The sequence below is a fragment of the Saccopteryx bilineata genome, chromosome 8 (assembly GCF_036850765.1).
Source record: "Saccopteryx bilineata isolate mSacBil1 chromosome 8, mSacBil1_pri_phased_curated, whole genome shotgun sequence".
Classification (NCBI taxonomy): domain Eukaryota; kingdom Metazoa; phylum Chordata; class Mammalia; order Chiroptera; family Emballonuridae; genus Saccopteryx; species Saccopteryx bilineata.
Genome location: NC_089497.1, coordinates 9747206 through 9891384, shown reverse-complemented (window position 1 = coordinate 9891384; position 144179 = coordinate 9747206). Strand labels below are relative to the sequence as shown.

Here is a 144179-nt window from a genome sequence, read left to right as displayed (position 1 = left end):
AGACCAGGGTTTGAACCTGGGATGTCTACATGCCGGGCAACACTCTATCCGCTGAACCAACCGACCAGCGCCAAGTCTTTTGCCATCCATGATATACCTTCTCCCACTTTCTCTTACCTAGCAGTTCCTTTGGCAGGATTCTCTTCCAACCTCGTAAATCGCCGTATTTCTGAGTCCTGTTCCAGGTGATCATCTGCTCTTTATTCTCGAGGATCCTTGAGCAGTGTCTCCAGCTTCACCATCTTCAATCATCGACTGCACACTGACGACTCCCCAATCCATTCCTTTGACCTAAATCTCTCTCCTGAGAGAGATTTGGATAATGTAAGGTATTTTTCCCTGCTGAGAAGGAAGGAAGAGGCTAGAGCCACAAAGTGTGGAATAGCAGACGGCTTTATTGAGTACAGAGCACATATCCCGCCCGGCAAGGTTCCCTGGCCCCGAGGAAAAATGGAGGCCAGAGAAGTTGCACGGATTAAACCGCGTGGGAGATATTTAAAGGGTCCCTCTAGGGAAGTGGGGCTACTATGACGTGGTGAAATTTCACTGGCTGGCAGACGATCGCTTCTTTCCAAATGGTTCCTGGGAAGCTTACCTTGGCGGGCTTGATTGTGGGTGGTCCTAGCCAAAGTGGGCAGGTCTGAGTTCCCCATGCGACCATCCTCCATTATCCACCGACCTTACATTCTTTTTTTTTTTTTCGACCTTACATTCTGACCTTTTGTGTTAAATAGAAAAAGGGGCGCCGTTTATTCATCTGGCTACTTCCTGCTGAATAGGGGCGTCTTGGGGAGGGGGAGATCAGAAGACGGTGGCTTTGAGGGGTGTCAAGAGGAACATCTGTGTGGCTGTGACTGGAGAAACTTCACAGATGCGGTCCTGTAAGGATTTAAAAAAAGAGAGGAGTAATAGGGGAATTTGCAGGGTCCAGCCTTTTGGTGAGCTGGAGATGGATGGAGTCCAGTGGTTCTGGCTGCCAGTGGTCCTATAAGGAGGCAAGCTTGAGGCAGAACTGCATGTCAGGAGTGGCGTAAAAAGGGGAAAGGAAGAGGGTCCCATCCATTCCCATAACCGAAACCTGTGAGGGAACTAGAGGTCCAGAGTATAAAGGCAAAAACAGAGAAGGCACCCCCATGTCCATAAGAAATGAGATGGATTTACCCACTTGTTGCAGAACCCTGGGTTCTCTGAGTCCAGGCCGTGTCCTAGGAGTTCGAGCGATGCACCCACCTGGCTGGATTGGCCTTCCCATTTGGGCGGCTTGTCCTCCACGTAGAGGCACTGAGAAAAAACCTGTTGCCCAAAGAGGCAATCACTCCGCCAGTGACTGGGCTGCTTGCAGTCAGGGCAGGGCTCAGTGGGCAGCCGCAGGCAGGGGCCCTGCCGGGACCAGTGGTCCTGCTTGCCACATTTAAAGCAAGCTGCTGGTGGCTCTGCTGGTCACAGGGTTGCCACAAGAGTCGGAGTTTGGAGCGTTACCTTCTGCTGCATGGGGGCCTGGCGAACAGGCCTGTTTCTACTAGTTGGGACCGTTAAAAACTTTAAATGCTGTGTTCACAGGTTCCGGATAGGGGTTTGGGGGTTTGGGAATAAGAGGAGGGGGGGGCTCGTGTGGAGCCCGGCACTGGCTGGCAGACGATCGCTTCTTTCCAAATGGTTCCTGGGAAGCTTCCTTTGGCGGGCTTGATTGTGGGCGGTCCTAGCCAAAGTGGGTGGGTCTCAGTTCCCCACGCGACCATCCTCCATTATCCACCGACCTTACAGATAAAATGATTTGTTTATCCATCTGTCTGCTGAACGTCTTGTCTTCGACACAATTTCGACAACCTCAACTCATTCATATGAAACTGAGCTCAGTAACTGTGCCTGGCACTTGGTGAGATCTGGGAAACTAGGAGTCGTCTTTGATTTATATCTCTCCTCGTTCCCCATGCCCACTCGGTGGCCACAGCTGACAGTTCTGCCTCCTCAATCTCCCTGCGTGACCCAGGCCACCATCGCCCCTCACCACAATAGCTCTGGGAGCCACCTTGTGCACTGTAGACAGAGAGCTCTTTCTAGAGCAGCGGTTCTCAACCTGTGGGTCGCGACTCCGGCAGGGATCAAACGACCAAAACACAGGGGTCGCCTAAAGCCATCAGAAAATGCATATTTCCGATTACTTTAGCCGCTGAGAAGCCGCACTACCATCTGCAGCAGCGCTATTCAGCTTGAATGCACGCGATTATGGACCTGCGTTCCAAACTGAATGCCTGCGGTCATGCGCAGCCGTGATTGCATCATCCGTCCGGGGCCTAAGGGGTGGGAGGGGGCGGGGGGGGGGGACGCTCCACAGTCCATAGCAGCGCATTACGTGTGTCCGGCGCTTGCTGACGTCATCAGTGGGCGGGTGTAGCAAGCCCCTAAGAACAGAGGCAAGAGGCGGAGAGCCAGGAGAGCCTGCGAGACAGCCGGCTGGTGTAAAAAAGGTTAATAATGTAAAAACAGTACACACACCATACACACAATACTGTGTAAGTGTAAGGTGCTTTGTGTGTAACCATTACACAGTACACAAAGCAGCTTACACTTACACAAAGCACCATACATTTACAGAGTGTGAACTTATTGGTCTTATACTATAAGAGACCACTATAAGATGTAGTTCACACTGTTCCCCAATGTATAATTATCTCCCATATCTCCCACTATTTTCCCATATTCTGGATGAGGAAACTGCTGAAATCAGCGGTTTCCGGCATTGAATCCGCCTCCTAATGATTTCATTGGGAGTGCAGCGGATTTTGTGGAAGAGAGCTCCTGAGAATCTCGGGTTACCACACAATCTGCCGCAGCCTCCTTTTGATTTCAATAAGAGGCAGAGAAATGACAGTTTCCGACACATTTCTTCCTCTCCTATTCAAGTCAATGGGAGGCCTCAGCAGATTCCGCTCAAATATAGAGCATGTTGCTTAAATTTTTTCACGCTAGAACTTTTCCTAGAGCAGAAAAATTCCACAGGTGGAATCCGCCACCCCCAATAGACTGAAAGAGGCCTCACACTGAGGAATCTGCTGTGCAGATTCTGCAGTGTAAAAGATCTGCCTCCTATAGAAGTCTGGCTCAATGTCATGTTCCTCAAAGAAGGCAGATAATGTAGGAAACATGTAAATTTTATTTTTATCTAATTTATTTTTCCAAAGCTGAAGTTTCATTTGGAATGAATTAATTTTTTTGGAGAAATCGAGGCACGTTGCATTTGGTCCTTGCAGTGATAAATTTAAGTCATTCAAGATGACAAAGATGTCCACCACGTAAGCTCTTTTCCGCAGCTCAGTTTTATCGCTAAAAAGTGCTTTGAATTGCGGTCTTGCTTTTTGATTAAAAAATGTTTTCAGTTCATCACGAAGCTCAAAGACACGTTTTAAAACTTTTCCTCTTGACAACCATCTGACTTCAGTGTGAAATAACAGAGCATTGTTTGGCGCATCTAGCTCATTGCACAGTTGCCAAAACAGCCGACTGTTGAAGGCGCTCGACTTCCGTGAAAGAACATTTGCACATGCTTGCAGACGAAATTTCATCATACTTTCCTAATCTACCTGATACCCCATTTGCACTTGCCAGAAGTCCATTCACAGTGAAAGTTGAAGATGTTCTGGAGACAGCGCAAGAAGAGTTCATTGACCTAATTAACAATGATGCAGCGAGAACAGATTTCTCTACGATGCCGCTGACAAAATTCTGGATTAAGTGTTTACAGTTATATCCTATTCTGTCTGAGACTGTGCTGTGCCTTCTTCTTCCTTTTCCAACAACATATCTTTGCGAAACAAGGTTTTCCAGCTTGCTGGTAATCAAGTCTAAATACCGAAGTAGACTTGTGGAAAATGATCTTCGCTGTGCCCTTGCAAAGACTGCCCCAAGAATTTCTGAATTGGTAAGCAAGAAGCAACCATCTCACTGAATTTGGCAGCATACTGTTGCAAAATATTGCACTGTTGTTTACTGTTATATTACTGTTGTTATATTTAAACCCATGCTATGCCATGGTGAAATGTTATTTATTGGAATTAGTAATAAATATTTCTCAATATATAATCAAATATTGTTTTTGTGATTAATCACTATGTTTAAATTATGCATATCAGGTATTTATATTCCGAATCATAACTGTAGCAAAATTATAGTTATGAATTAGCCACCAAAATTATTTCTTGGTTTGGGGTCACCGCAACACGAGGAACTGTATTGCGGGGTCACGGCATTAGAAAGGTTGAGAACCACTGTTCTAGAGGGTGAGCTGGGCCACATCACTAACCTCAGCTTCACATCCCTTAGTAGCGTTCATTGTCTTTATGTACAAGGGTGGATGAAGAAGTCTCTTTCTTTTACATTCAGAGCCTCGTCTCTTGTTAGCATAATCTTATTTCAGTATTTTAATATGTTTCAAGTTTTTGCCTACTTCCAAACCACGGTTTCCATTGTCTCCATCCACTTAGTTCCAAGAAATTATTATTTCCTTTGCAGAGCTTGACCACAGGTCAGGCTTGGGTTAAAGGCTTTTCCTATTGCATCTCATCAGGACACCAACTGGTAACTGCTATTTTTCTATGTCCTATTAGTCTTTAAATTAATTAGACTTTAGATTCCTTTAGAACAAACACAGCTATGTCTTATTTCTCATTGTATTTCTAGGACCTTACACAATTCTTTTACAGAATGGGCAGTAATAATTCTTCTGTTAAACAAATGAATATATTTATGAGTCTCTTCCCCCCCCAGAGAGGATTTCTCTGCATTGTGCATCACGGCTGCTTCGTCTGTGGCTTACAGCAACAGTTGTTCCATTCTGACTTATTTCATTCCTAGAAAATGTTTCTTATGCTGTATTATTTATAATCACATGAATGATTTATTTCAGAATATATTGTAGTATAAGAAATGATACCTGCTAAATGAAATTTGGCAGGATTTTTTTTTCCACCCTCAGGAAGAAAATGTGGATGAGACATTAAAATCCACACGTGGGGATGGAGTGCAGGGCTTCTGACCAACCTTAGCATTATTCTTCTGATTTGAAAACCAGGGACCAACAGTGACGATCATTTTAAGTCTCTGTTGGTTCTGAGCTTCAAGGAAGAGTAAGAAGAGTGGATCTTTTTTGATTCTGAAAGAACACAAAAACTACCCAAGTCAAGGGACTTCGTTAGGAAAAGAATGATGACTCAGAGACATGGACAAGAGTGTGGTGGTTACGGGGTGGGGGGGGAGGAGAGGGAGAGTGTAGGCGGAGGGGAGAGGCACAAAGAAAACCAGTTAGGCCTGACCTGTGGTGGCGCAGTGCGATAAAACGTAGACCTGGAACACTGAGGTCGCCGGTTCGAAACCCTGGGCTTGCCTGGTCAAGACACATATGGGAGTTGATGCTTCCTGCTCCTCCCCCTTCTCTCTCTCTCTGTCTCTCTCTCTCACTACTCTCTCTCTAAAAAATCAATAAATAAAAAAAAATTAAAAAAAAAGAAAACTAAGCAAGTCACATTTAAAAAAAAAAAAAGAAAACCAGTTAGAAGGTGACGGAAGACAATTGGACTTTGGGTGATGGGAATGCAGCATAATCAAATGTCAAATTAACCTAGAGATGTTTTCTCTGAACATATGTACCCTGATTTATCAATGTCACCCCAGTAAAATTAATTAAAAAAATTAAAAAAAAAAAGAATGATGGCCTGATCAGGCGGTGACGCAGTTGATAGAGTGTCAGACTGGGACACGGAGGACCCAGGTTCGAGACCCCGAGTTTGTCAGCTTGAGCGTGGGCTCATCTGCTTTGAGCAAAAACTCACCAGCTTGAGCCCCACGGTCGCTGGCTTGAGCAAGGGGTCACTCGCTCTGCTGAAGCTCCCCGCCCCCCCTTAAAGGCACATATGAGAAAGCAATCACTGAACAACTAAGGTGCTGCAATGAAGAATTGATGGTTCTCATCTCTCTCCTTTCCTGTGCGTCTGTCCCTCTCTCCCTTTCTCTGTCTCTTTCTGAACCCGTCATAAATAAATAAATAAATAAATAAATAAATAAATAAATAAAAAGAAAGATGGGCTCTGCCCAGTTGGCTCAGTGTACTGAGCACTGGCCTGGCGTGCAGACAGACATCCAGGGTTCGATCCCCGGTCAAGGCACACATGAGAAGCAATGATCTGCTTCTCTCCCCTTCCTTCTCCCTTACTCTCTCTCTTCTCCTCTCACAGAAAGTGGCTTGATTGGTTCAAGCATCAGCCCTGGGTACTGAGGATGGCTCATTTGGTCCGAGTGTGTCCGCCTCTGGCGCTAAAAATAGCTCGGTTGATTTGAGAATCGGCACCAGACAGGGGTTGCTGGGTGGATCCCAGTCAGAGGAGTTTGTCTCGCTATATCCCTTCCTCTCACTTTAAAATAAAAAGAAAAGGATGGTGCTTTCATCACTGCAGAGGACCAACGAAAGTCTAATGCCAAGCAAGGACAGGCTCCTCCTCACAGTCCCTAGCTAGCCAGACCTTTCCTTCGGTTTATATATACCAGCAGCAGTGGCTGCCTCCTGGTCTGCTGTTTACAGAAAGATGAGAGGCAGCTGGATACTCTGCTCCACGCTGGCCCAAAGCAGAGCGGAGAGCTGCCCGCAGCAGGTAAGAGGCACCTAGACAGGGCTCCCCATCGGCCCATCCGGGCTTCTAATCAGCCTTTCTCAGACGGTAGATTTTGAACAGTGGGTATGTTCCAAATGTGTCAGGGTCTATTTTTCAAACATCTCTGTGAATTCACATGTTATGTCTTGCCTTTTTGTAGACCTTGACACTAAAGGGACATTTTTAACCCAGGAAGGGAAAAGAAGCTAGTGCACACTGATGTTTTATGACGTGCTAGGATCCACTGTGAGATTAACCTTTTTTTTTTTTTTAGATCTTCGGGGCCTTATTATCTGTGACTCTGTGTTAGTTTCTTTTCCACAACTGCAGTTATATCTCTGAAAGATGGGGGCGGGAGGATTCAAACTAGTTTCAGGTGTATGTGCTCTGAATTCTGACATACTTCAAAGTGCGGACCTCGAGCTGGACTTTGAGAAAACACAGGGCTGCGTACTCTGCTCCAGGTGTGTGTGTGTGTGTGTGTGTGTGTGTAGCCCCTCAAGCATGAGAATCTTATCTTTGCTTTATTACTTTCTCCACAGGACACCAAACACTTGACGCTGAACCAATTTTCTCACACATAAAAAAGACAAAGATTTCTAATGGATTTGAGCATGTTTACTGGAACCTGCACCAATCCTCCGGACATATTTGAGGAACAGAATTTGGAGCATTAAAATGGACTCTTTGTAGTTTTATTTATTTCATAAGCAGCAGCAAGTGATGTATAAATGTCCCAGGGCTGCTGTAACAAGTCACCAAGCTCAGTGGCTTAAAACAACAGTAATTTATTCTGTCATTGTTATGCAGACCAAAAGTCCAAAATCAGTTTCACTGGGCAAAAATTACGGTGTAGCAGGGCCACTGTCCCCTCCAAGGCTGTAAGGGACAGCCTGCTCCTTGCCTCTTCTAGCTCCTGATGGCTGCTGGAACACCTTGGCTTGTGGCTGCATCATTCCAGCCTCTGCTTCCACAGTCACATTGGCTTCTACCTCTTCCATCTGCAACAAACCCCTCCTCTGCTTCTCACTTATAAAAATTCATGTGATTGTGCCTGACCAGTGGTGGTGCAGTGGACAGAGTGTCAACCTGAGATATTGAGGTCCCAGGTTTGAAGCCCTGAGGTTGCTGGCTTGAGCACGGGCTCATCCAGCTTGGGTGCAGGCTTGCCAGCTTGAGCGTGGGATCATAGACATGTTTCCATGGTCGCTGGCTTGAGCCCAAAGGTCACTGGCTTGTGCCCAAAAGTTGCTGGCTTGTAGCCCAAGGTCGCTGGCTTGAGCAAGGGGTCACTGGCTCAGCTTGAGTACCCTGGTCAAGGCATATATAAGAAGCAATCGATGAATAACTAAACCGACGTAACTATGAGTTGATGCTTCTCATCTCTCTCCCTTCCTGTCTCTCTCTCTCTCTCTCTCAAATAAATAAATAAATAAAATCTCTTGTGATTGCATTTCATAGCTTTCTAAATAATCTTTAATAAATTTTCTATCTCAAAATCTTAAACACAGTCACATCAATAAATTCTGTTTTACCATAAAACATTCACAGGTCCAAGGGACTAAGATATGGAGATCCTTTTGGGGGGTCATATCCAGCCTACCAGAGGTGGTGAAACATCATCCTACTAAAAAGAAGTTTTTTCTGGGTTGCAAACCATCCAAGGGAAATCAAAGATAATAAGTATATGCCAGGACAGAAAAAATCATAAATAAAAACTGCTGCCTGATTGGCGGTGATGCAGTGGCTAGAGTGTTGACCCTGAGAAACCCTGAGGTTGCCCACTAGAGTGCAGGCTTGTCAGCCCGAGCGCGATAGACATGATCTCAAGGTCCCTGGCTTGAGCCCAGAGGTCACTGGCTTAAAGCCCAAGGTCACTCACTGGCTTGAGCCCAGAGATCACTGGCTTAAAGCCCAAGGTCACTGGCTTGAGCCCAAAGGTCATTGGCTTGAAGCCCAAGGTCACTGGATTAAGCCTAAGGTCGCTGGCTTAAGCAAGGGGTTAACTGGCTCTGCTGGAGCCCTGGAGTCAAGGCACATATGAAAAGCAATCAATAAGTAACTAAAGTAAAGCAACTATGATTTGATACTTTCCATCTCTCTCCTCCTCTCTCACTCTGTACCTGTCTAAACAAACAAACAAAGAAACAACTCATGCTGACTGTGATTCAGAAATCAGTGCAAAAAGAGGTCCCTAACTTCAGAAAATGACTGTGCAACAAAATTTTGTGAGGTAGCTGTGTACAGTTCAGATCTTAAAACACTTTTCTATAGAAATAACAATAACTGAAAAAAATTGTAACAATAATTAACATAGTTTTAATTCTAATGAGCCCCATAGAGCTACTCCAATGTAACCGAGGTTTAGAAATCATTTGCTTTTATGTCCTAAAAACATACTCTATGGAAATGATCCAAAAAGCAAAACTCAAAATGTGTGTACAAAGATGTTTTTGGCAACATTATGTATCATAGCGTAAAAAAAAAAAAAGAAAAAAGAATAAAAAAGGATGGGAGAGAACACCTTACTAAACAAGGAAAGGTTAATATAAATTATAGAAGATCCACATAATGGAATTATAGTTAGCAATCTTCCGTGGATCTAGAGACCGTTAAAGACATCAGAAAAACGTGTAGCCAAAATTTAAGTGAAATAAATGATGACAGTATTTGTTTTGCTTGTGGATGTGTAATCTGGGCGGGGCTCATCGGGGACAGCCTCTCTCTCTTCTCCTTGATGTCAGTTGTAGCAGCTCAAAGTCCGCAGTTGTCTGAAGGCTCACTAGCTTCTATGCCCAGTAACCGACCATTTGGTCAGAACCCTTACACAGAGGGTTCTCCACGTGACCTAGGCTCCCTCCCAACGCGGTGGATGGGCTTCAAGAGCCAGCGTCCTAACGGGAGCCGGGCGGAAGCTGTCTCCCCGTTTACAACCTGGTCTTAGAGCCACTCACCCTCACTTTGCCCACATCCCAGTCATCAAGGCAGCTGCCAGCCCGAGCCGGGTGTACACGGAGGAAAAATACGACTCCACCTCTTGACGGAGAGGCAAGGTTCCGGCACCAGAATACATCTTGTGACCCTTTTTGGAAAATACAGTTCTGTTACACAGGGTACAAGCAGAATCCTGACAACGCTGAACACAAACATTTAATTACTAGCAGATTAGAAGAAAAACAGCAGCATTTTATGTTAATAGAGATAACTAATAACTTGTGGTTTGACTGTGAGTGGTTTTTCATTTTTTATTTGGGTATTTTTCTGAATCCCCCATAAATTTTATGACTAAATATAATTGTTATGACTAAAAATATAAACATTCCTTTTGGAAAGGCAATCCATGAATAGCACTTTAAACATTTGCATATGTAATACATCAGGTGATCCTTGCAATAATCTAGTAGGAAGAGGGACTAAACTCATTTGCAGGCCAAGAATCTGAGATGACGATGGGTTTACTGTTAGTTTGTGGTGGGTGTGGACTTCAAAGTCCAGGTTTCTTTTATCCCAAAGTGGTGTTTTCCATTGTACCATATAGTTCCTGTAGTTTCTCCTTAAAAATGGGTTGAACTTGTGGCCAGTATTCTTACTGCCGCAGGGCGGAACTCTCTTCTGCCATCTTCTTGCTACTTACCATCGCATTAATAGAAACATGATTTCTGTTCCCTCTCTACGCCATAAGTTTTGCTCTAGAGGTAAGTATTGGGAAGAGGGAAAATTAAAAAATCTTTGAGAAGTAGACCAAAGCTTTGTATTGTAGACTGTGAGGAGGTCTTAGGTCTTTTAAAAGCAAATCAATGCTTGCCTGACTAGGCGGTGGCGCAGTGGATAGAGCGTCGGACTGGGATGCAGAGGACCCAGGTTCAAGATCTCGAGCTCGCCAGCTTGAGCATGGGCTCATCTGGTTTGAGCAAGGCTCACCAGCTTGAGCATGGGGTTGCTGGCTTGGGCGTGGGATCATAGACATGATCCCAAGTTTGCTGGCTTGAGCCTAAGGTCACTGGCTTGAGCAAGGGGTCACTCGCTCTGCTGAACTCTGGTCAAGGCACATATGAGAAAGCAATCAGTGAACAACTAAGGTGCCACTGCAAAGAACTGATGCTTCTCATCTCTCTCCGTTCCTGTCTTTCTGTCCCTCTCTCTCTCTGACTCTCTGTCTCAATCACAAAAAAAAAAAAAAAAAAAAAAGTGAATCACTGATAGATTCACATGTTCTTTCCCCTCGGCCATGGCATCTAGAGACATTTCCAGATAGTGTAGGCTCCACCACCCTGGGTCCCAGAGTGGGAATGACCAGAACACAGCCCCCTGCCAACTCAAGTTGGACATGTAGCAAGAATATGAAATAAACCTCTGTGGTTTTCAGTCACTCAGCGTTTAGGTTGTGTGACACTATCAGCGGAGCTTAACCTATTCGGACTGATACATCCAATGAACTTGATGGGTCTGGAATTGATGTAACCATCAATTTCTTTTGATGAAACCATTAAAAAAAAGCATTTTTGGAGCATACAAGTGGTGACAAACTTGAATTACTGCAAGGTAAGCTCTACACTCTAAAAATACATATAAAAATAAGTGAGAAAAAAAACCCCTTATATTCACAAAAAACCTGCATGCTAGTGTTTATAGCATCATTAATCATAATTGTCAATGCTGATGGAATTGTCCATCATTATGTGAACCGACAAACAAATCATAAAACATACAATGGCGTATTATCCAAAGAGAAGAAGAAATGTGCTCTCAACCTAGAGAAAGACCTGAAAAAACCCCAGTACATGTCAAATAGGTATGTGAAGGCAGGTCGTTGCACTGAGGGCGGCTTGGGAGGCGGAACTGTGGAATATCTGATGGGCATAAAGAGTTAAGAATCTGAATATTATCTCAACAGAACGTGAAAAAAATAAAATGAAGTTCTAGGAGAACAAAGATATAAATTTAGGTAAATTATGATTAATGGGAGGGAAGAAAAGAATCTTTCAAAATAGTATGTGATTGAGTCCCGGGAGCCAGAAATATGTCAGCCTCGTTGATACAAATAATGCTGCAGCACAGTGTTGCTTGGGAAGATGACCCTGGAGGGAAGTGGCTTTGAGTACATTTCTTTGATGGCCATAAATAAGGTAATAGGAGGGGTCCACTTTGGGAACAGAAGCATGGAGAGCTCTGCGAACCAACTCTCCAGCCAAACAATATAAACAGGTAAAAATTATTTTTGAAAAAATACCCTGAAATTTTTCCCAAGAGCATACAGCAAATAAGAGACAGCCGTACAAGGAAATGTCTATTCTATCTTGATAAGAACAGTGAGAGTCCACGGCATCCGAGCCACGCCCTGCTCCTTCTCCCCGGACTCAACTAGGGCCATGGACGTGCTACTCCAGTGGGGCGTGTCAACGTAAGAAACGTCCAGACCGGGAGAGAAAGTTTACGGGTTTATTTGAGCCAAACTGAAGGCATAAATGCCAGGGAGCCTGATCTCAAATGCTCTAAAGCAGTGGTCCCCAACCTTTTTTGGGCCATGGACCGGTTTAATGTCAGAAAATATTTTCACAGACCGGCCTTTAGGGTGGGACAGATAAATGCACAAAATAAAATTATGCGACCGGTGTGAAAACTGTGGTATTTTTAAATATAATTGTCGAACTTACGAGACAAGCGTCAAGAGTGAGTCTTAGACGGATGTAACAGAGGGAATCTGGTCATTTTTAAAAAATAAAACATCGTTCAGACTTAAATATAAATAAAACGGAAATAATGTAAGTTATTTATTCTTTCTCTGCAGACCGGTACCAAATGGCCCACGGACCGGTACCGGTCCGTGGCCTGGGGGTTGGGAACCACTGCTCTAAAGAATAACAGTTTTGCAGCTTCTTTCATGTATTTGAAATTAAGGAAGGGACATATAGAAAATTAGACGGAGGGGGAAGGAGGCATGTGGGGAGTGGATTACAGCAGTGGTCCCCAACCCCCGGGCCACGGACCGGTACCGGTCCATGGGCCATTTGGTACCGGTCTGCAGAGAAAGAATAAATAACTTACATTATTTCCATTTTATTTATATTTAAGTCTGAACGATGTTTTATTTTTAAAAAATGACCAGATTCCCTCTGTTACATCCGTCTAAGACTCACTCTTGACGCTTGTCTCGGTCACATGATACATTTATCCATCCCACAGACCCTAAAGGCTGGTCTGTGAAAATATTTTCTGACATTAAACTGGTCCATGGCCCAAAAAGGGTTGAGGACCACTGGATTACAGGACAGTTAACAAGATGAGATGCTTTCTTGAGCCTTCCAGGGGCATCACTTCTGTTGTTTCAAAGTTGTGTTGTTTCAAACTAGACACACAGAAACAATGGACAGGATTTGCTCAAGACAAAGACATAAGACTTTCACTAAAGAAGTTAAATTGTGAGGTGTGACTATGCTCTATCCACTTAGCTAGTCATGACCAGATCACGCTGTGAAGTTCCTTTCCACAGAACCCATTTCTTTTCTTCCCCCACAGGCAGGGTTAAGATGATGAGGACCTCTCTCCCCAGCTCACAGTTAAAAGTGTCCGCACCTCCTTGGCAGGGCCAGGTCACCAGCATTTCCCATCCTTGACAAACTCTGTGTTTTAGACGCTACGTGCCAGGTGAGCGCCCCTGGAAGCCAAGGGCTCTTTTCCTCTCCCCGGCCTCCACTGTCAGGGCAGAAAGTCTACCCTTCGGGTGTCGGGCCGAGACACTAGGCTTTACCCATACGTACCTAACACAGACAAGGTAGCAAAGCCAGAGGGGAGGGGGGCAGAGAGGGGACCATGGGAGTGGGGAGAGGCCTGGCATGGGTGGGGCATGATGTGGGTGCAGAGGGTGTTCTATTTCATGGGACACTTAAACCACATCAACACAATACTTTAAAAATAAACAAAAAGGAATTTCAGTTTTGCGTGATGAAGAGAGTGCTCAAGAATGGCTGTACACCAGTGTAAATGCACCTCACACAATATATCGAACTGCCCATTTAAAATGACTAAAATGGGACATTTATGTTACATGTATTTTACCACAATAAAAATTTAAAATTTTAAAGTAAATAACAGAAATAAAGAAAAAAATAGATAGTCATCACCTTGGCTTTGATCCCCCTAACCTGCACTTGCTTACAGGGAGGAGGCTCCCCCTCAGGAATGGTAATGAAACAAAGGATCCTCAGAATTCTGATTTGATTTAAACTGTAGTTTTGAAACGATCACTTTTCCCTTCTCTCTCTCAGCACACTTCCTCCACCTGATCTTAGTCTCTCACTCTGATGCTCATTGACCCCCTTGGCTACAGAACCAATACCCCGGTTCTGACTGATGGTCACAAGGTTTCAGCCCCTGGCAGGCTAAAAGATAGCACCTTAACTTAAATTATGTCTCAGTTCCCGAGCCCCAAGGTGGCATGGATCCCTCTCCTTGAAACCAGCTCTAAAGTCTGGAGCTGACCTTGCAGTTGTCCTCAAGACACAGAGAAATGAATTACCCTTACCTGACTTCAGACCAATCAGCTCCTAACAGGACTCTGAACCCCTCATCCACCATGTCTTGTGACTTTTGCCCTATATAATCTGTAATCACCAGAAAGTTGGGTCTTTTACTGTATAAGTTTGCTAGTCTCTGTATTGGCCAATCCTAATAAACAAATTCCTTTTCTTACTGCACACCCCTGCTCATGCACTGTTTGGCCAGAGTGTGCTGGCACACAGACCTATTTATTGGGGTTCAGTAACAGGAAGCAGGAGTATTATTCTGAAAAAGAGGCCACCATCTCTGCCTCAGCAATGGAGCAGTGGCTCAGAAATTTGCCTGGGAAACTGAGGGAGGCATTCAGAATAGAGCTCTGAAGTTCTTCCTTCATTGAGAAAAGAGTGTAAGGAGGTTCAAGCTGGTAGGGGGAATTTAAGAATTAAAATTTTAACTTGAGTAATGGTGGCTTTGCTTATGGTCAGTGGCCTTAATGGTTCATGCAGGTAGAGGCTTTGTTCCAGTTGGGATGCCTGTGCAGGCCTGCATGACTTCCTGAGACCTGCAAAGGAGTTCACCTTCGTGCCCCAGGGGTCTGCAAGCAAAGCCCTTGTGCTCCAAGGACAGCACGCTCTCTGACTGTGACCAGGATCCGATGACCTCTCCCTTGAAATTCCAAACCCCTTACTTCCCCTTTCCTTCCCCTTTATAGAAAGGTTGGCTTGAGACAGAGGGTTGAAATGTCTTGAGAACAGAAGCCCATCTCCTCAGGTCGCCGGCCATCTGAGTAGCGTGCCCATGAAAAAGGTTCAACCCCTGTTGGTTTCGGTGGCTGAACGGGTGGCAGGCAGCACAAACTCTGGTGCTTCTGGTTTCATTTCTGGCAACCATGCAGAGGTCCTTCGGGACTCTCTGGTAAGCCTGAGTATTTAAGCAGAGGCTGGCTGTCTGAACTTGGGAGCCGTGGGGTACAACTTTGGAGATTCTTTTAGCAGCTGCCAAGTGAATGCGTCCAATTCCTGGCACCCAACATCACCTTCACCTCTGACTGAATGGCTGTGCTTTCTGGTTTTTATGACCTAGGTTGGTCATCGGGTTAATGTGCCTTCTGAATTGTGTTTTTGTTTTTGTTTTATGACCTACATCAGATGTCAGGTGAAGGTGTCTTCAGGGTTTTTTTGTTTGTTTGTTTACATTTTTTATCTTATAGAGCTTTGTCTGGTAGAGTGGGAAGCAAGGAACATCTATTCTAGGAAATAGCTCTTTATGAAGAACTTTGGCTAACTGGTCAACCTATGCTTTTGGCTCCATGACTAAAAGGACATGACGTACTGTAACACTGCTAGGTTTACATACCACCTGGCCACGGGAGAGTGCTGGATGCTATCAAGGTCTCTGAATTACTACACTACACCGCCATTGGAGTTGTTTTGTCAAAGGTCAGGGGAATTGGGACAAAGTACTACTGTAGGTACAAACGTTTATACATAATAAGGATGCAGAATCAAAAGTAAATAGATGAATGTTCCAGAGAAAGAAGAGTGTGCATGTGGCAGATGGCAGAGGTCCAGAAGAGGGTCTGGGAGGATCAGGGTGTTAGGGCCAGGGTTCCCACGGCCCCTCCATCCTCAGGGGATCTTCTTCCTCACTCGCCTGTGGGAGCCGAAGGCTGGGAGCCTGAGCTAGTCTCTCCATCCTGGATCCATCAGGCAACCAAATTCAGTGGAGGGCAGCCCCAACCAGGGCAGGGCAATACCCTTTGCAAAGACTTCCAGAGGGGGCAGGGCCAGAGTGCCAACCTGCTGGGTGCTGTTGGGCACTTAATCTGTTCTCTACGTCGCATCTGTTAACCTGGAGGAGCTCAAATCCTTCCTAGTGGGATGACGCCACTGAAATGACCGACTTCAATTTTTGACACCCACCAGCTCAAATGGGCAGATAGACAAGCCTTACTGAATATTTTACTCACTGGGATGAGCAAAGGTTGGTATTGGATAAAGCAAAAGAAGAGGCTCAGAGACTATACCAAGAAAGGCCTAATGGGGTTCCTACCCTGATTCAGGCTATACCTTTAACCAAGCCCAACTGGGACCCTAGTGAGGATGGGCTTCCTCTCTTAAAGCTTTTATAAAAGGTGCATCTTTGAGGGTCTACAGAACGAAGCCCCTAAACAGAAAAGTCTGAATATGGCACAAGTAGTTCAACAAAAGCCCTCTGAGGAGCCCTTCGAATTTCTTGAAAGAATCTACTAAGCCTACAGAAAATATACTGATTTACATCCACAAGCCCCCGTGAATTTTAGAATGGTAAATACGGCCTTGATCTCCCAGAGTGCACCGGATATCAGGAAGAAACTTCAGAACTTGGAGGAACAGACATGAATCCTTCCCAATGAGTAGATATTGCCTTAATAATTTATAAAACAGAGAACAGAAGAAGGCTCAAATGGTCACCTTTTCTTTTCTTTGAGACAGGCCTTAGGGCAAATCCAGGGGCAAGCAACAGGCCCCGGCCGGTCTGGCTCTCTCACGGCGGATCAGTGCGCACACTGCAGGGGGCACTGGGAACGAGGGCCCCAAGCGGGGGAGAGAAAACCAGAGTCAGAAAACGTGCAAGTGATGCTGCAGAAGGGGGACAGCTCCGAGAAGGAAGGACAGGGCGCAGAGGCTCAATCATTACAGCAACCTATTGCGGTCACCCCCGGGAACCTCGGGGAAAACTAACATGAGGGGACACGTTGTGGGTTTCTGATTGATACAGGAATGGCCTATTCTGTGGTCAGCAGACCTCTGAGTCCTCAGAGCCGGCCACAGCTGGAACTGGAATTTCTGGGAGCCCTGAAAGCCAGTTTTCCTTAAAACCATTGGAATGTGCTGTGGGGGATACGGTTTTAACTCACACATTTGTCTATGTTCCTGGGTGCCCAGTTTCTCTTCTGGGAAGGGACTAGCTGTCAAAATCGGAGCTCAAATTCCTTTCTCTTTCTATAGGGCCCCCCACAGCCCGCCTGGCAGATGCTTATGAACCCACGAGAAGAAGAAGCAGAGCAATCCAGGCCACACTGTGAAATAGGACCGTCCTCTAGAAGAGGACTCTCTCTGCAGATGGAAGCATATGGACAAAGGAGACAGAAAGGCTGGATTCGCAGTCGTTACTCTTTTCTTTTTTTTTAATTTTTTAATTTATTTTTTATTTATTCATTTTAGAGAGGAGAGGGAAAGAGAGAGAGAGAGAGAGAGAGAAGAGACAGAGAGAGAGAAGGGGGAGGAGCTGGAAGCATCAACTCCCATATGTGCCTTGACCAGGTGAGCCCAGGGTTTCGAACCGCGATCTCAGCATTTCCAGGTCGACGCTTTATCCACTGCGCCACCACAGGTCAGGCTCAGTCGTGACTCTTGAAGGTAAAGTAGAGGTCAAGGCCCTACCGCCGGGAGCCTCGGCTCAAAAAGCAGAACTGAGTGCACTGACAAGGTTCCCGGAGATGCTGCAGGAAAAGGTGGCTGGAGAGATCTCTCCCCCACAGGATCTCCACGTTGAGTAGCATAGGGTGCCGCTCAAGGCATGGAAGACAGGGTCCCCAGAGACCAACTAGAGGAAGCGTGGGCTGGACCTTGGGACGTACTCCTCGCCACGCCAACTGCGGTGAACCCGGCAGGAATAAGACCTTGGATTCATCTCGCCGAGTAAAGAAAGCACCAGGAGAACGGACCGCCGACCCATGAGAAGACCTGAAAGTCATTTTTCGAAAACAGTGACTTGTAGTCTTTGAACCCCATGTGATTCCCTTCAGATGAGATGAAAATATCAAGGTCTAAATATTTCTGACTCTTGTCTTGCAGGAGGAACCTATGTTGAATACACTTTCACTCTATGTCTTGTAATTGTTTGCATTCCCCTAGGTTTTTGAAATTATACTATGCTTTAGCATGTTAATAAGACATACTCTGATATCTACCCACGGTAACTTGAAGAAATGGAAATGTTCTCTTTAAACATGCTCAGCGGTAAAATGATTACCCTCACATGAAATTAAAGAAATGAGATCGTTTAAAACGAACAGTGGGGAATGATAGGGGGATAAAAAGAGTTAAAATTTTAGCCTAATGGTGGCTGTGCTTAGTGGTCAGTGGTCTTAATGGTTAATGCAGATAGAGGCTTCGTTCCAGGAGCTGATGCCTGAGCGGACCTGAATGAGTTCATGAGATCTGCAAGTAGTCCACCTCTGTGCCCCAGGGGTCTGCAGGCAAAGTCTCTGTGCTCCAAGGAAGGAATGCCCCCTGACTATGAGCCAGTTAACTTCGGCTATGATCTGATGAACTCCTCCTTAAAAGTCCGAAACCCTAACCTACCCTTTCTTCCCATTGGAAAAAGGTTGGTTTGGGATACAGGCTTGAGATGGCTTGGGAATACAACACCCATCTTCTCAGACTGCTGCAGGAAGCGCCCACAAAAGATTCAATCCCTGTCTACTTATTGGGCCGAAGTGGTGACAGGCAGCACAAGCACCGATATTCCAGTTTCAAAGCTTACACTGTTTTCAAAAACAATCAAGATCATGGCGGAAAGCAACTGAAAGAGGCTGGTAGCTCCATGAGAATGAGTTAAACCACGGGCCAGGTGGTTTAACGGAGAACCAGGAAAAGAGACGGCTAAGAAGAACCTTCCCGGAATAGAACACATCTCTCAAGACTGGCCTCAATAACTAGTTGAAAAGGGGCCTAAGTTTAATTGGATCTGAGAATGGAGCTGTTTAGGTTCCTAAACAGCATGGTCAAAAACAATAGAGCTGTAAGTGGCAATCAGTAGAGCCTAATAGCTGAGTGTCACACCAACAAGGGCCAACAGTTTAAAAGAGATCAGTGAAAGAGAAGGTTAAGACAGCCCGGACAAGACCAGGTGACAGTGCTGACAGAAATTAAAGCAGACTTAAATTCTATATGGAAGGACACATTATGTTCATGGATTAGTAGTTTTAAATGTTAAAATGGCAGCACTCCCCAAGTTGATCTACAGACTCCATACAATGTCGAGCACAATTCCTGCTACAACGTTTGCAGAGATGGACACTCTTACTCTAAAATTCGTATGTACATTTACAAAACCAACAACAACAAAAATAAACTTGAAAAAGAAGAACCAATTCTGAGGACTAACACCTCTTGATCTCAAAAATGACAACACAGCTACAAGTCATCAAGATGGTGTGTAGAAGGATTATATGAATCAATTGAACAGAATTAGGAGCCCAGAAATAAACCCTCACTTTTACCAAAAGGTGAAGAGATGCTGGGAAAAATGATTTTAAATGTCCTGGACTCACTAGAAGGTCCTTCTGTTTTAAAGTATAATTATCCTTTATTAAAATATTTAAGATTATTCGTAGGCTTTTTGATTTGCTCACATTAGAAAGGAGCTGACAGGAATAGAACAGATCAGGGAGTCTTTTCTTCCTTAACAAAACTGGAGGCCCTGTGCATCAAACTTTTCATTCTTTCTTTAAATATGTCTGTCTCTAAGGTCCCTCTAAGTATATACATAAACACCCGCATGAAAATCTCCCCTTTATTGGAAAAAGACACTCTTGGAACCAGAGGTTGCCATCTGTTTCTTCTAAAAGGCCTCACACTGGGCAGAAATCGTGGGTCAGGTTTACCTGCTCCACTTGGCGAGGGAAAGGGCACTATTCCACCCACACTGCAAACCAGCCTACTCCTGAATATGCTCCATGTTTGGGCTTTTCACTTCCTTGAGGACCTATAAAACAAGCCTGATTTCAACCAAGACCTCCGTTCTTCTCTTGGGGATTGGGAATAACAAATGTTTATTTTCTGGGCAAAATGCAAAAGTTAATAATTGTCATCACATTAATATTTTATCAGAATCAAAGTATTTTAACATCTACCAGCCCATTTGTACACACATGTGAGATGAGTGTCTTTCACACCAATTTAACACACCTTTATTAAGGACCTTCTGATGGTTCTTATTCAGTGGGATATGTACATTACTTTTCTACATTCTAAAACCTGATTTGGTCTGATGGCTAAGTTGCCATTGTCAGAGCCCTCTAACGATTGCATCCTCCTGCCAGCGGACTAATTTGTATGTGTGGACTCTTTCATTTCCATACCACAAGGAACCAGATTTCCTCGAGGATCTGAAATAGCCTAATGCCAATCCCAGTTCTCTCCTTGGTGAGGTTCTTATCAAGGAGTTCGCTGCACCACGCTCACTGAGAGCATGTGCTACCTGGGGTTGATTCTGGATAGTTCAGAATGAATCCCTCTGGAGCATGAACAATGTCAAGATTGACAGGAGAGGCTGAGCATCTCAGCACAGTGGTGTTTGGAAGAGTGGATAGCTTCCCTGCTAAAGGCAAAGTTTCTAAGACGCTCCTTGCTGTTTAAATTACAGGTAATTAGTCCTTTATTGACAAAACCCCTCAAGTTCCCCTTCTCCTTTCAAGAACCAGCTCTTCTTATCAGGAATTTCCTGAAGACAGAGGAAGAATGTCTGGGATGGACTATAGGTCATGAACCCTAGGGCTAGCAATGGCTGGGAGTTTTGGCATTGCTTCAGGGAAATGGATGTTTTCCCATGTTACAAATTACTTTGTTGGCTTGGGAGGCCAGGGAAGGCCAGGGAGCCTTTTACTTGTGTTTGTGTGTGGGGAGAGATCTTCCATTCTTGACTGGGCATTCATTTATTAACTTCTATGAATCAGGACTTGGACTCAGTACGAAATGTAAGGCGATTAGAAGAAATACACGGTACGCTAGCCACTCTAATGAGTGCAATAAAGGAGGTCTCCATACGGCATTATGGGATTGCGGAGGGATGAGTAACACACTTTGCCTACAGACGTCTCACAGGGTTACTTGGAGGTAATCTTTGTTAATTTTTTAAAGACAGAGAAGTTTATAAGGAAGAGAGGGCGAAGGAAGGAGGTATTTTAGGCAGACAATGTTACATGAGTGAAGGCACTGATGCCAAGAAAGTAGGTGTTTTCAAGAACCAGTTAAGGGGAGGTTTGAACACTGGAGCGACTGATGATTGCCAGTAAGGTGTCACACGGCAGGAGAATGAGCCGAAAGTGTTAGAATGCAGGCAAGGCCAGAAGTCAGAGGGCACACTACAAAATGTAGCAAGGCCAGCTGGCATACTCAATGGGGCGCTAAAAGTCTTAGAAGGATTTGCAGCTTGCTTATGAAAAGATTAGCTACAATGGCTGCCAACGACAAGCCTTCCAGTCTTTGGAGAAAACTGTAGTTTTCTAATCATAAGAAAATCATCTCACTGTTCTATCCTTAAATTATCATTTCACATCAGTTAGCTAAAAGAAAATACAATCTCTGAAAAACTTACCCGCACTGTCGCTCTATTCAGTGGCCCTGTCGGTATAGCTTTCAAAACACAGGCTATAAAATGTTAGGTCTTGTTCTTTTCCAGACGCGATCTCCGAGGTGAATGTTTATCGGCAAAAATGGACAGTCCATAAGAACTGTAGACTTTTCTCAAAGTTTAGAGCTCCTGCCAATGAGGTCTGGTAAAAGCAAAGACTGGAAAACAGAAGCTCGTCTAGGTCTTTGTGTCAATAAAAAGGTTGTAAAAAGAAGACTAGAATGGCTCAAAAATCCTCTTGATTCTGACTGACTGCTGAAGAATATTATTTAAGAATTTGGGTTATTGATGAAAAGGTTTATCTATTTTCTTTTAGACACTTAAAAAGAAGACATTGTAAGTGCAGTAGTAGCACTTCCTCAGAACTGGAATTAATGAGATTTGAAATTTTATTTCCACTTATTCTTTACCAACTAATGAGAACATTAATTCTGGTTTCTCAGAGCAGGGGTCTTTAACTTACCTATGAAGCTGGCATCTTTAAAATGTTGTCAATATAACTATACAACCACTTGGAGAAACAGAGCAGTAAATTAAGGCTAAATGACGCCAACAGAGTCCTCCACCAGTCAACCCTGAATAAGGTGCTAGTGTCGTGGGATCCTTCCCTAAGTTTTACGGAAGAAACTAAAAGCGGCATGGTTAATAACACATTGAAAACCTATTCTCTGAAACCTAACAGGTCACAGTTTAATGTTATCAGTGGTAGGACAAAAATTCCAAAATTACTTTTGTTGAGATTTCCACATTAACACGCTTGAAATACAACTCTGCTTATCACGGGTGATCGTAGTCTTATTTGATCAGTAAAGACCCTCCGTTCGGAAAGTCCCTACCTATACTACCTTACAGCTGGGAATGACTCCCTGGTGGTTCTCTTAAAAATCCCTCTCCGACAGCGCATCACTCGATGCACTTGTTATGCTCTTGTACCGTATAAATCAGCAAACGAAGCGTGGCTGCAGAACTGATTCTGATGACAGTCTGTTTACATACTGCGAGATCTAACTCTTCAATGTTTTAATACAGTAGAAAAGCTCCAGGTATTTCTGTCGCTTGGATGTTTTTTAGACAGCATTCATAAACCTGTTAGGTGGCTGCAGAGTTTTCAGTTAGATGGTGATAGGCCTACTTCTATGCCGGAAAAGAGAAACTTATCTTTGGGAGGATGCCTTCTTCTTAAAAGAAGATGATCATTAATAACATATTTGTAAATATAAAAATTTCCAGGCACCTTACCTGTGGTGGCACAGTGGATAAAGCATCAACCTGGAACATTGAGGTCGCCGGTTCAAAACCCTGGGCTTGCCTGGTCAAGTTGATGCTTCCTGCTCCTCCCCCCCTTCTCTCTCTGTCTCTCTCCTCTCTCTCTCTCTCTCTCTCCTTTCTAAAAAAATGAATAAAAAAAAAATTTCCAGGCCATCAGCTCACAGTTTCCTCCCCCTTCTCAAAATGGTCTCATTACATATATATATATGTGTGTGTGTGTGTGTCTCTCTATATATATATATTGTTCATCATTCTCAAGTATTCATTACCAATACACACAGTATATATTTACATATGTATAAGAGCACACATACATTTTTGAAAAATGACTGAAGACCTTTTTTTTTCTAATTTTGAGAGTATGTTTATTAAATTAGGGGACAGTGAAACAAAGGAAGGGCTTAGGGTAGACGGAGCATCAGGAGAGCCTAGGCAGTGCTCTGCTTTAGCCCTCTAGAAACAGTGTAGGAAAGGAGTGGGCCACACTGGGCTGCGTGGACTGAAAACTAAAAGTAAGTGACAGAAATGAGCTATGCTGGGGCTGCTGTTAGCTTAGTGGAAAGTGAAGGATAGAGGAAGGAACAGGAGAGTGTAGGCAGTGCTCTGCTCTGGCTCTCTGAAAAGAAGGGAGCCGCAGGAGGGCTGCTGTTAGCTTTTTTAAAAGAAAGAGGCCTTGGAGACAAGGTCAGGGTGCAAGCCCATACGAGCTTCCACTGCCTGTTGCTCCCCTGGTTGCAAGTCTCATGGGACCTTAAGAGTTTAAGAGAAAAGTAGAAAGATGTACCTGTGACGGGAAGAAAGGCGTGGTTAAGCTCCAGAGAGCTCACGGACCTTCTTTTTTTTTTATTTAAAATAATCTTAACTCCCACTGAAACTTGTATAAAAATCTTCTGGTCGGCCTGACCTGTGGTGGTGCAGTGGGATAAAGCGTCGACCTGGAACACTGAGGTCGCCTGTTCGAAACCCTGGGCTTGCCTGGTCAAGGCACATATGTGAGTTGATGCTTCCTGCTCCTCCCCCTTCTCTCTCTCTCTCTCTGTCTCTCTCACTCCTCTCTCTCTAAAAAAAATCAATAAATAAAATATTAAAAAAAATCTTCTGGTCAAATCTTAACACAATTATTTATCAAACTAACTTATTTTGGAAACTGTACAAACTCTTCCCCACTTTGAAATTCTACAATAATCATTCCAGTTACATACCAAATAACAGAACTAAGGCTAGGTAGGACAGACCACAGACAGCCTTTTTGAGCTATTAACTCAACTTCCCTATCTCTAGATACTCTAACTCACTGGCCACCTTCTTCTTCTATTTTTTATTTCTCTGAGAAGGGCAAAACTGCCTTGAAAACTTATTGCTGTTTTGATGACCACAGACTTTTATGTTTATGGAAAACCAAAATTCAGAGAAAACCCACAAAATAACAGTCATTTCAAACAAGAGATAGTACTTTTTTTTCTCATTTATTCAAATTCACTGCAGGAAGTAAACACTAAAAGATTAAAAAACAACAAAAAAAATTCACACTGCAGTATGTACAGTTTCATGACATCACATGAAGAAATTAAGTTTCTAATAAAAATGACAAATTATATACTGAATATCGCATCAAAATTGGTTGTGTAAACCCCAGAATTCATACCGTAAGTGGTAATGTGCCTGTATTCCAGTACGCTGGGATACTCCTGGTATAATATTATGTTTCCAATGAGATTACAAAATTCATGAAAGTAGCTGTGTGAACTCTTTATGTTGAAAAGTGGTTGACTTGATTTTAAAAACTTTTAAGACCCTTGGATTCAAAGCACATTCTTTCACAAAGCTTAAACCACAGAAGTCACGCCCAGAAATGGAATACTGTCATGTTGGGATGAACATCTGTTTTGACTTAAGACATTTTGCCAAATGCACAGATGCACAGGGTCCCCCATGCACGTTTCATGCAGCAGGTAATCACAACTTAAATAAAAGTTTTATTCTATACAATTGTCCAGACTTGCAACTGTATACATACATGCACAAATGTTAAACCTGTTTGATTATATTTACACTTATACATGGAATATACAGAAACTAAAGAGATTAAAAGGCTTTTCTGTTGCATTAGAACAATACAAAATATGTATTTTTCATTAAGGAAATCACTATTTACATCACCTTTAAAAACTGATTTTAACATCTTCATGTAACAAGTCGATATATATATATATACATGTTATATATATATATATAAAATATATACTCTCACCAGTTTACTCTTCTGAAAGATGCAGCAGAGAATAAACAGGTAATGCTACCTTACCGATGTCAATGAGAGCTGTAAGTACCCTTTCACAAATGACTTCATTAGGAAGAAATTGTCTAGATATCTAAAATAGTCCTTGAAAAGGTGTATATGTGCACCCCTGTATCTACATATGAATAAAGTGAACTTATGGATGTATGCCCTTTCTCACTGCTCTCTTTAAAAATTATCCTAAACTCAAATTGCGGACATTCCTCAGTAAATTAGAACAGCATTCTGTGTGGTCATGTTTATTTATGTATTCCAGATCCTCATTCCTTTAACTGTTAACAACAACAAAAACAACCAGCCAACCAAAGAAACACACACACACAAATAGTAATGCTGGCTTTCTTGGTATTAAAAAAAAAAATAGAAAGCTGGACGTGAGATCTAAATTTCACATCCTTGCAAAAGTACGTTTTTTTCTAGCATACCTCCAAGGCTCAAGATACTTCCAAATGGTAGAAAAAAAAAAAAGACTGTTTAAAAGCTTATTTAGCTAGTGTAGACAATATGATTGCCACTAAGTAAATATGGAACAGAACAGAGTATATGCACTGGCCGGTGGAATTTTCATTTCAGAATCAGCATATGACTTCATTTCTCCGGGATGGAGCATAATATTCACTCCTATTACTTTATAATATATTCAGTAACTATGTACAAATCATTTTGGGTTTTAGATCATATTAGGAAATAATGTCCATTTTTAATACAAAAACCTTAGAAACAACTTCGAGTAGAACAACTTCAAATAGATTTCCTTCTTAATAGTTGATTATATAACAATTTTCTGCTTAGGTTAGCTGCTGACCTGGTTCACAATTAAAAAAAAAAAATTTGATGAATGAACTGTGGATTATAAAACCTGAACTTAAAAATATGGACTTGTTTCACGATTGAAAGAAACCCCAGGTGGCTCAAAAATGTAGTAGGTTTTTCCTAGACAACATCAATGTCTACTGTTAACCACTATTTAAAAATAGACCCATGGAGTGACCGTAGAATTCTCTCCTGTCATGTATATGTGCCCTTATACTTTTTGTTTACTCATTCTTAGTGTAGTGCCTTTCTCGGGTTTGAAATACATGTTTTCATCTTTCATTGTTCCTAGGACAATGATTTCAATAGAAATTAAGGATGTATTCAGGAGAAGTTTCTAAACCATCCTAGAATCACCTGAGTTTGGTAAGTGGCCCTGTTATTCCATCCCTAAGGCTAATTAAGTAGATGTTACTCATTAGAACACATAGATAATCACAGATTTTCCTGAGATCTTGAGCCAGATATGAAAGTTGACCCCACCACCCATTTTGTTTTTGTCATAAAAAGTGTTCTGAACCCGATTTCCAAAGATACAACGGTAATACATATAACTACAATACTGCAAATATTTAGTTGATGTGGGACTGACTGTATTGGGGAAAATATAGGCATCAAATAGTTTTGTCTTTTTTTTTTTTTAACAGTCCTGTGTTCTAAGAAAAGTTATAAGCAATGGTTCTCAAACTTCAGTGTGGAGAAGAGACCATCTAGGGGCTTTCTTCTTAAATGTATTCAGATGCAGATGGAGACTCCCAGGTCCACCTATAGAGAATCTTGTTCTGCAGATCTGGGTGCTGCCTAGGAATACGCATTGTAAAGCAAGTGCCCCTTATGGTTATAACGGAGGAGGTCTGGATCCAGCGTTAGGAAACCCTGGTGCCCAGACTCACAGGTACCAGAGTCATGGTGAGAAGTCACTTTACCAGAGAGGGTGAAAACTGTCCAAAGAAAAGCCATTTTGCTACTGTTAAAAACAACTTCTTAAATATTCAGGAAACCACCTGACGATAAATGTTAACTTTCCTAATTCTGTAAAAGGGGGAATATTAATTTAATAAAGTTGTCAAAATACAAAAATGGAAATCTGCCTTTTTTTTTAAAGGATCTATCAAACCTCCATCAATTGTAATCAATTTTTACTAAGTAGTACAAGGTCTAAAGAAAATACATATTGAAAAGGACTCAGGTGGGAAAGACACACTGGGAACCACAAAACCCTTTCCAAGAATTAAAAATAAATATATATATATATATATTTTTTAGCAAAAGTGAAAAATGTGTTTTTTTTTCTAATTTATTTTTGAGTTGGATAACGAAAAGTGAATCGGCACTAGGTTTTTTATTCAATGCTTATCCTTGAAAGAGTTATTGAACAATTTGGACACTTTAAAAAGTGTTATGTAGGCTGACTTCCAAAAAAAGAAAATAAAGTACCCTCATAAAGACAGCAAAATGCATTTATCCACGAGAGATGGAAATTTCCATTTTAAATTATGCCTACTCTCTGTGATGATCAAGAATTTCGTTCGTTGGCTACTCACAGTGGTCTGAAGCCTACGGAAGTGTTTACCCACCAACCGCTAGCGCAGCAGTTTCCTCCTGACATCTGACGAAGAGCAGTGAGCAGTATGCATATTTAAACGTCACCAGGAACCAATACTTTCCAAAATGAAAAAAAAAAGTTTCAATTATACCATGCTTTTCTCAAATCATGCTCTTATTTATACAGATCTCAAGTTCATACTCATTAGTTCTAAAAAGATCCAGCGCTGACTGGCAGGTCAGTTCTATTCGGACTCTTTTTTTATCGTCAGCACACTCCCCAGGGGTCCATACATCTCTTCCCCATTTGCGCCGGGTGGGCAAGAGGCAGGATTTCCCAGATGGCTATTGTAAGGGCTTCTAAAACCGAAGAAAGACTCTTTAGTTTCTGCAGCAGGAAGGAACTCTTCTTTGATTGTCACCTGGGAGACACTCTCAGCAGAGGAGGGCTCCCTCCAAATGTCCCTGTCCGGGGTTTCTCGGCTGGTAACAGAGTTGCCCCCTTTCTGCAGCATGTAATACAGTATCGGGTTGGTTTTGGTCAGTCTCGGAGAGTCCTTTTCATACTCATTCTTATCCACGTCTGCGATAACCCACTTCATGGGTCCCTTGTCACTGGCCAGAGAACACCCATTCAAAAGCCCGGGTTCTGGTCGAGACCCCGCATAGCCCACGTGCTCCGGAAAAGGAGGACTCACGGGAGTTTTCACCGCTCCCGGGTACGGAAATGTCCTGTTATCCACGCAGCTGCTGTGCTGAGCGGAACCGCACATCAGTCCATTTAAAGACGAAATGCTGAACTCAGGCTTGCTGTTGGTCACGTTATTTTTGTGTCCTTTCTTTTTGCTCTCGATGACAGAGTTACTCCTGTGCTGGGACAAATCTCTCACACAGTTTTCCGAGAGGAGCAGCTGTTTCAGAACATTGAAGCTTTTGCTATCTCTGGCCCAACTCCTATGTTCGTTTTCACTGGCTGAACCGTGGCTGGAGGGGTATTTAAATTCGAGGTCATTTCTGCCAAATTTCGGCTCTTGCTGACTCATCAAGGGCCCGCACACCAACTCTGCGGCACCGTGACCGTGTGCAGCGTCGACCATGTTGTTCTTCACCTTTTTAAATGGATTTTCTAATGGCTCAGTATAAAGCTTCCTTTTTTTAGGGACCATGCAAAGATTCTTTGACTCTAGAAAGGCCAGTTCGCTATTTCTGGGACCGCTGTCCAGATCCTCCGCCAGGTAGCTCTCTTGATTTTGTCTCAGCAATCGACTTAACAGACCGTTCTTGGAGAAGGAGAAACCCTGAGGGGAAACCGGCTCCGATTTCAAGTCCTCGGAGGAAGCGGGTAAGGCAGCTGCGCTTCTCTGCATGGGGGGCGCCCCACCGAAGAACGGGGCGCCCTTGGGGTCCTGGCTCAAGTGCAGGTTCGTGTGATGCATGTGGAAGTCATCGCACGGCTCCGACTTTATTTTCACCATCAGTATCTGTTCGCTTGAAGCTCTGTCTGTAGGTTCCTGAGTTCTTTCATCTCGAAGAAGGACTTTCTCTTTCTTTTCACTCTTCCCTTTGTTGGGGTTTCCCAAGAGCAACTGGAGGACTGTACGCCTTTCCAGCAGATTTTCTATCTCGGAACCGGAAAGTCTCGGTTCAGAACCCGTGGCTTGACCGCCGGAGCTTTTATTTTCTTCAGCTGTGTTTGTTTTATTTGCGAGCAGAGGGCTGCTTAATCCGTCGACCCCGCTTACGGGTCTGTCTGTACTGGCGGTCAGCTGCTGGCCGGGTCTCTGCTCTTCCCCCGGGGCGGCGGACTGTACTCCACACTGCGCTAGGTTCTGTAACAGTTTACTGGCACTGAAAGTCCCCGAGTTCTGCGCGCCTTCATTTAGGACGACCGGTTTCTCACCGTGAGGTTCTCTGCTCTTCGTCAGGTCCATCAAGTGGTTCGAGGTGCTGCTGTTCGCTGGCTTTTCGGACTGAGGGCCGCAGGTGTACGGCGGGGAATTCCACTTGATGACCAGCGGGTGCTGGGAGAGGTTGATGGGAGACTCGGCCTGGGTGCAGGCCAGCAGCGGCGGCGTGCCGGCTGGGGTAGTCCTGTGCGCACTGGGGCTTTCGATGACCGAGGTCCTCGCGTAAGCCGGCTTACTGAACTGGGCCGCCTCGCTCTGCTCTTCCTGAGGGCTGGTGTTTCGTTCTACATCTTCTTCATTCTTATGGCCAAGCAGCAACTGAAGCAGTGTGACTTTCTGGTGTGAATTGAGCTTCGAATTCTTTGAGGTATCTTGATCTTCCTTGATGTCGACGGTGGGGACCTTCGGGTCCCAGGTGTTCAGCAAGGACTGAGTTAAGTTATCCAGAGAAACAGGTGGGTCAGGCTCCGGCTTTTCGATCCTGTGTTTGCAAGACAAGTCGATGGGCACACAGTTGGAGTAGGAGCTCTCGTCCCCGCTGCTCTCGTCGGTGAAGCTTGGGTTGTTGTCGGAGAACTCGTCAATGGTTGTCGGCGTACTGCTGTCCTCAAACACGCTCCCTCGCTCGCTGTGACTGTGTCCGTTCGTCGGCTTAGGGAGGGTCTGGCTTTTCAGAAGATGCAGAAGCAAACTATTATTAGCAGCTTGTTTTATGTGGTTTCTGTCCTGTGAGTTCTTATAGCCTGTGTTTTTGGGGGAAGAAGGAATGATACCCACGGGATTTTGAAACACTGTACTTTTGCTCGCCAGCAGTTTGCTGGACGATGTTCTTGCCTGACCATTAAGATGGCTTGACATGCCCTTCGAGAGCTGGAAACTGCTGACATCCTTCTGGCCATTTTCTTGTAGTCTGGCCATAGCGGCCAGTCGTTCGCTCGCCGCCTGGTTTGCGTTTTGCGTTTTCAGAGCGTGCTCCCGAGAATACTGCTGTAGGTGGGCCTCGCTGGAGAGGAGCAACGCCAGCTGACTGCACGCCACGCTGGGCTTGGGCGACGTGGCGGGGCTGGCCCTCTTCTCCACCATGCTGGCGACAGCCTGCAGCCTGGCCGCACACGACAGGGGCTCGCTCATGACCTTCGTCCCACTCTGTCCCACGTGGTGAGGTGACTCGACAAACCGATCTCTGACGAGGTTCTTGGTTACGTCGGGAAGATTGGTATCAGGCTTTTGATCTTTAGCTTTGCTTTTCTTCAACAGGGTTTTTAAGTGACTTGATGCAACACCATAGCACCTTAAATCTTTCTCGACTTTTAAAGAATCGTGGCCGAGGGCATAGCCTTGCTCCTTGAGGCTCTGCCGGATTTGCTGCGACAGGGCCACCGTCTGCAGCCGGGAGCTGAAGGACTGGAGCAGAGAGGCCAGGAGCGTGCTGTCCTGTTTGCCTCTCGGCACGCTGTCCACCATGCCAGCCAGCAAGGCCTCCTTCTTGACGTTTAAATTGACGATGGAATCCGACAGCCTCTTCCGCTTCGCTGCGTTCCAGTCCTCCGAAGACTGCAAGAGCCTGGCTTTCTTGAGGTGCAGCGTGCCAGGTCCCTGGTAGGGGTGCGTGTTGGGAACCGGACCATTGCTCTGACAGGTGGGAAATGCCGTCCCGGCAACGTGAAAGTTCTGATCCTCTTCATGATGGCCAGCAGGCTTCTTGTCGACGGCAGTACCTGACCCCTCTGCGGCCTGATGCATTAGTAATCCTTCTAGGTAAGTTAGAACAACAGAATCCTGGTGCACATCGGAGCCAAGCTCTTCTCCATGAGTCATGTTCAATAGAAGTGCTCGCGAGGGCTCGGTTTCTATTCACGTCAAAGGATGGTCTTCCTGTGGCCGAGTGGGATAGCCCTTCAACACGTGAGTGTCCGGCTATCACCTTCCATGGTCATTAGACAGTGACGTACCGAGACTTCTTCTGGCAAGGACAAAAGAAGACGCCAGCTGACCCCTGTGCGGCCTGACCACAGAGCTGACCAACTCCTGGCCAAGAGGAGTGGAATTCCTTCACACGCAGGTCTGCAGCAGCAAGCGGACGCGGTCCTTAGCGAATCTCCCGCTTCTCCGGATTCATCTCGCTCCTCATTAAATGCAAATGTCAGCGCTCTAAACAAATAAAAATAAAAAATAGTTAAGGAGGTACGGAATTAGAATTGTGCTATGATACCTATAAGCAAAATAAAAAAGAGTAATTGCAGTTTTCATATATATATACACACACACACACACACACACACACACACACACAAATATATATATATGCATTATACTCACTTCTTTAGTAATTGGCCATTCCTATTAAATTAGAAACCTCTGTTGGAAATGCTATCAATTAAATCATATTATAAAAAAATGATCAATAAAATATTTTAACATAATAGGACTATCTTCCAAAGCCCGCTGAGTTTTTGGATTTTCATGAGCACACTTTGGCAGAGTAATGTGAACACTGAGTCTACTTTGTAGACATATCTGGGTTAGGGAGCTGGCATTAGCTTCCGCACAGCATTGGGACTCAGGGAGGGACGGGGCGGAAGTGCAGAGAGAGAAAGAGACGCACACACGATACGGACCCTTGTGGTAAGTCCACGTGGACCCACGCGGTAAGTCTGTGGGAACCCACGCGGTAAGTCCGTGTGGGGCTGAGACCTACAGAACAGATTCAGTTCTGACATCATCACCAAACATCAGCTATCCCCTTATGTAATTTTTAGAATTTCAGTTTTCAAAGAAATGAAAGCGCTAGCAAGTATAAGATTATTTTGTAGACCTGTGCAATGTGCTGACAAACATACTCATAACATTAAAACAACAGAGAATAATTCTTTATGTGCTCATTAGTGTGGTAATTTTTAAATTTTTATTTAGAATTTTTTAAAAAGATTTTATTTCTTGATTTTAAGAGAGAGGAGAGAGAGAAAGGTGGAGGAGGAGCAGGAAGCATCAACTTGTAGTTGCTTCTCACCTGTGCCTTGAACTGGGCAAGCCTAGCATTTCAAACCGGCCACCTCAGCACTGCAGGGCGACCTCTGTCCTCTGCGCCACCACAGGCGAGGCCCACGTAGAAATTTTAATGTCAAGTACATTCCTACCAGACAGAGAAGACCTGAAACCTGTAACCCCATAATTTTGTAAGATGTTCCTAATATAAAATACTCCTCTTCTACCCATGCTATTTCTTCCTTTTTGTGAGTTTGTATTAATAAGTATAAATAAATTAAAGTATTATCTGTGCTTGGAAAACCCTTTTAAAAAGATTTCAAAATAAAAAAAAAAGAATTTAAAAAATGTGTTAGGGTATTTGCACCACTTTTTTTATTTTTATTTTTAGAGAGAGAAAGGGGCAGTGAAAGAGAGAAACGGGAATGTCGATCTGTTCCCGCATTAGCCCCGTCTGGGGATCGAATCAGGAACCTCTATGCTTTGGGACGAAGCTCGAACCAACCGAGTTATCGGGCCAGGGCATCCTTGCACCACTTCTTAGTTTAGAAACTATGGTTACGATTATACAGATACATATAACCAGGAGTATACACAAAACTAACGCATCGCCCTGTAGAAAAGTGGGTGAGAAACGAAATTAGAATACACTTAAAGGGAAGATGAATAATTGCTTCCAGAAAATTTTATCTAAGTCAAGATGGTTATTTTTCATCAGTTTCTTTGAAAAGAAGTTCTATAAACAGTACCAACACAGGTAGCTGAGAGAGGAGAATGAGCTTCTCATAAAAACCTGTTTTTTAGTAAGAAAACCTGTAGATCAAAGACTGTGTTGACTGAGAGACTGCTTCAGGCACGGCTGCCAGCAACACCCACCACCACTCCGGCAGAAACGAGTGCCTAAGAAGGCAGAAACACCGGGGGGACTCAGGCCCGGCTCACTCACTCACTCACACCCTGGGATCAGAAACTTCAGGACACCGCATGAGCCAAATCTCTTTAGATAACTACCGTTCCAGCCGTCAAACAACTGAAGTGGGGAGAAATAAATAGCAATCCTTCCTACATCTTTTCTAAGACTTGCCTTTTCATTTCTATAGTACAGACTTTAATTGAGAAATTCAGGGAAGAAAACAAAGGAGGAAAAATACTTGGTTACAATATGGCTCATTGGGACCTACAGATATTAGCGTATTATAAATGTTAAATATAACTACTGCATCAGATTATATATATATATATATATATATTTAAATTTCTTTCCATCGATTTGAGAGAAGAGGAGGAAAAGAAAGGAGAGAGAGGAAGGGAGAGGAAGAGAGAGGAAGAGAGAAAAGCATCAACTCGTTCCTCTTGTTTTTTTTTTAGTGCTCACTGATTGCTTCTCACACGTGCCCTGTGACCTCCCTGTAGGGAAGGACGCCCCAACCACTGAGCAACCTGACCAGGGATCAATATACTTATTAATGTTGAAATTGTTTACTTTTACGTTAGTATTAGCCTACCTTCTTTTCTTTTAGTAAAAAGACAACCACATTATTTTTAACCACCGACATATAGTTTACTGGCTCCATTTTATATACATCTTACTTCAGAATGCCACCAGTTGTGTAACACTACTTGGGGATATTCAGTTAAAGATATCTCAATGTTGACACACATGTAAGGATTTGACTTCTTCCACACCCAGTCTATATGCACACCCGTGTTACCTGCGGCGTTCCTGACAATGGTAACAACTCAAGGGGACAGGGTAGGGGGAATAAAAATGACAGGGTTGAAGGGCACATACCTATAACCAGTCAAAACAATGAACAGAATCCTTGATTTTTAAAAGCAGATGATACCACCACTGATCAAAATAATGTGTAACAGTTAACTACCTCTTAAAAATAATCTTGCAGAAGGAAGCAGCAGCAGCCGCCGCCACCATATGGTGACAGGAGATGACCAGACTCTGCGTGGTGGCAGCACAATGCGACATACAGATCATGTGTCAGGGAAATGTACACTTGAAACCTATATGATCTCATTAACCTATGTCACTCCAATAGCTCCAGAGATCTATTGCTCAGTATAATGAGTACTGACAATAACATTGTACTACGGTGATGAAATGTGATAAATACTGCTTCGATGGCACCTGTATTACAATACATAAATAAATGCATCCTAGTAACACACTACACACCTTAAATTTTCAAAATGTAAAACATGTCCAAGTTAACAGCAAGTAAAAAATAAAATGAGTTAGCTACTTTAGATTTGCAAGCAATGTATTTTAAACTGGAATATTTATAAAACACTGTGATTTCCTTGCTTGTCAGCAGACCCATTCTGGGCTTGTGCTTAACTTCAATAACAATTTTATTAAGACTTTGGGTACTTGTCTACTTAGAGAGTCTCAACATTCTCTTCATTCTCTTAAGTAGAGCCTTAAGAAACTCTTCTTGTATGGCGCAGGCTTGTTAAATGACTTCTGTCAAAAGGGAACAGAATTATTCAAAACGTTTGGTTTACAGCAGGTAAGAGTAACTAAAGAGAGTAAAAGTGAGGGGAGGGCAGGAAAAAAAAAGAAAGAAAATTTTAAATGAATACCTCACTCATTTTGCAAATCATGAGATTTCAAAAGGAAAAAAATTAAGTTTACAAACTAAAACGGAGTCTATTAATATCCTGCCTTTAAACATTAGGTTGGTGGATATACCAGGCAAAGATAGATTTCTTTATTGAACATTTAAAATACATCTCTTAAAAGACGGCCCTGAATTAACACGCAGACTATTCCGTAAGAAAACTGGTCACTTATTTCACTGCCGCACATCCTCCAGGCACCTCCAAATTTTCCCGGTGGCCTAGTATTTTAGTCTTTATTTGACACAGCTGGAAATAAATGATGAATCAATTCCCAAGATAAAAGGGCAAAATGCCATTTAAAAAAATACTTAGAAAATTATGTTGAAGTTGCAACTTTCTTTTAGTGCTTTAATCAATAAAACAGTTTCTATTTGCATCTATCTGAACAGTATAACACTCCCAACTGAGTGTTATTTGAGTCTCTGAAGTAGTTAAACTATTTCCATTGCAATGTATTTTTGCATTTTCTATTTGGAAGTGGTTTCTTCAGCAAAGAGAAATTTTGCTGTATTCTGTTCACTTTTTAAAATGGTAAAACAGAAGTAATGAGATTTTGGATGAATGAAGGATGCATCTAATAGGATTCTTGTGTGTGAAACTACTTGTGGTTAAGAGATAATGAGAAAGGTCTTTCTTCAGCTGTTTTTAAGGAAAAGATTCAGTATCTTACTTGGAATCAAATTCTCCATTCAAAACACATTCCGAGTAGTCACTCTGTATGCTATTTAGATTATGTCTAATGAATACCTCATGTCTTGTGATTGTTTCCATGCAATGGACTCCAATTTCTTCTGCATTATCAAGCAATAGCGATGTGAGTATTAAATTTCCAGGTATTTCTGCAATACTGCTTGAATGATTATTTGGATCCCTGGCTCTGGTTCTTCAAAATGCAGAAGTAAGGGGCTACTTAATCGTGGCATTCAACAATAATTCCTATTGTACAATATTATCTAAATTCTACTACGGCTTATTGAGGGGATGCCTTTGATACAACGGCTAAGAAAAATCCATTAAGATATCTTATTAAGGATTAGAAAAAGCATACCTTATTACAAAGTCCTAATTGTAAGCCTTTTTTTAAGCTATACAGATCCAGAGGAACACCTGACAGAACTCATTATGGTTCTTGAAGGTGAGACTTGAAGAAAGTTAAACAGGAAACAAAAACCCTAGAACAATTTATCAAGAGGATCTAACACCAAACATTGTATCAAAATAAGCGAGAGTAGCCTCACAAGACAAAGTCCAATGAACAGTTAAATTCCATAAACACTAGTACTTAACTTCACAGAATAAGAAAGGAAAGGTAACATTTCAGATGAGAGTTCTGGAACTTCACTGAAAAACAAAGACTACAGTGACTCCTCTTTATAACTTAAAAGTTAGCTTTTGAAAAAAAAACAACAGCAACAACTAAGAACAAGAATAAAGGAAACAATGGCTGCCATTTCACGGCCACGAATAATAAGGGCAGAGCAGGAAAGCAGGTCTGAAATTTCATTTTGTCAGATATAGTTTTAGTCTTGAAAAAAAAAAGAGGAATCAAATTATTATATGCCCTATGACATAAATAGAATCGCAAGATAATAAACTTTCTTTGTAGCATTACCTTTATCAAAAGGTAGGTGTGTGGTTATACAATTGATGGGTGCCAAGAAAGTAAATTGCTCTAAAAAACGTTTTGCTCAAGTGAGACACTCAGCACCTGCAATTAGAGCTCCTGAGTGTCCTGCCCTCTCCCAGGGGCTCTCATTGTGGATGTAAATTGTCTTCAGAGATGGGTAACAGAGCCACTGACAGCACAGGGAGCAGACCAGCTGCCCAGACTGCTCTCCACGGCAACCTGAAGGACTTACATATTTTTGCCCTAGGCCAGATTTGCTCCTAACTTCCAGGTCCATCAGCTTCAACTTGCTGTCAGCTGCTCCCGCGGGAGTAAGAGGCTGTCACTCACATTTCCTATTCAGAGACACTCGGTAGGGCACACCAATGCTGGACTGACTCAAGTGTTCAACACAAGATCATACGTGTCTAAGGACCTCTTCAACTCTAAACTTCTATTTCTACGATTCCAAGTAATTTGTCAGATATTAGTTGATAAAAATGACATGCATTTTAACCAAAACGATGGTACATTGTCAAAAAGTTGTAGACACAGCTGTGACCAATATATTTTCTTAACTTTTTGAGTGAATTCTAGGGGAAGGCAATGATTCTGAAATAGCTATACCTTTTATCCATCCAATCCCTGAAAGTTATTTATCTTCACTACTTTCTTTAAAGGAGACATCAAATTTCAAACAGATGTTTATTTATAAACTTCATAGAAACTTATATTCACACTGGAATGTTTGCTTACCTCACAATGGCTAGATACTGAATAAATATAATAGTAAAGATTTAGGATCCCTAATGACAGAGAAAAATTCATGAGAGAGGTGAAATAATTGTTCCGTAGCAGAAACAAATATTCCCTATAGTTGATAGAGCTAATTGGTAAGAGTTTCGTCTTTTTGAATGATTAGAAGAAGGCTTAGGTATATAAATCAGATTCAATACAATCTATCATCTATTTAATTCTGCCTCTATAATTTATTTAAAAATTTAACTTTAAATCAAAATTAAGATGAAAATGTTGGAGATTTTAAGTTAAAAAGGCCCATAGAATCAAAGGAGCTAAAGAATGAGCCTAATCAACAAATAATTTCCACTTAAAAAATGCAGTACCTTCCTAGATGCTGTGTTGTATTATTTTAAAAACACAGCAAACTAGAGCTTGCTAAATAAAATTAATTCTAACTACAATTAAAAACATTCCAGGGAGAAGACTTGGGGTGGTGCACACACAATACGATTCACAGACAGAACTCCACACCTGAAACCTTTGTAATGTTATTAACCACTGTCGCTCCAATGAGGTCCACAAAAATAGAAAAAATCCAGGAAGAAAAATGATTATACGTTAAAGAATACACATGGTGTTAATTTGGCATCAATATTAATGTCTGTTCCTCTGCCTTCTACTATTCTCAGAGAAACAATGGTTTCTCTGAAGAAACATAAAATAATCATTAAAAATTATTTTGGTAGTACATGAAGTGTGGGAAAAAGGGTTTAAATATAAAACAAACAGAGCATAGCTCTTTCACTAGCTCTTCAAAGTTGCTTTCCATCAGGTTTCAAAAGAAAAATATTTTCCAATCATTATCAAAATAGGAAATATCACAGAGAATGGTGCTTTTCTATTCTGCAGGAGTTTACAGGTACACACATATATCCACCTACTTCTGGGACTGGGGCATAAATCCTACTGAACTCAACTCTGGGTCACCCCCTCGCACCCCATCTCTAGAAAAGATCTGACACACAGACACAGCACAAGGTCAAGGTCACAGATCAGGAAGAAACGTCGCCAACAGGACTGATGTCAGCGCTGGCCCGGGATCACGGCTCCCGGGGTTTTAGTACACTTACCAGCCGCTCTGCACTCACTCGCAGGGTACATTCTGTCTTAAAGATGTTCTCTGTCTTTGAAGACAAGATCTTCGTGTACTTTTTGTTACAAAGCACATTCTGCTAAAAATGCTACCGTGGATCACAGAATGAGAAACCAGTGTGTGTGTTTCAAAATCATGAGTTTCTCTGTGTGTATATGTATAGTATTTGCTTGTATATGTATTTATCTATTTAACCGTTTGTTCTAACTAATCACTGCCAGGTGATAATTTTGAAATTAATTTAACTTACAGATCCCTGAATTGATCAAGCTCCCTCATACCTCCCAACTTTTGTATTAGCTGAAATGGAAATTAATTGCATATTCCTCAATTTCTTGGGCCACTTCTTTCCAAATACACAGATTTACCTGCTAAAACTTGGCTCAACTATATAGAAAACTTTCATGATGTATACCCACAGCCATTCCTGAGAGTTTCCAAAGTATGCATTCAGGAAGAAACTTTGGTTATCAACAGCAGCAATAAAAGCGATTCTTAACGGAATATACTACTAAACAATGCAATTATCTAACAACACCGTAACTCACGCTTCAGCTTATTTCAACAGGATATTAAATTTACCTTAAATTACATTTATGAAACTAAGAGTCATGTGCTGAATATTGTTACTGAAGTAGTGTCAAAAAATAATTTTAAGTAGGCATAATGCTTTTGAAGTAAATGTATAATAGAAAAGCTTTCCATGTTAATTTATACATCATCTACTCTCTTTCTTTGTATAACCTGCTCGTTACGGTACATGCACGTGTACTCACTGAGTAGTTTTTCATTTTCCAAATATATTTTTTCATGAATTAAATACGTTTGAGTAAAAATACCAGAACTGATATATCCTAGAAAGACTGCTGCTTTCTCAAATAACAAAGTAAAAAGAAAAAATATATATCAAATTAACAGTGGGGTTTCCTTTACCAGGAAGAAGCAGGGTGTGGATATATCAACATTACTAGTAACAGACACTTCATGTGTACAGGCGGTCCCGGGGTTATGAACGAGAGAGGTTCTGTACGTTTGGAAATGGACAGTGCTTAAATGCACAGAACGGTAAAAACAAATGCTACGGTAAGACAAACATCTGTCTAAGTTGCTTTCACAGGTAAAATCTACCTGTTCCAGCTCACATACAAATTCAGCTGAAGAACAAACCCACAGAGCCTGTCTTGTTTGGAACCCGGGGACTGCCAGTACATCAAACTGTGATCACAGAGTCTACTGACATGTTTTCTTTTAAAATAAATAGAATTCTTTAAAAAATAAATTATTAAGATCTATTGAGAAGAATCACTTATCAATGAAGACACATGTGTTTTCTGTATGCTGCCTGGGGGACAGGGCTTGTTGTGAATGAACCATGAATTCCGAGCTCACTCTGAGGCCTGAAATGACCCAGAACACGAAGCTTCCTAGATGGCAGGTTTGGGTCACTCTGGGGCTGAGAAGCATCAGCACAGACACAAGCATGGGCAGACACAGTGGCGATACCTGTCGGTGTGAACTCAGCAACCCGGACAGACAATTCATGAACAAGAAAGAAGATGCACCATGTACCTGGAGAAGGTCTACCTTTAAATATTCAGAGGTACCTTTAGAACTCTGTTCTTCCAATAGGAAAGTACAGCTGCTGGCACACCAGCCAGTGTACTTTAAATGGTTTTGTTTCTATTGGAGAACTTGCCGCCCATACTTTCCCTGACCTTTCCTTTCTGCTCATCTGTACACAGAAGCAACTGTCTACAGCCATCGTCTCCGCAATGGTAGCCGGTCACGTCAATCTGGGAGCCAGCCTTGCTGCGGTCCAGGTCTGGGGACGCTCAGTGCCTACAGCAGGGACCGCTGCCTGTGGCCCTTGCCAGGGCACCTGACACTCAGAGAGACATACAGACTAAGGCGGATGGTGGGAGTAAGGAGGCTTGAGAAGAATCTCCCGTTAGCCGCAGAAGAAACAAGAGCAGCAGTCTAGATAACAAGGTCAGCGTTTTTCTGATTTTATCAGACCAAACACAAAAAAACAACAGAAAAAAACTTGAGCAATTAAAATAAAGACAACTACTTCTATCTATATACTATTATCATTATTCAATCAAGTTAAAAACTATTAACCCCAAATACTTTAGTCATGTAAGAATCGTGATTTCTTTATTATAGTCATTGTCTTTTTTGTGTGTGTTTTTTTGGACAGAACGATGAATGAAATGGCACACATCTATTATACTTATCACTTCTGTTTAGTTCACCTAGTATCAATTATTTAAAATTTTATATCAACTGTTTCCTACTGTTTATATATTGTTTTGTTGCTTTGGCCCTTACTGCGTTTTCAACTGTAGCATTTTTTTTATTTTTATTTTTTATTTATTTTTTTTTTTTTGCATTTTTCTGAAGCTGGAAACAGGGAGAGACAGTCAGACAGACTCCCGCATGCGCCCGACCGGGATCCACCCGGCACGCCCACCAGGGGCAAAGCTCTGCCCACCAGGGGGCGATGCTCTGCCCATCCTGGGCGTCGCCATGTTGCGACCAGAGCCACTCTAGCGCCTGAGGCAGAGGCCACAGAGCCATCCCCAGCGCCCGGGGCCATCTTTGCTCCAATGGAGCCTTGGCTGCGGGAGGGGAGGAGAGAGACAGAGAGGAAGGCGCGGCGGAGGGGTGGAGAAGCAAATGGGCGCTTCTCCTGTGTGCCCTGGCCGGGAATCGAACCCGGGTCCTCCGCACGCTAGGCCGACGCTCTACCGCTGAGCCAACCGGCCAGGGCCTCAACTGTAGCATTTATATAAAATAAATAATTTGTTTCATATTCTTGTCATTACACATGAGGATAAAACACATACCTTTCTGCTTAGTCCATTCAACCACACGATCCTATCATCATCATCATCAGGTAACAAAATATCTCAAACTTAAAAATACATCACAGAAAGCATTTCTGACTCATACACGAAGCCCCGTTTGCCTATAATCAAGCTAACAGAGTAAGAGAGCGCTTGAATCTATGAGTCTCAGCTAAGCGCGCACACCCACCTGGACAGCTGCCCCGAGTCCCCCCAGGCTGAGTGAGGACAGCTCCTCGTCTCTGGGGCTCCACAGCACCCAGAAGATCCTTCCATAACCTCATGAACACTTTCATTTTGGTTTGTTCACACCTGCCCCTCTCCTACAGTGTGAACTCTTCATGGGCCAGAATCACGTATTTATTACCCTTACGCCCTAGCACCTGGCAGAGACTATATACTCCCTGCAGCACAACTAGGCAACCTCTTGATGCCTCCCGAGTCTATGACTGAGGGCTGGGCTGTCATAATGCTAAGGTACTTTTAGATTTAAAATGATTGGATGCTATTCAGAATGGCTGGTCTTAAATTTAAGTCCCCCACCCACCCTCCGAATACAAACTAACATAAAAAAATCAAAATTAAAGATCATAGTAAAGTATTTTACTTTTTGCAGAAAGTTCTGTGGGTTTGGAAAACATGTGTGACTAGTATTCTGTTAGAACACAAGATTTACATATTTTAGAAATATATATATATATATTTTTAGAAGATTTAAAAGGTTTTTATAAGAGGATCTTTAATTTTAACATTTGTTTATAAAAAACTGATCATATTCATTTAGTTTCCTTTAATTGGCATCTTCACAGAAAAGATTTATAGAATCTAATATGCCAATGTTTCACAATATATTTTTCCCCTATGAACTACTCACTCTATAAAAAGTTGAATAAAATCTATTTAATAATAAAATATTTCATTGAATTTTCTTATATTGGAGTAGTGTGAAGAAATGATGTATCACATCAAAATACTCCCTAAAACCAGACAAATCCAACACATCCTAAAATACAGTTATGATAAAATTGGGTAAGAAAGCCTTTATGAATTAACTTTGTCCTGTGTCAACCACAGTGGAGAAACAGCTTCTTTATGCCCTTTAAAAAAAAAAACAAATCAATCACTGACATAAACAGTAATGCCATACTGAAGAACTTGAACCCTTTACATTATGTTATAGATTAAATAAAACCAGTCAAAGCTATTCTCTGGGTAACCTTTCTCATTTGAACCTGTATTTGTAGAGTTTCAAGGAGCTGTGTTCGGCTAAATAAACTGTGTTTGGCTAAATAAAAACACAATCCTACCATAAAGAGACTCGTTTAGGATGTGTAAAAGTAGTAAAATTACTTTTTAAAGATTTTAAATCTGAAAAACTAAAAACCAGTTTAACAAAAAGAAGTATTAGCCAAGCAACTCTTGAATACTGATACCAGAAGAATCAATGTCTTTGCCACGCCTGCCTTCCTACTTCACACCCTGTCTGTGAGCTGCTGTTAGTAGCGGTATGAAAATCAAGGACACTCCCTCCTCTGACCTACATTGAGAGGGTAAGCTGCCGACCTCCTCCTGCTTGCTGGCATGGTATTAGAACCTAAATGATGTTTCTGAGGTTCTAGGAGGCTATGAAATCATGTGGGTCCAGAAAGTAATTTTGATGTTGATGGATAAAAGACCCTTTCTAATATGTAGTAAAAAACAAATCTTACCCACAAAAGGCTATTTATTCAGGCATTTGTTTAAAGATATTATAGCTCCAAATCAAATTTCCTTGTCTATCATTACAAAAATATTTTTGGCAGACATTTTATGTATTTGGACTACTGACTTCTTTTAAAAGCTAAACTGATCAATATCCTCACCTCATCATACTGGGAATAGAAATTAACAGAACTTGTTTGAAATTTACAAAGCAGCTAACTTTTATGACGAGAAGCCTATTTTCCTGTTAGATTTTATAGTATAACTCGCAAATTGATTCTACAAACACGGCAGGATCACAGAATTCAAAGGTTAGAATTGAGTTTAAAGGCCATCTGCCTAAAAAACCATCCTATCTATTGCTCAAATACCTTCATAACCTATTTGCTAACTCTAGTTGTCAAGTTTATTTCTGGAAACCTCTACTGAACCTGGACTCTCTTCCAAGGTGTTCTCTTTTGGAATCAGGTGGCTCTGGGTTCAATTTCTGCCTCTTCTACTTACCAACTGTTTGACTTTGGGCAACTTAACTACATTCAAAATTTTACTTACAACCGTGCAAAACCCAAAATTTATTTTACATAGCCTCAAGGAAGAAACAGAATATTCACAAGGAACTCAGCACAGTGCCTGCACACCAAGCAGGTGCTCAGTAGTGTTCTCCATTATGCAGAGAACTTGCCCCATATTTGCACAACCCCAACAGCACAAAATTCTCCCCGGCACTGGGCTAGAAGCTGTCTCCTGCTAGTCTGATCCCTGGTTCCACTGGGGTGATCCAGAAAACAAAACCAATCCTTCAGTTACCCTCCAAACACTAGGCATAGTTGCCATATTCCACTGTCTATCACCTGATAAGGTCTTAGCTAAGAGAGTTAAATTCTACGGCTGACATATGTCCAGCCAAGGGCAAACATAGAAGATGAGCGTTCCTGGGTGCCAGTCTGTGGTGGGTACTACAGAGATGCAATTCTTTACAAACTGTTGACTGCCCAAAGTAGTGTAAAAAGCTCCTGGGATCTCTCTGCCAGACAGCTGACTCCTACGAAGTTCACTGTGCATTTACAAAAATGCCCTGCTTTGGCCTCGGCCAGGCAGCTCAGTTGGTGAGAGCATCACCCCTATACGCCAAGGTTGCGGATTTGATCCCCAGTCAGGGCACATACAAGAATCACCAATGTATAAATAAGTGGAACAACAAATTGTTACTTCTCTCTCTCTTGTTCTCCTTTCCTCTCTGTCTCTCTAAAATCAATCAATTAAAAAAAAAAAAAAAAAAAAAGAGCCCTACTTTTTCCCAAGTGCTTAAGCCATTCTTCCTCCTCAAATAAAATACAAAGGTATATTTTTTTCATTTCTCCTCATGGCGTTGGCAAATATATTATCCTCATTTACATTTTAACAAGTAAGAATACTAAAGCTCAGAGCAATGAAGTGATTGGTTAGATTGTCCATTAAGAGGCTTGGCCACAACCATATTCGGCGCTTCTGAATTCCAGCCTTTCCTATTATAGTCAATTGCCCCAGACTATGACAAAAGTGAATTTGGGAACATTTGATAAGGCAAATGCTTTCGCAGCACTTTGAGAACTTTAGATTACTTTTCCTACTTTCCCAAATCTCGTCCCTGTTGTTTTAAGTCTCTTGTTTTTCTTAGAAAGTACACAAAGCTCAGAGTTTAAGAGAACAAATAGTCTTTGGATTCCTGACTGTGCAAGTCATTAGCGGATGGTTTTGGTCCCGTTACCTACCCATCCGGAACTCAGTTTTGTTAGCTGTAAAACAGGAATCTAGTATCGAGCTCACACAGCTGTATAGTAAATGTAGTATGTATATATACAACAGTGTAACACCTGGCATTTTCTAAGTACTCGTTCAATGTTCACTAGGAACATAGCGCCAGACTAGAGGATTTTCTAAAAAAAAAACAAAAACAACAACAACAACAACAACAAAAAACCCTTCCTTGCCAATCAGCTCACATGAAGTTCTTTGGGCGGGAGGACTGTCGTTCATGCATTTATGTTGCCACGCCTCGTAGTTAAAAGGCACTCAAAATTCCCTGCTGAATGCTTTAACACAGTCCCTATATATCCTTAAAAACAAACACTGAAAAGATAATTTGGATCTTAATAACCTAGCTAACTAATGCTTTAGTTTCTTAGATGTTGTAAAACACGCTGACTTGGTCATGTACCCGGGGTGCCGACCCTTTCTGTCTTCCCTACACCCTTTCCTTAAGGAGTCTGTTCCGGATGCACTGGCCCCAGGGGAATGGACCAACTCCGGGAACCTGACTCAACCCAACCCATTCATTTCCTCTCTCGCAGGCCTGATACTCAAATTAACTGAACACCTTCCTTGTTGGGGGCTTTAAGAGGCCACATGTCACAGGGAAGGACACAGAGGAGTCAGTGTGCTGGGAGAACGAGGGGCCGCCCACGGGGCTGCTGGACAGTTCTCAGTCGCAGGCAGGGGCGGTGCACTCCTCTCATTGGTCCCTACCAAGCCTATCGCGTTGTGCGCGTCTCTGATAAACACCCCTGTGCTTGGCGCTGAGCTTTGCTGAGAGGGCACTCACAGCATCCCTGTTACCGGGGTGTGGCAGGAACAAATACTATGTGAGCCAGGGGACACCTCTCAATCCATGGTGCTCAAGACCTCTGCAAATATCAACACTCCTTCTCCTCACTTCTCCTATATTGCCTGCACCCCTAAATATGGTTTAAGAGCAACACACACCTCCGATTTTCACGCAGGGAAAAGCTAATGACACCAAGAGGTAAATAAGACGTCCAAGGTCATACTTTAGAGTTTGTAGGGGCAGAGCTGATAACAGAATTTCAGATTTCTTATTCCCAGGAGCCTGAACTAACCAATAAACCAGCTGTCCCCCTCGATGGAACTCAAGTATGCCAATTATCCAAACTGTGTAGAAAACATTGACCAAAACAGGGGTTAATTAGACATGGGTTGTTCTAATTCCATAATCAGCTCTTTCCCTGAGCTGCCCTGGGAGTGAGGAACGTATCTTTTGCAGGAATGGGAAGGAGGCCAGCGCAGGCCATCTGGCTGCGCCTGTCCTTTCATCAGGTTACCCTGCAGCTGTGTGAAACTTACTGATGTTGAAGAACTTCACAGTTTAATTCGTTTTATCATTTCCTTCTACTCTATTAAGTTTAAAAGTAGATAAATCTTTATTTTTGTATTAGCCAAGCAGTTTAACTGATTCTGAAGTTACTATATGAACATATACATTCTCAGTGTGTGTCTATGGGCACTGGAAATTGAAATTTTCTGATGTTAACAATGGTTTTTCATATATATAAAATATATATATAAAGTAATTCATAGCTCTGGCCGGTGGCTCGGTGGATAGAGCATTGGCCCAGTGTACGGACATCCCAGGTTCCATTCCTGGTCAGGGCACAGGAGAAGCGACCATCTGCTTCTCTCTCCCTCCCTTTCCCCTTTCCCCCCCTCACAGCCAGTGGCTCGGCTGCTTCATGCATGGCCCTGGGCGCTGAGGACAGCTGTGTTGGTCCCGACCAAGTGCATCAACATCAGGTGCTAAGAAGAGCTCGGTACTTGAGCATCGGCCCCAGACAAGGTTGCCAGGTGGATCCTGGCAGGGGTGCATGCGGGAGTCTTGTCTCATTATCTCCACTTCTCCCACTTAAAAAATGAAAAAAGTAAATAAATAAAAGGCAATTCATTTAGACCATGGCCACTAGAACAGAAATAAAGACTTGCTATTCTTTTCACATGGAAAGGAAAACAAAAGATGGATCATCCTCTCAGTCAAGGTAAAAGGGGATCATGAAAGCGCACTATTTCCCTGTCCACTCCTGACTCCTCTCACACGAGAATTTTACTAAAATGACAACAAATCCAGACTACTAAATTCAGAGCGCTTCCTAAGCCTGGGAGCCAGATGCACACCCATCGACTGGGTTCAAACCGTACCTGTAACTCTGCCATTTGCTTCAGGCAGTAACTACTCAAGAGCTGCCCCAGCACCTAAGCATGGGCTCCCCCCACCACTCCCCTCTCCCTGCCTCGCTTCCCCTCTCCCCTCTCGCAAGTGACTTCCTCTTGTCTCAGTCTTTTCATTCTCAAGTCTGAAAGAGGAACGCTGCTGGTACTCAGAGCTACAAAGGCTCCTAAGTGCTGTTAGTATGGCCACACTTCCTATCTGGGGAGTGGCGTATGGGGTGGGATGGGTCTGTGGGTTATTACTACTTAATAAAGCAAGCAGTAGTGTTCAGTTGTGGGTCAAACCAGAGTTGTCCAAGCCCTAGATGACAAACCTTGAGCAAGGTTCAAGGCCGTGAGAAAGACTAACTGGAAGAAAGTCCGGCTCAGAAGGAATGCTTTCATCCGATACGCAAGCTAGGTATTATGCCCATGAATTGAAGAGAGTAAGTAAGGGTCCGCTGAGGACACTTCAGCAGGAATCAGAGAAGAGGGAATGGAAGCTTCAGGGAGACACCGGTCTTCACGCTGTATGTGTGACTGATTCTGGAAGATGAATTTCCCAGCACAAAGGGCGGGTGGATGGGTTATATTGAGGTTGGCAAGCAAATGAAGACCAGATGGTTCTTGCTCAGAGGGTTAGAGAGCAAAATATTAGATGAGAGGATCCTGATTCGGCTCACCTCCACCGTCTCCAGCAAAATATGCTCCTGTTTCTAAGGGCAAACGGGCAGGGCCTCTACCAGTGGGCAGCACACTGCCACAGCGCCCGCAGGCACCGTCCATCTGGGAAACTGAGTGGAAGGCCGGGTCACCTGGGGTCAAGGGAGGCCAGGTCCTACCTAACGGCTCCAAGCACTTCTCTTGTTTCCTTTGCTGCTGTAAACTCTTGGGTTTCCACCTGTCTCCGATTCTTTTGAAATAAGCGTTGGCAGCTCCTGATACTAGATTACAGCCTTGGCCCCAAAGGTTTCCACAATAATTGCCCAAAGGAAGGAGTCAGAAATAACAGTTGTTCCATGGTGAAATAAACAGGAAAAAAGAGGCAGAGGGCTGCACTGCGGCAGTTTCGACAACTACCCGTCACTCAACGCCTTCCTGAACGTCACCTAGTGCCTCTGCCCATCAACGGGAGCAGGCTGGCATCAGCAGAGGCGAGACAATGACCCTCGCCTTGTGGACCGGCGCCTGAACTCCAGGCTATGCGCAACGCTGAAGAGAGAGAAAGGTGACCGCATGGTGCTGTTCTCTCTTTGAGCCTCGCTTCACTCATTTAAAAGCAGAAGGTTCAGCGAGACTCTAATTACTTTAGCTCATTTTACAGTCCTTCTTGAGAATGTTCGTAGCGCAGCTAAGCCTAATCACTCTGCTGTCTTTCTCTTCTCCATCTTTTGGGGATGGGTGCTGCTTTCAGGGGACGAGAATGGAGTCTCCCTCTACATGGAAGAAAAGGTCTTCTTTCAGCTTCCTTCTTACCCACAACAGGGAGATTTTTAAAGTGTGACTCCAATATTTTTGCAGTTAAAAGATAATTATCATGGATACCAGAAGGAAATAAAAACAGTTGACCCCTCTACAACACGGGCTTGAAATACGTGCATCCACCTATAGGCAAAGTTTTTTCCACAGATATACACTGAACCCTCCGTATCCTTGGGTTTTGTATCCGTAGAGTCAACTGAGAATTGAAAACAGTATGTTTGGTCCCTGGGAATCCGCAGATGAGAAGGGTTGACTATGCCTTGTTCCACGTTATTTGATACAATGGACGTGAGAACCTACAGATTCCGGTATCTGCAGGGCTTGAGGGCGTGTCCTGAAACAAACACGCCCCCTCCCCATACCAAGGTACCGTAGTTAGTTTTTGAAGAGTTCATAGCTACACTCAGATTTTCAACTGCATGGGGGTCGGCACCCCCAACCCTCACATTTATCAAGGGTCAGCTGTGCCTGCATAAATTATACCAAGTTCTCAAAAAAGATAAGAGAATAAGTTAATATCCATACTCCTCTCTGAGAAAGAAGAAATCAGAGAAAACAGTGCTCGTTGTCCCACAATGTTCTTAAAGTCCAGACAGGTGACAAAGGTCTCACTGCCCCCAATAGTAAAGTGGAAGATAACTAAAAAAGATTGTCTGTTTCCATCTGAGAGGGTAAAGAATAAAAAAAGTCACCTCCTCCAGGACTGGAAAGTGGCTTTTCCTTTCAGGAGTTTTTTCTTTTTCCCAATTCTCTGAGCTGTGTTTTCTCCTTCTAAATCTGGTACAGTCACTGAAGGAACTCGGCCAACCTTTGAAATAAATTACAGAGGCAAAGACATCACCAACAACGTAACCTCCACATTCAGCCCCAGTGAGTTTTGCGGCTTACTGATATATCGGTAGATATGGTTGATAAGTTTCTACATTTCATTTAGATAAAAGAATATCATTCAAAATTTCAAAATAAACAACTCAGTATTGCCCTAAAGAAGTGTTAATTGTAAACGTGGATTTGCCACAAAATAATCGTCAAAGTAGATTTACCATTGTGTCTCCACAACTCCCAAAATGTGTGTACACTACAGAAGTATTCTCGGGAAGAGTGGACCCAAAGGGGAGGAAAAACAACTTCAATGTACTAAAAATCCATGATGCACTAAGAAGAGCTCCCGAATTTGGCCAAAATTTTTTCTAAAGTATGATTCAGTAGCAACAATATTATGAAGTAGAAACCGGGGATGCGGTGGCAGAAGGAAAAGGCCAGGGGGAGGCTGCAGAACAAGCAAGCGGAAGGACGCAATTACACACTGAAATCTGCACACTGAAACAAAACTAGGGAAGAGGATGCCCTGGACTCTGCTTTCAACTGCATAATCAAGAAAAAATGGTCATAAGATACTAGTCAAATCTTATTAATAAGATGATGACTGAGAAGGGATAGAAATGATTAAACCTTCTTTCATCTATCTGTTCAGTAACCAGTTTTTAAGCTAGTCAAAAAAAATGCCGACTCCCATGCAGAGGATGATCATAGTAACATGTAGTGTTAAGTGTTTACATCTTTGTGTTATAAGTGATGGGCCTGGAGACAAGAAATGATTCGTGGAAGCAATGAAATAAAATTGAGACCAGTAGCAACAACACAAATAAGAACTGAGAAGCCCGACTCCACACCTGCCTCACGAGACGGGCCGCTCGTTGGACTGGACGCCACTACAACTCACCAGGCAGCAGTGCAACCCTTTAACACGGGAGTCTGCGAGTCAGATCACCCCTGGTTCACTTCTCAGAGGCCGACTCCACACCTGCCCCACGGGACGGGCCGCTCGTTGGACTGGACGCCACTACAACTCACCAGGCAGCAGTGCAACCCTTTAACACGGGAGTCTGCGAGTCAGATCACCCCTGGTTCACTTCTCAGAGGCCGACTCCACACCTGCCCCACGGGACGGGCCGCTCGTTGGACTGGACGCCACTACAACTCACCAGGCAGCAGGGCAACCCTTTAACACGGGAGTCTGCGAGTCAGATCACCCCGGTTCACTTCTCAGAGGCCGACTCCACACCTGCCCCACGGGACGGGCCGCTCGTTGGACTGGACGCCACTACAACTCACCAGGCAGCAGGGCAACCCTTTAACACGGGAGTCTGCGAGTCAGATCACCCCGGTTCACTTCTCAGAGGCCGACTCCACACCTGCCCCACGGGACGGGCCGCTCGGAGGACTGGACGCCACTACAACTCACCAGGCAGCAGTGCAACCCTTTAACACGGGAGTCTGCGAGTCAGATCACCCCGGTTCACTTCTCAGAGGCCGACTCCACACCTGCCCCACGGGACGGGCCGCTCGTTGGACTGGACGCCACTACAACTCACCAGGCAGCAGGGCAACCCTTTAACACGGGAGTCTGCGAGTCAGATCACCCCGGTTCACTTCTCAGAGGCCGACTCCACACCTGCCCCACGGGACGGGCCGCTCGGAGGACTGGACGCCACTACAACTCACCAGGCAGCAGGGCAACCCTTTAACACGGGAGTCTGCGAGTCAGATCACCCCGGTTCACTTCTCAGAGGCCGACTCCACACCTGCCTCACGAGACGGGCCGCTCGGAGGACTGGACGCCACTACAACTCACCAGGCAGCAGGGCAACCCTTTAACACGGGAGTCTGCGAGTCAGATCACCCCGGTTCACTTCTCAGAGGCCGACTCCACACCTGCCCCACGGGACGGGCCGCTCGGAGGACTGGACGCCACTACAACTCACCAGGCAGCAGTGCAACCCTTTAACACGGGAGTCTGCGAGTCAGATCACCCCGGTTCACTTCTCAGAGGCCGACTCCACACCTGCCCCACGGGACGGGCCGCTCGTTGGACTGGACGCCACTACAACTCACCAGGCAGCAGGGCAACCCTTTAACACGGGAGTCTGCGAGTCAGATCACCCCGGTTCACTTCTCAAAAAGCTTATTTATATCTTTCGACAAACTGTATAAGCCAAAATTTATTCAGTTCTCATTTCTGAAAGATACCATGAGCTTTAAAAACAATAAATAACCCTGGGGGACTCATGCACTAGCTCTGTGACCCTGGGGACATCGGCCTGAACCTCAGTTTAGCATGTAGGGTACCAACGTACCTAAGGGACACTTATGAAGACTGAGTAACGTTTATAAAATATCCAACAAAGCCAGTCAAGAAATGTTAATTTACTTTTCTCCTCTGCGTGCTGCTTGTATCTCTAGCAGACATTGATGACCATTTACATAATTGTTTTAATATAATTTTTTATTAATTAGGCAAAATTTTCAGAATCAAACAGTATAATGAAAACTAAAGTAAGCAGCACAGTAATGGTTTGGATACATAAGTATTTTGAACAATTTTGAATATAATAATACCACATACCAAGTATCTGGAATTTTAATTTCTAACAGAAGCTGAAACCATATATTTTATATTTATGATGACTTTGTATGTCACAGCAGGCCTTTAGATTCCACCACTCCCCTGTCTCCTTGTTTGTTCTAAATGTATTATTCAGTAGCATAAACATAATCATCCACTAAAAAGCCAACGGCAGCTTCCTTGAGTGCAACCTGATCTTTTTCTTATTTTTATTTAACTAGAAGAAATAAAACAGTTTACTGAAAATTATCAGCCTTGTTAGTAAATAAGGCAGGTATCAACTTTAATTTGACTAAAGAAATGTGATTTTTAAAAAAACTTGAAAATTCCAATTTAAAAAAATGAATTTCAAATGACCTTTACTTTTGACAGAAATATTGTTGACAGTGTGCCTGCTCCCCACCCAAGTCAGGGACACGGTGAAGGTCATTTAGAAGAGACCTAAGAAGTGGGTAACACACTGAAGCTAAGTGTTTGAGCTCTGAATCTTCATCCAGATAATAACTTTTCAGAGATGCTGAGGATGATATTACCTATTTAGGGCTGCAGAGAAGATTTAATAAAGTAAAACATGCAAGTACATAATACTCTGGCTAGTACCCTCTTAAGTACTCATAAGTAAAAGCAGAGTCTATAGCAAATAAGTTGTATTTTTTCCTTTAAAGCAAAAAAGCATAAACAACTTTAAAAAACTAAACTACTGCCTGACCAGGCGGTGGTGCAGTGAATAGAGCATTGGACTGGGATGTGGAGGACCCGGGTTCGAAACCCCGAGGTCGCCAGCTTAAGGTCGCCAGGTCAACTGGTTTAGGCAAGGCTCACCAGCTTGAGCCCAAGGACGCTGGCTTGAGCAAGGGGTCACTTAGTCTGCTATAGCCCCATGGTCAAGGCACATATGAGAAAGCAATGAACAACTAAGGTGCCACAATGAAGAATTGATGCTTCTCATCTCTCTCCTTTCCTGTCTGTTTGTCCCTATCTGTCCCTCTCTCTGTCTCTGACACAACCCCTCCCCCAAATAAAAAAGTAAACTACTGTAATCTTGTCAATAGGTTCTTGGAAATTGTGACCTCAGGCAAAATGACATACAATGAAACCAATCTCACCATTCACTAATGGATAAAAACAAAAGTTAAGTTCTTAACATGTATTTCTGGTCACAGAAACATCACCAAACCTCTAAAGTGTCAAAACACTCCTAATATTGAACATTGAAATAAATGTGAGCTCTCTCTCTCTCTACTTCACAAATATGAATAAAAATAAGCAAGAGAATTATTTTCCTACCTACTTATTCCAGGTCAGGTGGTGGGTGGCTGAGGCCCCTCCCAGCAGCTCAAGGTACCAGGGGGCCCCACCTCGGTCCGAGCACCCTTCCGTCCCAGGGCTCACTGCACACACACCAGCCTTACTCAGATGGGACCTTGTACACAGGCTCACTCACTTCAAGTAAACAGCTTTGGGATGTGAAAGGAAACCAGAGTCCCCAGAAAAAACCCCGGCAGACACGGGGTGAACACGTAAAGTCTACATAGCCGATGGGCCTGATGGCAATCAGTTATTTCCCCACCTCATCAATGTTCTAACTAAATGACGAGCGAAACTGCATTATTTGAGAACTTGCTGTATATTGACATCTTATATATTTTTAGCACTATGAAAAAGAACCCCAAACCTGTACCAACAGAGAGTACTATAAGTAACACTGAAAAGTCAAGGATTAAGAATTATTCCAACATGGCCCTGGCTTGCTTGTTCAGTGGATAGAGCATTGGCCTACCATATGGACATCCTGGGTTTGAATCCTGGTCAGGGCACACATGAGAAGTGACCATCTGTTTCTCTTTCCTTCCCTTTCCCCTTTCTCTCCCTCTTCCTTTCCTGCAGCCAATGGCTCATTGGTTCAAACATCGGCCCTGGGAGCCGAAGATAGCTTGGTTGGTCAGAGCACGTCAGCCTCGGGTACTAAATATAGCTCAATTGATTTGAGCATCGGCCCCAGACAGGGATTCCTGGGTGGATCCCTATCAAAATGCATGTGGGAGTCTGTCTCACTATCTCCCCTCCTCTCCCTTACTTATACAAATAAATCAAACAGAGGTATTACAAATACAGCTTCTGAGCCAAATAAAACAAATGGCAAGTCTAATTCACATTCATGCAAACAAATACACAAACACCCTCCCTGAAAGGAAAGCGTAGGTAAGAGGAAGTCACAACAGACAGCCTCAAATGTGGTTGTCCAGGCCTGCATGACCTGTGAGGTCAACAGCTTCCGTCAAATCATCAATGAGTGCTGCGGGCTTGTCAGAACTCTCAAAAATCTTTAAAGCTATACATGACTTTAAAGTATTACTCTTTCCACATATTACAAAGTTCTGGGAGGCTGGTAGAGATTTCATTTTGTAAGGATTTTTTTTTTTTTTTGTATTTTTCTGAAGCTGGAAAGGGGAGAGACAGTCAGACAGACTCCCACATGCACCCGACCGGGATCCACCCGGCACGCCCACCAGGGGCTCTGCCCACCAGGGGGCGATGCTCTGCCCCTCCGGGGCATCGCTCTGCCACGACCAGAGCCACTCTAGCGCCTGGGACAGAGGCCAAGGAGCCATCCCCAGCGCCCGGGCCATCTTTGCTCCAATGGAGCCTTGGCTGCGGGAGGGGAAGAGAGAGACAGAGGAAGGAGGGGGAGGGGTGGAGAAGCAAATGGGCGCTTCTCCTATGTGCCCTGGCTGGGAATCGAACCCGGTCCCCCGCACGCCAGGCCGACGCTCTGCCGCTGAGCCAACCGGCCAGGGCCATTTTGTAAGGATTTTAATATTCCATGAACATGGAGGAAAAAGAATTTTTATACATGGAAATCTAAACCAATGCCTGCCATACCTTAAGAAATCCCATCCAACAAGACTCAGAAACTCACCCATGATTAGACGTGATTTTTTTATATAATACTGTCCGACAAGTGCTGTGATACTTGGTTTCGCCATGTGTGTACCCGTGGGGGGGGGTGTTCTTCTGTGCTAGTTTCCAAATCGCCCCCTCCACGACATTCTCTACACAGCAGCCAATGCTTTTAGTCAAAGGTACCCCCCACTCCAAAAACCCGTAATGGTTTCCGATTTTCCTTCAGAGGGGTCTGAATCCCTCACTCTGAGTTACAAGGCCCAGCACGACTCAGGTGCTGTCAAACCCAAACGCAATGAGAGCTACGAACGTAACTTAAAGTATTTTTAGTCGCCATAGTTTTAAAAGGTAAAATTAATTTGAATATATTTTACTTAACCCAATATATTCAATCCAAAATACGGCATCAATATGGAATCAATATAAAATTCGTAAGGTAGTTTACATTCTTTTTTGTCGTACTGGGTCCTGTAGATTCAGTATGTGTGTTTTATGCTCGGAGCACCTCTCAATCCAGACCAAGCAGCATGTCACCAGGGACCCACGCTCACTGGATTCCAGAACACAGAGGTCTCCGGCCGGTGGCGTCTGCAAGCGCAGCCCCTCTGCCTGGAAGGCTCCGACCGTGGTTGCTCCTTTGACTACTTACCCAGCTCAGCTTAATGTCACCTCCCAATGAGTGGTCTCTGTCAGCAGGTCCCCATGGGGTCCCCCAGCAGAGCACCCAGGAGATCACAGTCACTGTAGGAATTCCTCATTCCATAATCTTTCTGCTTGCTCTTCTTCCCCTTTCTGTACTTGTTTCTGTCTGTCTGCCCCCGCCGCACTCTCAATTACTGTTCCATGAGGACAAGGGTTCGTTTTATTCTCTTTGCCACCGGCACGTTTGAGACACTACAGTTTTGGTGACTAAGTGGATGTCTATACTTACTCTTAGTTTCCCTCCGATCACTGAATCCTATTCAAAATACTGAGAAGCCACTGAAAGCATAGGAAATAGATATACAATTATTTAAATTTATACTGGAAGCCAAGTAAAGATGCTTACAGGTATAACTTTAGGAAATCCTCTGATTTTATATAAATCAAAAGAAATACTCACTTCATTTAAAATTACAAGTACTATCTAAAATGAAAAAGTAAAACTTGACACTCAGGTCAAATTACAAGACATTTTTAATATTTCTTTTCTTCTGTGCCCTCCAGAGAAAACTGTTACTTGCTGTCTATCTGGCATTCACATTTATAACCTCAGACCATGCCAGTCTCCTACTGACCCACAGAAGACTATCATTGCTAAGTCATCTCTCAGTTACAGAGAGAAAAGAAAACCTGGAAACAAGGCGTAGTACTTGTGGAAAGCTAATTTTATTTTTTACCTGAGATTTAAAGAAATTGAACTTACCTGCTATAGCTTCTCCTTTTCCAAATTATTCACTCTAATTCCAGAGTGAGGTCAATGATTCACTTAAGCATTTTACACCATTAGGTAGAAAAGCTGTCACTGAAAATTGTGCACAGTTTTTGATACAAATTTTAATGAAGTCAACACATATAGAAATCTTATAACTGATCAAGACAAAGAGCATATAGTTTGGAGAGGGAATCCTACTAATGAAATTACAGACCACTTTTTTTTTTAGGCTGAAATGTGAGACTAAATTGACAGGTAAAAAGTAGGAATCAGAGCTACACACAGCGTCACCATGCGGCGTATGAAAGAATGGAAAGGCTGTTAACAGTCATCTGGAAATAGCAAACAGCCCCACTGCATGGTGGGACGGGTGCCGAGTCCAGCCCTCTGCCACCAGGAGTGTTGTAAGGAATCCATGCACACAGGGCATGGCCGTCCTGTGGTCTCACACACAAACCCACAGATAACCGTCAGCTGTAGCTCAGGATCCAGGCAATATGCATGCGTCTTGTTATTTAACCTTCTTAATAACCTAAACAGGCAGCTATTATAATAGTCCTGTGTTTGAAGATGGGCAAACTGAGGCTTAGGATATTTACACAGTTTGCCTGCAGCAAACTTTGCTCCTCCCACCTGCTGAACCAAAGAGGGAAGTGTGAGGATTTTCTTCTTCCTACTAATTGAAGGGAAAGGCTTAAAAACAGGTCACTGCTCAGAATAAACTTAGTTCTGAGCCTGAGAGAGCCAAGTCCCCAACCACCCTCTCTCCTGCCCACCAGCTTCTCCACTGCCTCCTCGTCTGTGCAGTTTGGTTTCCTGACAGTGTCTCGAGCTCCTGTGCATTTCTCTGCTGGAAATGAATCCTACACATGAATCCCAGTCCAGAGGGATGAAGGCAAGCCTAGTCTTATCAGGCGGTAGTTTGAGGATGGGCCTTCCCAGTCATTAACTTGCATCACCATTGACTTGTACTGCTGGGACCTATCTGCGACCCCGACTCCATTCCCGGGAGTTTAATCTTTCCATGAAACTCCCATTCAACACACACACACACACACACACACACACACACACACACACACACACACGAGAAGATGGACAACAAGAAAACAAATACCCATTTCCTTTTCTTGGTAATCTCTCTTCATCTTCCCATTTGAATTGGCTAAATATTAAACATATGAAACCAGGTATTTCTTTTGAAAGAGTGAATGATTCCAATTTTTTTCAAAATTTGTATAAGGTAAATACAAAATTAAAACCTAGAAAAAGTTTGGAATGTTTCATTCTGGAAAATTAAATATTCTGATTTGTAGCTCTCCAGTATTTTTTTCTCTTCATATTCTCAGCTTTCACTTTTCAGCAAGAAAATAAAAAACTCCTCCAAAGTGAATGCATAAGAATACAGCACCAATAATTTTGATGTCTATATTCAACTAAAAACATATTTAATAGTCTTGACTTTGCCATCAAGTTCAAAAGTTCTTTAAAAATACCCACTTTCCTTTCTTTATAGATAACAGAAGCTCAAATAGTTCATTTTAACGAGTGCTTTAAGTCAGGGTTTGGTATAACTTGTATTTGTTATTTGAAAAACACTTTGAAATGTTTCTTCATTCTCCCATTTCCTATAAACGGATCTGGGAGCAGGTCTAACCAACGTCCATGGCCTCTGATTGCACTGCTCTGTGTCAGGATGTTTTCATAACATACATTAGTGTATATAGAACAACTCTTGACCAGTGGTGGCGCAGTGGATAAAGCGTCGACCTGGAAATGCTGAGGTCGCCGGTTCAAAACCCTGGGCTTGCCTGGTCAAGGCACATATGGTAGTTGATGCTTCCAGCTCCTCCCCCCCTTCTCTCTCTCTCTCTCTCTCTCTGTCTCTCCCTCTCCTCTCTAAAATGAATAAAAAATAAAAAAATAAAAAAATATTAGAACAACTCTTCACACAACTGAAACAGAAGTGAAATGTAATCTAAAAAATGGAAAGCTATATGCTAATCTTAAGGATAGAAAAGTAAACTGCAGGAGAGAACTTTCATTTCCTCAGTGAGCTATTTGCTCCCCCCTCTCTGCTAAATCACGTGCTCCGATTATACTCACGTGCTCAGGATGGGGACAGAGGAGGTGGAGGGCACTGCCTGCCGTTCCCATGTGGCACGAGGCTTGGACAAGGGGAATGTGTCCTGCCCCCTCACAGCGCAGATTTATACGTAACCTAAAAAGTGCAGCTACAATGTTTCAAGAATACCTGGGCATGGCAAGAGGTCCTACTCCAATCACAGATACGTCAATCATTTTGTGAAATATTAAAATATGTATTCAATTCATACTAAGCAACCCTAAATTTTACACTACAAGCCTCTAACTGAAAAACGTTCACAGAATTAAAAAAAAAATAACAAAACTAGAATACTGCAATTTCCTTCCCACAGCAGAATCAAACAGTACAAGGCTTACCCAAATAAATGTGGTAAAAAATAAAGTAGGCAATACATTTTAAAATTTCCTTAATATAGTTTAAGGTAGGATAGTGGCTACATTTTTTTTTAAATGAAAATCTCTTTCTGGTTCTCTGAACCACGTTCTATAGAACCTTCTTAACCATATAATGTGCTGAAACATAATTATAAATCATTTCCTCAATTAATTAGGTCCATAAGCACCTCTCGGACTTCTCCCATTCATTTTGTGGTTAAAATCATACCATATTAGCTTGAATTTCATCTCTGCCTGACACGTTTCAAGCAGTGCAGCAGATTAGTGACTCAGAACACTTAATAGGGTTTTGTTATCAATCAGGCTATGTTCCCAGTGACGCTTTCTGCAAAATTATCTTATTCGAATGAACTCTCGTGGACGGAAGTAAACAAAGCTGCAGCCCACGCTCTCGCAGACTTTTCATTCATTTCTCTCCTTTTTTTTTACTTAAGACTTACAGCACGTGCCCAAGAAAGAGCATATGTTAAATATTCCTGGAGTGTCACAATATGTAATACAATAAAACAGATTAGAAGCCTACCTTTCTTTCACAGCGGTAGTGCCAAGCACAGGTACAGCGGAGCAATCAATTTGTTCTGCAGACAGCCAGGCTTTCATGGAATACTAATGCAAAATCTCTTCTCTTTTCTCCTTTGCCTGGACTCCCCAACGCCCGGGTCCCGACCAATACACGGAGGAGGGCGGTATGTCTTCTGCTGAGAAATCCACAACTACTAATCAAGTCTACGTGTACAAGGGCACGGGATTAAACCTCCCCCAAGCTGGAGTCAGTGTCTGGGAGCAGCTAACACATACACAGCACGGTCAAAATTAAACACACACACACAGACACAAACACACGCCATGCGTGTGCCATGAAAATTACAGATGGGTCTACTTCAGTGAACTAATTCATCACACTTTAACCACTGATAGGTTTTTCTTTTGTTGTTGTTGTTGTTTCAACCTCAGGAGCATAAAATTACCTCCTGTTGAACTGTGGGCTTAGATCCAACAGTACCCAACAACAATTATTTTTTTTCCCCCCAGAACCTACAATCATGATCAGTATCCTGTGCATTAAACTGCTCACTGCTTTTTAAAACACGGCAGTTTTCTAAATAAGATTATGCAGTCGAGTTGAGAGACTTAGACAGTCAGGTATTAACATAAAGTTAACAGACTAAGAAAAGAGTCTTTAAGGCTTTGCATTGAAAAAGGCACTGTAATTGTAATAGCTCAAGTCCACTTCTTCAACAAAAACAGACACATGGCCAATAAGGAAAAGATGTCCAAAAAGATTTTCATTCTTCTTGAAGATTTCTACATGAAGTACAACCCCACAAAATTAAAAAATAGTTCCAGGTCTCAAGAAATTACATAAGAAACATCTTGAACACTTTATGATCCCGGTGGCAGGATGACACTGTGATCTCACAGACCCAGGGATTTGGGCTTCCTTTCAACCAAGCTTTGCCAATCGGCTTATTTTTTTATTCAAAATATGAAAAGGAATACCAATCATTGAGCAGGGCGATGATAGAAGTTGCTAAATATTTTTTAACAGCACACAGTACCTCGTTTTAATTTTCCAATAACTCCTGAAAAGTACTGTCAGCCAAGGGGCTGCAAACTTAGCAGTTATTAAGAACAAGACCCTCTAGACGACGGGAGAAAGTTGTGAGGAGCTTCCTAAAGCACCTCGATTTCTACGTCTGCGATTGCTCGAACACTGCTAAACACATGTGTCTTATTCCTCACCCTTTCTTTTTAAAAAATGAGCAGAAACAATTAGGAAATACTGGGGACCTTCCACGTCGTATTGCCATCATGTTTAATCGATACTGATGGCTTTTGTCCTTGACACACTGACCATGTCATCAGGCTACTGTCATGTGATATCATGTCATTTCCCCACCTGGCTCATGACCTTGTCCTCTAACTGACCTAAAGCCTCCCTCAAGGAGCGGGCGGCCCCTCCCTGCCGGCGCAGCAAGGTCGAACGGGTCAGCGTGCCCTCATCTATAATCCACCACCATTTGTCAGCAGGGAGGCTGGAGGAGGCAGGCTCGCTACAAGGGGAGAATGCCCAATTAGGCAGCTGTCACACAAAGCATAGGCCGCAAAATTATCCCCTGTCAAAAGAAAGAGCAGCTGCGGGTGCCAATTACAGCAACCTTTCAACCCTTTAGGTACTGGAGACTACACGGAAGTAAATGAAGAACAATTAGTGATAACAAATCGATGAATTAGGACGGTAAATCAGAAATGACTAGCGGGTGAGGCGGGGTCACACAGGACAGAAGGGCACACCAGACTCCGGGCGCCCCGGGGGTGCGCAGAATGACACTCACCATTCACCTGCATACAGATTTACCCTCCAGCAGTTTCTTTTTGTAAACCTGACATCCTTTAAAATACCCGGAACCCAGGAGAGCATGTCCCCTCTCTACTCTGCCTGGGGAACCCAAGTGAACTGTCTCCGTAGGAGAAGCCTTCAGACTAATGAACCTGGTTCATTCTAAACCGTTCTCACACAATGCGTTCTGTTTATCCCAGAAAACTGAAGTGTGGCCCCCCCCAAATTCAAAAGAGCAGTTCAAATAATCACTCTTAAAATATTAACTATCTTCATGAAGTCCCTGCTCTGATTCTCCTTTCGTCACACTTAAGAGAAACAGCTTTTTAAAGAAAGTAACTGGCTGATGAATTCTGAGAAAACTGTTACTAGCATAGCGCTGAAGTTAGATTTCTCTACATGTGGCTCTGTGGCTAGAGGAATTTCTGCCAGTGTGCTCCCATACTGATACACAAAGAAAGTCTCAGCCGTACAACTTCTCTCTACGCCATACTGCTCTCACCCTACAGGGGTGACGCGCACTGTCTTAGCAAAAGCCGCCAATTCGCTGGGACTCGATCCAACCCCAGCTGTCTTCCGTAGCGAGCACCCCAGGCCCCAAAGGGGGGACCGAACAAGGAAGGAACTCCACAAAGGAGAGAAATCCAACCTGGCCACCAAGTGTTCATGGACATGGGTTCCTTGTGCCTTGACAGAGTTACTTACGTTCAGAGACAACTTTCTTCCATGTCTATTTTATACTAAATTGATATTTTTCCCTAAAAAACAAAACAAAACAAAAAAGCCATGTGTCTTTCTACACCACCTCTTTGAAAGTTAAAAAACTTGAATGATATGTGGTCTAATGTCTAAAGAAGTGGGAGTTAACTGTCCAGCTAGACTTGTAAATCACGAAAAGGTAAAACCCAGGTGAGAAGGTGGGGCAGGGAACAAGCACCTGCTCCCTCATTATAAATAACTCACGCTTATCACAGAAAAAGTCTATACTTCCTAGTCCCTAGCTGAGCCGTCTGATAAAATTTCTAGGAGAGCAATATCACAGGCGAGAAAAACCTCTCCATTACAAGTTTATTTGAGAATTTGCTTTACAAATAATGTTCCACTCTTTTAGAAAAACGGAAAACTGTCTTAAATTCAGAAAGCAAACTTCTCAAGTCAGACAGAAGCAATTCAAAACAAGAAAGAGCAAATAAGACAGAGACCAAGGGGTTAATGTCTTTAGAATTCAGCCTCCATCATACATGGGTGACTATCTCTTTAAATAATTTAAATCCTCTCCATCAACTACAAAGCTGTTTTGAAGCCATTTAGCTTTGTTCTTTACATGTGTTCTAATTAAGAAATGACCTTGTCATCAGACACGCCAGAAATCCGGGATTATTTCCTACAGCAAAAATTCAAAGAGCCCCCAAAAAAAGAGAAAAGGGGGGAAAAAAAGACTCCTTCTTAGGTTCTCACTAAGGGAAGTTGTTGGTTGGCCGAACGCTGAAGCAGGATTTTTTGTTGTTGTTGAATGTCACAGGGCGGGTTAGTGTGACCTTGAGCTCCATCGCAGCACAGCAAGGGTCGCGATGCCTGCAGGCGCCCTTGTACTGGATTTGCAAGACAAAAACCTTCAAACCGGCTGAAGGACATCTTAAATCTCTTCAAAGGTTTTCTGAACTAATCTGGGCTGCTCTGAGCAGGACCGGTGCCAGTGTGAGAAGCAAAATTAAAAACAAGGTCCCTGACAGGATGTTGTCTCCTCTTAACCCTTCCCCGGCAGAGCAGAACACATCACAAGCATTCTGGACAGACGGTTTACCTAGAAGCATTCTTTCATAACAAATTATGTAAGCCAGCAATCACCAAGAACAGGGGCCGCGATGAGCCCTCAAAACTGAACCCTCCCATTGTGCTTATTAAAGAATACAGGTGCAATTTTTGTCTTGAGCATACTGTAGTGAATTGAAATGTAAGATTTAGAGTTCTAGGTGTTATTCTTTTATTTTTGCAGCACAGTGGTAGGTTACGATAAAGAAATGTTTCCATTAACGTGGACCTCTAGAATTTTTTAAGAATAGCTTTCAGCCAATTAAGTCACAAACTTCAGACATATTACATACATAATTTCACTAGACTTAAAGCAGGTAAAGAAAAGGGTGTCCTCCGTCCATTTACTCAATGCCTGACCCCTAACAGGATGGTCACACTGTGAAGAAGGGGAAGGGATCAGAACAGGGAAGGAGAACATACTAACGAGAACAAGATAAAGCAGTCTTCGTCTCGTTATAAGAAATCAGGGTGATGTTCTGTTATTGTATGGTAGCATTTCCAATGCAGGAGCCCAAAGAGAACACAGTAATGTCAGCAGAGGGTGTTCGTCTTCCCTGGCAATGCTCTCCAAATTTAATTTAGTAGTTCTTGCTCTCAAGTAATAATCTAAGAGAACAAACAGCTGTGATACTTACAATGCAATGTTTTAAAATTAGTGTATCTCCATTCTATGACATGTGAGTTTGCACGTCGTGAATAGCGCAGTAAAGTGTATTTAGTGTTAAGGTGTAGAATTTATTAACGGTCCATCAGAGTGCAAATTATGCTTTTCAATAAGGAAGTTCAAGATGATGCTGAATACCAATAACCCTCTTCTACACCTGAATTCAGACATGCTTTCCTGAATGGAACAGGAAAGGGGTACGGCGCTACTGGTAAGCAGAGATACACGCGTGAACAGTACACGCGCATTTCTTGAGTCACCACGCAGAAGGGAACAAGCGTATATACTGCATTAAATGCTGCAGCCAAAGTCGGCTACGTGAGCTCTGGGAAGACGGAGGGGCAATAACTAGGTTTTCAGTTCCTACGTGTATGTGCCCCAGCTGACGGTCAGGGATGGTTCAGATTCTGTGCACATTACACACAGACACAGACAAAAGGGTAGCAAGTCCCAAAGGCAAGGAGGGGGGATAGAGGCCGGGGGTGGGGTGGGGACAGAGGGGGTGAAGTGAGAATGGGAAGAGACTGCATGGAGCATGGGGGGCACGAGGTGGGGGGGTTGTGGGTTTTATATTGAGTGGGACACTTGAAACAATGTCAACACAATAAATTAAAAACAAAAATTAACCAAAATAAGTAAAGAGAAAAGAGAGTGGCAGCCACTCCAGATGGCAGAAATAGCCCTCAAAGGCAGGGAAAAGGAGAATGCCACACAGGAAGAGGGTGGTCAAATGTGACTAGAGATTAGGCTGGAAACGCAACTGGGACCAAGGACTTCGAATCAAGGCTGTGCCCAGGAGCGGGCCTTTATCTGCTGGCGAGAGGAGGCTTACGGGCAACAGCATAATTAAATACATTCAAGAACAAAAACAGAAACAGAATTGTTGAAGACTGTGAAGGGGACAGGAGATTGAGATAAATTAGTGCGAAACAGAAAACAGTCAAAATAAGGTAAGGGCAGGAGAGTTGAAGAAAAATACAACTGAAAAAAAAAAAGTGAGGACTGGTTTGACTCTTTAGAAAGCAATTTGTACAATAAAAATAGTGCTACAAAATAACGTATTTCTAACAGTAAATTCCTTACAACAAAAATGATTAAAATAACTACTATATCCCCAAACTATGTTTGTAAAGTATCCTAACATGATGTTAACAAAGTTAAGAAAACAAACACCTATAGAGGTATTTAACAGTCAGAATCAGATTCTGTTGGATATTTGAATCTTGTGCATCTCAAATAACAAGCTCTCGTTAAAGTTCGGGTGTGGATTTTGCTAACTAAGGCAGCAATATGTACCTTGTCAGAATGGTACATGGCATATTTATTTCTCTTGGCTATGAGAGAGAGAGGTCTGGCTTCAACTATAATGTGGTCACTGAAGCTACGAGCTTCATCCACACACACTAATGAGAACCAAACTCAGTCGTTTATTGAGTGCCTAGTATATTAGGATGTAGAATTAAAAAACAAAAAGTCCCCAAGATTTGATCAGCTTTGGGTTTCTAGTTTATTACTCACGATGGTAAGTCCCTAAATTACAGCTCAGCCCGTGACACCAGCACACAGGTTACCGAGCAGCCATCTTGGTATATTCCCACTCAGCTGACAGGCTCACGGTGCCTTCCCAGAACTCTCCGGGAAGACCCTGTACCCGGGTAACTGGAAGAGAGTCGTCAGATACTCTAGAGACTGACTGTCCTGCTAAGACCTCAGAAAGAATTTAACAGGGTATCAGCCAAGGTAAGAGGGTGGGAATAAAAAAGAACAGGAGTCACCAGGGCCAAGCGACTGTCTGCCAGGGAGCAGACTGTACTCTCAAGAAAGGAGAGCCAGCTCCGGGGATCAGGTTGGAGTAAGTGCAGGGGAAGGTCAAGCCAAGGAGAGCAGCAGCAAAGACTTCCAAGGGAGGACTTCTTGCCCCGCGAAGAAGTCAACTTGACTCCAGAAAATCACTGAGAAAATGACCCAGCCTCCACACCCCCTGGAATAGGAATCATCCCAGGAAAAGCAGGTAGAGGTCTGCAAGCTGTCAGAAGGGCCACAGTACTTGCGAGCCAGGTACTGCCGGGGCACAAAGGGGCATGACCTTACCAAGCATCCACAAATAAAATGACTTCTCCTTGAGTAAGCGGCTCCCTCTCGTAGCTGTCCAGCCAACACCAGTAACGAGTTCCAGTACATTTTATGTCTAGACATTAATAGAAGGGTGGGTAATATGATAAGCCTTGCAGATACTTTAAAAACCTAACAATTTACTAATCCACAAACGTTTAGAGCTAGGTTAAAACGTTTGTAAAATAAAAATGCAGAACGTTCTGCTGGCAGTTAGACAAGTCAATTCCTGTAAAGCAGCAGTTCTTCAAGTGTTGCCCATGGACCCCAAAGGCCCCCACGATGCATTCAGGAGGCACAGGAGGTCACGGCTCTTTGCATAACACTGAACTGCTAGTTCCCTCGCTGCCCCTTCTCTCATAAATGTACAGTGGAGTTGTCCAGAGGCTGCGTGACCTGTCGTTGTGTTGATAACTAATGGAATACCACCTGTGTATTCTTGTGTTTTAACTTTGTTTCAGTTAAAACTTCCAATATGACAAATATTAGTTGATATGACTCATAAACAAAAGCTCTCTGGGGTCCTCAGGAATTTAAGAATATAAAAAGGCCCTAAGACAAAGAAGTTTGGAACTGCTACTACCTAATGAGGTCAAGGATTAAGAAGTGCAATGTTGGTCTTTTTTAAGCTTCGAACAAAATTTCTAGTTTTTAATTTTCAAAAATTTACACTATAACTATGTCAGATAAATACTCCCTTGTATTCAGAAATCTCTCCAAGACCCAAGTGGAAAAAGAAAAGAAAAGATCTTTTTAAAAAGATCAGCATACTACGGGGGATAGGAAATACCTCCCATCTCAGCACAGCCACTACTGTTCTAAATGCACCACACAAGGAACAAATCCACAGATGTCTATAAAGAAGCTTCCTTGTGTTAAAAGCTGAAAGCAGAAAGGTAGCTCCGCGATGAACCGGGAAACGTCTGAGCCGCAACACCGTGAGACACTAGGAGAGAGGGCATAGCGGAGTGGGAGGCGTGGAGGGGGGAGTTCTGGGGACGGGGACCAGTGAAAAGGCAGGGACCGCTTTTCCTGGTGGGGGCACTCCTCAGAGGTGACAGGTGCACAGACGCTGGCAGTGATCAAGGCTCTGCCACCTGGAAAAGAAGCTGCGAGGCATTCTTCAGGTGGCAGGAGGGACGCAGGCCCAGCAGCAGGCGTAGCAGCACACGGCGCACAGTGGGAAGTTTAGAGTTTAAGTAACCTACTGAAACAACAGACACTGCAAGTCATTAGATACTTTTATAGAAGTTGACAAAGTAATTTGATATGTACTGAGTTGAATGGTAAAAAACTGGGACTTAAGAGTTTATATTTCTTTTTCGTGATTTCCAATCTGCCATAGATAGAAGCTTTAAAAAAAATACAATGAAATTAATGTATTTTTAAAAATCAAATGAGACTTAGTGACGTCACGGAAATGGCGCCGTGAGAAGCGCGTCCGACAGCTCTCCCCTAAATCACAACAAATTTATCAACTAGAAACAGAAAAATTTATCCTCGGAGCATTCCGGAGTTCCACACAAACTGAAAGCAAAAGGACTGTTATCACTTGAATCTGAGAGACGAGGGTGTGGAGGAAGCTACCGCAGCAGCGACGCTCATTCAAGCCGCGAGGGAGTGCGCCTGCGTTAATTTGGGACTCAAGGCTTTTTTTTGGCTTTATTTCTTTTTTGCTTTTGTTTTTATTTTTTTTTCTCTTGTTTGTTTATTTTTGTGGCATTTTGGGTCCTCCCAACCCAAGGTCTCCATTGTATTTAGTCTTCACTCCACTTAATACAATAGATTTTTACTTATTATTTTTATTTTTTTCTTCTTTATTATTCTTTTTTGGTCCTTTTTTCTGATTCCCTCTTATCCCTCTCATTATATCTCTTAGTTGACCATCACTTACAAGCAAATCATCTTATGCTTGTCTAAGATTTTCTTCCTTTTTTTTTTTTTTTTTTTTTTGCATTTAGTAGGTCCCTACTCCCTTTTTTTTGCCCCTTGAACTCTTCACCCCAAATCAGGCCCTCCATTATAGGCACGATATTTCCCTGAGGAGGGGAGAGGAGGGAAAGAGAAGAGAGAAAAAAAGGGGGAAATAATAAATTATTACTGTTTTTTTTTTTGTGGGGTGTTTTACCCTTTTTTTTTTTTTTTACTCTTTATTAATTCTAATTAGTGCTATCAATAAGACCACCCTCAGATGCCGATAAGAAAGAGGAAATCGAATATTATGGATACAAAAAAAAAGAGAGGTAACACAAATAGATGTAGAAAAATCTATGGAGAAAAGACTTAACATATTGGAAGCCTTGGAGCTAAATGACAGAGAATTTAAAATAGAAATCTTAAAAATACTCAGAGATATACAAGAAAACACAGAAAGGCAATATAGGGAGATCAGAACACAACTCAATGAACACAAAGAATATATTACCAAGGAAATTGAAACTATAAAAACAAATCAAACAGAAATGAAAAACTCAATTCACGAACTGAAAAACGAGGTAACAAGCTTAGCTAACAGAACAGCCCAGATTGAAGATAGGATTAGTGAAATAGAAGACAAACAACTTGAGGCACAACAGAGAGAAGAAGAAAGAGACTCAAAAATAATAAAAAATGAGAAAGCCCTACAGGAATTGTCTGACTCCATCAGAAAGAATAACATAAGAATAATAGGTATATCAGAGGGAGAAGAGAAAGAAAATGGAATGGAGAATATACTCAAACAAATAATAGATGAGAACTTCCCAAGCCTGTGGAAGGAACTAAAGCCTCAAATTCAAGAAGCAAACAGAACACCAAGTTTTCTTAACCCCAACAAACCCACTCCAAGGCACATCATAATAAAGATGACACAAACCAATGACAAAGAAAAAATTCTCAAGGCAGCCAGGGAAAAGAAGAGTACAACATATAAAGGAAGGCCTATTAGATTATCATCAGATTTCTCAGCAGAAACTCTACAAGCTAGAAGAGAGTGGACCCCAATATTTAAAGCCCTGAAAGAGAGGAACTTTCAGCCAAGAATACTATACCCATCAAAGCTATCCTTCAAGTATGAAGGAGATATAAAAACATTCACAAATACAGAAAAGATGAGAGAATTTATCAACAGAAAGCCCCCACTCCAGGAAATACTAAGGGGGGTTTTCCAACCAGATTCAAAGAACAAAAGAAAACAACACCACAAGTAACAGCTCCACCAAGAACACAATAAAACCAAACTTAAACTGTGACAACAAAGGAAAAAAAGGGGGGAGAAGATGGAGATTAACAGTAGCAAAGGATGATGAAGTGCAGAAATACTTATAAGATAGGGTACTACAATGAATATGGTAGGTACCCTTTTCATTACTTAATGGTAACCACCCTTAAAAAAAACACCACAAAAACACTTGACTTAAAAAAGGTAGCAACAGAGGAAAGAAGTATGGAACACAAACAAACAAAAACAAATGATAGAAAAACAAAAGAGAAGAATCAAACTAGATACAAAACTAACAGAAAGCAATTTATAAAATGGCAGTAGGGAACCCACAAGTGTCAATAATTACACTAAATGTAAATGGATTAAACTTACCAATAAAAAGACACAGAGTAGCAGAATGGATTAAAAAAGAAAATCCAACTATATGCTGCCTACAAGAAACACATCTAAGCAACAAGGATAAAAACAAATTCAAAGTGAAAGGCTGGAAAACAATACTCCAAGCAAACAACACCCAAAAAAAAGCAGGCGTAGCAATACTCATATCTAATAATGCTGACTACAAGACAGAAAAAGTACTCAGAGACAAAAATGGTCATTTCATAACGATTAAGGGAAAGTTGAATCAAGAAGACATAACAATCCTTAATATATATGCACCAAACCAAGGAGCACCAAAATATATAAGACAGCTACTTATTGACCTTAAAACAAAAACTAACAAAAATACAATCATACTTGGAGACCTCAATACACCGCTGACGGCTCTAGATCGGTCATCCAAACAGAGAATCAATAAAGATATAGTGGCCTTAAACGAAATACTAGAACACCTGGATATGATAGACATCTACAGGACACTTCATCCCAAAGCGACAGAGTATACATTTTTCTCTAGTGTACATGGAACATTCTCAAGAATTGACCATATGTTGGGCCACAAAGACAATATCAGCAAATTTAGAAAAATTGAAATTGTACCAAGCATATTTTCTGATCATAAAGCCTTGAAACTAGAATTCAACTGCAAAAAAGAGGGGGAAAAACCCACAAAAATGTGGAAACTAAACAACATACTTCTAAAAAATGAATGGGTCAAAGAAGAAATAAGCGCAGAAATCAAAAGATATATACAGACAAATGAAAATGAAAATACGACATATCAGAATCTCTGGGATGCAGCAAAAGCAGTAATAAGAGGAAAGTTCATATCACTTCAGGCCTATATGAACAAACAAGAGAGAGCCGAAGTTAACCACTTAACTTCACACCTTAAGGAACTAGAAAAAGAAGAACAAAGACAACCCCAAACCAGCCGAAGAAAGGAGATAATAAAAATCAGAGCAGAAATAAATGAAATAGAGAACAGAAAAACTATAGAAAAAATCAATAAAACAAGGAGCTGGTTCTTTGAAAAGATCAACAAAATTGACAAACCCTTGGCAAGACTCACCAAGGAAAAAAGACACAGGACTCAAATAAATAAAATCCAAAATGAAAGAGGAGAGATCACCACAGACATCATAGATATACAAAGAATTATTGTAGAATACTATGAAAAATTATATGCCACCAAATACAACAATCTAGAAGAAATGGATAAATTCCTAGAACAATACAACCTTCCTAGACTGAGTCATGAAGAAGCAGAAAGCCTAAACAGACCAATCAGCAGGGAGGAAATAGAAAAAACTATTAAAAATCTCCCCAAAAATAAAAGTTCAGGCCCAGACGGTTATACTAGTGAATTCTATCAAACATTCAAAGAAGACTTGGTTCCTATTCTACTCAAAGTCTTCCAAAAAATTGAAGAAGAAGCAATACTTCCAAACAAATTTTATGAGGCCAACATAACCCTCATACCAAAACCTGGCAAGGATGGCACAAAGAAAGAAAACTACAGACCAATATCTCTAATGAATACAGATGCTAAAATACTAAACAAAATACTGGCAAACCGAATACAACAACATATTAAAAAAATAATACATCATGATCAAGTGGGATTCATCCCAGAATCTCAAGGATGGTTCAACATACGCAAAACGGTTAACGTAATACACCATATCAACAAAACAAAGAACAAAAATCACATGATCTTATCAATAGATGCAGAAAAGGCTTTTGATAAAATACAACACAATTTTATGTTTAAGACTCTCAACAAAATGGGTATAGAAGGAAAATATCTCAACATGATAAAGGCCATATATGATAAACCATCAGCCAACATCCTATTAAACGGCATAAAACTGAGGACTTTCTACCTTAAATCAGGAACAAGACAAGGTTGTCCACTCTCTCCACTCTTATTCAACGTGGTGCTAGAAGTTCTGGCCAGAGCAATCAGACAAGACAAAGAAATAAAAGGCATCCATATCGGAAAAGAAGAAGTAAAGGTATCACTTTTTGCTGAAGATATGATCCTATACATTGAAAACCCGAAGGACTCCACAAAAAGATTATTAGAAACAATAAACCAATACAGTAAGTTCGCAGGATACAAAATTAACATACAGAAGTCAATAGCCTTTCTATATGCCAACAATGAAATATTAGAAAACGAACTCAAAAAAATAATCCCCTTCACGATTGCAACAAAAAAAATAAAATACCTAGGAATAAACATAACAAAGAACGTAAAGGACCTATATAATGAAAATTACAAAGCATTGTTAAGGGAAATCGAAAAAGATACAATGAGATGGAAAAATATTCCTTGTTCTTGGATAGGAAGAATAAATATAATCAAAATGGCCGTATTACCCAAAGCAATATACAAATTTAATGCAATTCCCATCAAAATCCCTATGAGATTTTTTAAAGAAATGGAACAAAAAATCATCAGATTTATATGGAACTATAAAAAACCCCGAATAGCCAAAACAATCCTAAGGAAAAAGAATGAAGCTGGGGGCATTACAATACCTGACTTTAAACTATATTATAGGGCCACGATAATCAAAACAGCATGGTATTGGCAAAAAAATAGACACTCAGACCAATGGAACAGAATAGAAAGCCCAGAAATAAAACCACATATATATGGTCAAATAATCTTTGATAAAGGGGCCAACAACACACAATGGAGAAAAGAAAGCCTCTTCAACAAATGGTGTTGGGAAAACTGGAAAGCCACATGCAAAAGAATGAAACTCGACTACAGCCTGTCCCCGTGTACTAAAATTAATTCAAAATGGATCAAAGACCTAAATATAAGACCTGAAACAATAAAGTACATAGAAGAAGACATAGGTACTAAAATCATGGACCTGGGTTTTAAAGAACATTTTATGAACTTGACTCCAATGGCAAGAGAAGTGAAGGCAAAGATAAATGAATGGGACTACATCAGAATTAAAAGTTTTTGCTCAGCAAGAGAAACTGATATCAAAATAAACAGACAGCCAACTATATGGGAACTGATATTTTCAAACGACAGCTCAGATAAGGGCCTAATATCCAAAATTTACAAAGAACTCATAAAACTCAACAACAAACAAACAAACAATCCAATAAAAAAATGGGAAGAGGACATGAACAGACACTTCTCCCAGGAAGAGATACAAATGGCCCACAGATATATGAAAAGATGCTCAGCTTCATTAGTTATTAGAGAAATGCAAATCAATACTACAATGAGATACCACCTCACTCCTGTTAGATTAGCTATTATCAACAAGACGGGTAATAGCAAATGTTGGAGAGGCTGTGGAGAAAAAGGAACCCTCATTCACTGTTGGTGGGACTGTAAAGTAGTACAACCATTATGGAGGAAAGTATGGTGGTTCCTCAAAAAACTGAAAATAGAACTACCTTATGACCCAGCAATCCCTCTACTGGGTATATACCCCAAAACCTCAGAAACATTGATACGTGAAGACACATGTAGCCCCATGTTCATTGCAGCACTGTTCACAGTGGCCAAGACATGGAAACAACCAAAAAGCCCTTCAATAGAAGACTGGATAAAGAAGATGTGGCACATATACACTATGGAATACTACTCAGCCATAAGAAATGATGACATCAGATCATTTACAGCAAAATGGTGGGATCTTGATAACATTATAAGGAGTGAAATAAGCAAATCAGAAAAAAACAAAAACTACATGATTCCATATATTGGTGGAACATAAAAATGAGACTAAGAGACATGGACAAGAGTATGGTGGTTACCAAGGGTGTGGGGGGAGGGAGGACATGGGAGGGAGGGAGGGAGAGAGTTAGGGGGAGGGGGAGGGGCACAGAGAACTAGATAGAGGGTGATGGAGGACAATCTGACTTTGGGCGAGGGGTTTGCAACATAATTTGATGACAAAATAACCTAGACATGTTTTCTTTGAATATATGTACCCTGATTTATTAATGTCATCCCATTACCATTAATAAAAATTTATTAAAAAAAAATTATAAAAAAAAAAAATCAAATGAAAACAAACACAACTGGTCTTTTATCACAGATGGCTAGAGAGCTCCGAGAACCCGTGGCAAGGTAGGATGTGGGAGGGGCCAGGCAGCAAAGGCAGGATGTGGGAGGGGCCAGGCAGCAGGAGGTAAAAGCTTCGAGCTAGTGGTATGAAGCTACTAGTCTATTACTGGTCTATCTCTAATCCACCATGGGGGGATTCTTGTGATCTTCGTAAAATGAGCGAGCGCTTTTGTTAGAACCCCAGGCCCAGGCTGCGTGGCGGCACAGCAAACACAGCGGAGTACCAGGAGAGTTTCAGGCTCACCTCAGTTCACTTAAGTGGAAAAGACATGGGTCTGTGTAAGAAGAGAAAGTGAACTGGGAGTTTAATCAACACAATTTTACAATTATTTTAATGCCTGACTGATGGTTGGTGCAGTGGACAGAGCATCGACCTGGAACACCGATGACCCAGGTTTGAAACCCTGAGGTCGCTGGCTCGAGCACCAGCTCATCTGCTTGAACGTGAGGTTGCTGGCTTGAGCACAGGGCCGCTGACTTGAGAGTGGGATCATCGACATTACCCCATGGTCACTGGCTTGGGCCCAAAGGTCACTGGTTAAAGCCCAAGGTCACTGGCTTGAGCAAGGGGCCAGTGGCTTAGCTGGAGCTCAGGGTCAAAGCACGTATGAGAAGCAATCAATGAACAACTAAAGTGCTGCAGCTATGAGCTGATGCATCTCATCTGTCTCCCTGTCTCTTTACCTCTCACAAAAAAATAATATAGTCATTTTTTTTTTTCTGTTATTTCATTTGAATCCTTCCATGGGACAGAAAAACCCCCAGTTGATAAGGAGGTTTGGTATAGTGGGGATTCCCCCCCAAATGTTGTTACTTATAAAAATGAAGGTATTAAGTAAAAGATTTAAGAAAAATCAATTATTTAAAGACTCCAAATTTAGACAAATGTTAATCAGATTAATGTTTCTCAGTATGACAGTAAGTCAGGGTTAAGGAAGGCCTACTATGTTTTGATGGCCACCATGCTGTTGAGACTGCAGAGCTTTTCTGACGAGAGAAGTAACCCTGAGCAGACTGGAACTTTAGGAAAATCCGATGGCGCTGAGAGGCCGCGGTGAGGACCTGAGGCCTGGCAGCACCAGCACCCCAGCTCAGACGTGAGCTCTAAACCCACATGCTGCTTACGGGAAGGAGAATTCAAGAGTACTTGGGAACCGTGCGGAAACTAACAATGGATTATCTGAGTCCAGCACCCAACTTTTCTCGCCCACGTTGTCCGTGATGCCAGGGAAACGTCAGTGCAACAGACAAGTTAGTTTATACCAATTGATGGCCAACTAAAATAACTCACCAAGATTCTCCACAGGTCTGGACTGATTGGCCCACCCGTTCTATGTTTTCACTGAAAACTTTGTGTAGTTTAAACACATTTTCAAAAAGTTATTTCTTTCATTAAAAACATTACTTAGGGGAGTGTTTCATTAAGTCTGGGAAAGGCATTCTAGGTAGACGATTAGCCTCACTCTACCAACCTGGTGACCCAACTTGTTAGAACCAGCTGAGTCCCTGCCATATTTGTCTCTTCATACAGATATACTTCTATGACTGATATAAAAGTTTTAACACTTAAGATGTTTGTTGAAATAATCATCAACAATTTAATTGAATTTTTAAAAATGTATAATAAAGAACTCTTCCCAGTCAGAAATCATAAGAAAAAAAAAATAGTTCATTTTGAGAAAAATGAGTATGTTGAAATGGTTAAGCTAAATTGATTTATGGTCAATTACCTAATTCTACCTGAGTTATTAATAGATTTTTATATTACCACTATTTGTCCAAATTAGCTAATAAATATTACACTCTGAGATAAACAGTACAGAAAGCATATGGAGTCCTATAAAATACAATAAAGCGTGATTTTATTGTTAGTTACATGGGATGCCTATTTCTTTCAAAAGGGGGAGAAATCTGGCCTACGACACTAAGAAGCTTTATAAACACCTCCCAGGTCCTCGCTGGCCTCTCATTCAGATGGACATTACTCTCCTGCAGTGGCTCTCAACCTTTCTAATGCCGTGACCCCGCAATACAGTTCCTCATGTTGCGGTGACCCCAAACCAAAAAATAATTTTGGTGGCTACTTCATAACTGTAATTTTGCTACAGTTATGCTTCGGAATGTAAATACCTGATATGCATTATGTATTTTCCGATGGCTTTAGGCAACCCCGCTGGGGTCGCGACCCACAGGTTGAGAACCGCTGCTCTACTAGATTCTATAATGTGACTGTTTTCAGAGCGTAGCTGTATGACAAAGTGCAGTCAACCCCATGAAGTGTATTAGTTCAGAGTCTGCAACTGTGTTCTAGTGAGTACTAGTTTCCTGAGACATACGGACAAGGTCCTTCCTCTGGACCATCCTCATTGGAGACTGACAGTCCTGGGCTGATGGGAGGCCCTCGAAAGGATGTGTTATGCTTCAACTTCTCCAAACTTAAAGGGGAGAACTGTTGAACACAACACATTCTAGAAAACATACACTTTTAAAATCTTGAAATATTTTAAAATGTATGCAAATAATATAATCACTGGTAATTCATTTTTTTCACGCTTTCAACATTGTTCACTGTACATTCTAAATACACCGTCTTTTCTAAGTGGGGAAAGATCTAAATTTGATCATTTTCCAAGGACAACTTATTGCCTATGTATATTACCAGCTGGCTATCTAGCTATAATTTATTTCTACAACTCATAAGTGGTCATTGGTTACCTGGTAAAACAAAGATGTTGACAAATTAATAACATTAATTATATCATGCAGGTAACAAAAATAGGCATGATTATAATTTTCATTTTAACAAAATTAAAAAGTTGAGAATCGGGGCTCAGTTTCAACTGTGCTTCACTAACTGTAACATAAGAGCAGATTTTGATCTATCAAACAGTCATAAACACATAATTATACCTGAAAAACACTTACTATTTACAAATAAAAGTTTGGTGGATTTAAAATTTCAATTTAGAAAACAAACCGCCAGGGCCGTGTTTTTAAAGATTATTTTGATAAAATTACAGGAAAGAATAATCAGAGTGATTCAAGTATAAGTAGATTGAATAAAATAAAAACTTCATTACTAGGTTTTTCTGAATGTAATCAGAATAGTAAAAAAAAAAGAAAAAAGGAGTTAGTATTATCATATCAGTGTGCCAACCATATTATATGCCTACTGTAAAAACCAAATTTAGCTCAAAAGTGCCAATGCCCTTTTGAAACATCATGGTTCTTTAAAACACTGTGAAGTTTATAATATTCTACCTGCCATCTCTCTTCTGACCAGAGTTTTCAGCTTGCCCCTTAAAGTGAATTCTTCACAACTAATGATAAGTATACTAATCAATCACTGTGTCTTTTCCCAGTTTACTCGGATTGCTTCTGCCCTGGCAAAAGCAGCATCAGGTTCAAGAGCTTAAGACATGACAAATTCATTATAGGTTGTAGTTATATGAGAAAACAGGAGTGTTAATCCAAAGAGAATTAGCCACTTGGTCACCTCTTTCTGGTGCACTGCCCACCTACTTGTGTTAATCACATTATTTTATAGTTTCTCAGAAATGCTAAGATACTATTTGGCTCATAAGACGTAACCATTTTTCTGTAATTCAAAAAGTAATTATTGACTTATAATAAACCCACAACAACCAAACATGCATCTATTTTTCTTCAAAACAGTAATTAACTATTTATCTGAAATCAGATGGCTATTTCAGGTTTTGCATTAACTACCCATTTTCTCTGGTTTTTGGTGGAAAACAAATTAAGTATCATTAACACAAATACTATTTATTTTAAGATTCCCAACCCCTCTCTCCAGAAGTAATCCACACCTTTGACTTCTCAGTGCCTTTTTTACAGCACTCAGCCTCTTTCTACTGCTTGATTAAATTTAGTAAATTCCTTAACTACAGAATCCGATGTCACTTACTTAAAAAAAAAAAGCCTAATGAAATAATCAGCACAGATAAAACACAAAATACAAATCTGGTGATTAAAAGCTAATTTATGACTTCGAGGAGGGGGGGAAAGTGTCCTAAATATGCTAACATCATGATTAAGCCTTAAGAACGCAGGAAAAGTATTCTCACCGTCTGTCTCCAAGGTTTGCGGCTCTGCTTCCTGAAAAAGGAAACCGAGAAGGCTGTTGAAAAGGAACCGATGTCACCTCGAGTCTTCAGATTCCCGGCTCCCCCTTCCGCCTACGGAACATCCTAAGAGGAGAAAAAAGGTAGTTTGGCATCTGTTCCAAACCAGGTTCTGGAATTCATTTGTAAAGTTCTGTGAAGTTTTCCTATTACCTCTTCCTGATCCAGTTCAGTGTAGAAGTAATCATTTCACACAGAAACACAGCTTGTTTATGACATATAAATTGTTTGTTAAAAGAAAGAAACAAATCTTTGCTCTCTAGATAATATATTAATAAGAGAGACAGAGACAGACAGGCAGGCAGGAAGGGAGAGAGATGAGAAGCATCAACTCGTAGTTGTAGCACTTTAGTTGTTCACTGATTGCTTTTCATCTGTGCTTTGATAGTGTGGGGTGGGGGTGGGGCTCCAGCTGAGCCACTGACCCTTTGCTCAAGACAGCGACCTTGGGCTCAAGCCATTGAATGACCTTGGGATCATGTCTCTGATCCCACTCTCAAGCTGGCACCCTGCGCTCAAGTTGATGAGTCGCGCTCAAGCTGGCAACTTCTGGGTTTCGAACCTGGGTCCTCAGTGTTCCAGATCAAGGCTCTATCTACTGCGCCACCACCCATCAGGCTCTAGCACAAAACTTAGAATGAATATCAAATGCCTTATGTCCATAAAAAGACTTAGGTACCAATGTCCAAAACAGCTTTATTTTTAATAGCCAAAAACTGAAAACAACTCAAATACCTATCACTAAGTAAATGCGTTATGGTATGTCCATACAATGTATAATTACTATTCAGAAACAATAAGGGATACACTATTGATATAAGCAACATGGACGAATTTCAAAGTTAAAGTTAATTATGCTAAATGCAAGAAAACAGACCAAAAGGAACACTGTAATCTATTTGCATAAAATTGTAGAAAATGCAAATTAATCTACAGGGAGAGAAAACAGCAGTGGTTGCCTGGGGATGGTGAAGTGGGAAAGTGGAGGGAGGAGGGATTACCAAGGGGCGTGTCTTAATTATGGGGACGGTTTTATGGGTGTATACAGATGTCAAAACTTATCAAACTGCAAATAAGCACAGTTTATTATATGTCAATCACACCTCAACAAAGCTGCTCAAAAATTCAAATTTCTCAAAATGTTATACACTCCTTTATGCAGCAATTCCAAGTCTAGAATTTATCCTCATGAACAAAAAAGAGAGTATAGACAAATATTTAGCCATCAGAATGTCATTATATGTACTATTTCTAAAGTAAAAAATTTAAAACAGCTAGAAAGTGGCAAAATAAAAAGTTTGGAACTAGGTAAATAAATTATAGTGGGATATTATGTAGCCATTAAGATCCATAATTATAGTATGTCATTCCATGTAAGTTATTACATACTAAGTGATAAAAACAGGAAAAGAATATTATGTCCAGTGATTTTGTTCCAGAAGTATACAAAAATATAAATAGTAATTATTTGGCATTTAGAGATCATTTTGATTTTTCCTTTTTACGGATTTATAATCTCTAGTTTCTTTACAGTAAGCCTTTGTAACTTCTGTATGTAATAAGATAAATTAAAGGATGAACTGGCAATGGTCCGCAGTTGTCCACTCCCTGGTACAAGTGTAAAAGCAGCACTCCTGAAGGAGATGCACCTCCCAGAACTCGGAGGCACTGGGTCAGCCGCAGCAGCACCCACCACACAGCAGTGAGGGAAGGGCGGGGCCGAGAGGAAAATGGGCGGGGCTGAGAGGAAAATGGGCGGGGCTGAGAGGAAGAACGGGAGTCATCAGCAGCAGGCTACACGCTTCACCAGTTACAAAGTCTTACCGCGGACACGACCTAACTTGGTATTCTAACTCAGTACCACCAGCAGAGAACACATTAGCCCGTTTTCTAGAGGGGAAACAAACGGGCAAGGAGCAGGGCTGGTCTTGTGTCCTTCCCCAAGACTACAGTATAGCTCTTCACCTGAAATGGGGCCTTGACCACAAATTCTGAGGGGAATTCGAAGAGGAGGGAGAACAGTGACTTTTTCTGATTATTTATAAGGCAGTGATTTGCACGTGATCTTAAAAATAACTGTATTTGCAATCACGTTGGCATTCCCACTGGAAGGTGCCGGGAGCTCCGGGGATTTTCTGAGTCCCCAGTGCCCAACCTCGGAAGTCAGACCAAGGCAGCCCCGGCCCCCCTGTCAACACGACCTACTCTACCACCCAAGTTCAGGTAGAACTGAATTTTTCACTTCTCCATTGCATTTCTTTCCTTCTTGAATAATAAAAGTATTACCTTTAATTTTAAAGTCGGGGGGGAGGGAAACAGTAACCATAACTACTACATTTATGAATACTGCAAATAGTGACCTACAAGTTGATGTCCAAAGATCAAACTGAATGGGACCTTAAAATACTACCTTTGGGGCCAACTCTTTTTTGGTATGCAGATAAGAAACAGTCTCCAAATAAGGCCTATCCAGTGAAGAAAATGACCAACACGTGACAAGAGTAAAAGTAAACACTGTGGGGGGGGATATTATTAATAACCTGGCTTGTGTTTACTGCTGAGGCCCTGAAGTCTATGGAGCCCTAGAGCCACCACTCTGCCCCACACGGACAGGACTAGGTCATGCTGTCATTTATTGAGTACTTCCCGTGTCAGCCACATGCGACAGCCTTTACATACACAACCTAATCACTACTACCATGTCCTCACAAATCACAAAATTCAGTGACCTCAAATCACAAAGTTAGTAAGAGCTGAAAGAAGAATCCAAACTCGTGGAAACAAAGACGGGGCCCGGGCAGACCTCCGGAGCATGAATCGTGGGTTTTCTCTAGTTCTACCTGCACCTACGGGGGCCGCAGTTCAGGCTGTGCAAAGCACTTGGCAATGGAACAGGAAGTTCAAGCCGACATTTTCCATGGGAAAAACAAAACATCTCTGCAGTCTACAATTCGTGACTGATGTGCCATCATCTATCGATAGAATTGTTTTAACGGCTGGTCTCTATTAAAGCAGTTTCACCTCTTTGAACTAAAGCTATGATTACATAAAAAATTGGTAAAAATAAAATTTAAATAAAAATTAGCAACAGATAACATAAAATAAACTACTTTCAGAGATTAAATTTACAAACTGTCTTATATTAACAAATAGGTAAATTAGCCTTAAATCCAAGTTAGTGAAACGGAACATGCCAGATGTGTTTTGAATCCTGAAGACAGGAAGCAGGTCTATGCATAAAAAAATGTTTAAATAACTTTGTTATAATTATAACGTGGAATACTAGTCAATCGTTAAAATATATGTTTTCAAAACATACGCAATGACAGCCGTGGTAAAATGATCAGACTACAGTGTGAAGAAAGAAAGACACTGAACTGCCCATCTGTTACCAATCTGAGGGCTGTGCGCTGTTCCAGGTGTTGGAATCGCAAAGAGAACAGAACAAGTCCAACCCCAAGCGCAACGACTAGGTCCTCCAGCTGTGTCGGTAGCAGCTTACTCGCCCTTTCCTCTGCGAAGCTTGTCCTCACCACTGTATGTCAGGACGCTTCCTCGCGACCTCTTATCTTTCAGAAACTTTCTTTGTTTTCTGTGTCTTTGATTTTTTTTTTTTATCTGAATCTACAGAATACTCATGTGGTTCTGCTCTTTAGTCTATAAATCAGGTGTATTTCATTAGTTGATTGCTTCAATGTGAAAAGAATCCTTCCTTTCTGAGATGAATGCCTACAACTAACCCCACACTGAATGGTGAAAGACGGACTGTTTTCCCCACTACACTGAGGAGGAGGCAAGGATGTCTGCTCGGGTGCTAGTCTTCAAATCTGCACCGGCGAGTGTTCTCACGGCAATCAGGCAAGAAATGGAAAGACCTACGGACTGAAAGAGAAGTTATGGGAGAAGAAATTTGCAAATGACAGCTCCAACAAGAGGTGAGTATTTATCCAAAATATTTAAAGAACACATACTACTCACCATCAAACGACCCAATTACAAAAATGGACAGAGGACCTGAACAGATAATTCTCTTAAGAAGACATACAAATGGCCAACAGATATATAAAAAGATGCTCAAGATCTTCACTAGCTATCCAAGAAATGCAGATGAAAACTACAATGAGATAGCACCTCCCATCTGTCAGATTGGCTATTATCTACAGGACAGGTAATAAGAAGTGTTGGAGAGGTTGTAGAGAAAAGGGAACTCTCATTGCTGGTGGGAAGGCAAACCGGTTTCACGCTAAAAAACAGTATAGATATTCCTCAAAAAATTAAGAAGAGAGTTACCATATGACTCATTCTTCTTCTGGATAGCTATCCAAAAAATCTGAACACATTTATTTGCACCTCTCTGTTCACTGCAGCATTATTCACGATGGCCAAGACATGGAAACAACCAAAGCGTCCATCAATAGAGGATTGGATAAAGAAGACGTGGCTCATATATACAGTGAAATATTACTCAGCCATAAGAAAAGATAAAATATTGCCATTTATGACAACATGGATAGACCGTAAATATATCATGCTAAGTGAAATAATTCAGACAAAATGTTAAGAACCATATGATTTCACTCCTATGTGCGATATAAAAATGAAAGCAACAGATTAACAAACAAAAGCCCATAGACACACAACAGCATGGTGGTGACCAGAGGGAAGGGGTGTGGGGCAGGAGTAAAGGGCCAAGGGGTCAAACACGTGGTGAGAGAAGATGATCTGACTTTGGGTGCTGGGCACACAGTGCAATATACATGCCTCATAAAAATGTACACTTGACACCTGAATAACCTTATTCATCCAATGTTAACCTGCGTGGCGCAGTGGATAAAGCATCGGCCTGGAATGCAGAAGCCGTCAGTTCAAAGTCCTGGCCTTGCCCGGTCAAGGCATATCCGAGAAGCAGCTACTACGAGCTGATGCTTCCTGCGTCTCCCCCGCTTTCTCTCTTTCCTCTCTCTAAAGTCAATACATAAATAAAATGACCTTACTAACCAAATGTTACCCCAATAAATGCAATAAAAAGTTATATTTATAGGCAACTTCATCTTGTATGCAGGTAATTCTAAAGAATCTACTAAAAATTAATAAGGAAGCTTAGAAAAGTTGCAGAATACAAAATCCATATACAAAAATTAATTACATTTCTATCTAAAAATAATCCAAGAATAAAATTTTAAAAATTCTACTCACAATAGTAGCAAAAAGAATAAGAGACTTGAGTAAATTTAAGAAAAGTGTAAAAACCTTACTGAAAACTACAGACCATTGTTAAAAGAAATTAAAGAAGATCTAAATAAAGAGATACATTCCATGTCCACGGACTAGGTTCTATATTGTAAAGATGGCAATTCTCCCCCAATGGATCAATCAAAATCTTACTGTGCTTTTATTTATTTATTTATTTATTTATTTATTTATTTATTTATTTATTTATTTGAAACTGATCCTAAGATATATATGAAGATATAGAGGCCTTAGAATATCCAAAACAACTTTGATAAAAAAGATTACAGTTATAGGACTTAAGCTACCTCATTTCAAAACTTACTAGGAAGCTTTAAGAACCCACCCAATGTGATGCTGGAGTATTTAGAGATAAGAAACAGACTAGAGAACCCAGAACAAACTCTCCCATTCATGGTCATTTGATTTTGACAAATATGCCAGGACAATTCAATGGGGAAAGAATAGTTTTTTCATTGAATGGTGCCGGAACAGCTAGATATGCAAAAATAAATAGGTTATCTACAGATAGATAAATAGATGTGAACCTTTCTCTTACAGCATTTAAAAATAAAAACTCAAAATGGCTAATAGTTTGAATTGTAAAAACTAAAACTACAAAACTTCTAGAAGAAAGCACACAAAAAAAATCTTGTGACCTAATATTAGGGAAAGATTTCTTAAATACAAACAACAAAGTGCACTCTATTATTTAAAAAATTGGACTTCATCAATCTCTTCAAAAGATATCATTTAGATAAAAGACAAACTCCAGCATGAGAGAAAATATTTGTAAATCACATACCTGATAAAACCGCTAGACCGCAAAAATAAAAAACAATTTTAAAAAATGAGCTAAAGATTTAAGACATTTCACTGAAGATATGTGTTTAGTAAACACACATAAAAAGATGTGCATCATCATTACCTATTAAAAATGCAAAAACCCACAATGAGATTCCACTACACACCCACTAGAATAGACAAAATTAAAAAAAAAAAAAAGACTAGAAAAAGTCAAAGGTTGGGGAATACAAGGAGCAACTGAAACCTACATACATTTTCCACTTTGGAAAACCGAATGGCAATTTTTAAAATGTTAAACACTTAACCATATGACCCAGCAGTTTTACTCCTGGGTGTCTAACCAAGAGAAAAGAAAACAAATGATCACAGCAGTATCCATCATAATGGCCAAAAACTGTGAACTGTGTAACAAGCCAAATATCCATTAACTGGAGAAGGGACAAGTATAAAGTGGTAACCAAAAAAAAAAAAAAAAAAAGTTACTAACTAAAAATTCATGCAAAAAGAATGAATCTCAGAAACATAAATCAGAGTAAATCAGAGTGACAGAAGCTAGATGCAAATATTCTATTTGTATTACTCCATTTACATAAGAAATGTCTAGAAAAGCCAAACTTACAGGGAAGGGGAGCAGATCATCTCCTAGGACAGAAGAAGGGAGCAGAAACTGACAGCAATGAGCATGAAAGAATTCTCTGGAGGGATGAAATGTTTTAACTGTGGGCTGTGGCAATGTTTGCACATCTGGATAAACCAACAAAATCACACTGAACATTTAAAAGGGGTGAATTGTAGGGTACGTAAATCACACCTCAATAAGACTATAAAGATATGCTCAATAGAGTCATTAATTGTTTTAAAATGAATCTGATGTAAAGTAAGTTGTCATTTCTCTCATTATTTAAAAATAATCATAATATAAGATAAGCCAAATGTATAACAATTATCCTTCGGAGAATGTGAAGGTAGACTTAAAATTATTCACCTCTCTCACGCTGCTGATGGAAATGTAAAACGGTCCAATCACTAAGGAAAACAATTTGGCAGCTGCTTAAAAAGTTAAACATAGAGTTGCCATTTGACCCAGAAATTCTTACTCCTAGGTATAAAGAGAAGGGAATTGAGAACTTATATCCACACAAAACACCTGTGGATGCCATCATGCCTATAACAGCATTATTTATAAGACAAAACTGCAAACCACCTGAATGTCCATCAACCAATAAACGGATAAACAAAATGTGATCTCTCCAACACAAAGGAATACTATTTAACTATAAGAAGGAAGGAAATACTGATAGATGCCGTAACTCAGATGAACCTTAAAAATTATTACTCTAAAAGAAGGAAGCCAATCACACACATACAGACACACATACACACAAAACACACTCTGTATAATCCCACTGTATAAAATATCCGGAACAGGCCAATCCAGAGACAGAAAGTGGGTTAGTAAGTAGTTGCCTAGGACAGGGGGTCAGGGAGACTGGAACTGGGGAGTGACTGCTTGTTAATGGGTCTGAGGTTCCTTGGTAGGTCATGAAAATGTTCCAAAATTAGATGGTAGTAGTTGTATGCCTGTGTGACTATAAAGAATGTTTGTGGGGTTTTTTTTGTGTGTGTGTATTTTTCTGAAGCTGGAAACAGGGAGAGACAGACAGACTCCCGCATGCGCCCGACCGGGATCCACCCGGCACGCCCACCAGGGGCGACGCTCTGCCCACCAGGGGGCGATGCTCTGCCCATCCTGGGCGTCCCTCTGCAGCGACCAGAGCCACTCTAGGGCCTGGGGCAGAGGCCAAGGAACCATCCCCAGTGCCCGGGCCATCTTTGCTCCAGTGGAGCCTTGGCTGCGGGAGGGGAAGAGAGAGAGAGAGAGGAAGGAGGGGAGGGGGTGGAGAAGCAAATGGGCGCTTCTCCTATGTGCCCTGGCTGGGAATCGAACCCGGGTCCCCCGCACGCCAGGCCGACGCTCTACCGCTGAGCTAACCGGCCAGGACTATAAAGAATGTTTTAAATGGGTGAATTTTGTGGTATATGAGTTATATCTCTATAAAGCTATAAGGAAAAAAAAGGTGAGTATTTACCTAGTATTTATTTAAAAATCAAAATAATTTGAGGGTAAAAACCTGGACTTCTAATCTTATTTATTAGCTTTTTAGAAAGTCTCACATTTATCTGAACAGGTTTGTCTGTATTCAATAACTGTGGCAAAACAGAAATGACTTAAAAAATCAACTACTTTTATACACCAGTAACAAACAGAAGATAATACCTTAAAAATATCCAACCATAAAACATATCCAAAGAATAAAAGTAACTTGCAAATATTGCAAATTCTATATGGAAAAAAATATTGGGGGACATTAAGTACAACTAAATAAGTGGTAAGATATACCACGTTCATGATAGACTCCACATCATAAAATGAAAATTCTCAAATTAAACCAGTATATTTAAGGCAATATCAGTCAAAATCCAAAAGGTTTACAGGTTGATTCTAAAAGTTAAAACATAGCAGCAAAAGGCCCTAACAGACAAGCCATGCAACCAGAAAAAAGAATGCATTAGGGACCTTGCCTATCTATATTGAGACTTATTATAAAGCCGTACCAATTAAGTCAGTGTGCTCTCGGAACAGAGACAAACGGACGGCTGCAGCAAAAGCAGACCTTCACAGAAATGAAAAAGGGTGTTTGACCAGTTGACTGCAGATGACCACCAGAGAAAGGAGGAGTCATCCATTAGTGGGGAAACAACTGGTTATTCATTTGGGGAACAAAAAGAGGTTGGATCCCTCTTGTATAACATACAAAATAATGTTTCAGAAGGGTTCAAGTTTTAAGTAGAGAGGCAAGTCTTTAATATCTTCTAAATAAAATATAAGAGAACAACACTGTTGTAAACTCAGAGTAGGGAAAGTTTCTTAGGACACTGGAAGACCTATCTATAAAGCCCTATGATCAATAAATTCTGTAACATTATAAAGTTCCATTCATCAACAAGTACAACAAAGGAAAAAGATGAGCTACAACATCACAAAACACACTGCCCCAAAAGATCTTGGTGTCGAGAAGGTGTATGTCTGTATTCTATCATGTTTATACTAAGAGCTGGTACAATGAAGAGCAGTTATTCCTGAAAAGGTTATGTCAGAGCCCGAGCAGAAGGAGACGCTGTCTGCGGTGAGGCGGAGGGAACAGTGTGGGGAGGGAGTCAGCGCCCAACCTCTGGCTGGGTGACTTGGGTTGAGCAGGGCTTCGCACAGTAGCGGTCCAACAATGGGTGTCAGTGCCTGAGCAGGGGGCGCGGGGGGCCCATAAAAAAGTGCACCCTGCTGTCCAAGCGGGGTGAGAAGGGCTTCCACATGAAGGGGTTGTGAAACTCAAATAGAATTTGCAGGCGGCGGAAGGCGTGTAATAGCTATGACAGATTGATTACATGCAGTGAGACTAATCAAATAAGTATAAAAGTGAGGTTAATGGTAGGCAGGTTTCTTACAGTTAGAGAAGGAGGTACAAAAAAGGGAGGAAATGTGAATTAACTCTATAGTATGGCAATGAAATCGGAGGTAGCAGTATGGCCGATGAATGACAGATCAAAAGAACACAGCAGCCAACTTGAGAGGATCCCGCTGGCTAAATCAGGCCAGGCTGAGCCTCAAAATGAGTCACGACTGATGACGGGTCACTACGGACTCGTGAACTCATACCGATACACAGAAATTGATCTATGAAATCAAAGTCTGATCAGGAAGAAGGTATTGACACCACTTCAAAGCACCTCCACAGAAAATAATTATTAAATACAGAGGGGAAATGAGTAATTTCATAGAAGAGAAATGTGGCAGACACCACCTTCAGTAATCCAAGGGAACAGGAGCACTAATGGGTCAAAATGAACATGTGCCACCTGACTAGATATGAAGAGAAGGCACAGTCGAACAGGTGATATGCGTAACTGGCCCCTGATCATTAGGGAACAGCCAGACAATCCGAGGAGAGGAGACATTCTACAAAGAACTCCTCCTGGGCCCTGGCCGGTTGGCTCAGCGGTAGAGCGCCGGCCTAGCGTGCGGAGGACCCGGGTTCGATTCCCGGCCAGGGCACACAGGAGAAGCGCCCATTTGCTTCTCCACCCCTCCGCCGCACTTTCCTCTCTGTCTCTCTCTTCCCCTCCCACAGCCAAGGCTCCATTGGAGCAAAGATGGCCCGGGCACTGGGGATGGCTCTGTAGCCTCTGCCTCAGGCGCTAGAGTGGCTCTGGTCGCAACATGGCGACGCCCAGGATGGGCAGAGCATTGCCCCCTGGTGGGCAGAGCATTGCCCCATGGTGGGCATGCCGGGTGGATCCCGGTCGGGCGCATGCGGGAGTCTGTGTGTCTCTCCGTTTCCAGCTTCAGAAAAATGAAAAAAAAAAAAAAAAAAAAAAAAAACTCCTTAGTACTGGAAAGTGTCAAGGTCTTCAAGGTCAAAGACTGAAGAACCGTCCAGTATCGAGGCGACTGGAAGGAGGCTGACGACTAAACGCAAGGCGAGATTCTAAACGGGACCACTTTGCTATAAAGGACATTATTGGAATGACTTGTGAAAATCAAATGAGATATGAAGATTAGACGGTAGTAATACATCAATGTTAATTTCCTGGTTTCGATGGATTCATTGTGGTTTATGGGACAATGTCCTTGTTTGCAGGAAATATAAACTCATTTATTCAGGGGTTGATGGGGTATCAAATTAAATCTTTGGGGGAAAAATTCCTCTTCATTGTGCTTGCAACTTTTCTGTGTGTTATTATTTAAAAACTTAAAAACATAAAGACCAAATTCATTTAATGCACAGTTTTAGGTATATAATGAACAGAAGACATAAACAAGCATTTTGTTGAAAGAAAAATACCAATGATGACTAATCACATGAAAAGTTCATAAAAAAGATGTTCAATCTCATTAACAATTATAGAAAAACAAATTAAGACCACAATCAGATGCCAATTGGCAGCCAGTATATAAGAAAAACTTAAGAATCCTAACATTTCCAAATTTTGTTGATGATATGTCTCCATGTGAGCTTCTGATACATTACTAGTGCAATGAAAAATCATGCAATGACTTTGGATAAGACTTGGCATTAGCTTGTATAACTAACTGAACATTTTCTTCCCATCTACTCGGGTAGACATCCTGCAGTCCTGCACATGCGTACCAGAACATTAACATTAGCAATGTCTGTTATGTACACATATAAGATGGGGCAAAAGCAGGCTTACAGATGTGAGTATGCAAAAGTTTATTTTTGTATTATTATTTACTAATTACTGTATTGTTTTCCATACGGACAACTGTAAACCTATTTTTGCCACACCCTGTATATAAAATAGCTATACACACACATGTGCGCGCACACACAGGTATCTGTACCGATACGTCAATATAGATATATCAAAACTCAAACAAGCAAACAAAAAACACCCAGCAATAACGCAGGTATGCATCAATAGAATAAATTCATGCAATGTAATATTACTAAACAACAATGTAAATTGCTAAGCAACAAATTTCCCTAACTCAGCTTTTTTAAAAATAAAGACAAAGGAGTATATAAAGAAATACACCCCAAAGAACTTGCAAGCAGACTTAGAGATAAAAACATACAGCTTTGTTAATCAAAGAATGAGGCTAACTCATATCAACTACTAACATGGTCTCAAATAAAACTAGCATAATTACTGCAAATCTGCAGAACACATTGTAGATGATCATTTCACAAAAATGACCTAACACGAGAAACAGACAAAATTAAGTAATTCGATATATTCAGGTTCTGAAAAAATAGTATTTCCCCTTTAAATATAAACCTTACCCATCATTGGTCATACACACCATCGGTCAGATATTCACCATGACTGGCCAAAAGTATATGAAAAGCTTAATCCATTTTAAAGAGCAAAATTTATCAATAAATAATTCTTTATATGTATTTTATAATACTTTTGTTTGACAAAACAATTATAATTCATTTTTCTCAACAACTGCATTATAGGTAGGGCACGTATTATTAAGCAATACCTACTTTATGCAGCATAATACTTGAACAGTTCTAAAAAGTTAGAAATGTTAATAAAGTTCTAAATCAAATTTTCCATCTAAATATTTGAGTGTCTATAATGTAAAAGGTATAACATGTTCTCAGAATTTACGTGCTGCACACAGACTGAAAATCTTAGCTAGGTGTTGCATCCTTGTCAAATGCAAACAAGTATGATAACTTGATTCAAAGATATCATGGACTAATTCCTCTTTGAAAGGGAAGCCATATACTTACATGTATCTCACATCAGCTATGTTGTCGGGATTCTTTCTCTTGGCTTGGATTGCCACTATCAGATATACCAGGGCATTAACTACAGTCTGCAATACTGAGGAAGTTGAGGTGAGGGAATATAACATAGTTGTCACCAGGTCCTTTAGAAAGATCACTGCACTGTGTCATAGAGGAAACTGGACATAAACTAAAATGCTCCTCATAATGTATTTCTTTTATATGTATATTTTGAACATGGCCTGGGGCTTCAAAAATGAGTCATTGATTCAAAGCATATTTAATTTTTAACAGTAGTATATAGGAGACACTAAATAAATGCTCAGTGTATAACTGCTTCTGTGAGTACTCTATTTAAAAATTATTTCCAGTGTTGTCCAGTATTTCTTCAATGGAACATAAAGTATCCCTCCCCATATAATACTTTATTTCTCTACTTCCTGTTTTCTCCTTATTGTTGACTTTTCATTCTTTTAAAAGCCATTTCTTATTAATAGCAAATCTCATCTTTTAAATATATATATATTGAACCGTCCTCAAGAAAGACTTACTGTATCTCCCATGTACAAAACATTCCCATGTATAAGACGCTCCCATGTAAAACAAGCACCTTAATTTTGGGGCCCAAAATTAAAAAAAAAGTATTACATAAAGTTATTGAACTCAAGTTTTATTCATCATAAAATCATACAACTCCTCATCACTGTCTAAACTCCCATAGATTAGCTTGTCCTCATCTGTGTCTGATGACACATTACTCTCTTCATAGACTACCTCGTCCTCAGTCCCATCTATGGCATTGGAAATGCCACACCACTGAATAAGACGCACCCAGTTTTTAGACCCCAAATTTTTCGAAAAAGGGTGCATCTTGTACATGGGGAAATACGGTATATATCCAATTATTTACTGACATCTCAAACTTAACACGCCAATTAGCTGACATGTTAAATCCAACCCCTGTTCTCCCTAATCTCAGATAATATCAACTCTATTCTTCTAACTGTTCAGACCAAAACCTGGCTGCCATCCTACATGCCTCTTTTCTTGCCCTAGTCCACATCTGCCTCATCAGCAAACGCTGTGGGCTGTGCCTTGGAAACATCCAGAATGTAACCACTTCCCAATGCTCTCCTCCAAGTCACCGTCACCTCTCCTGGATTACTACAACAGCGCCCGACTGGTTTCCTTCCATTCCTAACGCCCTTGGTTGGGTCTATTGAACACAATGCCCATGTGATGCAGTAAACAATATCATACTGGGTCACTTGGCTGCTCAAAACCGCCCCGCAGCTACCGCCTCTCGGAAGCTACCTCACTTCCCGCGACTGTCCCGCGTTGCCCCACTCCACCTGCAGGGACTCGGACTGGAATATGCTGCCCCGGCCCCCAACAGGTGCATCCCTCCCTCAGCCTGGACTCAGGTCATCTCAGTGAGACCCCTCCCCGGGACAGAATCTAAAAGTTCATGCTACCCCCGCCCTCCACCGTCCGTGCTCCTGTCTCCAATTCAAACTTGACTTACACTCGTCTTCAGATACAATGACACTGAATCGCTTTAGCCTGTCGGTCTAGTCACCGATAAAAAGTCAGTTCTGTGGGGCAACAGTTTTTCCTGTTGGTTCACTGCTCTATCCTCAGGAAGAGCAGCGGAATTCAGTAAGCACTCAAAAAACACACAGTGACTGCAAGTCATGGCATGACTGCCTGCATGTTGTGATCTCATGAAAAAATAAAACTGCAGAATCGAACAGAGCTGAGGCCTTCCCTCTGTGCGCCAGACACCGCCGCTGCCTGCCGGCTTGCAAGCGCACCGTGCCCACGTGCCCACGTGCCCACGTGCGGGCAGAGGGCTCACCCTCCGCCCCTGGGCAGGTGAAGCCTGCCTGGGGCCAGCCGCAAGGACAGGCGATGTTCACTCTGCCAGTGGCTTTAGGCACTGGCATACGATACAATTATGGCCAATGAAGTTGACGAGAAATATTTTCTTATTGAAAGTAAAACTAGCGTGGAGACACAGCCATGCTGCGACCACGAAGAGTGGCACCGCCAAACACTGAAGACCCGAGCAGACGCGAGAAAAGGACCCATGTGTGTTCCTCCTCACGTCACAGGAAACTTCCTGTTGAGTGACATGGACCATATCCCTTAAATACTGATGGGCCCTCCATTATTTCAGCTAGTCTGGTAAGGTCTTCCATGATTTATTTATCTGTCAAGCTAAAATGAAGATGGATTTCAGGTGCCTCCCCCTTCTACACTGCTAGCCTGGAGAACGAACATGTCACATATGCCAATAAAATAAGAGCGACATTGTCTCATAGGAAGAATTGTATAACAGTGTGTTTGTTCTTAATTAAGAATTGAAATAAAAATATGATCAAAGCTAAAGCAGCCTAAATAGTTAAAATAATTTAAATGGTAAAATTTTGCTCTAACATACTATATGCCTACACAGGTTTTGCAATAGGGAGGGAGGGAGAAAGGAAAGAAGGGAGGAAGGAAGGAACGGAGGAAGGAAGGGAGGGAAGGATGAAGGGAGGGAGAGAAGGAGGGAAGAGGGAGAAAGGTCAGGAGCGAGTGGGGAAGCTTCAAGGCCAAATAAAATCAGGGCACGATGATGTAAACATATATACTTATGCTTCCTTTGTGTGTGTGCACACACGAGAAGGCCGCTGGGGGACACCTCACTAATCAGAGATGCTCCCCTTTATCCTTGAAGTACTTCTAGACTAGAAGGGAAGGAGGGTTGTGGGTCAGTGATGGTTTGAGTCAAAGGCTAAGAGTAATTAGGTTTCGATTAACTCAAAGCCAAACCACTCATCAGTAATAAAGCCAAAACTAGACCTATCCTAAACGAAAACTTGCCAACTTCTCAGCGTAACAACCAACAAACCGCACCGCCTCCTCATAAAAATCTCACCGACTTAGAAAATTCCCATAAATGTAAAATCCCTGTGCCTTTAAATAACTTACTCTGGACATCATGGGCTTAAAATAGAAGATACTAAAAGTTAACTTTATATAGGATAAACCTGACTCTGTACTTAATATAATACCTCTAACATATGACAGCCATTTAATTACCGATCTCTTACTAGCTGTCATTTTGAAAAGTTATGGGTTAAATTATGGCTCTGGAAAAAAATTAACTGAAAGGGCTAAAAAAAAAAAAAGGTAGAGATTTCCTTTCAAATTCTCTCACCCTATTTCTACAACACTGAACAAAAGTGATAAAAAATTACTCTGTTGGTAAAACTTCAAAAACTGGTCGTGAATAAATTTAAATCTGATCTACAGACCTCAGCTAAGAGTCTGCCTGCTCCTGTCGTCCCGGCTTCTGTCTGGCTCACCCTAGGAGCAGGACGTGAAGCGGGAGGGAGAGCAGGTGCACGAATCAAAACCAGATTGAAGAACAGAGACATGGCCCTGGCCAGGGGGGCTCCGTCGTTGGGAGAGTCCTTCTGATACACCGGGTTCCAGGTTTCATCCTCGGGCGGGGCACATACAAGAGTCAACCAGTGGATGTTTTTCTCTCTCTTTCTAAAACGTATCAATAAATTAAAAAAAAAAAGGGTACAGAGACATGAAATGACCATAAAACACATGTGGTCTTAGTCCATTTGGGCTGCTGTAACAGAATATCATGGACAGTGTGGCTTAAGCAACAGAAATCTATTTCTCAGAGTTCTGGAGACTGAAGGCCAAGTTCAAGGTGCAGACAGACACTGTGCCCAGTGAGAACCTGGCTTTTTGCTATACCTCATGTGGCAGAAGGGGAAAGAGACCCTCTCTCAGGCCTTTTTAAAGAAGGGCACCACTGCCATCCATGGAGGTGGAGCTCACCTCCTAAACCATCTCTTGGGGGTTAGGATATCAATAGATGCATTTTGAGGGGACACATTCAAACCATAGCAGATTCAATGTAAACATCTATTTTTACAAAATATATAGTTAGTGCTGTTTTGAAGAGATTCAAAATATTTTAAGATTTTTATCTTAATGTAAGTCAAATACATAAGTATACAAATGAAAAAAGAATTTAATCCCCAAATTCTAACATTAACCATTACATTAAAAAACAAACAAACCCAGAACTACATTTCCCTCAAGTATCCCCATTTTACAGATGAGAACACTGAGCCTTAGGAGGTAAGATAATTAGCTTAAAGACAACAATCCGTAATAAGTGGCACAGTTGGGATTCACATCTGCTCAAAACCAGTGTCTCAATCCTTGTCAGGTTCAATCAATTTACCTGTAAACACTGCTTTGACTTGAATGTGGTTTCCTAAAGATTTTTAAGAAACTTCAAACATATTTCTACATTCTTAATGACTGTCAACATGGAATGCAAATTTATAAAACAACTATTTGGTGGGTTAATTCCCAGCTATTATGGTTAACTTTTATTAACCAGATAGCAAGTCAATACCAGTTATTGACAATAGTGATAAGCCACAAATTCTCTCACTTAACCATTACCTAGAAAATAGATGCTATACAGAAGAAACTAAGGTGGTGTGACATGCCCCAAGTTGTACAACACGTAACAGGGTGGACCTGGATTCAAAATCAGATCATTTTGCTTCCTTAATGCATTCCATAAACCACTACCTAACAAAACCTCCATAGTGTCAGACCAGTTGACTTGAACAACCTGTCTCCTGATCATTTCATGTAAGACTAACAGTCTGTTTTCAAATCACTGCTCAACTCTGCTGTACCTAGAGCCATGCTGGAGACACAAACATAATTACCAGTCCTTGATGCCTCCACTAGCCTCTTTAAATAAAAATACAACTCTAAGCCCTGGCCAGTTGGCTCAGTGGTAGAGTGTCAGCCTGCATGTGGATGACCCAAGTTTGACTCGGACCATCTGCTTCTCCACCCCTCTTCTTCCCTCTTCCTTCCTCTTCCTTCCTCTCTCTTCCCCTCTCACAGGCATGGCTCGACTGGTTCAAACACATCGGCGGGGCACTGAGGATGGCTCAGTGCAGACTGTCTGAGGTGGTAAAAATAGCTCGCTTGTGAGCACGGCCCCAGATGGGCAGAGAATCGGCCCCAGGCAGGGGTTGCCAGGTGGATCCCAGTCAGGGCACATGCAGGAGTCCGTCTCTCTATTTCCTCTCCTCTCACTTGGAAAAGAAGAAAAAAAAATACAACTCTGGGGTAGTCTTGTCATGGCAGTATCTGTTAACAAATTCACCAAGCTACATTGCTTTTGTTACTAATGGCATAAGCACCCTAAATGTCCCTTACTAGAATAAAGTCTATTAAACCTTTTTAGCAGGAAAATCTCTAGGACTTTTGGAACTATCAAAAAGCTGAGGAAAGGTTGATACTTTAAAATAAACCTTGACCCAGTAAGAACTGGCAGAAGGCCTTTTCTTTTCTCGCAGTCAGCGAAACTACAAACCTATAAAAATTCAAATGGTAGTTAAGGACATACTATATTTTGAAGTACTTGCATATGTGGTGAGTCACTTCACAAACTTTATATTGAGAACATTTTTAACCTGGATATGTAGGAAGAACTCACTTTAAAAACCTATAACTGCTATTCAATGTAAGAAGAAAAAAAAAAAAAAAAGAAGGAAGTCCAGGTAGGGTTTTGCTATTCGTTTTCTCTGAAAACTGTTCTCTCCAGGAGAGAAAAAAAAAAAAGATATTATTATTATTGGCTCTTATGCACCTTGCTTTATAATGCGAAAGCATTTAGAAGCTGCTGTTTCTAAAACTGTATTAATAATATAGATCTTTGAAAAAAATCTAATGAAGGCCAGTGGAATTGCCCAACAAAAACAAGCACGTTTGTAGGAGGAAAGAAGAGTTGGAGGAAAGAGAGAGAATTGGGTCAGTAGGTGGCAGATGTTAACTGATTCAAACTTGAAAGAAGTTCAAAGGCATGCACCAGGCTTTGTGAAAATCCTTAAAAAGAAGTAGAGAAAAGAAAGAAAAGTGCAAAATGTGTGACTGGGGAAAACAGTGGTCATCCAAAAACCTGTTTTATTTCTTTTGAAGAATATAGAATTAATAACATTGTCATTAACACATTATCTTGCTACAACGTTCCTCTAGTAACAGCAAATTTTATTTCCTCATTTACTTTGCATACTATTCCTGTAATGTAGGTAGTATCCTCATGTTTATAGATCGGGAACCTGAGGACCAGGTTAAGTAATTTGGAACACTCTGCAGTAAACTACAACTCTAATATAAACCTTATGATTCTAAGGCCAGCATTTTATATCCCACCGTATTAAACGATGGCTGTGGTGATGGTTAATCTTGGTAACTACACAAGAGGTAAAAGAGAAATATATCCTTTGGGTTAAAATTATTATTATTTTTTTTATAAAACAAAGAAACAAAACAACTACTTCTGCTTTCTTTATTCCTAATAAATGTTTTCATTTAAAATCTAAGCCTAACACATAAATGACTGGTGATCATGTAATAAACCTACCAGAAACAAATCTAAATGCTAGGCCTTAAAAGTTTTCATTCATTTCAAACAATTTCACTATTAATAAAAGCCAGCATGATAACCCATTTCACATTCAAGTAACCAAGGTGGAGAGTGGTTATACTACTGTGAAAGACTAAAAAGTTCCGAAAATAGTGTTCTGTGGTCACCAGACTAAGTGTAAACTGTATCTGCTTTTCCAACAAACACTGTGATGATATTTTTCACGTTCAGCAGAAACTCCTGAGAGCATTTAAATAAAATAAAAGTATTATTCATTTCTTATTTTCAGAAATTCCTATGAAAATGGCAAATTTAGCATGAATTCAATATTAATATAACTGCCACAGACATATTTTTAATACCCTTGTCAAAATAACTTGAACAACATTCTCTGGCAGGTTATGTTCATTTCTGTTAGAAGAAACACTTAGACTTCCTTTCAGAATTTTAGTCTGTTAATATAAAAATAAACCCAAAGGATTAACTTTTAAATTGCTGTTATAAAAAAAAAAAAAGGCTAAACATTACAACCAAGGTAATAGCTTAAGGGCTCTGTTTACTGACTGCCTAAATATATCTGGGGTGGGGGGTGGGGGTGGGGAGTGGGGGGGGCTATGTAGGGTAACCTGTTCCGTTGCCAGAGGAGCACTGTTATCCAAATTGCCCACGTTATTTTGTTATAAGGGAGACTTAGAAACCACACCCTAGGAAGTCTGTCTCTAGCCACACTTTATCACCACAATCTGAGCATTTGAACACAGAGACCATACAGGCTCGCATCCAGGGTCTACTATACCTGAGATGACGTTATTGATGGGTTAGGAGGCTGGATTTAGGAAACGCCTTTCCTCCCTGAGCCTCAAGCTAGCTCTTTCTTTGAACTTATTTACAGTTACGACCCAGAATTTTTTTTTTTTTTTGAGGGAAAATAATACCTCTGAGCATCAGAAATTTCTCCTATTCCTAATATTTTCATCATCCAAAATTCAGTCTCATTTTAGACTCTCCACTGGCCAGGTACACTATTTAGTTAAATAGTCCCAGGAAATAGAATTTATAGAGTTAGGGTCAGCCTAAAGAAATTTAGGGAAATCTGTAAAATGATACTATTCAAAAAATTTATTTTACCCTAATGTAATTTAGTATGAAGAATTACAGATCAATTTTTAAAAAAATTAACAAAACTTTTAAATTCATCTTTTAAATTGTAGCAGTCCAAATAGGTAATTTATGACTCTCACCAAAGGCCTCTCTACTATCTTTCTTGTGTCAGATGAAAAATAAAGAAACTTAGAACAAATTACATATTAAATCAATCTTGCGATTATTCAGGTAAGAAACACTGAAACAACATTCTACATATTTCACATTAAGACAAAGAAATTTACCTATTCAACAAAATACAGTTCGGGCCCTGTAACAAATACTTGTATTACACTTTGGAAACCTGCAAGTTTCTAACACACAGACTATCATTCCATTTTCCCACAAAGCACATGCAAAACTGTTGCAAAGTAAGTTTAAATAACTTGTGCAGCGTGTAAGGGGATGAATTTTTATCCGTTTTTATTTATTGTTTCTAAAGCTCCAGGATTTACCCTGGAGTTGTTTCATCAACATTTTATCACTCTGGTACATGTAAGGCATCAAGCTGGGTGCTTTGTAAATCACAAATTTGTAAAAGATAAATTTCCCTTTAGAAGTTTACAATCTTGCTGAAAAGATAAATAAAAGAAATGCAGTGTGAATGGAACTCATCAACTACTAAGAAAACATGGAAGAGGGCATATGTTCCCTTCTCTCGGGTGATCGTACAAATCACAGGGTGGATGACGTTTGGATAAAAGAACTAGCGGGGGTCACAAGACAGCGGAGATAAAGATGGCACAAACCAAATGGCAACATAAGAAATGTGTAATTTACATGTTTAAGGATGAGGCAAAGGCGGGGAGAAGCAGGGGCCAGATGGACACAGGGCTTAGCCTTTATCTTGGGGGCAAAGGTCTTTGTTCAAAGGAATGATCCTTCCTGCAGAAAGCTTACTGTACTACAGAGTGGAAAATATGTTGCATAATAAAAACTAAAAGGCAAAAGATCAGTTAGAAAGCTCCTGCCGGAACTGTTCTAACAATCACGGAGTAGTAAAGCTTGAATTTGGAAGATGGCAGTGAATCTGTGAGCTGACAGTGGAAAGAGAAAAAAATAAACCAAACCCAATTATTCCTGTTCTAATGAAAATGATGATTGAAACAGTCATCTATATGGTTGTCTTCCATCATATGTTGTATATGTAAAGGCATAATGTAAAATTAAAACTTGCAAAGAAACTTGCAAAAAACTCTTTGCTTAATTTCATAAACTTATATTCTATAATGGAATAAACACAGTATCTCCTTTGAATGTATTCTGAGGTAGCAAATGTCATTTCTTAATATACATATAAGTCTTTGATTAAATTTTTGCCTGATTTTTAAAATATTTATTGCAGGTGACCTAAAAATAAAACATTAAAAACTAAAATTTGAAAATAGCTGTATAAAATGAATGACAGCTACATTCTACTATATAGAAATTAGTTCTTAAAAATTATCAAGGTCTGCCTGATCCATACTGTTTAAGACACCTAAATACAATGTATGCCTCCCTATTTTACAGGAACAAATAAAATAACTTGTAAACGTACTTCTCAGCCTGACAACCAACATCATTTTATGACTGATATGGAAAAACACACATATGTATCACTAAAAGATAAATTCCTTGACCAGAATAAAAAACCCTAGTTTTTGAAAACCTTGTATCTACATACTACATACTTTCCTTAGGAATATATATATCAGTTTGATGAATCAAGTACTTTCAACTAATTCAAATTGTCAAAATGTATTATTATACATACAGCTGAAGATTTTTATTTCTCTTGCTTTAACCTTATCCCAGAAAATCCACAAAGCCAAATTTTCAGGAGTGTAAAAAAAGTTCATCTTGTCCATGCACTCAATAAATATTTAGTCAATAAATACGAGCTCCCTCTAAATTACTAACATTTTTAAAAAAACTACTTCATTAAGGTATAATTAATATACAAAAAGCTGTACAAATTTATTTACAACCTGATTAATTTGGAGATAAGTATACACTTATGAAACCATTGCCACAGTTAACGCCATAAATATACCCATCACCTTCCAAAACTTCCTCCCTTCCTCTCTATTGTTTGTGTGGTAAGAGCACATCTACCTCTGAGCAAGTTCTTAAGTTTAGAATACAGCAGTGTTAACTCTACGCATTACGTTGTACAGGTGATCTCTATTCATCTTGCATAATTAAAAGTCTGTGCCTTCGGATGAACTTCCTGTTTCCTTCTTCCCCTGATCCTAGTAACCACCATTCTGCTCTGCTTCTGTGGGTGGGACTATTCTAGATTCCTCATATAAGCTGATCACGTAGTATTTGTTCTTTGGTGTTTGGCTTATTCCGCTTAGGGTAATGTCCTCTAGGGTCACCCACGTTGTCACAAATGACAGGATTTCCTTCTTTGTGAGGCTGAATAGGATTGCACTGTCTGCTAATACCACATTTTCTTTATTCTGGCACAGGCTGATGAACATGGGGTTACTTCCATGTCTTCTACTTTTAATTTTTTTGTGCAACCGGAATGCTGTTTTCTGCAGTGGCTGCATTGGTCAACGCCCAATGCCCAGCATTATTCTGGGTTCTTTCACGTGAGAATAACACAATAGAGAACTATTCCTTCCCTCAGGGAGCTTTCACTTTAGAAGTGGAAAAAGTCTGGTAAGCAACTAATCTACTTTTTTTTAGTGAGAGAGACACACACACACACACAGAGACAGACAGGGACAAACAGGAAGGGAGAGAGATGAGAAGCATCAATTCTTTGTTGGGGCACCTTAGTTGTTCACTGATTGCTTTTTCATATGTCCCTTGACCAGGGGGCACAACAGACCGAGTGACCCCTTGCTCAAACCAGCGACCTTGGACTTCAAGCCAGAAACCATGGGGTCCTGTCTATGACCCCATGCTCAAGTCAGTGACCTCAGGGTTTTGAACCTAGGTCCTCTGTGTCCCAGGCCCATGCTCTATCCACTGCACCACTGCCTAGTCAGGTGATAACCAACTAATTTTTAAAAAAATGAATTTCATAGTATGTTGAAAGGTGGTAAGTACTGTGGGAAAGGAGAGGAGAGAGGAAGGAGAGGAGGCTTCCACTCCGAGTGGAGAGCCCACCAGGCCGGCCTCCGTGAGAAGATGAGTTGTTTGCTAATACAAGGACTTCAGTTTTACTGCAACTGAGATGAAGCCTTTTAAGCAGAGGAATGATTTTGTTTGTTTTTTAAAGAGCCAGTGAGTTGTACTATCAGAATGGATGTCAAAAAGTATAGCTGACTTGATTTAAAGAGAAGAGTTAATAGCGTAAAAAATGTGTTGGTGGGTAGGGCTATAAAACAACTACCTCTGATCTGAAACCCCAAATCACAGCTAACGCTACCTGGACCCCTCATGACCGCTCCCTAGGTGACCGTTGCACAGGTCAGTGAGTAGTCCCTTGTCTGAGTACCAAAAAACTTACAGCAAAACAATCTGGTAGCAACTGGACTCAGGTTCATATAAGACATCTTACCATTCTTGAGTTACCCTACACGGCAAATATATACATACGAAAACATTTTAACTCTAAACATCTACGTAACCTTTAAATATCCTAATTAATGAAAAGTCATATGTACATCGACATGTATACATTTAACCATTTTTGTGTAACTGCCCCCATTTTATTCAGAAGAGAGACGAGTTACATCATATGGTTTATCGCAGTCAAATAAAATCAGGCAAGCTTTTAAAAAAAGGAAAAAAGAAACAAATCGAAAGGGTCATATTCTACCCAGCACATGACCTCCAGAGTACAATGAAAGACGTGATTCCGTGGGTACAGATTTTGACTTTACAGTTTAAAGTTTAAGGTATGTATTTTGACTTTACAGTTTAAAAGGTATGTATTTTTCAAACAACCTGCACCCCTAACCACTGGTTAAACTGGCTTATCTGGTGTTCAACCAAAGAAAATGTTGTTTATTCCAAAAATTAAATGAGAAAACCCAGCTGACTAAAACCTACTAAAAGATGTAATGTTACATACAATATGGAATCTTTTCATTGGATTCTTAAGGATAATTTTAACTAGATATAAACGTGGCTAAAAAATAGTCTTTAAACAACCTAAGATGTCACCCTATAGTGGTGCTGCCGGACAGCGGCCACTAGACACATCGGAGGTGACTCGTGTGAACTGAGATGTGCTCTAAGGGAAAATACACACGAATTTCAGAGACTTAGACTGAAAAGGAGTGTAAAGCAACACAGTTTCCTATTGATTATGTAATGGAGTATTTTGCAGATATTGAGTTAAATATTTTATTAATTTTTGAAGTAACATGTAGCTCACATTATCTGTGTACTGAACAGCACACTGCTCTAAAGACTGAGAAAAAGGATTAACATAAGATTTATCTGGTACTTATGTTGTAGAATGAATAATTTCACTGTAAATCACCAAAGATGAACACAAACACAGATAAAGGTAGCAAGAAACATTCAACAGAAATGTTGATGTTTTTTGTAACTCAATAGTATCTATTAATTAAGATATTCATAGAGATGTCCAAAAATTCAACAATGCAATAACAACTTTCATTGTACAAAATGTCTAATGAGTTTCAAAACCCATTTCCAAGAGTTCCACGGTTATAAGTATGTGGAACAGGCTTCTGTGTCTGTCTTCCTTCACTAGGGTTACAATCAATCTAAGTTTCGTAAATCAAATACATTACAATAGAATCAGAGAACAGGCAACATTTTTTAATGTTTTGGAAAAATTTTTTTTTTAATTTTATTTATTCATTTTTAGAGAGAAGAGAGAGAGGGAGAGAGAGAAACAGAGAGAGAGAAGGGGGGAGGAGCAGGAAGCATCAACTCCCATATGTGCCTTGACCAGGCAAAGCCCAGGGTTTCGAACCAGCGACCTCAGCATTTCCAGGTCGACGCTTTATCCACTGCACCACCACAGGTCAAGCGTTGGGAAATTTTTAAAAAGATTTTGTTCATTGATTCTAAAGGGGTGGGAGGAACGAGAAGTATGAACTCATAGTTGCTTCACTTTAGTTGTTCATTGGTTGCGTCTCATATGTGCCTTGATGGGCAAGCCCAGGACACTGAAACCAGTGACCTCAGCATTTCAGGTTGATTCTTTATCCACTGTGTCACCACAGGTTAGGCAGGAATTTTATTTTTAGATGTTAAATTTAATGGGGTGACACTGATCAATAAGAGGAAATAGGGTTCAGGTAAACATTCCTATAGCATTTGAACTGTTGACTGTGGAAATTTTCTAACTCGTCAAAAACAGCTTTAGAGTTTACATAAAAATCAAGAAAAATAAGTCCATCCCACAGTAAGATCAATCATTAGTAAAAGACTCACCGATTGACATTTCCTAAATACCCTTAAAAACAGTCCAAGCCTCTACTATATTCAAGTTGACATACACATGCTCTACAATTCAGTGGTTCCATTCCTGTGCATGTATTTATCGGAAAGGAAGGCTTATTTCCACCAAAAGATACAAATAAGTTCAGGGAAGCCTGATTTGTGGGCCCAGATTGGAAAACTGTTCAACATGCATTTACAGGAGGGAGAAACGGTGATACCATCCTACAGTGGAGTACAGACAGTGCAGGGGCGTGCACAGAGGACACGCAAGATGGCTCTCAGACCTCGTGTTGATAGAAATAACTCAGATACAAAAGAGTTCATACTGCATGATCCCAACTGTATAAAGCTTCAAAAACAGGCAAAATTAATCTACGGTAAAAAAACAACAACCACCAAAGCCTGGCTTCTGCTGGGTGGAGGCAGTACTAACAGGGAAGAACAGCCCTCCCGGGTAGGGTGGGAGTTATGCAGGGTGTGCTTATACAAAAACAGGCACTGAATTAGCATGTAAGAGTCTCTATCTGACTCTATGAAGTTATAAGCATTTTTTTTTAAAGGGCCAGATATATCATGAGTTATTTAAAAAACAACAACAAAAGGACTTAAACCCAAACAAATCCTATTCTGAAGTCATATGAGAAGTTGTTTTCTTAAACCTGCATCTAAACAACTTCTTTGCAGTATCTTTTTAATAAAAAATAGTAACCAGTTCAATGTTATTTGAACCTACTTTTAATTTTGAGATTAACTTTCAGAAATGAATACTTCATAATGACTTTAAAAGTACAACAATCCTCTCTTTATAACAGCTATAACTATTTGAATGTTAGTATCTTCAGATATTGAATTGTAATAGTTAATTCTTATTTTCAACTTAAAACGATGACTTTAAATTCTACATATTCCAGAGTGTCTGATCATATCATTTCTTTCACTGATAAAGTGTATATAGTAAAGATTAAAGTTAACAGCTGGGGGTTCATTTACAAGTTCTTTTGCAATCCTAATTAAATTTCTTATTTACTATTATCCTTCCCTACCCCTCATAACTGGCTGGAAGAAAAAAATGCTGCTTTGCCAACAATGAATAATCTTGAACACAGAGATTTTCTACTTTAAAAGTTCAATATAATATGCTATGGAAAAATAAAAAAAACTACATTCATATACTTCTAGAAATTCATATTCCTTAACAAGTGATTCAGAAAATACATAAAACTGATTTTTGTATTACTTCATGTGACTATGAATCCTAAATATCCAGTTAATAAAGTAAATATATACTGAAAGAAGTACATATTTCATTACTACTTTAAGAAATATATCGTTTTATTAACTGTGTCCTTCTTTCATCTGTCTATTCCAAGTAAGACGGCTGGCAAGTTTTTGAAACTCAAGACAAAGGAGGTGTAAAGGTGGACAGTAAGGAGGAAGGCCTGGGTGTGGCTGAAGGGGACCGTGTTGACCAGTGATGTTAGCCCAATCGCCTGGTGTATTAACACAGGGTCCTGGGGTTGCCCAGACAAAACAAAAAGCAAGTGACCTGGCTGTATATGTCCATGGATCTGAATGAACAGCTGATAGAAATAAAGAAGGCAGCGGGTCCTTAACCTAGAGCAGTGGTAGTCAACCAGGTCCCTACCGCCCACTAGGGGGCGCTCCAGCTTTCATGGTGGGTGGTAGCGGAGCAACCAAAGTATAAATAAAAAGATAGATTTAACTATAGTAAGTTGTTTTATAAAGAGTTATTCTGCCAAACTTAGCGAAAATCCGACATAAAATACTTGGGTAAGTAATTATTATTATATGCTTTAACTTGCTGTAACTCTGCTTTATAAATTTTATAAAGTAAAGTGACTTCCGTACTTTATAAATCACCATGACTGTGGAACCGGTGGGCGATTAGAAAATTTTACTACTAACACAGATACAAAAAGTGGGCGGAGGGTATAAAAAGGTTGACTACCCCTGACCTAGAAGATAGATCTGGGATATGTTGGGGGAAGGGCACGATTGATATACCTAACGTATATTTCACACGTCTTAGATAAAAAGATATAAACCTTTTATATCTCATTTTTGAATCAAAACAGTCTTTAAAGTAGTCCTATACCAAAAAGATAAAATGTGAATACTTCAGATGTTTAAAATAGCCAAAAGCGGTTCTCTGGAAACCGGATTTCTTTCACTCAGGCTAAGTTCAGAATTCACCAACACTGGACTGTATCCCTCTCCAGATTCAACGGTCAAACATCTAACTTACCAATAGCTAAAACTTAAAGAAAAATAAAGAAATATGATGGCATAATATGCTCTCTTTCCTATAACTGAAAAGGCTTAACTACGTGTTTTTTTTAATGGAGCAATAAGACAAAATACAGTACCTTCCGAATGGGTTTCTCCCGAATGTTAAAATAACAGGTCCTGAGAAGAAAGTTCTGAAACAGCTCGCAGTCCAAACACTCCCTGAAAATGAAGAGAAATAAATGTTACTTCAAGTGCATCTTATGTAAAAAAAAAAATTCAACAGCACGTTTTACAACATAATCTTAACTATTGACAAAAATAAACTTAGAACATAACAAAAAAGATACGCTGTAAGATAAAAAAAGATACTTGGAATTATACGTGCTTTCCTTGGGCATTGCTGTTGACCACATCAGATAAAAAAATAATCTGCGTTATGAAATAATTTACCAAAATACACTACCTGTCTTGTGTTTAAACTACATAAACACTATATCTCCTATTCTCAAGGATTTGGGGAGAAATAAGTATTGAAATTTAGTAGTCAACAGAGTTTGAAACACCTCATTATTTTTCCCCTAGATCACTAAGAACAAAAACTGTTAAACTCAGGAACATCCTAGCTACGAAATGACATCAACTCGTGGGAAAGTTTATAGTTTCAGGAACCAAGAAAAGTGGGTGAAAATGTGTTGAGCAAAAGGCATAGCCTACACTGTAATACCACGTAACACCTACACTGTAATACCACGTAACACCTACACTGTAATACCACGTAACACCTACACTGTAATACCACGTAACACCTACACTGTAATACCACGTAACACCTACACTGTAATACCACGTAACACCTACACTGTAATACCACGTAACACCTACACTGTAATACCACGTAACACCTACACTGTAATACCACGTAACACCTACACTGTAATACCATATAACACCTACACTGTAATACCACGTAACACCTACACTGTAATACCACGTAACACCTACACTGTAATACCACGTAACACCTACACTGTAATACCGTGGTAGCCGAGGAAACTTCACACTGATCAGGAGGCCAATGACCACTGAAGCTCGCTGGTGACGAGGAAGGCGCGGTACAGACTCCCTGACTCCACTACAGCAGCGTTCCAGTGGCATCCGCCACCGTGCTTGCATCTGGTTTACACTTCTAGAATTTTCTATGTATATGCTATGGCCCAGTGTTTTCCAATCACCAGCCCATGAAAGAGTTAACCACTCCGATGTTGTATGAAGATAATACAATGATCTTAGTCGAATTTGCTTATGTTCAGGGTGACTGCCACTTATCAGCCTGTGTCACCGATGAAAATACAACTGATACTGTCTTAGATATCTTTGTAACTTGTAGCCTTGTTCAAACCACCTTCTGCACTCTACAGAGCATTTACAAATCATGCACAACAGACAAAAAGCAGTCGGAAAACCTTCCGGAGTATCCAGTGTGTCACACACGTGGCGTTCGGAAATCAAGCACCAGCTTGCACCGTGCCGCACTATTACATGCGGTCCGGTAAAACTTGATTCATTGCGTGTTTCTAGCAGGTTAGGTTATGTGCAAGCTTTAATTCCCACCCCATCTCTCTGCAGTTCATTCTTCTCACGCTTGCACAAATAGCATTTGGACAAACTTCCACAGAATTCAGTGCATCATACATGTGGCGTTGGGGAACATACTAGCCTGCGCCGCAATGCGCTATCATGCACAGTGTGATAAAACGTCATCTGTTGTATGTTTCCACCCCTGGCTCCTACCCCCTCTCAGAAGTACATTTCTTTCGCACCTACTAGCCGTGCCTGTCGTCTGTTAAGCATGTGTCCGTACTATTTGCTAATAAATCATTCTGGACACTTTAGTGTCACCGTGCCATAAATTTTTAAATCTACAAAATGGAAAAATAAAACCAACAAAACATTTCAACCTTCAAAAGTGAAAACAAGTCAAAAGAAAAGCCGTGATGCCACCAAAGGTAAACCAAGCACTAGTGCTTCAAGCTGAAAAGAAACAGTGAAAAAGAAATGTATTGATAATGTGGAAGGCGCATCAGAAACTTTCCAAAGAACGAAAAGGAAGCTTTGTCAGGCAGTATGATAAGAAGTATTTAAAACCCCGTTTCCCTGCAGCACCTGGCAGGGAGTGTTTGCCTTGGCCCTTGTGTGTAGAGTGTTCTGAAAGTCTGTCAAAGGATGCAGCGACACCTTCCAAACTTATTCGCCAGCTGCATTTGAAGCACAGCCATCTTATTCAGAAGTCACTAGATTTTTGGGGAAAGATTATACACAGCCAAATGAAAAGTCGGAAAACTGAAATGAAGAGAATGATGACTCGGGATGAACTGCTGCTTCAAGCATCCTATTTAGTTGCCCTTTGAATATCAAAAAAAAAGGGAAAAAAACCATTCACTATTGGTGAAGAATTAGGGAAGCCTTACATCTTAGATGTCACTTAGGAAATTCTGGGTCCTTAAGCCACACAAAAACTGAATGGCTATACGGCTTAGAGACAATACCATTGATAGAGCAGCCACCAACACTGAGGAGCAAACGGTAGAGGGTAAAAGGAAATCGAAATAATTTTGCCATTCAACTTGATGAATGAACTGACACGAGTAACCGTGCTGTTCTGCTCTGCTTCCTGAAGTATACTGACAATAGTCTTTAGGGAAGAACTACTCTGTTGTCTTAATCTACCTGGTCGACCACTAGTTCAGACATATGTAATGCTCTTAATGAGTACTTCCAATGGAGGGCTTAGAGTGGGGAGAGCGGTCGCAGCGTGTACGGAACATGCTGCGAGCAGGGCTGGAGATCACGCACGGCAGTTGTGAAAATAAAGGACGTCGCACATCCAGAAATGTGCATGCACTGTATGATTCATTGGTGGCCTTTAGTTGCAAAGAAACTTTCCCCTGAACTGAACACAGTGATGAATGGCGCACTGCAGATCAGTTAATTATATTCACAGTCAAGGTTTGAACTCCAGACTATGCCACTGTGTGAAAGCATGGATTCACAACATCCTGCTCTATATGGAAGTGAGGGGGCTCTCCAGAGGAAGTGTTCCTTCACACCTTTTGGAGATCAGAGAAGAAGTGAAATGGTTTCTGCAAGAGTGAAACTCTATTAGCAGAACCTCTGTTGGTTGAAGAATGGATGGCTAAGCTTATAGATATATGGGGGATATATTTAGCCTCTTCAACAAACTAAGTACAGTATTTCTCTTCAGGAGGTTAACACAAACATTTTTACATTAAGAAATAAGACAGACGCATTCAAAAAGAAACTTGAAAGTCACATACAGGAAGAAGATGTAGAAATGCTTCCACTTTTGCAAGACCTTTTGATTGCTGCTGACATCAACTGGAAATTCTTATTTAATAGAGTAAGTCAATGTTTAAGAGCCTTAAGTTCAAAACTTTGACCATCATTACCCTGAAAATGAGAATCCCTAGAAAGGTAACTTCTGGATCAATAACCCATTCATGGAAGATATCAACTCCTGATCCCTTCATCACTGTGAAAAAGAAAAACTCATTGATTTATCTTCTGACGTCACTCTGGTGCACAAACATAAAATGCAATCATCGTCACAATTCTGGATATCAATGGAAGAAAAATAACATCTCTTAGATACAAATCTACTAAATTTTTCATCGTTTTTTCACTACCTACTCATGTGAGAAGACCTTTTCTGCCCTAAAACTAATAAAAACCAGAGAACCCGAATGGCTGTCGATACATTTCTTCGTCTCGGAAACGAAATGGCGTCCTCGGTTATCATGTATTCCTGCAAACAAGCGGCAGCAGCTTTCACACTAGCTTTACTTGAATTAAATATTGTTCCCTAGAAATTTTAGTTGTATTCTATTAAAAATACACTGTTGTTTTTTCTTTTACTGTTCATCTGGTTCTTTTAGAGAATTTCCATTTCACTGTATAATTAAAAGATAACACAGAAAATGCTAATAATGGCTTTTATTTCTGCCTTAGCGGTCCCTGAAATAATTCTCCTATTTTCACTGGTCTCCAAGTGTAAAATGGTTGAAAACCACTGCTATAGCCTATTATCTATTCTCATGGATGATAGCTTAGTGCCTAAATAAATCCATAAACCTGAAATAAAGGAGCAATTTTTCATTATCAGTTCACTTTATCAGTGGCCTTCAGTCTCCTTAAAACCATCCACAGATACCAAATGTCTCTGCGCGATGCTTCCTCAACATCCTAGCAAAGGAGGCTCTTCAATCATGTCTCTAAGGTCACAGTCTCTGTGCGTATCTTGTGTACTGCTATTCTTCCCATGACTATGAACTCTTCATTCACCTCTGAATCCTGATACCTAGAAAAGGGCAAGGTATAGCAGGGGTCCCCAAACTTTTTACACAGGGGGCCAGTTCACTGTCCCTCAGACCGTTGGAGGGCCAGACTATAAAAAAAAACTATGAACAAATCCCTATGCACACTGCACATATCTTATTTTAAAGTAAAAAAACAAAACGGGAACAAATACAATATTTAAAATAAAGAACAAGTAAATTTAAATCAACAGACTGACCAGTATTTCAATGGGAACTATGGGCCTGCTTTTGGCTAATGAGATGGTGGTGCCCCTTCCGGAAGTGCGACGGGGCCGGATAAATGGCCTCAGGGGGCCACATGTGGCCCGTGGGCCATAGTTTGGGGACCCCTGGTATAGAGCAAGTGCTCAGTAAATGTTTTTTAATCAGTGATTCTTAGAGACTATTAATTAATACACTATGCTGAAATATAAATAACACAGAAAAGAGTTATATAGTTCAACTATAATGGAGAATACTTGCCTTTCTTTTAATTATTTTCTTTCTTTTTCTTCCTCTCTCTCTCTCTCTCTCTCCCATTTCCCCTCTCCTTCTTTCTCTCTCTCACCCTCCCCCCAGTTCTTCATCACCAAGACTCTCCAGTATCTATGCCAATGGTTCGCCAACCACAACCAGACTAGCGGGGTAGCAGTCTCTTTTCAGGTGAAATGGGACTCCAGTTTGGCTGTCTGAGGTCCTGCGCCAATTGTCATGATAACTGGACATTAACAAAAGTTCCCTAACCACTTATCAGCAGCTCCTAAGCAACCCTCCATCAGCAGCAGGAAATGTCACCTATATGTGTAAGTCAAGAGATACAGAATCAAAACTAAGGGCAGCAAAGTTCTCCAGATTTTAGAAGAAGGAAGATACTGCCTTAAAACAGAACTATAACTACTAGTGAGAAAAACACCCCCCCCCAAGAGACCTCCTACTGATAAAAAAATAAAAAAAGAATTATCATTGCCTATTAGGACACTACTTTTTCAGCAGCTAAATAAAAACATTACCAAATCATATTATGTAATAAAATTTAACCTTATTCTGACCTTCCACATAAAACAAACAGACCTCTCTACCCAATAAGATTCCATCTGAACTATGTAAGATGATAAGCAATACCTTAATTGCATTCATTTACATGGCTTTGAAACTATTCTGGGCTGAAGTCACTGACTCAAGGTCAGAGAATACAAAAAAGTAAAATGTATGCAATTTATCAAGGAGGAATGATCTACTTAAGACAGTGCAGTAGCAACTTCTCCCTCTGTCCTTAGGAGACACCCAATGCTTAGTGCAATCAACAGGTGTGGCATCTCTACTTGAAATGCATCACACAGACACATTAATTTTATAAATATATAGATAATACACTAAGAATATATTTGAAAAAGTTTACACGTTATGGCTTCCCTATTAAAACCAATCTGACTGAATAGAGGCAAAAGACAATTTTATGCTTTAACAACATTTAAAATCAAAACGTGAAATAGGGTTATCATTTTTTCCAGTGTCTCATAAAAACTGCTAACCACTAATATTCAGATTACAAAGCTATAAAAATCTTAGGACAAGAACTGCAAACTCAGCATCCTAAATACAGACAATCCCTGACTTTCGATGGTTCAACTTAGAATTTATTTTGACTTTACAATGGTGCAAAAGCTATATGCATTCAGTAGAAATCAGACATCAAATTCTGAATTTCAGCCCTGGTCAGCTGGCTCAATGAATAGAGCATCAGCCTGAGGTGTGGAAGTCCCGGGTTCAATCCCCGGTCAGGGCATACATGAAAAGCAACCATCTGCTTCTCTCTCCCTCCTTCTCCCCCTCCTCTCTCTCTCTCTTCCTCTCCTACAGCCAGTGGATCGATTGGTCTGAGTGCCAGCCTCAGGTGCTGAGGATAGCTTGGTTGATTCAAGCGTCGCCCCCAGATGGGGGTTGCTAGGTAGATTCTGGTTGGGGCACATGCGGGAGTCTATCTCCTCTCATCACATTTAAAGAATATGTACATTGAATTTTGATCTTTTTCTGAGCTAGCGATACACTGCATGATACACTGTTTCTTGTGCCACTGGGCAGTGACACTGGGCTGCAGCTCCTAGGAAGCCAGTGGTCACAAGGGTAAATAACTGATACTCTCAAGTATACTGGGTTGCCAGTGGTTTTTAGAAATTGTTTTGCGTTTTCACATCCCATCAGGTATACAAAATGTCCATTTGTGTCTTCTGCTTCTGGTGGGAAAAGAGGAAGGTGATCACTTTTGCAATGAAACTCAAGATAACTGCTCAACTGTAGGCTACTGTAAGTGTTCTGAGCATGTTTAAGGCAGGCGAGGCTAAACCATGATGACTAAAAGGTTAGGTGAATTCAATACATCTTCAATTTATGATGTTTTCAATTTATGACGGGGCTTACCAGGATATAATCCCATCCTAAATTGAGGAGCAGCTGTATATTAACAGTTTCTGCTTTCATTTTATTACAAATCTAAACAAGCATATGTCTAACTCATCTGCTTAGAGGAGCAGAAGACCTAACGTGTCTGAAAGTCAATAATGCCACATCAGTAAAAGTAAGGAAACACAGTAACACTGGCGGAAACTAACCACCATAGATTACGAAGGGCAATATGTCTTCTTCCAAAACCTCAGAATATATCAAAACACACAAAAACAAGTTAACTCTAGCCTGACCAAGTGGTGGGGCAGTGGAGAGAGCGGTGACCTGGGATACTGAGGACCCCAGATCAAAACCTCGAGGTCGCCAGCTTGAGTGCAGGGCGGTGGGCTTGAGCGTGGGATCGCAGACATGACTCCATGGTTGCTGGCTTGAGTTCAAAGGTCATTGGCTTGAAGCCCAAGGTCGCTGGCTTTAGGCCAAGGTCTCTGGCTTGAGCAAGGGGTCACTGGCTCAGCTGGAGCCCCCCAGTGAAGGCACATATGAGAAAGCAATCAATGAACAACTAAAGTGATACAACTAGGAGTTGTTGCTTCTCATCTCTCTCCCTCCCTGTCTGTCTGTCTCTCTCTCCCTCAAACAAAACAAAACAAAAAAACATATTAACTTTACAAAAATATTTCCCTTCGATTAAGTAAAATTCTAACACAAACCACGTATTATTGGCACTTGAATTTACTGGCAAAAAGAAAATGAAACTATAAAGAACAGAATCTAAGTTATTTAAAACTATTTGTCATATTAGTGCAAATGTAGAACATCAAATGTTTTTAGGTTTGCTACACCACCAGGAAATTCATTGAGGAAGTACCGGTCCGTTCAATTAGATAAATCTCCCACATTTAATTTACTATCCAACTACTTTTACAATACTCAAGCCAATCTTTTGCAATTTAAAAATGATTTAATGAAAGAGAAGCAATGATAGTATAAAATTTATGCTTCTGTACCTTCTCTCCCTTCATAGAAGGGCAAGACTTTTTCAAGTAATTCTGTAATAGAGCCAAATCATTTCAACCGATGCTAGCCCACGAAGAACACAAGGATGAATACATATTTAAGTACCATATTCTTAAATAAACTCCCTGTAACATGACACCATTTTGTCTTTTCTAAATGAGAAATATAGCATCTAAATTTCTCTATATTAAGTTAAGCCAATTTCCTCTGGAATAGCTCAGTAGTAAAATAAATACATTTATTTTTAAAAGTCCTAGTTACCCTTATGAACCACATGTAACTTTCAGCGGCTATATCTAAGATATTTTAATTTTCTTTCTCTAAGAAGCAACTCGGGGTCTAATACAGCATATACACTGTTGGTCTTTGAACCGTATGCGTTTGAATTAGGCAGCTCCACTTATATACAGAGTTGTTTCAATAAACATCTGTACTATTTCAACCCGTGGTTGGCAAGCCGTGGATGTGAAGTGTCAGCTGTATGCCATTCTATGTAAGAGTCTTTAACATCTGTGGATTTTGTATCCATGAGGGTCCTGGAACCAACCGTGAGGATAACGAGGGACAACTTAAGTTTTTGAGGAGTCAAAAATTATACAGAGATTCAACTGTGCAGGGTTTCGACATCCCTAACCTCCATTGTTTAAGGGTCGACTGTAATCTGTCTGAACATGTGACGGGCAAGGCATGCTTCCCAAACTCTGAGCAAGAAAAGAGCATGGGGGCCAATCAAAATCTCCCAATGTTGTTTCCAGTGTTCTTGGATATATATATATATATACACACACACACACACACACACACACACACACACACATATATATATACACACATACACACACACACACATACACACACACACACATATATATTTTTACAGAGCCAGAGAGAGGGATAGACAGGGACAGACAGACAGGAACAGAGAGATAAGAAGCATCAATCATCAGTTTTTCGTTGCGCATTGCGACACCTTAGTTGTTCATTGATTGCTTTCTCATATGTGCCTTGACCATGGGCCTTCAGCAGACCGAGAGTAACCCCTTGCTTGAGCCAGAGGCTGGTGAGCTTTATGCTCAAACCAGATGAGCCCGCACTCAAGCTGGCAACCTCGGAGTCTCGAACCTGGGTCCTTCCGCATCCCAGTCCGACGCTCTATCCACTGCGCCACCACCTGGTCAGGCATTTATATTTTTATTTGAACCCAAATCTCAGGCTGACAATAATTTGAGGATAAAGATGCTCAACCTTTTTGTTGAAATAACTTTTCGTTATTTTCTACATACTTCCTTCTGTCCACCCAACAGACTGAAAGCTTTATACTCCTAAAGCTCATTGAATATGATCGCACCTAAAGTTCTATTTCATCCCCATAAAATCAGGACTCTCCTTTCCTTGGATGCGAAAGCCAGTTTTTATGAGCACAATCCAGCCTTTGTGTATCTTTACATGGGCTACAACATTGAACTGGAAATAAACAATATATTAATGGCACCACTCAACAGCCCAAGAAGTTAAACAAAAGAACTCTGAATCTAGGTGTACATGCACTTAATTTTAACACAACACATCCATCTCAGGTGACCACAGTAAATCCTACCCACAAAGCCGTGTGTGTGTGTGTGTGTGTGTGTGTGTGTGTGTGTTTATGCCTCTTTTCATTTTTTCTTTTTCCCTAGTAGGTCAATGAACGAAATATTATACTTTTAAAATATATATGATAGTGTGGAAGTAAACCATCCACTGTTCTGAAAAAGAGACATCGAAACAGCTACCAATTCAGTATATAAAATGAAATCCAGGACTGACAGCGTTGCTTACCTAACACTCGGAACAGAACAATGTGACTCCACTTGTAAGGGACAAGCCATAAACACTCCATAAAACCAAATGTAATCTCCTCAAGTAGGCCATATCTCCACCTGAAACACCTGCTACAGAATATGTTAATTCACAGTTTCATCTAGGAAGTAGTTTTCTTCCTCTCTCACCTGTTCCCCCACCCCTCCTGCATTCAACTCCATAAATAGCAATTACCCCCCATTATAAAAAACAGTTGGCGGTTGAAACAATGAGCCCAGGAAGAAAGTACAATATTCTATAACTGACATTTACTGCCTTGGCCTTGGACTTCCAATCTTTATCAGACAGGCACACAAATCAATCCATCAGCTCATAAAGGTGTGCTTTTTTAACCTCTAAAACAGATGGGATTGGCCAGAAGTGTCTGGCATGTCAAACTGCTAATCACTGCTGCCCTTTGCACAAAATAACCCACTTAAGTTGAGGCATGGTTGCACTGCAACCGACATCAGCCTGTGGGAAACCCATTTAACTGTCACACACTCCAGCCACTTCTGTTCCCCCTTAATTAAGCCTAATGCCTCATGCTCCGACCTTTTGTTCTAGCCTATTAACCCTATCTAGTACAAGTTCAATTATGCTCGACTAAAAACTTTGCTGCAAAATATTAAATGCCAAGCTCAAAGAATCACAAGGGACATCTTCCCGGCCCTCAGCTCTCTGCTCTCTGCCACTCGAGGGGTAGGGCAGTAAAACCTCACTTGGGGAGGGATACCGATCCTTCGGGAGTCTGGAACGGAGAAGACCCAACGCTAGCCCACCCCCCTCGTTTTCCAAACTGACCCCCGAGAACATGAAAGGGCTCCCCCACTTCAAGGCATCCCAGGAGTCTCACTGAACTCTATCTCATCCTTGGCTCTAAGTTTTTCTTCTCCAGGGTATCTCTGACTAAGGGTTCTGCCACCCAGCACTGTGTTAAGGATACTAAGATTTTCACCACAAATGATTACACTTCCCCACTCTCTTCTAGACTCTGCTATACAAATACACCCAAAGCAAAATAAACGGGCACATCAACAGAGTTTACAAGTAATTCTTTTTCCTTTTCTCCCACATCAAACCTCTCTAGCCCCTTTTTGCTTTTAAGTAGCAATGGCTTTTGAGAACCGCTCTATTCCGCAACACTCATAAGGGAATCTGCCTGGATAAAATCCTTTTCCTTCCTGATGCTTCATTTAAGTCCTCAACACAGCAAATGACATTAGATCCAGAAAGCAATTACAACTTGCTACTTATCCCCAATGGACAAATTCACAGCTGGATAGCCTTGGAAATATTTTTAGGCCTATATGTATAAGGAGTATTGTTTGTATTTACCTAGATTCTAAAAAATAAAAACAAAAACTGAAACCTTCAAATTCACTGTAAGATAAAATCAAATGTAGTCCAAAACTAACAAGCTTATCACAGGGGTATTTTGGTTTTAGTATATAGTAATGTGTGCTATTATTTCTCCTTCCAATTTAATTAGAAAGAAATCTCACTACTCTTATTATGACACATAAAAACTACTTAAAGGTCAATAACAAAATAAAATTTGGATTTTTATTTATAACTCAAATAAGAAAATGAGTATCAATTTCGGACTCTCAAAAGATTTAAAGTCAGATTTCAATTTCCTGTTCTTTTGTTGACTGCCCAAAGGCCCATTTTTACCTATCTTTTTCAAATTTTATTTATTGATTTTCAGAGAGAAACACTGATTTGCTGTTCCACTTATTTTTATGCATTCATTAGTTCATTCTTGTCTGTGCCCTGACTGGGATCAAACCTGCAACCCTGGTCTATCAGGACAATACTCAAACCAACCCAGCTACCTGGCCAGAGCCCTATTTTCAGTTTTAACAAATATTGTCACTTTTGCCTTTAGCAACCTTACAGGTTCATGCCATTATTAAATGGAACAGATAATAGTTTTCAAAAGACGTATCATTCCGAGTTGTACTAAAATGATGAGTAATTCCATTGACAGAATTTATTAATTTTTAAGGCATAAAAAGAGAATGCGGTACAAGAGTTTGACTCGAAGCGAGTAGAGCAATAGCTTCGAAGGAAAGCATCTCTTGGAGGAATACACACAAAGATGTATCAAATGTAAGACACGTGGATGACTGATGGTCAAAACTAAAACAAACACTTGTAGTAACAACAAACTAATGATTTGGATGCTCATTCCCCTTTTTTACTGCACTGGCAAACAACGTTGTAATTTAAATAAGACATCGTGCCTTAGTTAACAAGAGTCTGTTCATGAAAACAGAAATTAAATTTGGGTCTCTGCTGAGAAATCCAACAGTGAAAAATTCATCCTAAGGTATAGAATTGATACACTGTATCACATAATGACTAGCGATGAAAAGGCAATTCTGACACTCAGGATGAGCACTGACTAAAGCAAAAGGTAGAATACACCACGTGAACAGTCAACACGCTGTTTCGTTCACACTTTACTTTGGACAACAGTCCATTCGTCTGCATGGCTTCCTTTGCTAGGATTTACAAGCATGCGAATACATAGAAAAAGATGGGAACCAGGGGAAGAGATATTTCCATTTATAACAGACAGCCATTTCCACACATGCATAAAGTTAAGCTTAGTAAAAAAAAACTTTATCATCACAAAAAAACTGTTAGTTATTTTAAGAGCATGTGTTAAATCTCAATGCTGCAAATGTATATCTCAGATTATCTATACATTTTCTTTAGCATTTGAAAATTAATTGCTAGTCTAGAAATCTGAGCTCCATTTTAAAATAATTTTCTTTTCTGCCTCAGCATTACTAATCTAGTTGAACGTGACAATGTTTTAATAGTCAGAAAATTCACCTCTAGAAAAGAACAAATCCTAATTTATAAAAAGTCACAGAAGGACTTCATACACACAGAAAGCCTATAACACTGGTTTGAATCAAGTCATTCTTGATAGCCTCTAACTGATTTGATTATTGTCAAAATTCGACATGGTATTTGAGAGGTCCCCAACCAGTCAAATCTCATGCCATGTGTCAAGCTGGTGGACTTTTGTGAGTACTGGGACTGACTAAGGAGCCTGACTATAAGGCTCTAGAAATAATTTGTTTCATTTTCTTAAAAAAAATGTTAAATGTTGCCCCCAAATACTCTGCTGGACATGTTACCTAATACATTGTAAACTGAGTCTTTTTAAAGAAACAACATTACAAAACAATGTCAAGTGCCAAGTCATTATAATGTCACCAACAGTTAGTTTCAGTTTTCCCTTCATAATTAATATGCCTGAAAAACAGATGATAACATTTTAAGGAATATTATTCCTTTTAGAAGTTTTCATTTAACTAGACCGAAGAAAAAAATATATAGAAGAACAGCCATTGCGCACAAGTTACACATAATAATTAGCAGCTATTATACATAAATACATAAAGGCTCCATTCCTGACGCCCCCCCCCCCAAAAGCCAGATTTTACCAATAGTTTGCATTGGTTCAGTGCAATTCAACACGTTTATAACATACTTCTGTGCGCTGGGCAGCTACAGCACCAACAATATCCTCATGAATACACTCTTATTCGTGGGGCTTACCCTCCACTGTGGAAGACAGACACTAAACTAAACAAGTGTGACTATTACAGCGAGGGGTACGGAGAGCCAGGAGAGACAAATCTGATCTTGTCAGAGGCTTGGGGGCTGCGATGAGCACCTACACTCTTCCCCACTGTCCCAGGAGTGAGACTATTCCCTTCCCTTTTGCTTCACCAAGGTCAGGAAGACGGTCAGTCTGTGGCCCACAGAAACAGCTACCAGTGGGTTTCTTTCTGGGGGGTGGTCTAGGTGCCCTTGGTTCAGGGCACATTCTCAGCCATGGTCCATACAGTGCCCTCTCCTCGTGTACCTTTCCACGGGAGAATGCTGGGACAGGGTCCCTAACCTTTGCATTGCCTTCCCAATTAAGCTAACAGACCCAACCACCCCTACTAATGGTTTTAGGACATTACTCTTACAAGAGGAGCTGGCTTTGAGTGTTCTGATCACACTAGTTGACTAAAGGTAGCTGGCTCTGTGAATTTATAAAAAGGACGTTCCCCTACTGATTTTTTTCCATAAATTATAAATGTATGTAACAGTTAGAAACACAGCTCAGGTACAGTTGCACACCTGTACTGTAAAATTTCTTCTTAAAATTCTCAGCCTGAAAGGTGCATTTCAAGTACCGGAATATCAAATGACTTATAAGACTGTTCTGATGATCATATTTTAACAGCACGAGAAGAAAACAGGCTGCAGAAACAAGGGCGATATACCGTCTTTTTCGCTCCATAAGACACACCTGACCATAAGACACACATAGGGTTTTAAGGAGGAAAATAAGAAAAAAAATTCCAAAATGGCATGTTAAAATATTTAATAAAGTATCGTATTTTTTGCTCCATAAGACACACGAGCATTTTCTCCTCCACTTTTTTGGAGGAAAAAGTGCATCTTCTGGAGCGAAAAATACGGTAAATGGCCCCTCCCCACTCTCCTTCTCAAGATGACCCAGTCCTCCTGGTTCTCACAGGTCCCGCCTGGGTGCTCTTGGACTTCAGAGCTGGAGCAGATCCTCGCCCAAAGGTTAACGAACTACTCCTTAACAACTGGCACACAAGCTTTGGGGGACTGATTCCGTAAAACACACACACAAAATGTGACATGAATCAAGACGTGGTGTCTCATCCTGGGTGTCCCCAACTGCTAGCTGTATGAGTTTAACATTTATTTACATTCTTAGTGGCTCAACTTCTTCCTGGGTGAAATGTAGACAAGACATGTTTTAGAAAATTTAAATTACAACAATGAGAAAAATGTTGGAAGATGAGTAATTATTTACCCCTTTGTAGTACAAGGATAGGATACCTTTGACAAATTTTTTTTTAAAAAGGATGAGAGAAATTGAAAAGAAAAACAGGGAAAAGAGAAAACCAAAATAAAGATAAAAAGATCAAGAAAATAAAAAGGTATATACCATATTTTTCGCTCCATAAGATGCACCTGACCATAAGACACACCTAAGGTTTTAAGGAGGAAAATAAGAAAAAAAAAATCTGAATCAAATGGTGTGAACCAAAATATTTAATAAAATACTGTATTTTTCACTCCATAAGACACACGAGCATTTTCCCCTCCACTTTTGGGGGGAAGAGGAAGTGCGTCTTATGGAGCGAAAAATACAGTAAGTGCTAACTTTAGCACTGTTTGATTTGAAGTCCACACCAACTACCTATCCTATGTGTTTTTTCATTAAGCAAGAAGTCTCTAAACTGACTTGACTGCCTTGTGGAGAGATGGGCGAAGGAGAACAAGGCAGGTACCTCTAAGACAGTGGGCTTCATCCCAGAGGGTCCCTATCGCATTTCCTTCTGACCTAGGGGTTTCTATGTCATTACTTCAGTTTGTGAAAACCCAAGCCAAGTATATATCCCAAAAACAAAGAAAGAAGAAAAACAGAAGAATATATGACAGTGATTCAGAGCACTCATGGATTACCAGATAGTGAAGAATAGCATTTTACTAAAAAACTGAACAATTCACTCATTGCTTGAATGTTGCCTCAGTTAACACCAAACATCTGGATATTGGGAAAGAACCAGATGGTGAATACAAAACTTCCATCTTTAATCCCTGACCTCACACAGACTGTCTACTTTAATTAAATTTTTAAAAAGACATGAATGGTTTAGGGAAATGATATAAACATATACCTGAGCTCCGGATACATATATTTTTTCCTAGACTGTTCACTTAAACAGTTTCTCTCTTCTTTGGCTAGATACTACATTATTTTCTCTATACACCATAGTAAAACATTTCCTATGCGGCTTTTATACAAACACTCGTTGACTCAACATTTAGCTGGCAGTTCAGAAACCCAAAGCTCACGAAAAAATATTTAGAAGCCTACTACTCATCCTTGTGTCCAAAACACTTTCAATTGGACTTTATAGAGAAGGAACCACTTGGCTCGATTCTTTTGGGTTCAAAATTCCATCAATTTGAAATGAGGCAAGTAAAAAGAGGCGGAGAGGTTTATAAGGCCCCCATGACCTCAACAATAAAAGAACATGCCCGATGTGTACTTTAAAAATACTATATGCTACACACCTCTGGATCTCCAAAATCTCTCTCCTCACCACGGTCTAGTTCCAGAATGAAGCCAAATACTCCTTATCTATCTCTGCTTCTCTCTGGTTAAGTCCACAAATGCATTATCAATGTCCAATTTGTACTGCAGAGCCCAGATCATTAGTACAGCACAGTCTTTGAAATAAAATGACTGCGGTGAAGATAGGGCAATGACATAATCATGTTAAGAACTGCAACAGTCCAAGAGGTTTAACTTTTCAACCAGGAAGAGCCATGGCTCTGAATTTGTTACAACTGCTCCTTGAAGTAGACAAATATAATCAGCCTTGGGAATACCTGGATTAAGACCATGACAAACTCTTTTAATGAATTGCATCAGAAAACACAGTTGCTTTCTCTGCCACAGAGAACACTCCTGGCGTTCTGGTCCACTTCACCAGGGTGGTCGGCACCACACAACTGCCCTTGGTGACGACACTTCTCCAGCAAGGGCAGGGAGCTGGGTTTCGGCTCTCCCAGAACTGAGGTCAGTGCTGCAGAATCCTGTACGGGAGGCGACATCCCCTCCCAGCGAGACTGGTCTGAGAATCCAGGCCGGCGGACTATGGGCTTCCTGGGGTCTGTGGCTGTCAGACTGGTGGCAGGGTTTTTTAATGACTTTCAAAAAAAAAAAATTGTCCAAAGAGACTGATTGCATATTTTCATGAAAGATGGCTTATTTTCACAAAAAAGCAAATGGTTATCAATGAGATTAGCTGTGTGACCTCAGGCAAGTTACTCAGGCATTCCTCAGACTGGGTTTATCTGTAGAATAGAGAAAATGGCATCCAGATGTCACCGGGGACTGTCCAGTGGCCAGCACACAGCGACTGCCCCCAGACCTACCATTCTCTGTCCTTCCTCCCCATAAAAAAGGCAAAAGGCAAGTGACTAAACAACTATTTTATGTTTCAAGTTTTCGCTTAATCATCTCTACTCTCCTTTTAAAAGGAAGGGCTCAAATCTCCACTGTTGACTGTCAACAAGAGCATATAATGATGTACAGAGTTGGAATTTCAGAATTTAGAAATCAAAGCTAACTCTGTTTCCCAGATTGTGCAGATGTTGCCCATAGATCTAAAATAATGTTCCTTTACATGCAGCATACATTGTTTTAGCAGAATATAAACTAGAAAAACACCATATTTCCCCATGTATAAGACGCACCCTGTTCCGAAGAATTTGGGGTCTAGAAACTGGGTGCGGCTTATGCAGTGGTTGTAGATTTTTTTACTTGCATTTCCTACTTTTTCGCATTTGTTTTGCGCTCATTGTTGAAGACAGTGATTCGACATCAGACACAGATGAGGACAAGCTAATGGATGGGAGTTTTGACAGTGATGAGGAGTTGTATGAATTTTATGATGACTATAACTTGAGTTCAATAACTTTATGTAACACTTTTTTTTTTCAAATTTCAGGCCCCAAAATTAAGGTGCGTCTGATACATGGAAGTCTCTTATAAATGGGTAAATATGGTATGTGTGGAATAACAAAACCAAAATACTCTTAAAATGTTTTTCAAAAATCAAACTTGAGCCTACATGACCCTTCATACAAATATTCCCTTCCGGGGGAAAAATGTAACTGTGATTAATTGATTTGAAGATACTTCTATACTCCATTTGGGAGTGTTTCACATGTTTTCAAATATTTTTTCTTCATGTTCTTCTTTCCTCCCTCCCTCCCTTAATTCGTCTCTGTACCACTGTGTCAATCTATCACTTTCTTGTAGAACATGATAAACTCATAAATTCAGGAGTCAAAAAGCAAAAAGTCTAGGGCTGTGCTTTTCAAAAACCAGTTGTAATCTCTTTAAACATCTCACACCTCTCGGTTTCTAGATAGATTCCTCCGGAGAAAAGTCCCTTTTTTATCCTGAACTTACAATTTTCAAATGTCAGTTGTGTCCTGTTACATGTCAGACTCTGGCTCTCTTATTTACATTGTCATTAAGTCACCAAAACAATTATACTACTATTCTCATTTTAATGTTGAATATAGAGGCAATTTCCTATCTTACTACTACGATGCTAAGTTATCCTCTGACATTTTAAATGCAGTAACTAACATATTTAACATGTTCACACGTTATGAACAGTACCAGCAAATTCAACAATTAAGAGCACACAACCACAAGAAACTAGCTTATCCACAATGTGGCTTAAGCTTTTCTCTTATCTATCTAAAGGAGATGACCTGACTTTTTACCTAATACCCTCACACAGCTGGTAGAGAAGATAAAAGTGAAATAATCAAAGCACACTACTAACAACACAAGCTCCTAAATCCTTATTTCCTGAGTTGTTCTCAACCCATTAGCTAATTATAGGTTTGACAACAAGGAGTAGCCCTGGCTATCATTTAAAAGGTGACTAAAAAATGACTTTCTTAATTAAAAGTCCAAGGGTGAGAGAGTCCTCTCCACCAAAGCCCTGAATAAACACCAACATCAGGTCAATGAGAGCTGGCCTGGTCCCTGTGGTATCTTAGGCTTGATGACTCAAACTCCCAGCAGGCGTTTAGTTTGAGATTTCTTGAGACACTAGGCTTAGTCAGTCACACACACAGTGACCTGGAATTTAAGGCAAATAAGGGTCTCTCCCTTCCATCCTTAAAGATATTTTTGCTAAATGACACTAAGCTAAAGAGGCAGATGGATTTTAACTTAGAGCTTATTCCCTGGGGTATATACCAAGTTAAAAACTGGTCTGGGGACACCGAACCATGCTAGTTTTGCATTTTAAACCTAACTATTAACCCTGTCAGAGAAGCAATTCTATCTCCAAGTTTCTTCTTTATCTTCTTTTTTTTTAAGTTTTTCTGTTTTTTTTTTAAATTTGCAAGTTTCTTAAACAAATGCTTTTTTAACTCTATGCTTATTTATTGAAAAAGGAAGAAAGGAGAATGAAGGAGAGAAGGAAGAATGGAAGGAGGGAGGGAGAGAGGAATGGAGGGAGGGCAGGAGGGAGGGAGGGAGGGAGGAATGGAGGGAGGGAGGGAGGGAGGGAGAGAGGAATGAAGGGAGGGAGGGAGGGAGGGAGAGAGGAATGGAGGGAGGGAGGGAGGGAGGGAGGGAGAGAGGAATGAAGGGAGGGAGGGAGGGAGGGAGGGAGAGAGGAATGAAGGGAGGGAGGGAAGGAGGGAGAGAGGAATGGAGGGAGGGATGGAGGGAGGGAGGGAGGGATGGAGGGAGGGAGAGAGGAATGGAGGGAGGGAGGGAGGGAGGAATGGAGGGAGGGAGGGAGAGAGGAATGGAGGGAGGGAGGGAGAGAGGAATGAAGGGAGGGAGGGAGGGAGAGAGGAATGAGGGAGGGAGGGAGGGAGGGAGGGAGAGAGGAATGGAGGGAGGGAGGGAGAGAGGAATGGAGGGAGGGAGGGAGGGAGAGAGGAATGGAGGGAGGGAGGGAGAGAGGAAGGAGTTTGGATGGGAGGATAGGTAGGTGGATGGATGGGTGGATGGGTGGGTGGGTGGGTGGATATCCCATGGACCTTGCTAGCCAAAGCTTCAACATATTCTGGAGTTCTTCTGAAATTTATTTTGACCAAAAACAAACCAGATTAATTATAATTTCTTTAACAGGTGATTATAACATTATATTCAAGAACAGTCTCTCTTTGAATCTGTTACAGCCCTAACAAATGCATCTTAACCCCACTAGGTAAACATAGGGGCCCTTTCTAGAGACTTCAAAGGGTGGCTTCTCTCTACATCTCGAGGTGTCACTCTTCTCCATTCTTCAAGTCTGCTTATTAGTTCAAGGTATGGATTTTAACAAAATCAATATAGCTTAATACAACGATAAAATGTATCATATTGATATTTTCCTCATTCTTGTTCTTCTCAGTGTTTTATGGTCTTAAAAAAATTATCTTATGTTCCAAAAATACCACAAGTTTTGTGGTGCTTTGTTTGTAATATTTGCAAAATAGCACAGGACTCCGTTTGTGCATAATACAAAGCATGTACCATTAGTGACAACAATTAGTATACGGTCCCACTTATCACAATACCTATACTTATTCTGAATAATTAGAACCACCCTTTTGTAGTTACTTACATCAAGTCATTTTTTATCAAATATCCTAGGAAGGAGTTCTCCAGTTAAGCGCCCCAACCTCAGTGCTCTGTTTCCCATGTTCAAAAAGACCCTTGGAAAAATATCAGGTCTTAAAAATAGTCATTTAAAAAATGGAAATCTAATAGTAATTCATTGTCTTCCATGAATTCATGGTTCTATTCTGGTAACCAATTTTGATCATCTACCTTAAATACAGTTAAGAGAAATTGAAGAACAAAGTGTACACAATACACAAATGGGAAATCTGTCACTTCTCCCCCGCAACCAACCGCTATTTATGTAATATTGCTGCCCTCATAAAGTGAATCCATTACCATCAGCAACTCATGTCCCTGCTTCAGCATCAGATGCAAACAGGATACAGAAACAAGATCTCTCTCCTCCATTGACTTTTTGTTCATTGCAACCTCTGGACAGAACCCTCAGTTCCACGCCACTGGCCTCCTTCAGCATCTGACACTCCTGATTTTTACCTTCTCAAGTCTTAGTGTCAACGCTGGTGTTACATTTCTCTGATTGTTCTGTTATCCCAATGCTACAGAATGAGGCTGTCCATCCCCCCCCCACATCCCACAGTCCCTTCCAAAAACTTCAATTTAAGGAAATGCATCTTGAACAACTTAATCCACAGACTCAAACTTATTATTCTGAAAGCTCCCCCCACCCTATTCTGTTGAAAATGTTCAACTTTTCCATAGTAATCCTAAATTGCTTTTCCTAAAAATATTTCTCCAGTTGGAAGATATGGGGACAAAGGACTTTTTTAGAAGGGCAACTGCCTTCTTCCCTGTCTTCATCCATGTCACAGTGAATCACTATTAAAACAAGACCAAACCCACGTGAAGTGGCATATAGAAAAAGCGCAACAGCAAACGACTTTCACCCCACCACGGCCAAGAATGGAGGTGACAAATGAAGAGGACAATCTTCACGGAAGAAAACATCCAAAGGTGTAGAAGCTACTTGTTTCGGAAAAGGGGACGAGAGAGCCAGAGAGCAGTAAGAGCGAGGCTGGGCGTGGACAGACCAGCTAGAGCCTCTTCCCTACTAACCGCACTTGAGAAACTAACCCTCAAGTTGGAGAGCAAAACCGAACCTATCAAAATTTAAAGTAAACCAATTTTTTTTCCCCCCTGGATATAAATGAGATGTTTTGAACTTATTTGGGGCAGAATTATCTTTGAACCTGATACAGAAAACTATCATTTGCTTTTAAGTTTCTTCCCAGGTTTAAAATTGAAAACCTAATTCCTCTAATATTAGTCAATATATCCTAAGCCACTCTGATTTAAAAGGACTCCTATGCCAGCATCTCCTCTGGTCCTGGTTTGCAAAGGAATCTGTACAATGAGCAATAACCATCTACCCTCTCGTCTTCCCAGAGAGCCAAGGATGACATCTCCTTATCTCCCTCGTTGTTCCATTAGACTGACATATTTTCCCTCATCTGTCACCTTCCATAAAACTCTGCTTTCAATACGAGTTAATTCTTTTTTAGTTGTCCTCGGTGTTCTAAAATAGTGATGTCTGACCAAATTATGCAGTGTTCTTGTTCTCTCTGTTCAGCTGGTATTTAATTCAAGATCTCGGAGGCCATCTTTTTTGCTCGGGTTATACCAACTAAAGAAAGAGCATGACTCCTCCATGGACAATATGATAAGCCATGTGGCCACAAGGCAGCCTTCCTGAGGTCTCCCATTTCACAGACTGCCTTATTATGCATCAACTACCGGCAAGACAGATCACCGCTTTATTTCCGACTTGATTCTACTTTTCCTACCTCCGGCCCGCCAGTCTGTTACAGCCCACACTTTCTTTTTGGGAGTTCTAACACTCCCTTCTATTTTAATTTTATCACTGCCTCTGTTCCACCTGGGCCTCACCAAGTCCCAGTGGAAACCTTGACGATTTCTTGAATCTCTGGGAACAAGTGCAGAAAGTCTCTAAGCAATCAGAGCCTTGGAGCACAAACTGAAAATTCCTGTTTTAAATTCCACTGAATCTTTTGGAGAAGAGCCCACTCAACTTGATGTCATGACTTTCAGTTCTAAAGGTAGCATGGATAATTTAAACTGGCATTTGCTATTTATTTCACAAGTAATTGTCCTCTTGGATGGCCTTTTGAAAGCTAGCACTTCTTAAATCATTTTTTTTAGGTCTACTGGAACCATAACAGACGTGTCAATTTAAGCAAACTTCAGCTGCAATAAACTAACAAACAGACTCTAGGTGGTGGTATAGGTTATTTTTTGTCAAGATGTTTTGCTCTTAAAACTGCAAGAGTCAGAAGAGCCTTGAGCTTCTTTTACCAGCCCTTCTTTATTGCGAACTCACAGTATTTTCAGGTGTTTAAATTACAAAAAAACCCGAGTTCTGTGTAGTCTAGAGACACACGCAAGAAGTGGGTATCAATCCAGTCTTCCCATAGGTGTTAAACCTGGTTTTCGACTGCTGAAATGTGCTGCAGAAAACTCATCTCAGTAAAACGAAGAGCTACCTTCCCCCGTCACCTACCTGGGGCGCTCTCAGGGCTAAGTATAGGAAGAGGTCTTCCCGGTGAAAATGCATGGAACAGACCCCAGTGACAGCCGGCACCCTGCACAGCAGTAGCTGTTCCATTGACTGACCCTGCATCTTTGTCTCTAGGAACTAATTCGGGGCAGAGAAAAGTTACCAGTGGTCACGACGCCACTAGCCTCTGAACCAGTTAAACCCAATCCACGTTACCAAATGGCTGGGCAAAACCAGTGCAAGTTACTTCGAAGATGAAAAACATCTCAACCAACCACAGGCAACAACTCACATTGGGTGCCAGACCGTTGAAGCACCATTTGTTTGGAAAGGCCACTTATTTCAGCGTCTCTCCAACAAAGGTAACAAACTGGTGATTACACCCTGAATAATCACATCAGGAAGATGCCACCCACTTGCTATGATTCACTAATAAGCAAGTTCAATGCAACTCATAACTTTTAAGAATAAATTACCAAAGCCCCTTGCTTCACAACTGCCCCCCCATAATGTAAAGAGCATTCATCACATACAACCCGAAAACCATTTCTAGTGTGGGACCCCTATAGACAGTCTGGTCTCTCTTCTACTTTAAAGGCCATTTTCCCCGAGCAATCTCACATTTAATCATTTACATTAATGGAGACAAACTCCAGCCCAGTTCCACCAACTGAGTGAAGTCCTGGTAGCAGGAAACATCTTAAAATTTTCCCCCCAAAATTACTATGTCCTGATTAAACAAAATATTTTAAAAACTCAAAAGTGCTTGTCATTCTGTACTTTTTCCAGCAGCCTCGGAACCCAATTCAGTCACGAAGGGGCGAGAAGGGAGAAACTCCTGCAAGGCTTCAGATCAGAGATCAACATGTGTCACAGACAACCCGCTTGTCCGCCTCCAAGACACAGGCGATTCCTTTGTTCCGTCAGACTGAACACCAACCAACTCGCGATTCAAATTTGGAAACTACTTTGGAAAGGATGGGAGGGTTTGTAGACCACTTCCACAGACACCGTCCACACAACGACATCCACCAGCAGGGAGGGGATCCCAGATGCGGGAGGAGAGAAAAGAGCCCCCCGAGCCCTCCCAGGTCTCACCCTAAACGGGGGCCAAGCGGTGGTGGCGGCCTCGGGTCCCGGCAGCCTCACCCGCGGGGAGGCAAGGGCTAGTGCCGCCCGGCCGGGCCCGGGCTCCGGCCCCAGTCCTCCCCGCCTGTCCGGGCGGGGAAGCCGGCGAGCACCGAGCAGGGAGGCCCCCGAACGAGAGGCGGGGAGCCGCGCCGGGCGCCGCCCAGGACGCCCCGGGCGGCAGGACCGAGAGCCGTGCGGCGCCCCGCGCCGCGGACCCGGGGCCGAGGAGGCGGCCGCGCGGGCGCGCCCCCGGCCCGGTGCCCCGGCTCGCGGGACATGCGGCGGCCGCCCCCCGATCCCGGGCGGGCACGCGCGGCCGGGGAGCCCGCGGCCAACTCCACAACTTGCCGGCCGCGCCGTGCCCGCCGGGCCCCGAGAGTTCCCGGGGCGCCTCGGAGCCGCAGGAGAGGCGGGGTTTGCGCGGCTCCGATCGCCCCGCCGAGCCCGCCGCCCGCCGCCCGCCGCCCGCCGCCCGCGGCCCTGCCCGCCCGCGCCGCCGCGGGCCACGCTCGGGCTGCCCCTCCGAGACCCCGGCCGCGGCCGCACTCACCCGCGCCGCCGCGGCTCCGAGCTCAGGCTCCGTCCGGCGCGCTCCCGGGGGCGCCCGGCGCCTCGTCCTCCCCCGGCGCCCGGCGAGCGCTTCCCTGCGAGCGGCGGACGCGAGGCCACGGGCGGGCGTGGGGCCGGTCGTCCCTGCGCTCGGCCGCCGCCTGCGCCTCCTCCTCGCCGCCGCCGCCGCCTCCGCCGCCGCCCGAGCTCGGGGCTCTGCTGCAATGCCTGCGAGGCTGCCTCTGAGCGCCGCGCCCGCCGCCCGCCCGCCGCAGCCGCGCTCCTCCCTCCGCCGCCGCGGCCGCCGCGGCCCGGTCCCTCCCCTCGCCACTCCACGCCATTCAGCTCTTCAGCCAAGTTTCTTAACCCTTTTTTCCCCCTCCCTCCCATTGTCCCCGCGGCGGAGGAAGCCGCCGCGGCCGGGCGGCTGGCGGAGCCGAGGCCCCTCCGTGTGTGGCTTTTCCCCCTTGCCCGCCCTCCAGGTGGCCGGCCGGGGGCTGCGGGGCCCGGGCGGTGGGTGCCCCGAGCGCCGAGCCGCACCCCCCCCCCCCGCCCCCGGGCTGCCGGCTCTGTCCTGCCGCCACCGACCGCCGGAGGCGCCTGGACAGCTCCCTGGGGCCTGGGGTGTCGCTCTGGGTCCCCAGGACACGGGCTCGCTTCGGGGGCACAGCCCGAGGGCAGGGACGCCCAGGGTCCCCTCCCCCCAGTTCACCCCGCACCGCGCGTTCCCGTGGCTCCCTCACCCCCAACTTCCACCTCCGTGTAATCTGCGTGTCCTGCTTTAATCTCGGGGGGGGGGGCACTGACGCCGGGTCACTTTGACCCCACGCCCCGCACGGAGTAGGCACCCGGGAATGAACGCGGAGTGACTCCGCGCGGCGCGGCACGCGGGGAGGGAGAGCTCCGAGCGCCCCGTCCGGCCCCCGGGACGGGCGCGGGGCCCGGGAGCAGGGCTTGGCTCCCGCTGCTTGGTCACTGCGAAGTCCCCAGCGGAGCCTGTCCGCGAATCGACTCGTCCGCGGGGAGAATCTGACCCTCCACGACAAGGGGAAAGGGACAGCGCCGCCGATTCTCCGGCAGCCTCCTCGCTTTCGACCGCAGCAGGAGGAATAACAATTACATCACGAGGCCCGCGCGGCAGCGCTGTGGAGCCTCCGCGTTTCCTGCGGCCCGGCCTCTCGGAACCCGCCTCTAATTTAGGAGGCTATGGATTGGTGACGAGAGAAAGTGAAGGGAGGAGAGTCAGACGAAACCTTCATTTCCCCGTTCTTGTATTTGCCGTTACAAAACCTTATCCTCAACGCTCCCCAAACATCTCGCTAGATCTATTAACACCCCTGCAACACCTCCCAGATCGGGTTTCTTTTTGACTCTAGCATCCAGGCATGAAGAAAATTACCAGCGGGAATGACTGCCGTTGCTGAAATTGTACTCGATACACAAACACCCGAGTACAGCTTGAGCCTCACCTGACGCTGGGAAATGGTATCCCCGTGTTAGAGCACTTATTCCACAAAACAGACGAGGCACTCCATCCTCGTGTGTAGGTTTTCAGAGCCTTTAAAATCCCATAGCATTTGAAAATAGAGTTGCTAGTGTACTTTTAAAAAAATTATCCAAGTCATAAGACAGCGTTCTGTGCCTGTTACATAATGGTTGTGTTGTGCACTTGAAATTTCATTTAACCTTTAGAGATATGATGAGAGCTTCGGAATACCTTCACGATCTTAAAAGTGAAAGCAATTTTAAAAACTAGTTCTTAAATAAATCCAGTACCTAATAACAGTGCCGGGCACATAGTAGGCCTATTTTGCTTAATGGCAATGGTGCATTTTAGAACAATCATTTTACATCACTCCGGTGGTTCAACTGTGCGATCAGTTGCCATCCTATATAGTTTGAGCCTCAAATGATAGATAGCTTATTATTTGCATATACCACAGTTTGAAATCTGTGCAGCCAATGTAATCAAGTCTGCTGTTCTATATGCATCGTTTTTCCAGGATTGATGCAAAGCCAATTGTTCCAATTAAGTGATCAGCATAATTAGAGCTTGGCCCTTTAAGCGGTCAAACTTACTTTTTTAAAACACTGTTTTTAACTTATTATACAAAAGTTTTCTAAAATCTATTATAAATTGTTTCTATTTCCTTAAGCAGTTTATTAGACTTTATTTGGCTTTTTCTTGCAAATTCAGGATTCCTTTTATTTAAAACGTATTTATTGTAGTAGGTTGTAGTGGATTCAACAAATATACCAAGTTCCCATTCTGTATAAGGCTCCTTCCTAGGTGATGGGATGCTCTATAGAGAGGTAAGTCAGCTACCAATTGCTGCGTGGAAGGACTCGAAGACACTATGACCTAGTGTTTATCTCTGCCTTTTGTCATTTCTCTCTCTCCTCCTTCACTAACCCAACAATCTGTTGTCTTTTCTCTGTGGCCAGCTTGTCTGCCTCTAATATTATCCTCTTCTGGCTGGCAGCTCCTAGTCTGGTGCAGCCCGGGAATCCAGACAGTCTGACTTGTCACAGTTCAATCTAAAGTAAAACCAAGTAGTTTCTGTGTAAGGAACTTGTACTCCCCAAGAAGTAAGGCCTGTGGAGCTTAGTACGTAGACTTTGGTGCAGATATTTGAACTGCTCAAATGATGCTTTGGAAAGCAGTTTTTTTCTTTTTTCTTTTTTGCTTCTTAACTGGGTTTTGGGTCATTGAGGTTGGTAGATAAACAACCTCCTAGTAAGCGAGGTTACACAATTAACCCACCAAGCCGAGCGATGGTCTTGCCCTCCAACACTAGTGTTAAGAAGTACGTTGCCGTATGTTAGATGACTTAACGGAGATGCTCACCCCTTATTATTAGTCTGTCTTCTCAGCGCACAGAAATCCAATCATTGAAATCCTGAACTCTTTTTGATAATGCATTAATGTTAAGTACAGTGCATACCTTTTGTGGAATTCTTTTTTACTTAATCATGATAATTGGAGCCATTTTGTTATTGTTCTTTGTTTTTTAAAAAATCAATACCTAAATTTCCTGGCTTGGAGAGTCACTGCAAGGATCCTGGGGTATATATGTAATATTCAATACAAACTTGCCTACTCAGTAATTTGAATTTTTCAAATTATTTTATTTTTTAATTACAGTTGACATTCAATATTATATTACAATATAATGGTAAGACGTTTATATAACTTAAGGAAGTGGTCCCCCAATAAGTCTAGTACCTACCTGCACTAACATAGTTATTACAGTATTATTGACTGTATCCCCTGTGCTGTATTTTACGTCCCGTGACTGTTCTGTAACTGCCAGTTCGTGCTTCTGAATCCCTTCACCTTATTCACCCAGCACCCCCACCCCAACCACCCTCCCAGGAATTTATATTTTGAAGACAACTCTCCCTTGAACCAGTTGTGATGGGATGAAGATGCCCTTTGGTTCATATGCTTTGAAACACGAGGATTTTAACGAGCCAAAGGTCCCGTGGGGTCACCTACTCACAGCGCAGGCTCCGTACGCGGACCTACCGCGAAGAAGTCTGGGAGAGGCCGGCACGATGTGCAGCCCGAGCACCTCCTGTTACAGCATCTTCCACATCGTTCTGCGCCTGGGCGTTGGCTTGTCTGTATCCCATCTAAAGGCAAGCACTCCGGGCACAGGGTGGACATCCCTTCTGTGCACATTTGGATGCCTCCACCACCTATTCCTGTGCTCAGCAAACGGTTGGCATGCGGTACAGTAGATGTTGTGCAAGATACGGCCATATCGCAGAGGGCGGGGTATTTATTTCTACTTGGGGTACAGGTGTGGGATGAGGGGACTCACAGGAAATGTTACAGAGGAAATAATGTTTCAACTGACTCTTAAAAGGTAAGAAGAATTTGCCAAATAGGCGAAGTGGGAAAGAGGGTTTTTAGAGGAAGAAAAGATTTGAACACTAGAGAGGGTGAAGTAAACAGAGAGCCACTGAGAATCATTGAACTCACAGTGTATACACTTTGAACTAGTGACTGATGAACTATGACAACTGACAAAATATACACAGGTCGAACTCCAGTATAGTCCCTCTGACATACTCGCTTAGCCTCTAGAGAAATAAAAATATAGATCAAGCTACAAATGTAAGCTGCATATGTACTCTTAAATTTTCTAGTAGTTACATTTGAAAAACGCAAAGAAACAAAAAAGTTAAGTAACATACTTTATTTAACCCAATATATCAAAAGTATTATTTCATTGTCTACACAACATAAAAATTATTCATTAGCTAGTTTACGTTATTTTATTCACACTAAGTTTCCAAACTCCAGTGTGGCTTTTGCATTGTGGCATGTCTCAATTTGGACGAGTCACGTCCAAGTGCTCAGTGGCTGAGTTGGCCTCACAGCTGTGATGTTGGACAGTGCAGCTCTAGAGAAGAGAGGAAATATTTAATAGTCCAGTTACATTTTATTAAAGATGAAAGTCTAAATCTTGTTAAATCTAAGATTTTAATTGTTGGCTACTGGTATTTCGCTATACGGTAAGACCACTGTCTTGTATCTAGGCTTTTATGCCAGTTAGAAAATCAGCACAGTTTCATTTTATGGACTGTGTATTCATTAACCACACTGTAAGTGCAATTACTCCTGTCTCTGTTAACGTGGGTACTAGATGGGAAATGTAAACTGGTTTTATGGCAGAAATAAAACACTATATATTCGGGGTTGAATATGCTTTTAAAAAGTCTTCCTTGGGGCGCAGCACTGCCACGGTGCTAGCTCCTGCCAAGTATCCTCCTGGCTGTAGAAGCCCAGGGTTTTGCTTGCTGCTTGTCCCATGGCCAATTACCTGTGGACTATGAAACCTCCCCAGCCTTTGCTGGAGGCAGACATCTGCCCGAAGCTGCAGCCGTTAGGATGTGCTGCAGTGCCCCAAGTATTGAGAAATGTTTACAGAGCTAAAACAAAGACGTTTAGACACCCTGTTGCAGGTTACTGTGCAGTTTTTCCTAATGAGACTGGAGCTTTCACTTTCCGTGGAGCCCGAGTGCCAAGAACTGGCGAAACCAGGGCACTCAATCTCTACACTAAGATGAATCCTGAAAACTGGATCTTAAAAAAAAGTCTAAAAATAAAGTGGTCTTAATAACATCCTGGAGCTAAACACCGGGAACCAACAGAAAGCAGCTGAAGGTGTGCAACAAACAGGCAGATAAGTCAATGAAATGCAAATGTAGGCAACGTCTTCTTATTCCCCGAGCAGGAAGTTGTCTAGTGCTGTTGAGGGGTCCAAAGCCAACCAATGCCAACGGTGCTAAAGAAAACTTGTCAGTTTTGATGAAGTGTCAGTTCAACATGTCTAAGCAATTGAAAAGAAACATTACATGAAATATTTCTTTATGTAGAAATGGGTTATATAGATTTCATTAAGCAGCCCTGTGTAAATGCATACAAATTTTCATTTCAGGATTTCACAAACATACATCCGTATATAAATCAATTGAGTAAAACATGAACCTATTAGTTCTCAGACATTTTATTTTGATAACCTTCTACTAAAGCAAAGTATGCATCTGTTTTCCCAAATTATTTGGTGTTCTTAGGGAAGACAGGTATAAGAAAACATAATGTGTGTTCAATGATTTGTGCAACTGACCCTCAAAGGGAAAGAGACCTAGATGCTTACATATCTGTTTTTAGATTTGTTTTGTTTAAGTAATATAAAAATCTTATATTGTTTACATTTTTATGAAACCAAACTAAAATTACCTTTACCCTCAAATACACACACACACACACACACACACACCCCCTAAGATTTCACACAATACAATGAAGAATAAATAGCCTTTTCAATTCTTGATCCACTGTGCCACCACAGGTCAGATAAATAGCCTTTTCAATAAGTGGTGCTGGGACGATTGGATCCCACATGGAAGGGGTGAAATTTGACCCCTTCTTTACACTATACATAAAAATGGACTTAAAAGGGATTGTACATCTAAATGTAAACATTAAACTATAAAGCTCTTAGAAGGAAATATAGTGATAAATCTCCATGATCTTCATGATGTTGGTTAGACAAAGCCTTCTTAGACATGGTACCAAAGGGACGAAACACACAAGGGACAAAAACAAAAATTGCTATATTGGACTTAAATTGAAATCTTTTGTGCTTCAAAGGACACTATCAAGAAAATAAGACAACCCACAGAATGGGAGAAAAAAAATTGCAAATCATTTATCTGTTAAGAGATTTCTAGCTATAATATACTGCTCACAAAAATTAGGGGATATTTCAAAATGAATAGGAAGCTGTAAAATACCTCCTAATCTTTGTGAGTAGTATATATAAATAACTCTTACAACTCAATAGCAGAAAGACATAGCCATTTTTTAAAATGACTGAAGAACTTGAATGGACATTCCTCCAAAGAAGATATACACTAAACACGTGAAAAGATGCTCCATATCATCAAACACCAAGGACCCACAAATCAAAACCACAATGGGAAGCCACTTCAAATTTACCACGAATGTCTATAATAACTAATAAATAAATAAAAGATAAAGAAGGAAAGAGAAAAAGATAGAAAGATAAGGAAAGAAAGAAAAGAAAGATAAGAACAAGTGTTGAAGAGGATGTACAATAGTTAAACCCTCATGCACTGCTGGTGAAAATTTTTTAATTTTGGAGCTACTTTGGAAGAGAATCTGGCAATCTTTCAAAAAGGTTAAGCATAGAGTTACCATATGATCTAGCAATTCTGCTTTTAAGTATATACCCTAGAGAAATAAAATTTTATCTCCACCCACCCAAAACTTACACATTCGTATTCTACCAGTACTCTTCATAACACGAAAAAGGATAACAACCCAAATATCCGTCAACTGATGAATGAGTAAACAAAGTGTGGTCTATTCTTCCAGTGAAATACTACTCAGCAGTAAAGAGGGAAGAAACTTCTGGTACATGCTTCAACATGGACAACTTGAAAAGATTACGCTGAATAAAAGAATCCAGTTACAAGACCACATATTGTATGATTCTATTTATGCAAAATGTTCATAGTAAGGAAATCTGTAGAGAGGAGGGTAGATTAGTGATTATCTAGAGCTGAGAAAGAGTTTGGGAGAACATGAGGATTGACTGGTCATGGGTGTAGAATTTCTTTGGGGGATGATTAAAATGAAAGTGGCTCTAACATCGATAGTGATGACTGCAGAATCCTGTAGATGGACTCAAAACCATTGAATTGTCCACGTGGGTGCGTAGTATGGTATGCGCATTACAACCAAATAAAGCTGTTAAATATTTTTCAAAGTAAATAAACACTAAAGAACTTTCCTATCTTTTCTGATTTTGAAAAAAAAACAAACCTCAAACTTTTACATGCATCAAAAATAAAGTTGGTAAATGTTTTAAAAAATGCTATGATTCAGAATTATTTTTGATGGATAGGATTTGCCAAAAACCAGCAAAATAATATATAGCTATAAAACTAGAAAACGGTATGCTGCCAATTCACTTTGGCTGCCTTGCGATTCTTCAATGGCGTAGTATACAGTAAGGGCGAAAGACAGTTTCGTCAAGACATCCCAAGTGTCAGTAATTTAGTGTGCACTGTACTTAGCCTGAGGACACGTGGTCCTTCAGCATTGCAGAAGTGAAGTTCCAGAGCTGACCTAGGAGAAGAAGACTGGGTAGACAGCGCATACTGCTTATGTCCCACGAAGCTGACTTATACGAGATACCTCCTCAGCAACTTGTAGCAGTAACTATTCCTACAAAGCTAAATGGTTACTCCCGCGAGTTAGGTAGTTCCATGTGTTATATGTTCTAACTGCCAGATTTCATCAGCTAATTTGGCTCCTACTAACAGATATAAGAACAAATAATAATTTAACCAAGAGAGAAGTCTGGTTTGTTTGGTTTTTTCCAATTTAAAAACAGCTCACAAATGCATTTGTGGGTCTGGTTTGATGATGCCATCATCATTTCCAGATTGCTTCTATTCTGTCATTGCTTCTGACCTCAAGGTGGCCTCATGCTGTCAGTTGGCTAACAGAGTTCTAGTCATTAGGTCTGCATTCCAGGTGGGAAGAATGTGGGTGGCCTCTCACCTCTCTAAGAGTTTTCCTGAAAGGCCCATCCAAAAACTGCTAACATCCCATTAGATATATCCAGAGAGTATGTGGGGTATAGCATTTTAGCTAGGAACGATACAGAAAATGAAAATTTTGTTTTTAAAGAAGACAAGACTTGATATAGAGTGGATGTATCAGTTACCTCATGCTGCATAACAAGTCATCATAAAATTAGTAGTTTCAAATAAGAAATACTATTACTGCAGAGTTTCTAATAGGTAAACAATTCAGAAACAACTTAGCTGGATTCATTTGACACGAGGTCTCCCATGTGGTTGCAGTCAGGCTATTGGCAGGGTCAGCAGTCATCTGAAGGCTTGCCTGGAGCTTCAGGATCCAGTTTCGAGAAGGCTCCCTCACAAGGCTGCTGGCAAGAGGCCTCCGTTCCTCACTTGGCTGTTGGCAGGTGGCCCCTGGTCCCCGCCACATGAGCCTCTACAAGCTGCTTGAATATCCTGACGATGTGGCCACTAACTCCCCGCAGAAAGAGCTGTTCAAGAGAAACCAACGAAATAACAATGTCCTTTATGAACTGGTCTCCACATTTGCACAAGATCCTGTCACTTTTTCTGATCATTAGCTGTGAGTCAGCTCCACTCCTATGGGGAAAATCGTCTTGAAGGGAAAAGTATCAAATGATTTGTGGATATATTTATATTTTAAAACCACCACTGTAAGCTATTATCATTTTCTGTCATGGTTTGCCTCTTTGGTTTTTCAAACTAATATACATATTTTTGTTTCCATTCATAGAACAATCTTACCGTCCCTCCAAAGGATCAAGACCTATGTCTCTTTCTGTTACAGCATCAAATCTACTGCCTGTGATTTCTAAGTGATATGAAGCTCTCTCCAGGAAGCCCAGATGGGGCAACTGCAGACTGGCAACCAATAAACTAAAGACAAGTTTTCACCAGTCAGCACATCTAAGTTTTCAGTGGTGGGAGAGGAATGCATCATTGCAACAAACCTGTCCAGTGGAAAAAGGAGAATGAAAAATCCACATTTTCACTATCTCATATTAATTATCACACCCACTGAATAGTAATAGCCACGCATTCCTGCCCTAGAATTGCAGGAACTTCCTTGGTTGGCCAAACTGGCAGCTCCTGGCTTTTTCTCTTTTATTTTTTTTTTAATTTTTTTTATTTTTCTGAAGCTGGAAATGGGGAGGCAGTCAGACAGACTCTCGCATGCACCCGACCGAGACCCACCCGGCATGCCCACCAGGGGTGATGCTCTGCCCATCTGGGACCTTCCTCTGTCGCGACCAGAGCCACTCTAGCACCTGAGGCAGAGGCCATAGAGCCATCCTCAGTGCCCGGGCCAACCTTGCTCCAATGGAGCCTTGGCTGCAGAAGGGGAAGAGAGAGACAGAGAGGAAGGAGAGGGGGAGGGGTGGAGAAGCAGATGGGCGCTTCTCCTGTGTGCCCTGGCCGCGATTGAACCCGGGACTCCAGCACGCCAGGCCGACGCTCTACCACTGAGCCAATAGGCCAGGGCCCTGGCTTTTTCTCTTAAAGGCTTTTCCTCATGTCTTGTCCTCTGTAGCTCCTGGATCTGACTCTGGGAGAATCGTCCTTGTCAGTTCTGCTCAAAAAACATAGGTGAGGGGGACCCAGGGGAGGATGCCCTGCTTGGAAACCTCACGGATTTTTAAGTACGGGGGCACAGGAGTTGTTTGAGAGTTTTAGCAATCACAGACTATTGCAGAACAAGTTGGGGTTTTCTTTGAAAAGATCATTTCCTCAAACATTTAGCAGACTTTGTTTCCATTATGTTCCATGTACAAACTACTACAGCCGAACGTCTTGCCAAGAGGCAGTTTCTGAGCTTGAGGATTCTCATCTTTTATTTACTGGGCTCTGTGCTCTGCCCATCCATCCGGCCCGAAAATTAATGGCGGTTACCTTGAGAGCATCTAAAATAAAAGTCTTAGATGCGGAAGCAAAAGCAATTGATCACCTCTTGCTAGCAATAGCTGTCCCTGCTGCTTCATGACAAAGCAAGACTCTTACCCCCCCCCCCCCCCCCCGCTAAGACCATAGTTACACATCCACAGCCTAAAAGTTCTTCAAGTTCAGGGACAGAAGCAGGTGATTTTTTTGCAATACTGCAAAGCCCACATCACTGACCTCCGCATCCATGCCGGTAGCGGGCAGAGAATGCCTCCCTTCGTAAGTCGGACTCTTTCCACATCTGCTTCCACAAAGTTTGCTGCTACTCTGAGTTCATCTCATTCATAAGAGTTTGCCAAAAATAGCAAAAATGAACCACCATCTACCAACACTATGAATATGTTTTAGCAATTCTCTTAACAGTATTTGCCCCAGTCAACAAATAGCCTGCTTTTTAAGGCAAGGATGTGACCATTTAAACAAAACGTTGGCCACCAGCTTAAAACTAGTCCCCCTCCACTCCCTACCCAACTGCTTCTACTAAATCACCGTTGCTTGTACTTTGCAGCATCTCTTTTGGTACCAATCACTACGAAGGCCATTGTTCTTCGCTTCAAGAAACAAAATTAACTCCTGCTTGTTTAAACAGAAAAGTGCTTATTATAATATACTAAATACTTTACAAGTTTTTGCTAAGACCCAGGAACTAGGTTGGGATTATACGTAGGAGAAGTGGCCCGCTGAACAGGGGGACGGCCAAGTGGGAGCTCCACCCACCATCTGCCACTGAGAATTAAGGAAGAAACAGACCATGTGCTAGAACCTCCATTATAATTCTGTAGAACTAAAGAGCTCAGCCATCTTACTTACCAAAGCAGCCCCATCAGTTCTGTGTCACTATGTTCATAGCCACCTTCCTTGTCTTAAATAGATGCATTTGGTTGACAGAACCCAGGTCACATGCAAAACTCTAGCTTCACCGAGTCTGACAGCTTTCCACCACCTAGTAACCAGAAAAGCATGTTAGAAAGAGCTTAAAGTGGTGTCTAGTATGTCACCCGGCCCCACTGGTCAAAGGGTTATTTCCAAGAGAGACCAAGACCCAAAGTTTCTGAAGCACCTGATTGTAAAATAAACAACAGTGTACCCAGGCATGATTAAATTGGGGTAAATTTTCATCAGCCATAGTTCATTGTAGCCTAGCTCTTGGAAAGTTGGTAAGCCAGTGTTAGCAAGTACAATACATTACATCTTGGTCTTGTTAGGATATAAAAACTACACTTACTCTTGGTTAGGGAAGCTATGATATTAAGAATGAGATACCTATACCAATTAATTTGAGAAAAGAAAAAAAAACCATCTAAGGTATAAAGCACATGGAATCTGAGAAGATGCTACCCCTCTAGCCCTCAGGGGACCATAGCAACCTTTCCTTCCGGTGCTCAACCAATAACGTGCCTTCATTCTCTACTTGTTCAGACTATCTATGGTCCAGTTCGCCAAAAAGAAAATTTGATTGACCATTGACCAGCTAATGGACTATTTATTTATGGGTAAGTATGCACTCTTGGTCAAATCAGCCCTGGCCATGAGTGGAGGCAAGGGCAAATTCCCTTCGGACAAAGAATTGATATTTCTAAGCCTGTGCATAGGGCTGGGAAAACTTGAAGGGTAAGATGGGTGCAGTAGATCAATAAACTAATGTTTCTAATATAGTCATTATCTTCTGCACCATGCAAATTAAGACTTGTTATATTATTGTAGAGCATCATTAATCTTATTTACAAACTAGGCCTACAAATAAATGCTTGTGGTTCTTATATACAGAATAGATTAAACATATTCATTCTTTCACCAATTGTTTATTGATTGTCTATTCAGTACCTTGCAGTGTACCATAGCAAGTTCTCTCCACACCAAATAAACAAACCATGGTTACTTGATGGCGGCACCCGTAGGAGGAGATGTCTAATAGTAAGTTTGACATGCTCTTTAATAAAGATACGTTTAAGATGGGTAGTGTTATAGAGAAAAGAGGCATTGGTTCATATTCTGGGGGTTTGAGGAAAAGCGTCTTCCTGTGAAAAAGTGTTTATTGAAATAGATAATGAGTGAAGAATTTATCAATGTGCTTTTCTTTCCCTATGGTCATCACTGATTACTTTTATAAATCTTACTATAACATCCTGTTATCAAATCGTATTTTCCAGGTGTTATTACCTTTCCAGGAGACTTCATTGATGATTAATGTGACAATATTTAGGAGTAGAATAGCAGTTTATCAATTAGAAGCAGATTCAAATTCCTCCCATGGGATAAAATTTGTTTTTTTAATAGCCAGATGGCTTGCATGCACATTAAAACTCTTCAGGTCACTTTGTAGTAGTGATATCATCTCTATGATCTCTTGTTTGATATCAAGGCCAGCCTTATAGTGATGCAAGGTACTTTTGGTACCAATGCATGCCCCTTTTTCTAACTCAAAGTGCAACTTCACTGTATATTTATGCACCAATTTTCTTTTCAATTCACCATCAATTGTCTCATTAAGAAAGAAAGTTGCAATCAAGTAATGACACAATGATTTCTTATCATATAGAACTGTAATCTTATATTTATTGAAAGAAACTTTTTACACTTATTTATGCATAGATTAAAAAAATCTTTTATCACTCTCATGCATATATAAGAGGAAAATAAAAATAAAATATATTCTTTAAAATCTTCCTAAAATGTTTTCACATTGAGTCTCCCAAGAATCACTTTTTGACTCCATCATTGCTATCCATGTTGTATATTTTTAAACACAATTCATTTTTTTGTGCCATTAAGCAGCATTTAAAAAAAACTATTTATTTATTCATTTATTAAATTCTTAAAAAGAGTGTTCCACTACTCTCTGGGATATTTTTTTTCAAGCTGCTGACCTCCATTGGGCATGTTTTAACATAAATGCACTGACAGATGACATCCACAGACAGTGACTATAAGGCACATTCCTACTTCAAAGATATTAAAACATCAAATGATAAATCAATGCTACATAACATAGAATCAAAGACATGTAATATTACTTGATAAGTCCCGAAGTGGCACTACATGATTGGTGTCTCTTGACTATCCTAATAATGTAACATAAGTCAGGTAGGCTTTGATTCTCATTTTACAAGAGAAGTTCTGATGTTCCCTAAATTAAATAACTTCTCTTGATGACACAAAGCTAATGAGAAGTAGAGCTGGCACTATGTTCAGTACAAGTGGGGTCTTTCATTCATAATCCAAGTCTCCTTCCATCAAGTTGTTCTTCTCATCTTGTTTCTTGACTATTCATAGATCTATATTGTAATTCTTACTCTCCTTCTTATTCTCAATCATTGAAAAATAGTCCAACAGCTCACAAACTATGCTTTAGAAAAAATACTAATGTTATAAGATCTTCTGCTCTTCAAAATCTAATAATAATAATTTCTTTTCCCAATTTGAAGGGAAAAGATCAACTGTTAGGTAGCTTTTTAAATTAAACATTTTTCCTATTTTTTTTTCTTTAAACCTAGTTTCTACCAGCACTTGAGTATACAAGGATCTTGTTTCGCATAACATTAAATTTATACAAAACATATTATTTTTTGCTTACTATTGTAACATTTCAGGTATTACAAAAAGCTTTGATGCATGTGTTTTATTTCTTGAACAAACACGAAAAACTTTTATTTCGTTCTTTCTCCCAGAAACTGGATCTCTTCCAAGGATATATCAATGCCTCAAAAACATTTACCTCTGTTAATAAATTGGCTAGTTATTGTGTTGGATTCCTTAGAAGAGGTCTTAGCAAATTTACAAGAAGTGAGTTGAAAAGTAGGAATTTGAGACACTCTATAGGCCAATTGATAAAGGGCTTATTATTATTATTATTATTGCCAGTGAGGTATTCTCAAATTTCTTCAATGACAAAATGTAAATAGGTCATTTTAAATTTAGGCTACCCTACTGATGATCAATTTTTTTTTTCTAGCCCATTTTGGGAGGAGTGGCTTCACTCTGCATCAAAGAACCAGATTGACAGGTTCTTTCTACCCAGGAAGGAGCTACAATTAATTAATCTTTTCCAGAATCCGGGCTGACTTTCACTACCCCACTTAAAGCATGTACGGTTTAATCCCTTGTGAATAATGTTTGGAAGGAAATTGACATAGAATAGCAAAGAAGCCCTGAAGAGGACTGCCTTATCTATCTTGGGCATATGCATTCTCTCTATCACTTTTAAAAGAACTTGAAGTGGATTTGATGGTGGGAAAAATGTTTAGTACACGTTTGAAAGCTATCAGACGGCATCTCCCTTTTGATGAAAACGTGCTCACAGGGAAAAGAGTGGTTTGTCTGTGAAGTCAAACACTAATGAAACATTTGCTAAAATAACCTCTTTAATTTGGACAACATTTGGCCATAAAGGGCATTCATTGGGCCATTTGCGTGGAGTTTGATCCTTCAGAGTTAACGGAGCACGACGAAGTCTCAGCTGGCAACAGGCTCTTTGTGAAAACCTGGACCCGTGCATTTCTCGTGCTCTGTTGTGTTCTACTCTGGCGAAGAGAGATAAGAGTGTTACTGTGATGGCATTACAGGTTCCTCATTGACATATCTAAACACTAGGGGCCTGAACTGTCATACTTAGTCATGTTCTGTTTCTAGATATTCTATGGATCAAAGGCACCATTCCTAGAAAGTACGGGTGAGTAAATGAGGATTAGCCATATTAACCAAGTCCTCACAAAAAAGAAGAGGTATTTAATGTTCAAATACTGTGTACATGCTTGTGAGTTACCCTTTGCTACTTAAAATGACACCATTATATTTCCGCATGTAAAAAAAAATATGTGGTAGCTAATATCAATAAGAAATAGAAACAGTGCCTAGTAGCACTATATCCTATTAATTTATTGAAATTAGACTGTTTTAGAATTCAAAATAATTCATGTTTCTAAATTACTGTTTTACATGGT

At 41.4% G+C, this 144179-nt stretch overlaps 1 protein-coding gene across 6 annotated transcripts; it reads right to left on the bottom strand.

The window, feature by feature from the left end:
* Positions 1-26430: 26430 nt before the first annotated feature.
* NRIP1 (nuclear receptor interacting protein 1) lies at positions 26431-130432 on the bottom strand. Of its 6 annotated transcripts, XM_066241926.1 has the most exons (6): positions 129152-129369; positions 105224-105305; positions 77442-77564; positions 65639-65735; positions 59251-59422; positions 26431-31523 (listed from the first exon to the last, which is right to left on the bottom strand). In XM_066241926.1, exon 6 carries the CDS (start codon positions 31188-31190, stop codon positions 27711-27713), a length of 3480 nt encoding a protein of 1159 aa, XP_066098023.1. In that variant the 5' UTR covers positions 31191-31523; positions 59251-59422; positions 65639-65735; positions 77442-77564; positions 105224-105305; positions 129152-129369; the 3' UTR covers positions 26431-27710. The 6 variants fall into 6 exon arrangements, with proteins under 6 accessions (XP_066098023.1, XP_066098022.1, XP_066098019.1 ...); XM_066241925.1 differs by lacking the exon at positions 65639-65735; XM_066241922.1 differs by lacking the exons at positions 59251-59422; positions 65639-65735 and adding an exon at positions 49194-49309.
* Positions 130433-144179: the final 13747 nt, after the last annotated feature.

Bases quoted from the DNA above. Each gene is read 5' to 3' on its own strand.
- NRIP1 (XM_066241927.1), bottom strand. From the start codon at position 31,190: ATGACTCATGGAGAAGAGCTTGGCTCCGATGTGCACCAGGATTCTGTT.